The sequence below is a fragment of the Strix aluco genome, chromosome 13 (assembly GCF_031877795.1).
Source record: "Strix aluco isolate bStrAlu1 chromosome 13, bStrAlu1.hap1, whole genome shotgun sequence".
NCBI classification, from domain to species: domain Eukaryota; kingdom Metazoa; phylum Chordata; class Aves; order Strigiformes; family Strigidae; genus Strix; species Strix aluco.
In genome coordinates, this window is record NC_133943.1 from 197,689 (window position 1) to 336,779 (window position 139,091).

General features: G+C 45.0%; 3 protein-coding genes and 1 long non-coding RNA gene across 13 annotated transcripts; 3 read left to right on the forward strand and 1 right to left on the reverse strand.

The window, feature by feature from the left end:
• Positions 1-6,534: 6,534 nt before the first annotated feature.
• On the forward strand, positions 6,535-18,322 carry LOC141929256 (GDNF family receptor alpha-4-like). 2 transcript variants are annotated; one of them, XM_074838454.1, is made up of 8 exons: positions 6,535-6,638; positions 10,000-10,275; positions 10,998-11,090; positions 11,514-11,859; positions 11,938-12,047; positions 13,128-13,262; positions 14,251-14,381; positions 14,681-18,322. In XM_074838454.1, exons 1-8 carry the CDS (start codon positions 6,596-6,598, stop codon positions 14,813-14,815), a joined length of 1,269 nt encoding a protein of 422 aa, XP_074694555.1. In that variant the 5' UTR covers positions 6,535-6,595; the 3' UTR covers positions 14,816-18,322. The 2 variants fall into 2 exon arrangements, with proteins under 2 accessions (XP_074694555.1, XP_074694554.1); XM_074838453.1 differs by lacking the exon at positions 6,535-6,638 and having other exon boundaries at positions 9,397-10,275.
• A 23,684-nt stretch (positions 18,323-42,006) lies between these two features.
• On the reverse strand, positions 42,007-44,356 carry LOC141929257 (uncharacterized). 3 transcript variants are annotated; one of them, XR_012624984.1, is made up of 3 exons: positions 44,057-44,356; positions 43,732-43,838; positions 42,007-43,205 (listed from the first exon to the last, which is right to left on the reverse strand). It is a non-coding gene; the product is annotated as an uncharacterized LOC141929257 (long non-coding RNA). The 3 variants fall into 3 exon arrangements; XR_012624986.1 differs by having other exon boundaries at positions 44,015-44,356; XR_012624985.1 differs by lacking the exon at positions 44,057-44,356 and having other exon boundaries at positions 43,732-44,049.
• A 258-nt stretch (positions 44,357-44,614) lies between these two features.
• Positions 44,615-56,419, forward strand: CDC23 (cell division cycle 23). 3 transcript variants are annotated; one of them, XR_012624967.1, is made up of 18 exons: positions 44,615-44,770; positions 44,840-44,912; positions 45,821-45,958; positions 46,237-46,279; positions 46,636-46,741; positions 46,842-46,974; positions 48,173-48,350; positions 48,444-48,541; positions 48,773-48,854; positions 49,440-49,593; positions 49,743-49,862; positions 50,183-50,258; positions 50,577-50,638; positions 51,507-51,585; positions 51,683-51,802; positions 52,626-53,376; positions 55,386-55,525; positions 55,841-56,419. XR_012624967.1 is itself a non-coding variant. In XM_074838269.1 (16 exons), the coding sequence occupies exons 1-16, from the start codon at positions 44,643-44,645 to the stop codon at positions 52,794-52,796; spliced, it is 1,761 nt and encodes a 586-aa protein (XP_074694370.1). In that variant the 5' UTR covers positions 44,615-44,642; the 3' UTR covers positions 52,797-53,424. The 3 variants fall into 3 exon arrangements, 2 of the variants coding, with proteins under 2 accessions (XP_074694370.1, XP_074694371.1); XM_074838269.1 differs by lacking the exons at positions 55,386-55,525; positions 55,841-56,419 and having other exon boundaries at positions 52,626-53,424; XM_074838270.1 differs by lacking the exons at positions 44,840-44,912; positions 55,386-55,525; positions 55,841-56,419 and having other exon boundaries at positions 44,699-44,770; positions 52,626-53,424.
• A 4,699-nt stretch (positions 56,420-61,118) lies between these two features.
• JAKMIP2 (janus kinase and microtubule interacting protein 2) lies at positions 61,119-118,747 on the forward strand. Of its 5 annotated transcripts, none has more exons than XM_074838341.1 (23): positions 66,784-66,938; positions 70,697-70,800; positions 82,102-82,371; positions 85,610-86,107; positions 88,080-88,289; positions 89,163-89,261; positions 91,167-91,313; positions 92,935-93,075; positions 93,974-94,030; positions 95,863-95,982; positions 96,440-96,568; positions 97,543-97,626; positions 97,929-97,991; positions 99,531-99,629; positions 100,582-100,680; positions 101,017-101,070; positions 101,929-101,994; positions 102,818-102,886; positions 103,929-104,006; positions 104,875-105,078; positions 106,641-106,706; positions 108,260-108,332; positions 114,557-118,747. In XM_074838341.1, exons 3-22 carry the CDS (start codon positions 82,243-82,245, stop codon positions 108,308-108,310), a joined length of 2,463 nt encoding a protein of 820 aa, XP_074694442.1. In that variant the 5' UTR covers positions 66,784-66,938; positions 70,697-70,800; positions 82,102-82,242; the 3' UTR covers positions 108,311-108,332; positions 114,557-118,747. The 5 variants fall into 5 exon arrangements, with proteins under 5 accessions (XP_074694443.1, XP_074694442.1, XP_074694445.1 ...); XM_074838344.1 differs by having other exon boundaries at positions 115,160-118,747; XM_074838345.1 differs by having other exon boundaries at positions 116,736-118,747.
• The last annotated feature ends 20,344 nt before the right edge of the window (positions 118,748-139,091 follow it).

The following is a 139,091-nucleotide window of genomic DNA, read 5'->3' on the forward strand; positions in this document are numbered from 1 at the left end:
TGTCACCTTTGCAACTCACCTTCGAGTAGCTGTAGGCTGAGAACAGGTCACCTCTGAAACTCCTCTTTGCCAAGCAAGGAAGCCCAGCTCTGTCAACCTCTTTGTGGGTCACGTGCTACCATCTTGGTAGCCCTCCACTGGCCCCTCTCTAGTTCCTCCACATCCCTCCTGAACCGCAGGGGCAGGGAGCTGTGCACAGCAGTCCAGGTGTGGCCACACCACTGCTAAGTAGACAGGAATAACTTCTGTCAGTCCCTGGCCATGTTCTGTTCTGACACAGGGTGCTGTGTGGGTTGTCTTGTTCAGGATCAGAGCTTACTGGTATCCATGGCAACTTCCAGGTCCGTTCAGTGGACTGCTCCTCAGCCAGTCAGTCCCCAGCCCGAACAGATGCGCGGGGTCACCCTGCCCTGCTACACAACGCCACTTCCCTTCCTCAACTTCACAAGGTGCCTGTTGACCCAGTCCCCTCATTTCTCAAAGCTCCTCTGGATTGAAGCTCTGTTGTTCAGCATGTCAATCACTCACCCTAAATTATTATCATCATAAATGTACTAGTTCCTTTTTCCTGTAGGATGACTTACAGAGTTATTCTCACCAAAGATATCATCTATCCATTAAGCTTTATGACTTTGTACCTATCCAGACACCTAAATGTCTCTGATCTTCCTGCTGTGAACTGCACTGGGGCTAAAGTACAAGAGCAGCTTTGAATGCTTTATTCATAGGAGCAAAAGAAGAAAACTATATATCTGAGCCAGAAGTGGCCAAATATCACAGATACTGGAGCAGAAGCCTATGGGTAGCTGCTATGGGTGTCAAACCCCTGATCCTTCTTTGGCAATGAGCAGCCAGAGCTGTTTAGGGCACTAGCACTCATGCTAGGAAATGAAAGAGGTTTTTATTTGGTTTTCTATGAATATAGACATTAACTTCTGCTGGACTGTTTGCATTAGGTTAATATTTCTGTAGTGTACAGGTGTTAATATGAGCTGAGTGTCTGCTGTCTGTCTCTAGCCCTGTAAAGAGCAGAGTATGGCACTGTAAATATTAGCCCGGGCAGAGGAGTGTTTGCACAGCCCTCCTCTGTGCTGCCTCCTGCAGTAGTACTCTGATAGTACTCCTTAAAAATGACCAAGGCTCAGCCCTCAGAGCCGCAGCATCTTCTGCACTGCGGGGTAACATGCTCCGGTTTTGACTCAAGAAGGGTTGTAGTGATCAAATCCTGAAAAAAGCAGCAGAAGCACCAGTGTGGTACTGTCTTCGTTAGATTAGTACTACAAAAAAATAAGGTAAAACTAAGTAATTTGGCACATACTGCAAACAAAACACTTGCTTGGTCAAACCCACTCTTCACTTGCTGTGGCAGTCACAGGCGTAGAGCAGAATTGCCTAGAACATCACTGGAATTGCTGCTTTAACACAGCAATATTCAGTCATTTCAGAAGGAAACTATCGATTTGTGCTCTTGGTTTGTTCAAAAGGGATCCCCAGTAACGGAAAGGACTGTCCATTGCTGTTGATTTGAAGAGAAGAGGAAACTGAAACTCCTCCTGCAGATACTGTAGGGACCTTCCTGCCACCAGAGAGGAGCAACTAATGAGGAAACAGCACCAGCACGGTGAGCGGATTTCTGGTTCCACAGCCTATGGTAAGATGTGACACAGATGTGGCCTGACATGTGTCCAAACCTGCTGAATGAGTTTTGAATGTGTTAGAGGAAAAACTCTCATGCACCGTATCAAGTCCTTCATAGCCTGAAAGCAATGTGAAGAAGGTAAACTGTGATGGCTCCAATGAATTTCAAGAACCTGAGGTTTGGTGCTAGTATTTTCCATGAGAGGCACTGTGACTGTAATCTGCACTGCAAGGACCAGAGGATCCAGGCTCATGAATGATAAAATAGAAATGAAAAGCAAAGTAAGGCAGTATTCTGGGGGGGCAGGTGGGGCGGTGAGGGGAGGAACTGTACCAAGCTATCCTGGTCATGCTGGGAGGGAGCGCGAGCTCCTGCCACTGCTGTAAAAGCAGCTGCTCTCTTGGGCAGATGATTCTCAGTGTAACAGTCAAAACCACACAGCCTCCATGAGAATGAAATAACGATGAAACAGGCAGCGCAAACCTGATGCCCGATCACCTTGCATACTGCTGTCCTCTTTGATCTAAAAGCACGTCAGGCAGAGCAGCATTTACCTCTGAGAATAAACGCAGAGAACGATGGTTCACCCCGGGGTCAGAGCACCGGTTCTGTCTTCATGGGATTCAGTAGAAAGGAATCACAGCTCTGTAATAACCTGGTTCTGTACGGTAACTGATTGCCTGCTTGACCATGGCAGAATACTTTACTGAAGGTTTCCCTCAGCCCTGCTGAAGTGACGGCCCATCGCTCATACATGTGCAGGGGTAACACCCTCCAACCAGTTGCTGAGGAGCAAACTCTCTTCAGAGCTAGGAAAACAGCTCTATGAAACACACATGAACGTGACTGCATCACTCTGGATTCAAAGAATTTACATGCAGATTGACTTCCTTGATGAGTTTGGGCAACTCTGTGCCTCAAGGTCCCATGTGTAAATGGTGACAGTTCTCACAGCTTGTGTTTAAGTGAGTGTGTTTATTTAAATGATGACATACTGCTCAGGTACTGCTTACAAACAGAATGATGCTTACTGCAGTAGGTGTGGACAAGGTGCTATGAACACACCTGCCAGGATGGGAAGGAAAGGAACAAGCTGTCCAATTTTTGCATGTGTTTAATCCCCATGCAACCTTGATGCATAAAGTTAACACTTTAATTTTGGGTAAAAGAAAATACTAGCAAAGATCTGACAAGAATTTACTTACTATGAGCCTTAGTCACGTATCTGTTTCATAGAATCACAGAATCATAGAATCATTTAAGTTGGAAAAGACCTTTAAGCTTATCAAGTCCAACCATTAACGCAACACTGCCAAGGCCACCACTAACCCACATCCCTAAGCACCACACCCACACGGCTTTTGAATCCCCACAGGGATGGTGACTCCACCATGACCCTGGACAGCCTGTTCCAGGGCTTGACAACCCTTCCGGGGAAGAAACTTTTCCTAATATCCAACCTAAACCTCCCCTGGCACAACGTGAGGCTGTTTCCTCTTGTCATATCACTTGTTACTTGGGAGAAGAGACCAACCCCCCCCTCTCTGCACCCTCCTTCCAGGTAGCTATAGAGGGTGATGAGGTCTCCCCTCAGCCTCCTCTTCTCCAGACTAAACCCTCCCAGTTCCCTCAGCCGCTCCCCATCAGACCTGTGCTCCAGACCCTGCACCAGCTCCGTTGCCCTTCTCTGGACACACTCCAGCTCCTCAGTGTCTTTCCTGTGGTGAGGGGCCAAAGCTGAACCCAGTATTTGAGTGTGGCCTCACCAGTGCCAAGTACAGGGGGATGATCCCGTCCCTGCTGGCCACACTACTCCTGACACAAGCCAGGATGCCGTTGGCCTTGGCCACCTGGGCACACTGCAGCTCACATCCAGCCGCTGTTGGCCACCCCCCCAGGTCCTTTTCCTCCGGGCAGTTTTCCAGCCGCTCTGCCCAAGCCTGTGGCGCTGTGTGGGGTTGTTGTGACCCAAGAGCAGGACCTGGCACTGAGCCTTGTTGAACCTCATGTGATTGGCCTGGGCCTATCGACCCGGCCTGGCCAGACCCTCTGCAGAGCCTTCCTGCCCTCCAGCAGATCAACACTCCTGCCCAACTGGGTGTCATCTGTCATCACAGGACCCGCTGACATCACTAACCCCAAATCAGCCAGGACCTGTATGAACCTGCGAAGACCAACACAGGCAACATAAATCATGGAACTGGTGCTAAAAGCGGAGGAAATCTGATCAGATTTGATCACCATTTCTGCCACTGTTTGAGGAGGTCAAAGGCCTGGACCTTGCACAGAATTAGAGAAACTGATTCCTGAGATACTCTACATCACTCTGGTAGATGACCCCCACAGGTCAGAGCTGGCCTATACAATTTCAAATGGAAGGAGTGATGAAAGCTCTGGTCGTGAGAGACTGCTAATTACCCAACTCTCTGAGACTGTAACGAGGTTACAGTGCTGCTTGGCATGTGTGTGGGGAGAAAGGAATAACCAGATAACCTGGTCTGTCATGGGTCCCAAGCAAAGATACATACAGCTATGCAAACACTGAGAAGGGGACCGTGGCGCTGCAGTCATGGGCTGTGCGGACTAGTGAGGTGTAGGGAACTGGCCAGCCCATTGCCAGACACTATGTTTGGGTTCCTCTACTTGGCCACTTGCCAAAGCAACCTGAAAACACTGCCAAAGCATCCAGCTTTAATGTGAAAGGAAGAATTTTAACTTTCCTTTTTTATCTGCTTCAGGGCTGAGTTAAAGAATCATTTCAGTGGGCTTTGGGTGAAGATTTATAATCACAGAATCAGAAGAAGAGTCTGGAAGGAACTTGAGAGATCCTCTAAACTATTCCCTCGTACCAAACTGGACTGACCCGTCTAGAGCTGTTCTTAAAGATCCCCAGTACATATGATCTCTTCTTTTTCTTCCCTCCCCACAGAAGTTGTTGTTATGCTGTTGTAGAAGAAATTGTATTGGTCCTTGACAAATCCATATGGGAGACAAATAGCAGCCTGTTATTTTCCAAACGCTAACAGATCGTTTATGCATTCCAGAATCTTACTAGAGCTTGAAGTTAAGATTGTTTATATTCCTTCCTTTCTCAAGGCACACACACTGTTTTCTCTTCTCCAGGCTTTTCTCCTGTGAGATGTTGGCTATCAATTCACTGAGTTTACCGAAATCTGTCTTTGCTTAAGGGAAGTGTAAAAACAGCAAAAGAGAAACAACAAACTAAGGGTCACAGACAGACCACCACTACCACCCAAATTGCCCTTTACATTAATATTCTCAAAAAGCTATACCTGTCAGCTACAGTCGGGGCTCGCAGAGCTTCCCCTCCTGTGGTTGTCACCATCTTCTGTACGAAGAACATCAGCAACACGTTCCACAAACTTCCTGTACCACTGTACTCCTGTAACACGGGATACCTGGGCAGGGGTAACCTCCCACTGCCGTGCACTCGGTGGTGCCGCGTGGTCTGACTGCCAGGCAGCCTGCAACAGAAATGGTAGTGCCCAGTTTTCTTCCCTTCTAACAATCATGCAAATTGCCTAGAAAAGATCCTCCTACAATCTCAAAGCAAGTACACTAATCCATGACAGAAGGCAACATCTCTTCTACTTCTCCTGCCTGTTATTCCTCAGAAGTTGCACACTGCTGTGTTCATATTCCTGTCATAGTGATCGTCCAAACAGGTCTCTACTGTACCACAGTTAAAATGTGGGTCATGATTAAAAACTTTCAGATCCACTTGTTTATTCTTGCCATTTCTCACAAAAACAGAGTAAAGTTCACACGACCAAGCCGCTTCTGTTTTTTTCACATTGTCGTAAGTAAACCTCTTTGCTCCCAGATTTTCTTAAGTCTGCCAGCTTCCTCCTCCTGAATGGTAACTGCAAACGATTCACTACAAAGTTAAAAAGGCTCTGTCCCATCCACCATTTTTCTTAAGCTCCTCCAACTATTCGACTTTGATTAGACTTCAAGCCATGGTGAGAATGATTTTTCTCTCCCCCTTAAGCACGAAGAAGAGCCTCCAGCGTTTGTGGACAGCTCGCTCACATTCAGAAGAATTGTCTCACAGCACTCCCCGCAGCAAGCAGGAGGACTGATTTTTTCAGAGCCCAAGAAGAGGAGGGCACCGCTGAATTGGATTGTGAATACTTCATGTGTTTGCACAATTTTTACCCTTTCTGTTGGGCTTTTCGGGCAGATGGGGTACGTCTCTACTCGTGCAAACAATGGACCTACGAAGGGTTTGCCTCACTTTCACATTCTAACGCTGGCCGTGCCCGTGTCGGACCGTGACTTCCCCCGGGTTCGGCTGACCCCAGGACGCGGACTAAAGCAGGATCTGTTCAAGAACGAGCCCGGCTGCCCACGCGCGGGCAGGCGCTCGGCGCTGCCGACACCCAGGGCTCTGCCCAGGGCCGGGCCCCGCCGCTCCCTCGCCCCCCCGCCGTGTCCCGGCCCCCGGAAACGCTCCCGCCGCTCCAGGCTCCCCCCGAAGGGCGCCCCGGGGTGCTCGGCGCTGCGCAGCCCGGCCCGGCTCCGCGCTCGGTGCGAGGATGAGTCAACAAACGCCCGAACGATCGAAAATCCTCCCCAGCCCCTTTCGAAACGCCTGTGGGACTCTCGCCCGGGACGCGCGTCCTGCCCCGGGGGCCCGGCAGCTCCCCTGGGCGCTCCGGGGACGGACCGCGGGCAGCCCCGCCGCTCCGCCCGCCCGGCCCGGCACCCCCGCCGGGGCCCCGCGGACGGACGGACGGACGGACAGCGCTCGGCGGGCAGTGCCCCCCCCGCCGCAGCCGTGCTCCGGGGCGGGGCGGGCCGGGCCGTGGGGCGGGGCGGGCCGGGCGGACCGGGGCGGGGCGGGGCGGGCCGGGGCCGCTCAGACGCCGCCGGGCTGCGCAGCATGTGAGCTGCGGCCCCGGAGCTCGGAGCCGCCGACCGCCGGGCTCCAGCATGGGGCCCGCCCTACTCCTGGGGCTGCTCCTCTCCCGAGCCGGTAACAGCGCCCGGGCCGCGGGGCGGCGGACAGGGCGGGCTGGGGGTGGCGGGGCAGCGCGGCGCGTCCCCCGTCCCTCTCCCGGCGAGCGGGGTCCGCGCCGCCGCCCCTCGGGGCCACCTGCGTCCCGGCGCCGCTCGCTCGCGTCCCCGCTCCGGGCTCCCGCCCCGTCGGGCCGTTCCGCGGGCAGCAGCTGCCCCGGGCGCAGGCGGCGGGGGGGGGGGAACACACACACACACACACACACACACACACACGTGTGTTTCAAACCGGGAGAGCGGCACCGGCCGAAACGTGAACCGCGAGCGGAGCGGGGGGCGGGCGGCCTCCGGGCACCCGAGGGGACGGGGTCGCTTCGCGACCGCGGGGGGGTGGGGGGAGGAGGCGGCCGGGAGCGGGTCCCTCGCCGCGGCAGGGAAGCACAAAGCCGCCGCTGCAGCCCGACCGGCCTCGCCGCTCCCGCCGTACCCCCTCGCCCCGCCTTCGCCCAGCGGTTGGTTTGATACCTCTCCCCGCGCCCCTCCTCGGAACTGCTCCCGGGCGGTAGTTTGGGGAGAGGCTCAGTTTGCCCGGAGCAATCGGGGGGCTCCCGCAGAGATGCTGCCGCTCGCCCTGCTCTGCCTCCTGCTCCTGCACGTCCCAGGAGCAGAAGAGAGAGATTATTCCTCCTTCCCGTTCGTCTCTTGTGGAGTCTTCAGGGCTGAGGTGAGCAGAAACACTGAAATTACCAAACCGCTCTGAAGCGTTCCTAGCCCCTGGCTGGGGGATGGCCGTGCTTTACACCCAGAACAAGCAGAGCTGCTGAATATCACAGTGATGATGAGGAAAATGGGCTCCTGCACAACACCGCGGTAGCACTTGTGGCGACATGATTACAATAGAATTCCCACAATTTTCTATTCCCCAATACTAATACTTCTTTGATAACTGCTTAATAAAGGAAAGGTTTGCCTTCTGCAATCACCCCCTCTTTCAGTAGCATGGTGCACCGGGGCATCAAAATAACACAAATACGTAGGACAAGATGTGGGGTGAAAAGGCAGAATAAAGGTGTATTATTGTATTACCTACCCCTTTTTTTCTAAGGTGTAAATACAGCTTGTGAATTGATTATTACCTTTTAACTTTCTTTTTTCAAACTACAGAAGGGACTCCCACACACATACATCTTAAACATGTGCTGCAACCTAGACCATGGGTCTAGGAAAGAATTAGCTTTCTCATTCTTTCCAGTTATTTTCTGGAATACTAAGACAAGGTTTTAAAAAAAATGAAACAATATGTCAAATATTAGGGCTTAAGACAATGCATGTATCTATGAAACAATGTCTGTAGAGGAGGACTGTTTTAAATTTGAGGTTTACAGCAGCTTCAGCTGAAGCATATGGTACAGGCCTGTGGTAGAAACACAGTCCATCCACTTAGACCCAGCTCTGCTCTACCCTGGCAATTACCATATCACTTTTTCAAGTTTTAAAAAAGGCACTTCAAGCTCAGGTGCTTGCTGAGCAGAATTCTTAAGGCTAGGAAAGTGCAGCCTGTCCTTTTATGAACTTCCTACAACAGCTGCTGCAAGCCAGTGTTGGAGATGGGATCCTGGGGGAGATGGTACTTGGGTCTGGGCTGGTGGGGTAGATCAGTGAGCTCAAGTTTAGGGCTCCAAAGGCCACTGGAGAGAAGGGACGGATTTGCTATTGAGAATTTGCACTGACTGCAACCTTACAGGATGTAATCACACTCAGAACGTTCGTTAAGGTTGTGCCGAGGTATAATGCCAAAGCAAATCCCCCTGTGCTGGTACAAAGCATTCTGATGAGCCGTTTGTTCAGGAAGCTTACAGAGTCATACAGTCTCTGGGTAACAGCTTCGGGAACAACAAAGCACAGTAACTTGCTAGAAAAGCCAAGAGATGTGTACAAGTGAGACAAAGACACCTAGATAGCACTAGTGGGCTGTAGGAAAAGTAGAAAGTTTGAGAAGCAGATTAGCACAGAATTATGCACCCTACTGCTTACAGCAAATAAACTGATGGAGCCAGCAAAAGAGAAGGAGGTGAGAGAACAGATGGTGAAGACAGTATACTGGGTAAGATGAGCTCTACCAAGATCATCCTCTGATCTGTAGTGAAGGCAGACTGGAATAGTGCTACTGCACCTGCTGAACAGGAGAATGATTGGTAAAATCATGTACCCAAAGGACCTTAAAAGTAGATGTAAGGCTCAGCACAGTCATTTCCTAAAACCAGCCAAGCGAAACTAACCTGAAGGGAAGAAACATACTTGGCTGTATGTAAATGTTATTAGCAAACAGTCTTGCTCCAGATCCTCCTTGTACTTGTATGGTAAACACAGATTCCCCTACTACAGAAGTGAAGAAAGATTGTGGACTGAATTCACCTACCTGTAACAACATAATGCTAGGTATCACCCCAGTATTACCTTATGAGACAACAGTCCATATGCAAAATTGAAAATGATGAAAGCAAAGTCTAGTTTTAAAGATTATATTGTTAAATTGAGATTATTTAATACTTCCACATAAGGTGGTGCGTGTGTGCATATACATATATATAATCAGTGCATGTATTATGCAAATACACACACACACACACCCCCCCCAAGGTGTCCTCAGAGTTCACACTCAACCAAAAGAGGAAAGCTGGCAGGTGCAGCCTGCATCCCAGCATTTTTGGCAGGGGTTTCAGGGACTGGATTCTATGTACTTAAATTCAGTTCATATCAGCACTTCTATATGAAGCTACTTGCATCTTATGTTAAGGATTTATTCTATTATGCAAAAAATGCTCATTCTTATTCTTAAGTTCCGAAGCTCAGTAAAGTAGTTGTTTTTACACCCTACAAATGGCTTTCTTGGTACATCTCTTAATGACCAGTATATCCACTTTAGCAAGGGCAGCAGCACTGACTCACAGCAGACAGTGTGGTGTTACTACGGGCTTATTGCGCTGCGGTTTTCATTACCCAGATAGAAGAGCTGCTTCAAAGCAGGCCTCTGCAACCCCAAGGTTTCCACAGGGATTTACTATTCCATAAAATATAAAGCCATCCCTGATCCTGGCCAAGTTGAAAGAGTTAAGGGTGATAAAAAAAAGGGTTTATTAAGATTATTGTTGAGACTTTTCTTTAACCTTCTGTTCCCTCTTTCATACATGAATGCTCATCCTTCGGCTTCTAAATGGAGACAGCTATCGTTCCTTACTTCTCCGTATGAGAGCCCCCAACCAGTTTTGCCTCTTGAGAGGAGTCCTTACTGAACACAGATGCCTACAGAGCAATGACAAGGTGCTCGTGTGGCATCCGTCATGATCGTGATCCTAACAGTCTTTTCCCTGCCTGCCCAGGAGACCTCCTGGCTCTGCCAAGGAGCGACTGCATCACAGCAGAACAGCTGTGCCTCTCGGACCCTGCCTGCAATGTCACCTACAGGACCCTGGAAGACTGTGCCCTGGCCAAGACTCGCGTCCTTCCGCTGGATCACGACAGCAGGGTCAGATGTCTGAATGCAGAGCTCACCCTGGGAAACAGCTCTTTGCTGCACTGCAAGTGTCACCGGCGCATGAAGAGACAGGAGCACTGCTTGCGCGTCTTCTGGACTGTTCATTCCAGCATGACAGATGGTGAGATGAAATAACATGAGTTTACAAGGTACTACTGAGACTCACCCTGCCCCCCCCATCTGAAAACAACTGTGAAAGGCCACTTCCCAATACTGCAGGTATCACTTTGGAACCACATCTCCTAGTGAAGAGAATTCATTCCTGCTCTGTTTGATAAGCAGAGGAAGCTGGTCTGGTCTGAGACCAGCCCTTCCAACACACCAGGGACCCTAAGAGACAAAGGCAGCTACTCTGAGGCAGTTAGATTTAATGCTCTGAGGGGAGGCTGCTGTGAAAAATAACCTCAAAATCGTCGTCTCTACCCATCACTGAAAATGACGTGTGATTATGACACGCACTGTAGTGGCACCCTTAACCTTGCTGCTTCTTTCCAGCTTTAGTGGGATGCTTCTTCTTGGCCTCCCACCAAAGGCTGCCTGTGCTGCACATCTCCTCACTGGTACTGAAGCTGAAAAAAGCCAAATGACAACATAGACCAAATTCCATCTAGAGAAAATCTGATGACAAAATGTAAGGCTGTTTTTACATGGTAATACCTTTACATCTCTAGCAGAACCAATCTTGGCATTTGGCTTTGGGCAAGACAGAGCATCTCTGAACTCCAGCCTGAGGGAACAGCCAGGCACAAATAAGAGAAAAAATAAATGAAAAAAAAACCCACCAAAAAACACTGATCACAAAGCATTTCTCCCACTGCATAAAGTATCTTGTATCTTGCCTAGGTTACTTCAATTTGGAGACCTCTCCCTATGAGAATCCAGCAAACGAAGAACATTGGAAGACAGATTATAATAAACTGGCAGCTCTGTTATCAGGTAAGGATTGTAATGGTTATAGGATACAGTGCTGCCCTTTCTTACCTTTTCAGGGCTGAAAATTGTCAAGAAGAACAGTTTGGGGTAATGGCCCCTTTAATCAGAGGAAACCTGTTCTGGATCCTGCTTAAATTTGTACCCCCACCAAGTGTAAATATAGCCACAGATCCGGGCCCATGAAACAGGGAATAACCCACAGCGATGCTTTCTCTGAAACAAACACCCCGGCACGAGCCAATAAAAAATACAGTTTTGTAACTAACGTAACTGCAGCGTCATACTACAGGCACACAGCAGGACTAACTTGCTTTGTTCTTTCTGATGTTCCCAATCTGACCACCAAGTAAGGGCTACTCCTATTTCCACACAGAATCTCTTCTGGAGACTTGCCTCACTGTCTCTGGGTTTCTTTTGGCTTTATAGGCTCACAGTTAGCAGGAGATGCAACAAATCCATGCCTGAAAGCAACTCATGTCTGTAATCTGAGCAAGAAGTGCGTTCGTCTGCGCACAGAATATGCCTCTATCTGCACCAAGGGAGCAGGAAGCGAGGACACATGCGACCGTCGCAAATGCCACAGAGGGCTAAGGAATTTCTTTGAGAAAGTGTCTGAGGATTTCACCAGAAGGATCCTATTCTGTCCATGTCAGGATGAACTTTGTGGAGAACGACGCCGGAAAACTATTGTTCCTGACTGTTCCTTCCACTCTAACACCAAACCCAATTGCCTCTGGCTTCTGGACTCCTGCTTAGAAGACCATATCTGCAAGTAGGTCTGGCAGCAGCGGACACTAGCCAAGAGAAGAGAACAGCATAGACACTGATAGTCTCATTTTCCTTCCTACAGATCCCGACTGGCTGACTTCCAACAAAACTGTCAACCTGCAGACATGTCTCCAGATGGTTGCTCTCAGCACAACCATGCTGCATGCCTGCAGGCTTACATGGGGATGATTGGTAAGTGATACCCACAGCAACACGCAGGGCAGATGCTTTCAGGCCACAGACTTGCAGGCACACCCCGATGCTGTGAAGGACCATCTTGCTCTCCTGCAGGAGATAGTGCTCGGTATACCAATGAATATCCTTAGCCTAATTGATGCTATTGCTCCCTCTTGCTTCTGAGGTAAATGCAGCCCAAAGAGAGCCCTTCCGTGGCATTTATCCTTCCGTGGCATTTATCCCTCTACTGTCGACTCAGCAGCGCTTGCCTGAGATTTCTGAACACCTGTTTGCACCATCAGCTGGTGCAAGGTGCTCTAAACGCCTGACTAACAGGGCACTCTGGGCCTGTATGAACTGCCATTCCTGCTGCAGGAGTGACATCTCATCACAGCAGTGATTAAACATGACATTCCCTCACTGCCATCCCGATGGTTTGTTAGTGTTGTACACACTGTTTCCTCAGGGCCAGCCAGAACACGGCACTACCAGCTGTTAGAGGAAGGTCATCTTTGGGTTTGGGCATTCACTGCCAACCTGCTAATACTTTTTCAGAGCAGCTCAAAAGAGGAGCTGTAAAGAGCAGCAATATCTCTGAAGCTGTAAATCTAGTCTATACCTTCCGGTTTTCCAGATGTCTTTGTTGGTTTTGTGCTAAGTGACCTCTGGCTGAATGGCAGTTACAGGTGTGCAGCATTTGTTTGGCAAAAGGCCTTTGGCCACACAGTGTTGCCAGCTCCAGCGGGAGCCCGCGCGCCTTGCGCTGCCGTACACCAGTACAGCAGTGGAGTCCCTGCAGATGCTTCACACCCCTTGATCTAATGCTTGCACCAGCTACGGGTACCCATGTGCCTCGCCAGCAGACTGCCCGAGGCAGGGGTGGGCACCTCCAGACCTCCTCCCAGCTCAGCAGACGTTGCGTAGATTGACCAGGCCTGGGTGGTCTCGTAGGGGCTCCCGGCCTCTCTGGGGTAACGTGCATATCGCGGTGGAAGGCTTCTGCCTCCAGCATTCCCTGTAGCGTGACAGCACTAGTGAGGCTTCTTTCGTGTGGTGAAGTAAATCCTGATTCCAGTTTCCGTGGGTTTGGGACAGGCACACCCATGACACCCAACTACGTCAGTAACTCCAGTGTGGAGGTCTCCCTGTGGTGCACATGTGAGAGCAGCGGCAACCAGAAGGAGAAGTGTGACCAGATACTCGGCATGTTTGAGAACAACAGATGCCTCGGTAAGCATCAGTCATTTTGCAGAATCAGAGAAACTGCTCAGCACAGGGAAATTCCCATCCTGTTGATTTCAAGATCCTACAGTGCACTGCTCTTGCGTATAGTTCTGTCATCTCCTGCAGTGTCTCCATGATCTCCTGTCCAACCTATGGGACCAGCCTGGCTCTGCTTTCAGAAGTGTTTCTGTATCTTTTGGTGACACTTCTGTTATCTCAAACACCACGAAGCTATTTCCAAACAGCATTCAAATGAAGGGGTTGCAAAAAAAAAAAAAAAAAAAATCACAAGGGGAGGTCAGACATGCTGTATCCATAGGTTGCTGAGTAACTACATCAGTGCACCAGGATTATAGGGTTTGGGTTCCCCTCCTCCCCCTCCTTTCCTGGCCTGAGGGCCTTTTGCCCTCACTCACTTGGTCGAGATAACTAGCTCCTGACACAGACCCCGTTACTGGATTCAGCAGCACAGCAGTTACAAAAATCCCGTTACGTGCAACTACGTAATCCTGAGTCTGTATTTATCTCCCTAGCATTTTAGCAACAGACCTTAATAAGATTTAAATATTTTATGTTTGTAAAAGCTTCCAAAGGATAGCAAAGAAACCAGCATCATTAGATGATTAATATTTAAACCTACCTCCTGCTGTATAGAAAAGCCTTACACCCAGTACTAGAGATACACCTACAACCTCAACTCCATCTGAGATGCTACATACCTGCCCCTTACAAAATCGACAGCTGGGAAAAGTCCCAAAGGGACCCAAAGGTCCCCAAGTACAGTGCAAATTGGCTTTGCAGTCTGCTCAACCTCACAAGTAAACCCACAAACTAACAGGCCATTCACTGAACAGAGAATATGTATTTTCTAAACGAAACCCACACAACCTGTGAGTGCATTTCCTAAAACAGCTCCCCTGGACTTCTGCTCACTAGACTCCAAGGTGTGCACAAGAAAAGCACAGTAATACTCTTGCTTTACTTCTGTTTGCAGAAAATACCATTTGGTCTCAAATGCACCTGAAGCAGACAGCTGTAGAAAGGCAGGAAGACTTATTTTATTCATCTTCCCTAAGCTTCCAAGGAGACAGTGCCAGCACATCCCTTGCTTCGGAAATGTCCCAGGTATGAATCGCTTTGTTGCCTTCACAAAGCAGCGAGTCCAGTGGCCTAGAGACAGTAGCTGAAAAACCCTGGATCTGGAAATGCGTGACTTTGGACATCAAAGTGAGGGATGCCACATGCATGCAGAACCCTGGACCGCTTCACCTTGAGCTATTCCTTCCACAGACAGGCAGAAACAGGCTGTGCTGCCTGGCTGCAGGAGTTCCCCTACAGCCTTGCAATGCTCAGAACTGGATGCTCTGCAGCCAGATGTTTGAGCGTGTATCTAACTGGGATTCATTCCTCCTTTCATTTCCTAGGTGGCTGAAAGGAAGACACAGCGAGACATCTCCGAGCACAGCAGTATGCCCATGGCCTCCTCTGTATACTCTGGAGCTCCTATTTCTTGGCCGTCTCTGGCTCTGTTCCTGCCCCTGTTGCTGAGCCCACATTAACTTGGCATAAATGGCATCATCTTTCCTTCCCATATATTAATATTATTCCATATCCAGGCACCTCCCACTACTGCTTTACCTTTGGGAAGCAGAAGGCTTCCAGAAAAAGGAATGGAACGGCTTTAACCCAGAACAGCAGTCACTGAAAACCTCCCGCTAACTTGTGCCCCATGGTCACCCCATCAGTTTGCACTAAGCTCTGCAGATACGGTGCCCACCATTGCTTCTGCCATGTTAGCATTCTGAGTAACAGTCAAGCTAATATTCCAGCACAGTATTTTAAAACAAAGGTCTGAGTTCTGTCAGAACTTGTGCAGGTTTGATTTCTGACTGCAGGGAGGGACCTGACACAGTGTGTCCTACCACCCCACCTTCTGGAGCTCTTCCTCAGGCATACAATCATTGAATGGTTTGGTTTGAAAGGGACCTTAAAGCCCATCTAGTGCCACCCCCCTGCCCCAGGCAGGGACACCTTCCACTAGCCCAGGTTGCCCAAAGCCCCGTCCAACCTGGCCTTGAACCCTTCGAGGGAGAGGGCAGCCACAGCTTCTCTGGGCAACCTGTGCCAGGGCCTCACCGCTTCCATCATAGAAAATTTCTTCCTTATGTCCAGCCTAAACTACCCTCTTGCAGTTCAAACCCACTGCCCCTTGTCCTGTCACTACAGGCCCTGGTAAAAAGCCTCTCTCTGTTTCATGATCCCCCTTTATATATTGAAAGGCCACAATAAGGTCTCCGCAGCCTTCTCTCCTCCAGGCTGAGCCACGCCAACTGTCTCAGTCTCTCTTCACAGGAGGGGTGTGCCAGCCCTCTCATGGTTTTCGTGGCCTCCTCTGGACCCGCTCAAACGGGTCCGTGTCTGTTTTGTTCTGGGCACCCCAGAGCTGGACGCAGGACTCCAGGTGGGGTAGAGTAGAGGGGGAGAATCCCCTCCCTCGACCTTCTGGCCACTCTTCTTTTTGTGCAGCCCAGGATAGGATACGGCTTTCTGGGCTGCAAGCGCACGTTCCCGGCTCATGTCCAATTTTTCATCCGCCAGCATCCCCAAGTCCTTTTCTGCAGGGCTGCTCTCAGTCCATTCATCCCCCAGTCTGTATTGGTACTGGGGATTGTCCCAACCCAGGTGTGGGACCTTGCACTTGGCCTTGTTGAACTTCAGGAGGTCAGGTGGGTCTGCTCCTCAAGGTAGAGCACAGCTTATCACCCTAAAGACTACAAGTCTGTGCTCCAGGGTGGGTTACAAGTAAAGCTCAATAAACATACCCATAATGTCCCTGGTAAACACCAGTTCTGGATTAGTTTCTGTTCCCTTTTCAAATCTATTCTTCTAAGTATATGAAAAATACCATCCCAGATCAAGGACACTATACTACTGTTTATATTCTTGCTTCTGTTTTGCCCCTTGCAACATACACATATCATCCACTATCATGGTTAGCAACAGATTTGGGTTTTGTGGGTTAAGATGAATTTCTGTGCTCAGCCCCAGTAAATTTAGTCTTATCTTGCCTGGCCTCAGGACCAACCTTCTTTGTAACACTTAGAGAATGCATACAGCTCTTTGAAGCTGTATTGACCACAAAACCCCTGGGACATTCAGTTGCAAAAATCTCTGGGAGCTGCAACTGCCTTCTACCTTCCCACATACTCAAGTTGTCATTGTCCCCTTCTGTGCTGCCTGCCCAATCTCCTCCTCTGCCAAGATATTTCATGACCTGTTTATTCTGAGTGTAAATGTGTGCACTGTGTAACTGCTGTTTTGTACTGCATTTGCCTGTTAAAATGTGGTGTTAAGTGAATATTGATTTCTGAGCATAGGTTAATAGTCCACAATCAATTGTGTGCAAGAGTTGCCTCATCAGCCAGCCTATGCTTTCAGGATAGCTAGAAACTCAGCTCAGAGCAGCTCCTCTGTGGGCACACACACTGCCCCTTGCACATCCTATGAGATACAACAGATCTGAATGTGATTATACACAGCCAGACAAGACTACAGTCCTGATGCAGAACAGGTGGGTATTTCTTTTTACCCTATGCTTTTATCAGTTGCCAGGGAAGCACCAGTTAGGTAATACGCTGGTTCCCAGTCACTGCCAGACACCTTCTTATTACAGAATCTTACGCTGTCACGTGTATCAGAGTAATTGTCCTTCCGCAGTGGCAATACTTCCATTTCAAATGCCGGCCTTCTCTTTACTTCCTGGGTGGGTAGGGCAAGGACAGCACTGCATCGAGCAGAACCATCTGCTCTGTCGCACAGAGAAGCAACATTTTATTTCCATGCAGTAGGAACAAATATCATGTTGCCTTAATAAAGAGGCGTACAAATGCTGGTATTCCTGATTACCTACTGAAATGTGGCTATTTGGATCAAAAGCCAGCACTGTTTCCACATGTTTGCTACCATTATGAAAACAGAGTCCATGTTACCATACTCCAATATCTACATTAGTCCATCATCCATATGGTGGGACTAGAAACATGTCAAGAGCCTTGGCTGTAGTGTAATAACGTCTGTCATCTCCAGAATTTAGGGGAGAGTGACAGGGAAGAAGAAAATAATGTTCCTTCCAATATTCCACAAATCAGTGAGGATACCTGTGAGAATATGGAGTAGATTTTCCTGAGCCATCTGTACCACACAGTGTACTGCATTCATCTTCCACTCATCTGCACTCTGATCTTTCCTCCTTCCCCACTTCAGTGCTCTAAGGCAGGCTGATATGGAAAAAGGTATCAGCATTCTGCTGTTCGTATTCGGGGCACTTTGGCCCCTTACCCCTACTAAGAAGGTTATTAATTGCAACTACAGCCTCCTCTCATGTCCTGGATTACATCAGAAAATGGTTGACACTCAGACAAAACCTGCTCTAGACTGAAATCAAAGCAAAACTTGCCAGTTTGGGTTTTTCTCCAAGTGTCCTATGTCCCTTTCACATGTAGCTATGCACCCTTATGTACATGGGTGCTCCTTAGGCTTGTCCATCAATAACTGCAAACACAATTCACCTCTAAATACACCTGCATTCACAGGTACTCACACTGCTATGAGTACAAACCCATTTTCACTTAGACTTTTGTAACACCTGATCTCCAAATCTCAGTTATTCAACTACACAGCAGACATGTATGCACAAGTGCAACTACTACTACCACTGTCATGCCAATATCAGTATCAGTTCAGTTCTGTTAGCACCACCAACGTTCAAAGACTGGCACAGATACCTAAACCCATTCAGAACAGTTCTTACTAACCATACTAGAGGGCAATTTACGAAAAAACCCATCTTCTATTCACCAGAAACTGGAATATAACATCCCATGAGTACCTTTAGTCTAAATACAAAAATAATCTAATAAAAATTCACTGTTCCGATAGTCTTAACATTGAGCTCTCAGCAAGCATAGACAAGGAGGGAACCTTCTAATTGTTGTAATGTAGATTATTTTTAAAAGTGTAAAATAATGCCGAATCTCTCTAATAAAATTTATCTTGCAACTCTAGAAGTCTCCTGCCTTTCTTTGCATTTAATAGAAACCGCACTCTTTGTCTCCTACTGCTGGAGGCATTATGGGAAAGAAATTTAAAGAACAGAATTAGACAGAATCTCTTACAAAGCAATCTTAACCACTTTTACAGACATCACGTGCTGTCAGGTCCTTCAGACATGCCTTCTAGAACTCCAACATAGCTTTAGATCCCTTAACATGGTCTAATGTAGCATTTACAAAGGGCATTCAAAGTCCTTCTCCAGCAGTGAGCTCAGTCACTGTTAGACAAGTTGTTTCTTGTGTGACAGGTGGGAGAAGCAATACACACCTCTTGCCCAAGATCATAAGCAAGGTGATACCAGAGATAAGCCTTGAATATGGCAGTCCAAAATTATTGTGTTCTTGCCTCATTAAAATAATTCCCACTGCCTCCAACAAATGCACATGTTGCAGTAAGAATCAAGGGACTGCAGTTTTCCTTTTAAAAGGGGGGCACAATATGTATCCTAGATGAGGAAAGCTAAGCTTTACTTCAAACAGTAATTCCTGGTCACAGATCCCCAGCACGCCTCTTAAAATCTGCTGACAATAAAAGGTAACTTCGAGTTGAGAAGACACTGTAGGTTCAGCACCTAGAAAGAATGAAAGTATCTTCTTCAATACATCCTAAAAATCACAAGTCACTCTTGTTTGCTAAAAGGATAGGCAACTTTTCCCAAGAACAAGAGGGAAAACTTTCAAAGTAATTTTTGAGGTGTCCACGAACCAGACAAAGCTTTTGGGGACAACAGTGGAGAATCAGGAAGCCAATCAGCACTGCTGAGCTCAGCGGGATCCTTCAGCACTGCTGCGGAATCAAAACCAGCTGCTGTCCTACAGTTGCTTCCCCCATCCAAACAGATACTGGTAAATACAATCAGAGGCTAATCACTTCTACCTCAGGGATTTTGTGGCTGAACCTTTCTTCAGATGAGGGAGGGCGGGTTGAGGCTGAGCTTGGTTTAGTCTCTAATGGAAGCTCTTCTCATAGGTGATTAGCTCTCCTCCAGGAAGTGACTTGGTGTTTGGGTTTCTTGCAAACCCCAGGGTTAGCAGAGGTCAGGGGATGCAGCACTTTCTCCAAGTGCCTTCATGAAAATAGCCCCACATACCTTCCATTTACAGCTGATCACCTCCATTATCCACAGGCTAGGAGGAGATGATCAGCAATTGTTAAGTGCTTGAATCAGACTAATAGCTCACTGCTAATTCCCCCAGTAATGTGAATCTAAATTCCTGGTAAACAAACTGACTGCTTTTCACACACAGGGATGAATGCCAAAAGCCTAATATTAGAGCTCTGGAGCTAAAGCTTTTAGAGCAATCCTGTCCACTCAAAGATGTTTAATGACATTATATTATGTACTAAATAATTAGAAAATGAAGGCCCGCTTGGAATCAATGGGTTACTGTCTAATTAAGATGAAAAAGGGTCTCTACCCTGTTTTAAACAAGTTTATACTAAAATGGTGTACCTGATAAATGGCACTGATAACTATGTCTTTACCTTTGGGCAGAACAAGGCAGCCATTAAGCTAGCACAAAATAATTGTGTGATTTTTGGCTCATCTTATTGGTCCCACCTGTTTTCCTGTAAGGCATGAGATTGAGCTGTTCTTCCCCTCCCACCATCAGATAACAAAATTTATTAAGCAACATTCAAATAGCTTATCCTGATGGTGAGAAAAATCATAGAATCATATAGAATCACGGACTGGTTTGGGTTGAGAGGGACCTTAAAGCCCATCCAGTCCCACCCCCTGCCCCAGGCAGGGACACCTTCCGCTAGCCCAGGTTGCCCAAAGCCCCGTCCAACCTGGCCTTGAACCCTTCCAGGGAGGGGGCAGCCACAGCTTCTCTGGGCAATTTGTGCCAGGGCCTCTCCACCCTCACAGGGAAGAATTGCTTCCTTCTATTGTAATCTCAATCTGCCCTCTTTCAGTTTAAACCCGTTCCCCCTCGTCCTATCCCTCCCCCCTTTCCTGTAGCCCCTTTCAGTCCTGGGAGGCCGCTCTAAGGTCTCCCCGGAGCCTTCTCTTCTCCAGCTGAACCCCCCCAACTCTCTCAGCCTGTCCTCACAGGGGGGTGCTCCAGCCCCCCAAGCATCTTCGTGGCCTCCTCTGGCCCCGCTCGAGCAGGTCCGTGTCCTTCTGATGTTGGTGCCCTCAGAGCTGGACCCAGCACTGCAGGAGGGGTTCATCTTTGCCTTTGTTTCATTGCGTGGCTAGAATCACAGAATTCATACCACTAGATACTTGGAAGAGCTCAGAGATTTAGACTGGAGTCTCTAGAGGCACTTTGCAAGAAGAATTACTAGTGAGCTTGAGAACATGGGAGATCACGGTTATCTTGGTGTGCAGATAAAAAGACTGAGGAATGTTCTACTGATTATCTGACTGAATTAATTGGTAAATTAATTCAACTGAATTGTATCTCAGCAATCTCTCATCAAAATGAAGAGCAAAATTATAGAAAAGCACTAGAGTAACTGAAACTATGTATCTAACAATTTGTATTCCACTTCCATTGCACAACACACACACATACTCTGTACATGTACCATCCCCTTGAAAATAGTGCAAGAACAAAACAGTTGCATGAGACTTCAGTTTTCCTTCTCCTGCCACAACCATCTACGATTCCATATCCAAAACTAAATTAAAGATTTTGATCTTTATACTCCTATCTTCCTCCTTCCAGTATACTGCTCAGGTAAGGAAAACAGAAATGTTTTCCCATAATGACGCTTCTTGTTCTAAACTGTGTCCATTCCTACTCCCAACTTTTTGGCATTTGGTCAGGGAGGAACATTAAATGGGAACACCTGCATTGCAACACATACAGAAAGCCAAAATTAAAATTTTGGTTTACAGTGACATATTCAGCAAGAAAAATCTTCAAGCTGTTTTATATGCTGGAATTGTTGCAGATAAATTCCCCTGGCATCCACAAGTGCCTAATTTAAACTCCACTGAAACAAAAACATTTATTCCATTATTGTGAGACATAAATCATAACACATTTGCTTTCAGAAAAAACAAGTTTTATGTGACAGATTATATGTATTAACTTGTGACTGTGATAACAGGAGACTGGACCTGATGACACAGGAGGTTCCTTGCACTCTTAAGTCCCTAAACAAAGCAAATGGAAACTTTCTTCCACAATGTTTGTCCTATTTTACTTATTCTGGTTTTATTCTTAAAATACTGGGCATTCCAATGGGCTACAGAAAGGGAGATTTCCCCCCCCAGATTTCTTCTAACACATCTAGCACTCAGCAGTTATAAGCAGAACATAATAAAATGTGTTTTCTCCTAAGAAAAGGACACTTAAATCCAAGCTGACTTCAAAACTACATGCCAGTTTAGAATCCTGCATCAGATTTCACCATGGGCTCTCCAAAAAAACAAATGCCAGGGACTTTCAAGAACTGTGGGGTATCAGTTATAATTTAGTTACAATTCCTTTTACCTAGGACTACAGGAAAACGGCACATGAGTCGGAATAATGGCAAATGTTTCTTCATAATGGGACATGTTAATATTCCAGATCACACATGCCAGACAATTACGTTCTCTAGGCACCTATTATTGCTGTAGTCTCTTACGTGCTCACAGATTCATACACAACTCAGAAAATGTTTTAATAAAGGGTGAGCAAGTACCACTGCACCACTGTACTCTCCTCCCTTTCACCTTTTTCCCCAGTCTAGCACTTAAATTACTTTTCCTTCTATCTGAGTTTGCTCATTAGATACTGTCATTGTAGGTCACTGAGCCCCACTACAAGGAACTGAAATTTCTTTAACCATCTACACACTGTTACTTGTTCTGCAGCTTTCCAAACCAGCAGCTTTTTTTTTCCGCCTAAAGAATCTTTTGATTAACTGAAGTCAATTTTGCTAAGTGCTAGTGGCTCTCAGAAGCTTGTTGTGTCAGTGATCCCCCGGGCTCCATTCTGTTTTCAAGGCTATAAAACAGGAATCACTCAGTCTTTTCGTAGAAATGGGAGATTAGCCTCAAGCTCTTTGGATTTCATTCCCATCGTTCCAAATCAGAGCATGTGTGTCTTTTATGTCACTTTAGCAGAAATTAGTGAAGAGGTTTCCCCATCTTCTGAATTTCAGTCTAGCCTTGTGCAAAATTTTTAATGCCCAAGGACTCCAGGTCCTCAAATACACTACACAACTGATGGCTATTCTACATCCAGCTTGGAGCTGCAGTGGTACCACATCAGAAGCACATTTTTAGTGCACTGAACACTTCATTCTTAATATGCAAATACAAATCACAGTGCAAATGGAACTAATACAGAACTGCAAGTCACAGTGCAAATGCAAGTTTTATATATATTTTTAACCCAGAAAGGCCCTCAAGCAGAGAGAGATTGTGACTCCTCATGAAGGAATTTACTAACAAGTTGGGAGCAAAATCTCAGCTGTTTTATTCATAGTACACAGGACATACATTCCCTCCACAGGGCTAACACCAGGCCTGCTCAAGGTCGGCCTCTATTCTCAAGCATCACCAAGTTACATCTACCATCTGGTAAATCAGGCACAATAAAATGTTAAGGAAAGGAAAAAGATGATGAGTTGATCAGTTTACTAGACTATTATTAATTTCTTTTTGATTGATCTCAGCTTAGCAGATCTCACCACAAGTCCTACTATTACTCATGATATCATAGTATTACTCAGGTGGATACCTGTATTTTAATTCAGATTTTCAAGCATGAACTTTTCAGTTCAGAATCCAGTTGCCTAAGTTAGGGCATAACAGTTCCAGAACTTAGTCTAACACCCTGTTTTAAGACCCAAGTAATTCTTCTTCTTCTTCAGATGTCTTTTATGTTTTAGTTCTGATTACCTCCTCAATCAGCAATGCCACAGACACAAGTAAAAATGGTCTGCACGCTTGCTAATCTAATAATTCACTTCTGTGTTTGAGATAAAGTTAATATAATCTGATATGTTGTAAAAAAATGCAAACATGACTTTTCAAACTGCACTCAATCACATCACATCCTGCTATCACAGAACTCAGCTAAGGAACATGTTCTGTCCAAGGTTACGCACCCTTCTGCCACAGAGCCCGGCTGTCTTCAGTATTGCCCACGTACAAACTCCACTTCAGTAGACGCAGCATCAACTGAAGTGCCTTTAATGTGTCAGGGTTCTCTTGCATGTCAGGCCACTTCCACAGCAGAAGCAGCAAAGCCTCCTCAAGGAAGAGATCAAAACCCCCTTCCAATAAAACATGTTGCTTGCTTTCTTCTGTTCCCCGCTCTTGAATAAAGCCAGATGCTTGAGGGAGGAGAGGGGAATGAGAAGACCCCTTCCTTTACATGTGAATTAGAGAGCAATGATTTTTGGAGAAAAGGTGAACTGTAGATTTGCATCGGTTACACTGTGATTACTCCCTTCAGGCTGTCAGTGCCATCTCTACCCAACTCTCCTCATCCGAGCAGAGCCTGGGCTTTCTAACAGGAGACTGCATGAATCCTCCACCAGACTGCCTTTTCCTCTCTCCTGCTCAGTGCCAACTACTGCAAGTTGGCTTCAGGATTCAGTACACTGGTCTGCCCAGTATCAGCCAGGCACACAAAGATGGAAACTCCAACTCAGACGCTCCCCCTGGCCTGTTCCATTTGCTATTTAATACTTATGTCTGATTTGTTTTTTCTCTTCATCCCTGAGTAGGACAGTTAATAAGGGAAAGGCAAAGCAGACTTACTAAGGCCTAGCTGTTCAGAGGTCCCAGAACTGGGACCACCAGAATCATGTTTTAACCCAAAAATCTTGAGATTCCTCTTCTAACCACTGCTACTGCTCACTGAGCAGAAGTCTTTATTGTCTTGGCCATAGCGATACCCAGACCTTTTAAAGAGGTTGTAAGTGATTTAAAGCCCCATAAGCATGAGTATTCCAATCATTCCTTCTTGTATGTATTCTCTAACATCTGTCAACACCCATTTTCATCTGTAATTGTGTTGCCTCCTCCTTCAGCTTCATTAGATCCCTTTGATGAGCATGGATCTCAAGCACCCTATCTAAATTTGGGTACTGCTCATGTCCTTGACAGTTAACTTTCTTTTAAAATTGCTGATAAACCTGTTGAAAGTTAAACTTTAAAACAATGTAGCAATATTATGCATAGGTCAAGAAAGATGTTCTTTGCCTATGTTAAAGCCAAAGGCATCCCTCATCAGAAGAACAAGGAGATCCCCTTCTTCGAGCACAGACTTCCCAGAGCCGTTAGACCTTGAAGAGGATACATTGCCAGCTTGACAAGCAAACTCAAGGTCCTATCTCCAGCTGAACTACCCTCATTGTAATACTAGAAATCACATCGAGAGGTCAAGAAGACCCTTGCCCAGGTGAAGGCCCTTCTCCTGAGCATGCTCAATAGTAGAAGTATTGTTACAGCAGTATTATATGTAAATTACTAACCAATCATCATAGAGAGGATGAACTTGGAAAATTACTAACTCTGCAAGTTTTGAGTATAAATATAATGCAAAAAGTCCCGTTGGTGTGCTTGATCTGTGGGAGACCACCAAGCACCTAAGCTTGTGCAACCCTAAAATAAATAAGCAACGTCTCTCCTGAGCGTGTGATTGTTAACCTACTGCACAGCAGGCAACGAATCTGCTTTTCGGACAACACATCCACCTTTTGGGACTCACTCACATTAACCTTTTGCCACACTGAAAAATTGTTTACTATTCCTCTATTTTCTAGACTATACTATTTCTTCAGTCCTCTGTTTGCTGCTCACAGCTACTGGCTGGAAAGAAACCAGATTATGCAAAAGCAATGCCATGACCTAGCAGAATATATCATCACTGCTACTACGACTTGTGCAGACTTCCTATTAACAGAAGGTGACAGCACTAATTACACATGAAAGTCTGCAGCAAATCAGAAGTGTTGGATCAAGAAATAAATCAGGACTGGTTGCATTGCTTCAAGTTAAATTAATTACTCAATATATGCCTAAGAGCATAACTAGGAATCAATAGGACTTAACAATAAAAAGATGTGTAGGCCAGGTGTTAAGCAGTTTCCTGAGCTCTACTTGCCAGTGAAACAGAACCATCAGTCTAGGAAATTCACTTCTGCCCTCTCACCAATACTTAGGCACATATTTTGTTATTAGTATAATTTAAAAGCTGCTCTAGTTGACCCCTCCACACTGATTAACAACCAGAAATTTCATTGTGTATTTTTTTGTCAGCACTGAAGCACTGTTCCATCAATGGCCCAAGGGGGGGAAAAAAAAAAGTCACCTCTTGGAAAGGAAAATGCCCGCTTTCTAATCAAAGAATCCTAGTTCTCAGACAAGATGGTGACCTTCAGATCCTCAGATACTCATGAAGTACAAGCCACTCAACTTCTGTTGAGATTTCTCTGGAAGACAAAAAAACTTCCAGCACTGAAACTGGAATGCAGCGTGTTACATCCAGTAATTCTCAGTACGCGTAAAGTGAAAATACAATAGCAAGACTGACGCATTACATCCTACTTCACCTGAATTTTCTAGTTTTTATGTTACCAGTATACTGAACTTCAGGTACTGACTGTATTTTTGCTCTAATAACTTTTGTGAAAGGCTATGCACGCTGTGCAGTAAGGTAGTTAATTAGTAAAGAGGAAGTAAAAAGAAAGGAGGGGAAAGGCTTGGAATCTGTAGAGTACTGAGGGAGAGAAAAATTATTATTACTTTCATCATCTAGTTACCTCTCTAAGTATACTCTAAGTATGCTGAGATACATACTAGGAAAATAATATAAAAAATATTTTTAGTTCTTATCAAATATGGTACAATAAGGAAAAAATAAATTCTATTGTTGTGAATAAATACTTAAATTACTGAAAGCTGTACATTTTCTTAGCAGAAACTGCAGTGAGAACATCATTTTACTAAACCAGAACTAGAATTACTTTGTTACACACAGATTGGAGTACAAAATGTTTTTTTATTGTTGTATGACTAGATTAACATGGGAAACAATTTACTCCCTAAGCAAAGGAACTAGTGAAACCTGCTACTCTGTAGGTGCTGACCATTAGGCGACACAAGCACATGCTGACTGAAGAAGCTGGTAGCTGCTGGCCGAGTTCTGGAAATGCCATCATACATACATCTGTTTCTTAGGAGATGGTCTAACCCCACAAACAACATAGAAAAACAAGTGGCTCAAATAGTATTCACAGAAAAAAAACAACACTTTATACACTGAGCAAGAGAAACCAGCTTCCTGCAGCACCTGTCACTGAGCATGAAGCTTCTACAGAAGTGAAAATGTAACAGAATCCTAATTTCACATCATTTTTACTAATGAAACTCACAACATTCTCCCAAAGCAAACGTGTAAACACACAGATGGCAACAGCACACATCGGAACACAAAATAGCCGCTTGCAATGACCTTAGGCAAACTAGTGGCTTTAACTTATTAAGTGCTGTAAAAACAATTTTGCACTGAAAACATGCATTTTGTTTTTCAGATGCTGAAATCAAAAGTTCCCAATCTGAGAACTGACAGTTTGTAGATATGGCAACATGGTTTCATAAGCAGATTACCCCTTCCAATCTAGCAATGTTTTTAGCCTGAGTTAGTCATTTACATCTGATAGTTGCCTCATGACCTAAGCCATACAAAATGACCCATTTATCCTCAGGTCTTCATAGCGCATCTTTATCTAAATTTACACCTTTCTCGACAGCCTCAAATCAGTCAAAGGAGCAAATAATCCGTTGAGAAGAATTAGAAAAGCATCCAGTCAGCAAGCCAGCTCTGGCCAGGCTCACCAACAACATAAACCCTGGACATGTAGGCAGGAACGTAGACAGCACAAAGACAAACTTGCTTTACCAGATATTTAAAAGAAAAGTCAATCCTTTAGATGATCTATTTTGCACAAACTAAACTAATCTGGACAAAATCTAACACAAAAGAAGGACACATTTCATAACACAAACAAGTGGACAGCTTCAAGCAGGGGCTCTTGTTCAGCCTAATGCAGATGTCAGTTAATTAGAGTAGAAGATTATATCATTGGCAGCCAAATCGATATAAAAGTAATTAAGAGCTCGGACAGCAAGCTCCCCTGCTTTCCAGCACAGCACCCGGGGCTGTATTTAGCTAAAATTCAATACACATTAGTGGACAATCAATGTAGTCTTGTATGGGGATGTCTTCTTGAAACACTTTAATTGGGCTCTCTAGTGTTATCAGTGCTAAACAAGATGTCAGATTAACATAGAAGCCTTCCCAAATGGGACTGGCAGCCCACAGTCTGGAGAAGCCACATTTACTTCTATTAAAAACTCACTGGCTTTCCAACATGTATTAATAGTACTATTTTCACAGTTATCTTAAGAAAGAGTGACTGAAAAGCATCTTTACGTACAGATGTACAACTCCGCCATCTCCATACTGGCAACAGTAGATCCATCCCTTTTTGCAATTTCAGTCCTAGGCTTCATTAACTAAGAACCTGTCAGTCACACCAGACTGACAGTTTTTACCCTGAATTTACAACCTCTGCAGAGAATACAAATCGATATTGAAATCAGCAAGTGTAAAATACTCAACTGACAACTCTGGTAACTGGTATGAAATTTGGCACAGCAGTATTGTATGTAACAGCATACACTTTTAATGACAAATTTAACAGACATTCCATTCTGTATATTCCCTCAGTAAAACTGCAATACCATCTTATCACCTAACCAGGAAATTATTCTTACTGTACTGAATTTTGCCTTTGTTTTACAGGTACCACACAGCAACTACATGACAAATTTCCTGCTCAACAGAGTGGATGCTACAAAACAAAGCCAAATCTTTCCTCAGAAATGTTTTATCTAACAAGATAAGAAACAAGCAGATCCGTAAGAGGACAGTACTAAAAGAAACAAGGATCATGTTCACATTACACAGATGTGTAATGGGGCTTTCAAATAGAACAGAAGCAAACATTAACTATACCTAAAATGCCAAGAATATTTAAATATTTTCTGACAGAGATTTCAATTCCATAACTGACTAGGAACAGGCAGTACTGCAGCTCGTACTGGCTGGCACTGTCATCTGACAAGAGTGGTTACAACATCCACAAAGTGCTAAGGAAGACTAGTATCATGGGTAAGCATGACAGCATGGAACATTATAGCAGACTGAGAAACACATCATCAGAGATACTACAGAACACAAAAACCAGAAATAAAAGTGAACTCAGGAATTTTAACTACACATGAGAAATAGTGTATTCAAAGCAGAAGTGCCCGAAGTCCTGCTCAGCTTCTGATCATCTCAGAAGCAGAGATTCCTTCAGAAAAAAGGAGTCCTGATAGGTGCCCCTTTCACTATAGAGGGTAAAAGTTTTGACAGCATGGCTCTACAACCCAGTTCTAAAAATTCTGGGGGAGACAAAGACATGGACACAGTTCTGGTGTCCTGTCTACCTTCTGTCCACGACAAGGACAGCTCAGAGTACAGAGTTTTGTCTCAGTGATTTGGATGCTGCAGGTCTGATTATAAGAGATTCCACTGGGGCAGCCCACCTACACACTACCATTTTGTCAAAAGAAATGATCAAAAACTTTCCGATGCTCTAGAACTAAGTAATAATCTGTTCCCAACTGAAATTTTCCTTCCATACAGATCAAGGTTTCTTTGCTCCATTTTGTGTACCTTGAGAAGCTCAAGCGTCACAAAGGAAATGGATTCTTGACAGCAGACAGTCCTGAAAAGCACTTAAGAATAAACGTAAGTGAACATGACAAATGATTTTAACATGATGTCTTTTCTACAAATATTGCATGTCACAGTATTTAAAGAAAAACAACAAATGACAGCCTGAATTAATGAAAAGTCTTCATATCCTCTCCTTCAAAACACCCTCCCCCTGAGAACTCTCTAAACCTTAATGCTTTGGTTAACTTTTTATTGTTTAAAGGTTGTTTCAAGACCTATATTCTTAAAATACATGGCTCTTCACTTATCCTATAACCTCCCCCATTCCCATGAGTTTATTGTAGGACCTTATTATATAGTTTATTTTCTCACATTTCACTTAAGCATAAAAAGGAGGATAATGACCAACATCAATGGATGCATGTGCAAGAAGTTCAACTCTTCCCTCCCCTTTCCTCATACACAGTCTCCATTCTTTCATGCTCAAAACAGGACACAAAGTTTCCCTCTATTTTTCAGTGTCTTCAACCAAAAGCCTTCTTGAAACGGTTAACTGCTTATGCACAAGTATTCATGCTACAGCACGGGTAAGTATCTGCACGTGGTAAAAGTTCTAACTTTGGATTATAGCTACTACTACACACTTTCAGTTGATTTAATATACTGCACTCAAAATTTCTGGATACTGCAGTCTATCCAAACTTTGCCAAATCTGTCCTATTGCCCCACCCCTATAAAATTCCTAATAACTTTATTTCTAAAAGACTGTCATCTCAAAATACACACTCTTGCACAAAGCATCATCTGTCACCAGCCTTCATTTTATGTGTGGCGTTAACATAGTAAATGTAAAGAGTGACTTCATGGTCAAAAAAACAGCAGAAAGGTTCCACGAGGAAAGCCCACATACTGGAAAAGGGTCATTCAAGGTCTGGAGAGAATATATACTATGTAATGTAAAATAGAAAGAGCTGTTTTCTATTGGACTTTCTGAAGTCAGTGTACAGAACAGCATCTCTTTAAATAAGCAAAATGTTCCTAAAGGATCAGCAGTGCACATTGCACAGCATGACTGTCAGGAGATTCCAACTGGAAAAAAGTTACAGCCTACTCTAGGAAGAAGACTGGCACTCACTCACTGCACAGCACCTTACTGCTGCGTAAACTTGAAGGTATTGCTCAATTAACCCCTAGCTACTCCTGGTTTTGAAAATTATGCCTCTGAAAAATGCACTGCAAAGATCAGCTTCCCCTGGCGCAACTTCTACAGAATACAAAGTGCATAATTACCCAAGAACATAAATATGCATCACTGTAAATCTCCAGCTGACAAGCAGCATATTCACCCAACTTTTCTCCATCGAAAAAACCCAAATCACAAGGGAAGAAAAAAAAATTGGAAAAAAAAGTCTTCCTAGAGAACCATAGATACACTTTAATGGACAACATACTGTGACAACAGAGTATATCAAGGAAGTGTCACGCCTATCAAGAACTGGCTCCAATTCACAAAACACACACTGACACAAGGAATCGGATTATAACCTATGACTCCACTACTGACTTTTGTAGTATTTGTCAAACATGCTTTTTAAATAACTACCACAAACTCTTCACACAGGCCCACCAGAATTTATTGCTTTTGGATGTACAGTCCAAAACCCAACTCAACATAATAAAAATTCTGAAGGTTCTATCAATGTAATCTGTATAGCTTTCAAATGTTATACAGCACTTTCATACTGTGTCCTGGAAAAACATGAAGTCGTTATTTCTCTCCAGCAATAAATCATCTAAACAATGGAGTATTTTCTATAATGGAAGAGCTACACACTGTATGTTCCATTACCTTCAAGTTTAATTAAATGTTCCTTGAATAAATCTTGTGCTTATACTCTTGTGACACGCTACCAGTGCTGACGTCTCCATTATAAACTGACTGGATTCAGGCCAATCATCCCTGCTTATTGTACCCATCGCTCACAGAAAACTCCAGACTTAGAATCAGTCCTCTTCAGGTCCTTCTTTGCTAGTTACTAATTTGATGCGTCTGGAGAACTGAATTAATTATACAAGCTAGCTACCAACAGACCTCTTTTAGATCGCTTATTTAGAGTGGTCAAGAGGTTGAAGGAGGACAGAACACCAACATTCCTTGAAGTGAAACTACTAGGAAAAAAAATCCACTTACTCAGCAGGAATACATTCACTTGATTTAGTTTCAGTTTTCGATTAGGCAGAAAGCATTGGATCAGGGAGTATGAAAAGCCTCCTCTTTGCATTTGAGTATAGAATCTTCTTACTTATCTACTCTGACAGCGTAATAGCAGTAGGGGAAGATGACTTCAGACAAGTTAGAGCAATTTTAAAACACAAGTATCCTTCAAATGGCTACACATTTCTAGTCCACTGAAGCATCATGGTGATTTAAGCTAACGTGTTTTCATTAGAACAGACTGGAGGAGAATGTATGTTCAACTGTCACCCTTTGGCAGATGGAGGCATATCTTTCAGGGGAGATGCAGTAATAGTTTAAATCACTATTAACTTAATCATTAACAGTCATCTGACCAAATGCCACTATGCACCTGGGAAGAGAAGGCATCAAGTGCCATAAAAGTTATTCCAGATCATGTCAGCACCTAATAAAACAGAATGAGGATAAGCAGTAAGTCACATACCACTGGCAGTAAACCTGTATAAAGTGATATTTTCCTTTCCTGAACCAAGACTGTTACCAGGAATTTTTATAACGTATTTTAATACGCACTCCATGATGATTGTGGAAAAAAGTGGGAGCCACTTTTCATGATGCTAAGAGAAGCAATCTACTTTCATTAAAAATATCCCTACAAATTCCCTTATATTGCATCTCCATTTTGATTAATCTAGTGGGGTTTGTGGGGTTTTTATATTTCTTACTCTTCAGAGAAGAGACATATTCTGTATATATGTTTACAATACTTTAACAACCTGAGCATCTAGACCAAATTCACAAAACTCTCTCAGAAACAGTTTAAAAGCATGCATTACAGAAGTTATTAAATTAAGTATTTCAATTGCACAAGTTAACACTCAACATATTGAGTTAAACCCCTATTTAAACTGAAGATCCTTAATACCCCAATTTCTGTTGATCTGTGGAAAATGAACTGGAAACAAGCTATGTCATAGAAGTCACTATTGGGTTTCTGAGATTTTCTAATCCATCACAATGTGGCTAGCACCAGACAATTTAGATTACTAAATTCTGTTTCAGAACGACATCACTCTCAATTAAAGAAAATAAAGTCAATTATGTGCAGAACATACTTTAGTAATATTTAACTTCATTTTCCTCAGGATGTTTAACATGATACACCGCTACATCAAGGAAATAAATTTTGCATTTGTATCAGATCCAGTGACAGCAGAAACCACTTTCACAGCAATTCATCAACATGATAGAAGTCTACATGTGCATTGCTTTATCTTCCACCCAAATCAGTACAGCTCAGTTAACAAGCTAGGAATTTTAATCTAATTAGCACAGGTAATAAAAGCCCTGTAATCTAGCGTTGCTGTTTACTTGGATATCCACAATGTCCTCAGAAATTCTTCACTTGAACAAGGCTTACAAGTCATGAAGTTCCAAAAGAACTGGTGAAACCCAAGGAGACATCACAACTATACTGAAAAGTTAATTAAAATTCATTTTATTACCACCACAATAGAACCTAACCGGCTAAAAAACATTCTCAATTTCATTCTAACACCAGGCCCATAAAGCAGAAGGAAAATTACTTTCTTACTACATGCACCAACACATGCTGGGGGCCACCCAGCTGGAAAGCTGCTCTGCAGAAAAGAACCTGGGGGTCCTGGTGGACACCAAGCTGAACACAAGCAGGCACGTGTGCCCTGGCCACAGAGAGGGGCAATGGTGTCCTGGGCCGTGTTAGGAAGAGCGTTGTCAGCAGGCGGAGGGATGGGATCCTTCCCCTGGACTCGGCACTGGTGAAGCCACCCCTGGAGTGCCGTGTCCAGTTCTGGGCTCCCCAGCACAGCAGAGACACGGACATACTGGAGAGAGTCCCACAAAGGGCCACGAAGATGATGAGGGCACTAGAGCATCTCTCCCATGAGGAAATGCTGAGAGAGCTGAGACTGTTTAGCCTGGAGAAGAGAAGGCTCAAACAGGGATCTTACCCACGTGTACAAATACCCGAAGGGAAGGTGCCAAGAGGATGGAACCAGGCTCTCCTCTGCAGTGCCCAGCGACAGGATGAGAGGCCACAGGCACAAACTGAAGCACAGGAGGTTCCCTCTGAACACCAGGAACACTTCTTGACTGAGAGGGTGACGGAGTGGTGGCACAGGTTGCCCAGAGAGGTGGTGGAGCCTCCCACCTTGGAGATATTCAAAAGCCATCAGCACACAGTCCTGGGAAACCGGCTCTAGGTGTCCCTGCTCGTGCAGGGAGGCTGGGCCAGACGGCCCCCAGACACCCCTTCCAACCTCAACCATCCCGTGCGACCCGGTGAATGTTGCGCATCTACAACCGCACCATAAATGAAGCAACTTACCCAAATCCAAATGAGACGATGCACAGAATCAGCACCCAGACTCACACCCTGTGCTCCAGTTCAGTGTCTGAGCCACATGAAGGATCACACAGCTTTACTGCTTCCAACTACAAAGACTTGTCTACTCGAAAAAAAGTCACAATTACCAAAATACCACACTGTGACATGTCTTGCACAGCTCCCGCTTTGCTCGTCAAGCCTGTTATTTGACTTTTTCTGAACCAGAAATATTTCTGAAATTGATTTTGATTTCAGAAATCAAAGAGGTTTTCCTAGTAGTCCGAAGAGCCTCCTAACATACTATGGTTTATACAAGTTTCTTCCTATGACATTTTTTTCCCATAAGGGTAAAGGACAACACACAACCCAAAAGTTCCACTTTACAAACTCCTCAGCTATTCTTCACTTTCTCACCTGCTGAACTTTTATTTACTCTGGCTATTAAAAAAAAAAAAATAAAACCAAAACCAAATAAACAACAAAACCCAACCAAACCAAAGAAAGAACTAAAACTAAAACCAAACCCAAAACAAACCTACATCAGTCTTTTCATTCTATCATCTTGCTCACTCACTACAGTCAAGATTTCTGCTCTTGAGGAGTGATGATGCTAATCAACTCTCACAAGCTGTCTGGAACTGCTAAGACAAGCTATTTTTTCAAAGTAAATTCTACAAAGGTATCCAGAGCACTAGCATCTTCTACATCTTAGGAACTATCACACCTTTGTGACAACTATTCACCTCTGTTTTGTTTTTGCTCTCCAGTACATACGGTTCTACTTTGCACTATGCCTTCATTAGCCCCACAGAAACTTATGCAGCAAATAGTCACAACATTCTTTTGCTGGGGAGAAGTTGGCTTTACAGCAGCTATTTAAAGAACTGTTTTTTTCATAATCAAGTATACAAAAAACATCAATCAACACTAAGGTTCAAAAGAGTATTAGAGAAATACTGTGTTTTATTTAAAAATATCAAGCTGATGATGACATCCTTTCTATTAAATATATCCTCTCAGTAATACAGATGCAAAACAGAAATGCTACTAAGCATTCTGATTTTGTGATGTGCTGAGCAACCACATGTCCCTCTTACAACCAGGAGGAGCTTCAGGTACTGGTCATTTATTTTCTAAGGTCAAAATTACTGCTCCAATTTGTATAAAATGCTGCTGCATTAAAACATAGTAATGGATTGCTGATCGCCATAAAACATCCTCCTCTTTTCTCAAGTGGAGAGTAAGTATAGTGAAAAAGGGGAAAAAAAATGCCTGGACAGACCAAACATAAATAAGGATTTGCAGAATGAACTTCTAAGTTTCCCAACATTAGAAATCTGCACTGACCTGCTCAGTAACAGGTCTCTGACGCTTAAGGAAACGACCAGCACCTTTGACCACTATTTTATTTCCATGCTCATTTCCTAGGGGGAGGGGAGAAAAAAAAAAGTCATTGCATGTCAATAGCTGCCACTTCTTTCAGCACAAACTTTCACCAATAACGAAGGGGGCGGTTCTGCCTTCCCAAGTTCACCTCCCTCACTCCTATGTTGACTCCAGTGGCCCCATGAAAAAACAGCACTGGATTTTCAGCCCAATTAGTTCTTTCATTACCATCTAGCTGTACAACCATTAGCATCCAAGCGAGGATGGCAGTACAGGACTGACCTTTCCAGCACAGACGTACGTCAGAGCGCAGTGCCAGTGGAGCCACCGGCTGCAGTCTCTGTGCTGCTGGTTGCTCCCACTCACAGGTTCCTCCTGCTCACCGGCAAGACCAAGACCACCACTCAACACACTGTCTCCAGTCTCTCTGGTCCTCAATGACTTCGAGGATGCGTAGCAGCACACTAAATGCTAATCTAACTAACTGAGTTCTTACAATTCAGCCTAACCATAATTTTTGAAGACTGGTTAAAACAATTGTCCTGGTCTCTTGCAAAAGGAGCAAGTCTGTTCTCCATGACATCGGAACTGCAGTTTAGCGACAATCTGAAGGCTCTTGAGTAACAGAACCCTTAAGAACCTGCACGGCTCTTTGCAGTTTCACTGTGATATCCAGGGGTCTTAGTGGGCAATATGCTAAGCACATGGTGCATGCCGGTCTCCTCAGAGCGCTCGGGCTAGTTATGCATGCAGAGCTGATACTACATTCAAGCTTGTCAGAAGCTGCAATTCAATAAATCTCCTCAGAACAGAAAATATATAGCATGAGTCAATGGATTTCTCAGATATAAAGAAGTGATTCAGGCACAGTAAACACTTTTGCTGCATGACTCCAGGGTCCTCAGAGGCATTTTATGTAACTTCATCTCAATTAACCTCCCAAGAAAGCAAGTCAGATCTGAGCAAGAGAGAGGAAAAGATGACATTACTGACAACACACAAAAGCCTACTCTGATGTCATAATGCTGTATTACTTGAGTCACAGGCAGATTTCCTGGAATTCAGTTTTGAAGCAGGAAAGCAGGCAATAAAGAATATAGAAAGAAAAATAGCTACCTGCTGTGAATCTGAGGAGGAATTATTTCAGATGCTGATGAAGTTATTACTGCTGAAGGTTAAAGCAGCTTTCCAAACTGCACCTTGACACATTATTCAGCTTTGAAATGTTTCCCATCTCAATTTTGCACACACTGCATACGAAGAATACAATAAATAGTTCTAATTCTCTCACAGCGGCTTCTGGGTCACAAGGTGGTTGTCTATCTCTTTACACTCCAAAAAGACAATTCACTGTAAACTCATAGCTGCAACGACCTGTCCTGACATTGTTGTTCCAGCACCAGCCTTCATGTGGCAGCACTGACAGAAATAACCATCAGTACTCTGTTACATTTTTTTAAGACACTTTTTTCATTATGCTACACTGCATTCCACACAAGGAAATTCAGTACCTCCTTTGGAGCAGGAATGCTTTTTGGTTGCATGAAGCTACCAGGCTGTGATAATGGATCAAAAGGACAAATCGCTACACGCAAAGGCCTGTAGGGTTCTAGTAACAATGAGAAATTCTTATTAGTAAAGAAACTACCTTTAACATAAAATATATTAATCATAAAATGAGTAACCTTAACAAAAGCAGGCCCTAATGCTGTTTGGACACGATGCTCAAAATGTCTATAGCAACCCAGCATTATAGCACCCTGATGTGATCAGGATACAAGAGCACACACATTTCTGCAGTTCTTTTCTTATACAGATCTTTACAAATAATAATCATAGGAGGAAAAATACAGTTTTTCATATCAAACCACTGGGTCAACTCCAGCAGGCAGCTGCTGCAGCCTGACTGCCATCTGGCACCTCTTTTAGTCCACAAGCCCCCAACACAGAGATGTCCACACTACAAAACTCCTCACAGCTCACACCACCTTCTGACTAGCAGATGGAACCCATGGATTCCAAACTGCCTGAATGCAAACAAAGCCCAAACTGCTGCTGCAAACGACAGTCCCATCCTTCCTGTATACTCTTGTAGCCCTTTTGCTACCCAAGTGAGCAGTCCTGGGGTCTCTTCACAAGCTGGACAAAGCAATTCAGCTGAAAGCTGAAGGACTCTTTCATCCAAAATTTGTCTAAAGCCCAATCAGTTTCCCAGTCCAGTGGATTCTGTGACTGCATAACTGCTACCACTGTCACAACAGAGGCATTAGGATAAAGCAGCCTGGGGTGGGCAAAGCAGGATCAGGAAACTGCAGTCTGAGCAACGTTACAAAGGAAGTAAAGCTGCTCAGACATTTTTAAGATTTCATTTCAAGACTTTTGCCCAATGACAGTTTAAGAAAGTACTGCCCCTCAACTATTCAGTTTGCCCATGCAGAACAGACGAGCAGGAGAGAACATGCACCCACAACTCATCTTCTGCCATGTGAAATCTAGCTACTTCGTCTAGCACCAACGGAAGCGTCTCAAGGGGACAGAGCACATTCTACCACAGCCACGTTAAACCTGTTGGCTACCACAGCCCCGGGTTCTTCTCTTGGACACAAAGGTAATCCCTGTAACACAGAACACAGATGTACCAGTCAGGTATGAAAGCCTGCTGCCTTGCAGCGCATCCTATAATCTTGTGGACAAGGACTGCATGCTTTCCAGGACTATCTGCACTGTGCCTGTCATTTAAATTCTGATGAAAAAGCGTAAACAACTTTTGCAGCGGATGACATTATTCTATCACGTCTGTAACGAAGATGTGTCTGTTTTCAATCAGGGCAGTTATAAACCTCCCCTGCAGTGTGTGCTACCACCGTTCGTCGCCTAAGGGCACAGGGTAGCTAACACTGCATCCAACAGCCAGGAAACAAGATCATGTTCTGCGCTCCATTACTCATGTTAACACGCTCTCTGGACAACACACATTCCGGACTGCACTGGTTCGTGCTGTGACTGTGGACTCTAACACTACCTTGGCGCATGAGATACCCTGCAGTCAAGTCCCCGTAATAAATGGCTCCCTAGTTTTGTTATACAGCATGTATGATTTACAAGCTTAGCAATTGGTATATACATGAAAAAGTAATGAGGGAAAAAATTATCGCAAACAGAAGATGGAAAAATCATATTAAAAACCACCCCTTCCTTCTGATTACCCTGTCCTCAGTACTTACAGGTTAGCAAATCATTGGCTTATCTTAGACTGTCACTAAAAATGAACTGCATTAGGCTGCTAAACCTGGTAAACCATCCTCTTGAGTAACCAGTGCCCTTCAACAACTATGAAACGGGCCTGAACATGGGGGTTTTCATTAACCACAGAAGACGGCTAAAAAGGTGGTTAAATTTCATGTTGTTTAATGTGTACAAATCCTGAATTAACACACCTTGCAGAATTCTAAGCATATTACTTCTCTAAAGGTGATTTTATTGACTAAATCTGTAATCTCAAAGAATGCAACAGTTTGATAACAACTGTCTCCAAAAAAAAAAAAATCATTAAAGCACTGAATTATAATGCAGGGATCCTACAATGGATTTTCTTTACACTACCTGGAAACTATTGCAAGCCTAAGACACCTGTCAGCTAAGGAAGTTCTCCTGTTTGCCCTTCTTAAAAATTAGCACAGCACTAGATTTTATATATTTTTTAATATTTCAACATCTACTTTAAAAAATCTAATATATTTGGGACTAAAATATCTTCAATGAATTACTTCACAATTCTTGGATGTATGTTCTCTCTTCCTCCTTGCTTACAAATATTTATCCCCCAGTTTGGCAACATCCTTTACTATTTAAGAGCCTCTCGTTCTCTTTATGATATGTACTCTTTTCCAAATATTTGCCATTTTGTTCTAGGATTCCTGTTTACTAAATTCTACAATACTAGCAGACTAAGAACAAAACCATGAAGTTAGAACATACTGAAGTTATATCGAAGTCCCTATAAAGACGGACAGACAGTTTAGCACTGATCAGAGAAGCTCACAGAATTAATGCCATTTCTGTTAGCAGAGCTGATGCTGCACCTGTGTGATACCTGACCTCTACAGTGAGAATTTTTTTATACATCCATTTTACACACTTCTACAGAACAAGCAGATTACCTATTTAAACACACATCTACTGCATCTCTGATCTCCTTAAAAACAAGAGCAAGCAAGAGGGCTTGTTATTGATTGTTATCAGCTGTGCAATTACATGACCATTTTGGAACTGAACTACACTTTTATTTGGTAATGGCTTTGACTTTGATACACAGAAGTTAAAACACTTCTGCTTCTCAAGCTGTACTACGTGCCCAATAAGGCTGTGTCTTTAAAAAAACCAAACCAAAACACCACAAAAAAGGGGACAAGCTTTACTCCCAGTGAACTTACTTTGGTCTTAGACATTGTCATCTTACTCTTTCTTTGTTTGGGGGGAAAAAACCCAACACTATAAAGGAATAAATGTTTGGCTGCCTACCTGTGGACTTCAGTCTTGCAATTTAGAAAAAACACAAAGGAAAGACCAAATACAGTTTTGGGACAAGTACTTGGTAGTTTTGTAACTGATAATCTGGCTACAGTTAAATCACAATAAAAGGCCTCCCACTAACACCAAAGGTTATGTACATCTGCTCTACAGGCCAGGAGTCCATCTGCAATTAAGAACCTTCTACAAATGCGAAGAGTGAAAGCCAGAATATAAATAGGCATTTTGGTCACTCTGAGGAAGCTACATACACACATCAATTTACTGCTCTGACTAGCCAATTCTTGCAAGAATCTATGTATTAATACTGTACTTATAGGATCTCCAGATTGTACCTATTTGTGCCATCCCACAGGAGGATGATGCAGCTTAAACAGTTTATTGAAGATGCCGTTTAGAACACAGCTGAGAAGGTCAGATCAAACTCTTCCTGAACTCTTCTCCAAACAGTTACAAAAGTATGGCAAGTACCTACCAAGTTCTTGTTTTCTAGCAGAGAAAGAATTTTCTTTAAAAAAATGCCATTGTCACACTGAGGTATAATTTTTCAGGAGACAGAAATTGTTCCAAGATCTTCCATCAGTGTTAGTGGCAGCCTCAGATTACCTGGTAATCTATGTCCTGGTCTTGAAGAATGAGAAACATCTTGACTTCTACACAGGCAGAATATTTATATACATATATACATATGCATATACACCAAAGCTTGTAGTTCTAAAGAAGTTACCTTCAAATTGCACTTGAAATAGTACAAGTCAAGTACCCAAAAATCAATTATAGGGTAGCCAGTTTAAGAAGATTCATGCTACTTTTTTTTTTTTTTTTAAACCGAAGGTCACTTAAATAGGCCTAACATAGCATACACATGCAGTCCAGACAGAAATATAACTCTCATTTCTGGAAGGAAGAACAGTATTAGAAAGAAGAAATATAAAGGATATTGGAGAGAAAAGCTTGTCTCCATGGGATTAGAAGTTTGACAAAAGTCCCCTCAAACAAAGATAATTCCACGCTCAGGGACTCAATAATTGTGTCAGAGAGCTGATACAATTTTCTGGGTAACCTTTTTCACTTCTGACAGGCAACCTCCTGCCTTTTGAAACTATCCACAGTTTGTGAGAATTTATTCTTCAGTCTCGATGTATAGTGTATAAATGGTTTCCCTCACATCTTAGGGTCACATGGTTTCCAAGCTCTAACCTTAATGATGTCCCGGCAGACTCTACAAGCAAAAGTAGGAGTTGCATTAACTGTGCTAAATATAGAATACAACCAATAGTAGAAAAGGAGTTCTTATTGCATCAAATTTCTCAGTGTAAGGTTATAAAAGAACCTGTAATCACAGCTGATTTTTAAACAAGTTAAAAAGCAGTTTGATAGCATCGTAATAAAGAAGATGAATTCAGATAATGCAGAAGTCTGGATTTTCTCTAACTCTGTCAAGAGATGAAGTTCCCTGTATTGGCAAGACACTTGACCTGGTAAAGGTCACTTACTTTGGATTTCATTGAGCATCAGCTGCACATTTGAAGACTTTAATTTTGGAAAAAAAAAAGTCATTTTAAAGTAACTATCTACACAACCCATTTGTATGATGAAGATAATTCCCCTCCACTCACTGACCTTCATTGTTTTTGTCACGGTGTTTCTGTGAGGGACTAGAAAGAGTCTCATCCAGGGAGCTGTGCAGTGACATGGTGAACAAACTCCTGCTCTTCCACCAGCACCTGGTCAATGCAGCCAAGTTAAGCTGCATCTCCCTAAGATACTATCAGTTTTCATGCAGAGAGGATTTAATTAGTCCCCGGCTCTAAAAACCAGCCCTGGGTGTCACTTAAAAGACGCATCTATTACCCGATGGAATGACAGGAAGAATTACGAGTTCTCCTTATGAAGCGCGTCTGGAGCAATTGAATTACTGACCCCTCCGCCGTCACCAAGCGCCCTTTCACCCTCCCCTTGCTGCCTCCAGAAAAGCCCTAAGCGCCACCTTCTGCTGCGCAGTTGGAACCACAAGGACCAACTTCAGCAGCCGGTGAACTACTGCAGTGAGTTCACCGTTCACACACTCAACTCCATCTGGTTCGGACGCAAACACACACATGTTTTCTCACTAAACAGCTCAGTATGTCCTAGCTGTCAGAACTGCTGCTCTTCTACAGGAGCAGCGAACAGCTGGAGCACAGCTGCCCAAGTGGCACCCATCAGGAACCTGACACAAATGACATTTCAGCTAGATTTCAGCAAGCATCCAAACAAGCAGCACTTTGTGCATTTTTGCAGAAGGTTCCGTATTTCTTATCGAAACCTCGTAGAGCACCTCAAGCATAGTGTCACAGCTTCCAGCCAGGAAAACAGGGTGCAATACCCGGTGGGCCCAAAACTGAAGATAAACAGACTTTGATAAAATTACTTCACATACCTCACACACACAACAAAAACCCCAAAGAAAAAACAAACCACTCTGGATTCTTGTAAAACTGAACATCCTAAATTAAAACAGTGTAATTATAAAACAAATATCAAAATACAAATACAAAACTTAGGAGTACAGAAAAACCTCCTCTAACAGCTGATCCCTAGATACTGAGAACATGAAAGAGACTGTAAGGACAACAAAAATTTATCTCAGAAAAAAATAATTCTAGGGTTTTTTTTTTTCCCATCTGTGCTTTGGGGCAGGGCAAGGAGAGGGAATGAGAAATGAGTCAGGCATTTTGTGTGTTGACTAGACCCATCTTTGTAATAACAAGGGTAACAAAGAACTTTATATTTACACCTTGGATATATGGGCTGACAGAATAATAGAAGTATTTTCTGTCCAAGCTACAACCGAATTTGCAACATATTTGTCTAAAATTGAGAAGAAAAAACATATAATACTAAAATCAGACTTCAAACAATGGACTAATTGGCTTTGTCTATTTGAAAGACCAAGAAAGACTATAAATAATCCATCATTTCCCACTTAAATGAACTGGGCTGTTCCTATTTCTGTCAACCTTTGTAGAACAACCTTGATTTCAGCAGGCTGCTCCGGATTAAATGGTTCCAGATCAACACAGTCACAACCTAGAAATTGTCATAGTAATCATCAAACTGAAAGCCAGTGGTAGACTTAGAATCTAAACTGGATTCAGTGTAAGAAGAAACAGTGACATTCAGTGGCTCACCAATAAAGTATTTCCTTATGATAATAATGAATCAAGTATGGTAACACCATGCTAACCAACTACACTCCGGTCATTACCAGTGAACCTGCAGCCAGTTCAAACACTGGGTCCTCTGACTCAAGTCACTTCTGTAATAAAAGAAGGGATTACAAGGGACACTTCCATGACAGAGTATATATTGCCCTTACCATCAGAAAAAAAAGTGTAACCTGCAAATGACATACAAAATTAATTTTCACAGTATTCTTTCTTAATTTCTCTTTTTAAAAAGAGAGTTAAAGCTGACATTCTGACACTGGAATGAGCAAAAAGTGTATTATTACCTTCCTGGAAAAGCTTAAAAAGTCGTAGAGTGCAGTGATCCCAAAACAAGTGCTTAAATGTCTGTACTGTCCAAACCACAAAAAAGATACAGGGTTAAATTACATTCTTGTGTAATTCCAGTGAAGTTCCCAGATCATCTCAGGAAACAGGCAACAGGAAAATAAACAGAGGCTGAAATGAAGAAGAAAATACAGGGTTAAAAGTACAGGCTTGAGACCATTATTAGGACTGATTCTACTTGATGTTTTTACATTACGATTTTTAGTGCAGGAAGTAGCAGCATGTGAGTGAAAATTTTCGCATGATACTAAGCTAGGAGGTGTTCCCAACACAACGGCAAACTGAAATACCCCGTTGAGAAACAATCAGATGACCATGAAGACTAGAGCCTGCCGGCAAGGCAGCACTAGACACTACGTGAGGAGCGTGTCTGCTGTCCGTGAGGAAGTAACCCCCCAGGAACAGGACAGGCTGGTGCTTCCTGAGCTCAGACTGATCATGATGCTTCAGTGCTACTGGGCTCACATCCCCAGCGTCCATCCCACAGCAAGCACTGCCACTGAGACTCAAACCACATACATTCTCGTTGGAGAGGGAAAGTTCAAAACAAATTAAACACTAAGTCAGCACGGAATGAGATTTTCAGTTGCTGCTAACTGGGGGAAGGCCCTCCAAAAAATCTCCTTACGGTACTAACCCTTTCTCAGACTTCTCTGAAAGGTCTTTCTTCTAGATTTCTCTAGTCCTTGCTTCTCCTCACTCCAACTTCAAAAAACATTAGCTTCTGCACCTCAGAGTGGACATCTGTTACAGAGGAGTAATTATCAACCCTAGTGGAAAGGCACAAAGCCCGAACAGTTCATAAAGCCGAGCTGGCACGCAAAAAGCAGATGCAAACTACTTAATAATAAAAAACCGCAAAGCTCAGATAAAGGGCAGGGCGGCACCGAGACGAACGGTCCCGCAGCCCCAGGAAGTACCGGAGCACTTGGAGCCCTGAGGCTGAGTCTCCCCCGCAGTACCTTGTGTAGCCGCAATTCCCCTCCCCGCTCCCCGAGAACTGCCCGCACGGCTCCGCGAAGCCAGCGGAGGGCGGGGGACGAAGAGGCCCGTGAGGGGCCGCTCCTTGGGCCGGACCACGGGGCAGGACCCCGGGGCTCGCTCCCCCTCCCCCGGGCCGTAACCCCGCTCAGGCGGCAGCGCCGGGAGCCGCAGCTCGGGCCGCGAGTGCAACCCAGAGCCGCCGGGCCGGGCCGGGCCTCAGCCCCCACAGGCCGAACCCAGCCGCTCCCCGGGACCCGCTCCCGCTGCAGCGGCCGAGGCGGCGCGCGGCAGGATGAGAGCCCGCCTCCGCCGCAGCTGGCCAATCAGACGTCAAGGCTCCCGCGCGCCTCCTTTGATTGGGAGAGGCACTTCTCAGGATCGCCCAATGAGAGGGCCGCGTCTACAGGGCGGAAGGGCGCGCAGTGTTCGGGGCGGCGATTGGCTGGGAGGCGCGCAGTGTGCGGGGCGGCGATTGGCTGGGAGGCGCGCAGTGTGCGGAGCGGCGATTGGCTGGGAGGCGCGCAGTGTGCGGGGCGGCGATTGGCTGGGAGGCGCGGCGGCGGGATGGCGGCCGCGGGGGTGGCGGCGGGGCTGGGCAGTGGCGACTTCTCGGACCTGCGGGAGATCAAGAAGCAGCTGCTGAGCGTGGCGGAGCGGAGCCGCGAGCGCGGGCTGCAGCACAGCGGGAAATGGTGAGCGCGGCGGGCGGGCGGGCGCGCGCAGCCCGGCGGGCCGGGGCTGACGGGTCTCTCTCCCCACAGGGCCTCCGAGCTGGCCTTTGCCTTGGAGCCGCTGCCGCTGAGTGAGCTGCCGCCGCCCCCCGCGCTCACGGAGGTACGGGCCGGGCGGGGGGCGCGGGCCGGGGGGTCCGGGCCCGCGGGGCGGCCGCGGGGGTGGAGGCGGCTGTGAGAGGAGGCGCCGCGGGGCAGCGGCTCGGTCCCGCCGCGGCTGCGGAGGGAGAAAAGCGGGAGCGATCCGCTGGGAAACGCGCGGGGGCGGCTCTGGGGCTGGTCGCTTTGTAACGGCCTGACCCGCCCTGCCTTGTGCGGGTAACGCCGCGGACAGCGCCGAGGGTGCTTCCCTAGGTGGAAGCATTCCATTCCACGTGTTGCTGTGCCCTGACTGAGATACTCTGCAAGCAAAATTTGAAATCACGCTACTTAATTTTCGGTTTTGTTCATATTTACTAATGCCAAAATTTATTGTAAAACAAATTATGTTGCGCTATTGAACTTGTGCTCCTTAGGACACTGGAGAAGCAAGTTGTATCTCCACCCTCGCCCCTGCAGGTGTGTGGAAGGGCTTTTAGGTCTGTTTTGTTCAATTACACCAGTGTAACATAAGTGCATTTCAAGGCAAAGTTACCAGGGAAATGTTCACATTTAAGTTAATGCGTTAATATTGTTTGATATGGAATTCCTGAGTAGGTTTCTTATTTAAGGTCGTTTATACCCATTGAACAGCTAATTTGTGCCTTCTGGCATCTTGCCACAATTTGTTTTCTGGAATCACACTGTTTATTTTAAATGTTTCTAACTAGTTTGTACTCATTATTTGAGTTAGGAATCTGATCATGTGAGGGAATGGAGAGACTTTTCTGATTGTACTCAAACCCTCTTTGGGGATGAATAAACTACGTTTCTATCTTTCAGAGCAATTTCATTGATATGTTTGTAACTAGGTGATTTTCCTAAAGCATGTCAGAGCTTCTGAGGTCTTAAAACTCTTCTGTGTCCCCACAGGAGGATGCTCGTGATCTGGATGCCTATACATTAGCCAAGTCTTACTTTGACCTAAAGGAATATGACAGGGCTGCCTATTTTCTACGGGGCTGCAAGAGTCAGAAAGCTTACTTCTTGTATATGTACTCTAGATACCTGGTAAGATAGAAGGAAAAGTTGCCTGTTAGCACGGAACCCCTCTGCCTCCCACCCCTCCCTGACATACCTTATTTTTTGTCTATTCTGTTCCAAATGACCACCTAGAAGTCCAAATTACATGTTTGGGGGTGGGGGAGGGAGATAAAAAAGGGAGAAAAAGAGTTCCTTTTAGAACTGTGATGTTTGTGAAAATCGTTTACCTGCTGCTGCGAGCATTGCAGCAAACATAAAGACTATGCTATTGTCATGTAATCTTGGTTTTCCTCTCCTTTCCACAGTCAGGGGAAAAGAAGAAGGATGATGAGACAGTGGATAGTTTGGGTAAGTGTCTGGCATCAAGAAACAAAAGACAGTGTAATGAAGCTGCCAGTAATGCCTCTTCATGTAAATCATCTTGGTTTTATGGTTTTCCTCTCAATTTTTGGATAATAGTGTGATGTAACATGATTTCTTTCTCAATTTATTGGGTTAACACAGATTACAGATTTTCATCTATTAGTTCTTCTGTTAAAGCAGGTGACCAGACCAAGTGATTTTTCTTTTAAAAAGAGGACAATAACTCCAGGCTGGGAAGCCTTCAGGTCATGTCAGCGATGATTCTGAATATACCTTAGACTTTGTAATTGCTGTGGTAGGACTCTTGATTGAAAGCCAGCTGTCTGACTTTCTTCGTGCAGGACCTCTGGAAAAAGGACAGGTGAAAAATGAAGCTCTACGAGAACTGAGAGTTGAGCTCAGCAAGAAACACAAGGCACGGGAACTGGATGGATTTGGCCTTTATCTGTAAGTGTCTGCATGTGTTTCTGATGTATTCATGTGGATTTCATGTATTTGTGTGGATATGCAGAGTTTTATGGTTCTGATGACCCCGATAACGTTACAGGTATGGTGTCGTGCTGCGGAAGCTGGACCTGGTGAAAGAAGCAATAGATGTGTTCGTAGAAGCTGCCCATGTCTTACCTTTGCACTGGGGAGCCTGGCTGGAACTTTGCAACTTGATTACAGACAAAGAGATGGTAAAACTTGGGAGATATCAACATGTGGTAGCAAATTCCAGACTTTAACCTGATTCAGTAACCAGTGATTCAATTGCCACAGGACTGATGTCACCCACTGCTTTATTCTGTGAGACTATCAGGCAAGGCAAGGCAATCCAACATTGTAAACTGTGTTGTAAAAGCCTCTTTTCCTTCAATTGCTTGCCATGCTGTAATTGAGAATCTTTGTACAAGCAGGGCTAATTTCTTATTCACCCAGAAAGTGGTTTAAGAAATGGCTAATCCACATCTTCTGAAGTAGCTGTCAGCAGGCTTATTGCCTTGTCACATGAAGGAGATCCTCCAAAGATTCTTTTTTTTTTTTTTTTTTCTTAATCTGGTTCTAGTTACACAGTTACTGAGCGCTTTTGGTGGCCTGAAAGGATATAGAGAATCACTGCTTTTAAAGCTAAACCAATAATGTAGGTGTTCCCTTTGCCAAATATGAAGCCACACATAGCAGATGAACTGAATTTAGATACAGAACCAAAATACTTTATTTTTCTTTATGCATGGGATTTTATGAGACCACTTCTGAAATTCTTAAGTCAATTTTGGCTGGTGAAATACTTAAAAAAGTAGAAGTGGCACAGAAGAGAGCCTTACTGAATTGTGGAAGAAAGGAAATGCATTTTTTGTGAGATTATTTGGAGTCTGTTCACTTAGCTCATCAGAAATAGTGATATGATATTGATGTTCAAACATAGGAAGAAAGTACAGTCTTTCAAAGGGCTTCTGAATGTAATGGAGAAATAAGGCTGAAGCAGAAGCCAGGTGCTGTCAGATTTGAAGACAGTTTCTTCTCTGATTGACCAAATGATTTTTCTGCAATGTCAGCAGTCGTGGGAATAGATTGGGAGTCACTAAATAGAATTTTGCGGTCCGTATTGTATTACTTCTTAGACGGGATGTCTTAATGCTCCTTTCCTGTTTCAGTATTCTCAATTTGTAGGCATTATTTAGTCTCTCCTGTGGAGGAACTTGATATTAATTCTTGGTCCTAATACTGCTCTTTTGTAGCTGGTGTTATGGTTTAAGAAAGCGATTGCAGGAAAGCCTCCTACCTCGAGACCATCTGCTAAGTCATGGGAGGGAAGATAATGGATTCTTTGCCACAGGTGGCTCTTAGAATGCTACTGACTGTCATCTCTTCCTCCTCTTCTTTGGTTCTTGCTAGTTGAAGTTCCTGTCCTTGCCAGATACATGGATGAAAGAGTTCTTTCTTGCACACATTTATACAGAGCTGCAGCTGATAGAGGAGGCTCTGCAGAAGTATCAGAGCCTCATTGATGCAGGATTTTCCAAAAGCACTTACATCATCTCTCAGATTGCAGTTGCCTACCACAATATCCGAGGTCAGTGATACTTACTACCTAGTAGGAACGAGCCTCTTACTGCAGACTTGGCATTTATAGTTCTTGTTCTCCCATCTGCTGTTCTTTCTTCAGATATTGACAAAGCTTTATCCATCTTTAACGAGCTGAGGAAACAAGATCCTTACAGGATAGAAAACATGGACACTTTCTCCAACTTGCTGTACGTGAGGGTAAGCCCTCGTTCTGTTGCCTGTCCCTGGTGATGGTGTTTCCCGGAGGTGTGTTGAACACCAGCGAAGCAGCTGGTGCTGCCCAGCCTCTCAGTAGGGGCTCTCAGCTTCTGCTGTCTGCTCCGCAGCTCCGTGAAATAGATCCAGTGTATGCAGCGCTAACTGCCTGGGTTTTCTTTGAAGCTGCAGCGTGCTCCTTTTCTCATCACTTTCATTTCTTTGTTTGACTAGAGCATGAAGCCTGAGTTGAGCTACCTGGCTCACAATCTCTGTGAGATAGACAAGTACCGTGTGGAGACCTGCTGTGTGATTGGTGAGAGCCAGCTCTTCTACGTTTTCTCGTTATGCCGTCTGCAGGCTGTGCGAGGAAATCCTCGAAACCCTTGTGAAAACGGTCAGCCAGCAAGGCGATCAAAGCCACTGGGTGAATGTGCATTCAGGCAGCCTGAAAAGCAGACCAAATGAGAGAGTACCCTTTTCCCTCATTTCCCTCTGAAAGAGCTGCTGTGATGCTATCGGTGCAGAAAGGAGTTGAAGAAATCATTACGAGGACTGGTAGTGTAGCCGATAATCCCTTTATAGTCTTGGAAATAATTACCAATGGAAATAATTGCTTGTCAGGACCGGGAAATTAATTTGTTAGATCATAAGTTTTAAGGCCAAGGGGATGGGATCTTAACTGATTGGTACCACTGGAAAAGGGCTGACCAGGACACTGGAGAGCAGATGCTGTTAGCGCTCTTGGGGTCTGAATCAGATCTGCCTTTAATAGCACTCTTTATAATTTAAGTTAGCAGGTAGTAGATAATATGTCTTCCGTCTTTTTTCTACTTCTCTGCTGGGTTTTTTGAAGGTGGGTTTTTTTGAACTTACTTAAATATTGTGACTTTTGCTTTAGGGAATTATTATAGCTTGCGTTCCCAGCATGAAAAAGCAGCACTCTATTTCCAGAGGGCCTTGAAACTGAATCCTCGTTATCTGGGAGCCTGGACACTTATGGGACATGAGTATATGGAAATGAAGAACACGTCTGCAGCTATCCAGGCTTACAGGTATCACTCATGCACTGCACAAAATGGTGTTGGAGTCTGCATGCACAAGGATTGAAGTAGTACCTTTCATTTTTTGTTAGTCTTTTGCTGAACTCTGTCTTGGTTTTGATCCTGACTCCTTTCTGACAAGTTCATCTTTTCTTCGACAGGCATGCAATAGAGGTGAACAAAAGGGACTACAGAGCATGGTATGGCTTGGGGCAAACCTATGAAATCCTCAAAATGCCATTTTACTGTCTCTATTACTACCGACGGGCCCACCAGCTCAGGTAGAGTTGAGAACGGAGCCATATTTCTTGGAGTTCATTCTGACGTGGTTGCTACTAGTGAAGGAATTTACACACAGGAGCTAAGTTGCGGGAGGAAGAAGAACATCAGTGCTGTGTGATTTGTGCAGTTTCCCTGTTCCAAATCCTTTTAGTTGTGTTGGTTAACAAAGGCTTTGTCGAGGAACACTGGTCGGGAGTATAAATGATGTTTTATGCAGGAGAGGATGACAGATGCTGCCAGGTGTAGATTTTTTCCCCCACCCCACCCTGAGATCAGCTGGGTGTCCATTAAGCTACATTTAGGAATTGCTCTTTTACAGACCCAATGACTCTCGTATGCTGGTTGCTCTTGGGGAATGCTATGAGAAACTCAATCAGTTGGTGGAAGCTAAAAAGGTAAGTGAGAGCTGATGCGTGGAGTAAGTCATCAGGATGTCTGCTGGGTCACTGGGGGGAGTCACAGCAGAGTTGTGCAGCTAGCACTGCTGGAAATGCACCCAGCGTGTTGTTAGGAGTTCCTGGAGCCGTTTCCATGGCGGTTACCGTTGGGGCAGTCCTGCCACAGTGTAACCAGAGCGGCTGGTACATGGTCACCTGCGGGTGATGCCGGCCCCTTCGCTGGAAAGCCATGCGGTTTGGTTCTGGCTCGCCTGTGTGAGTCGTGAGCTGGAGGCGTTTTTGTGGTGTGCTTGACTGACTTTCCTTCCTTGACAGTGCTATTGGAGAGCTTATGCTGTGGGAGATGTGGAGAAAATGGCACTGGTGAAACTAGCAAAGTGAGTATGAGTTCTCACTGAACTGTCAGTACTCTGCTAAATGCCACTGGACCTCCCCCGAATGGTAAAATACTCAATGTGCAGCAGGTGGAGTTGCTGTTAGGTAGTATTTCTTTGGGAGCTATGTAACGACTGGTATCTTTAGGTCTGTAGTGACAGAATATTCTGGTGTCCAGCTTTAGCTTTAAGGTTCCACCAGGATAACTAGAGGGAATCATAGCGTAACGTGGGTCACGAGGGACCTCTGAATCCTGAGGGGATTTGAGCAGGCAGCGCTAGCGATCCTGTTTGTTGTGTTGAAACTTAAAGCAATCCATGATGATAGATGATGTACAAAACTGTACACTGATTTGATCTCAATTACTGTTATTTTTTAATTTTCCCAGTATAGGATTGTAACATTGGAAAAGGGTGTAATATGAAATAAATATGAACACTCTGACATCACTAATTTTTGGTAGGGATAAAGTAATATAAAGTGGAAAAAGTGAAGGGGAAGGAAAAAGGCAAGTGAAAAGTGAGGCTACTGTACAAAGACTTTTGGGAAGAAGGAGCACTGGAGGAAATAGGTAAAACAGGATGGCAAAGGTCTGTTAAAAGCTTTAAAATGCAGCAGAATAAGCAAAGGTCGCTGGTGTGGTTGTCACTGCTAGCAGTTCGTATCGGACTGGCTCCCTTCCTGGAAATGTAAATGTTCTCAGGCTGGATCATCTCTTTCCATGAAGGGCAGTACACGGTGCATGTCTTGCAAATTCTGACGGAAAAGACCTGGCTTTAGTCCAGGTCAGGTTGGGTGGGTGCTTTCTCTAGACCAAGAAGGTCTTTGACTGCAGTCTTGTTCCAGTCGCCTGTTTTTCTCTTTTTCTAGGTTGCACGAACAGCTGAATGAGTCTGAACAGGCAGCTCAGTGCTACATCAAATACATCCAGGATATCTATTCCTGTGGGGTAAGATGATATCTTGGGGGTAAGAGGAGAAGTAGACATGGTGTAGCACTACCTTGGAAGGCCCTCACAGCTGATGGTTTTTACCCCCTGGCTGTAGGAGATAGTGGAGCACCTGGAGGTCAGCACTGCCTTCCGTTACCTGGCCCAGTACTACTTCAAGTGTAAGCTCTGGGACGAAGCCTCGGCGTGTGCTCAGAAGTGCTGCGCGTTCAATGATGTGAGTAGATGCACAGTCTTCACTGCTCCTTAGGGGTCTGTGACCTCCATCTCGCTTCAGCAGGAGTCCTTTATGGAAGGAATGAGGGCTGTCTGCCACGCCGGTCACATTCTGAGTGGTGGCGGTGTGTATGTGATCACTAATGCTGCTTGTGGCTGAGTAAAATCATGGAACATGGTGTAGATAGTAACACTGAACCATTCTCATTGGTGTTCACTAAATACAAGAATTTGAGGCTCCACATGGCAGGTGTTTACACAGTCACAGACTCCCACACACTGTGGAGTGACGGTACTTGCAGAACTTTGTTCCCTCATCTTCTGTGTGTAGGCAGTGCAGAGGATATAATAGTACTTGGGTTTCATGGGTGACTCCATATTCTGAGACATTCTGTATCTGTAAGTGGACAATTTTTGGATTTTTAACTTCAGCCTAACGGTAGACCCTAGCCATGAGTGCAGGGCGTTTGGCTTGTCCTTAACAAAGCTCTCTGGAACTCTGGAGAACCTGAATTCAGCTTGTTTGAAGCTTCTCCAATCTATGTTTTGCTGGAATATTTAGACAGCTTCAGTGGTTGATGGTACAGCTGTCTAAAATACCCAAGTAACGTGTGAATCAGGTGCATAAAAGGAGAAAAGACAAAAAAAAGTGACATACCTTAACTTTTTTAAACAGCAGGAGACAAAAGAAATGAGGATGGTTTTTATAGTTTGAGCCTTACAGAATGACAACTACCACAACCTATACTGCTTACATACCAAATTTGACCCAGAAACCACGCATCCATAGGTGTGTTGTTTTGTTTTTCACAAATTCTTTTCAGACCAGAGAAGAAGGAAAGGCCCTGCTGCGGCAGATCTTACAGCTTCGCAACCAAGGAGAAACATCATCCACAGATATTGCTGCTCCCTTTTTCCTGCCCGCATCATTGTCGGCCAACAACACTCCCACACGTCGAGTCTCCCCACTCAATCTCTCTTCTGTAACACCATGAATGATGCTGATCCTCCTGACCCACGCACTGACTGTGGCGTGGCCGATGGGGCTTGCAAGTGCTTATTTCTTTCCAGCGACGTTTCTACCTTCCCTGTTGCCGTCACCCAAAGGGCAGGAGTTACCGGAGCCCGCGGCTGAAGGCGGGTGTGCCCCGGCAGGCAGAGGTGCAGCCTGTGCTGGGGTGTCAGCACCTGCTGTGCCTCTCCCCGGGCTGTCGCAGGCCGAGGGCAGACGCGTTCTGTGCGTGGGGCTGCTCCCAGCCGAGGGACAGACGGGGAAGGGCTCCTCTGCTGAGCTGAAATGTATTTGAGGTTTGATTCTGCCCCATTACCGCCGGTCTTTACTGAACTTCTTTGGGTGAACTCTTCATGGTATCGTTGCTGCCCCTCAGGAGCTGTTACCTGCCTGGCTACTTAAGGACTTTTGCTCATCCTGACCTGCACAGGAGCTCCACTCAGGCAGTGGATCCAGGCACTCGGCTGTGGGTGCCACGTCTGTGCTGTAGGACTGAGGAGTGCCAGAGGAACCCCAGGTAGCCGCAGGTGGCGGCTGTTTGCCCTTCTGTCTGGCTCTGGCAGGTACTTTGGCAGCCAGTGGGATAGCACAATTAAAAAACTAATGGTTAAGTTACTGTCCTTGGCTTCTTTATGGTGCAGCTTTCGCGTGTAGCAATGACATGGGCTGAGCCATGAACAGACAGGGTAGTGTGGGGGGTTCCTCCCTGCAGGGCTTGTCCCTGCTCACACACCCGGCCAGCGCTGCAGCCCGCTGGAGGTTTTGAAGGGGCACACAGACGTGACCATAAACGAACAGATTAACATCAACCAGAGGACAGTGCCCTTGGACACACTCAAACTAGAAACTGTCGAAGGGGCCCTATCCTGCTCCTGCTTAAAGTTTGTAGTGGAATATGTACATACGCTTCCAGGGACTTCAGTCACGCCCAGGTTCTCTGGTCTCTCCAGTCTCTGCCCATGACTTCAGTTCTCTTGGGTGCCCAGGCCTAGACCTGGGCCATCCTGTCCAGTCTGGGGCCTAGTCCCAGGGTCGCTGCAGATCTGGGGTTTCTCCCTTTAGGGGCCGGTCCCAGTTAGGGTTGCTATTGGAACGTACATGTGTGTACGCAAACAGAGCAAGGAGGACAGTGGTACAGAAAACACGCAGCAGTAGTGTTTAATAAAAGTGTAAAGCATGCTGCGGTGATGAGTCAGCAGTCTCAGCCAGACGGGTCACGGGCAGCTCCTGCATGCCCCCAGCCCTCAGCACCCCCCGTTTCCTCAGGGCTGTCCAGGAGCAGGATCTCCCGCTGAGTTCTGTAATTGTCTGAGGATTTCCTTAGAAGGAAATAGTCCAAGTTTCAGCTGAATGTTTTCTAATGAAGATTGTCCGAACTCTGGTGCTTATAAAGGCCCTGTGTTAAATCCAGTATCCAGATGTCGTTGTGGGGGGCTGTCTAAGGATGAGCTGTGCTCACCAGAGCTAAACCCCAGCAGCGATGACCCTGCCAGCTGGGTTCCAAGAGGCTTTTCCCATCGGGACGATCAGCAAAACGTGCTTTCCCTGGTGTGGAGGGTACGTCGTCCAGATGCACCTACTTTAAACGCTCATCTGTAAAGGGTGCAGCAGGGCTGAGCGACTGTTGGGTGGTGAGCACTGCGGGTTCATCGTTTGGTCTCCCCTAGCTTAGGTCATGGCACTTAAGGCCAAGTTCAGAAATGTCTGATGAGAGCACGGGCTGGCCTGTCTGTGGTGTTCTGCTGGCTCCAAAGTGTGACAGTCACTGTTGGTAATGACATCTGTTGCACAAGGCAGGAGTGATTTGTTAAGAATAAGAAGATGACTACACGTAAGTAAAGATTACCTGCTGTCTTAAAACTGAAGATGTGATGGGACCTCCTCTTTCTTTTTAATAGGGTCTATTACTATATTTAAAATTACAATCTGGCTTTCTAGTATCTTATAATACATAAGTAATATCTTGTTACAAACCAGTGACCTATAAAAATCAGTAGTTAGTAATGACAACTGATGATTGATTCTTTTGCCACATAAACAGCAAGTTCTTACAATGTAAATTAAACAATTTATTAAATCTACTAGTTCTGTCTTTCCCTTTTGGTAAAACAAATGAGCTTTATGTTTAGGATAAATAATCATTAAACCTATAAGAGCATTCTAATACCTGAGGCATTGAAGAAAAACCTTCAAACTCTTCATGTTTTTGGGAACAGTCAGTCTTACAGAGAACTATTAACATTGGCTTCTTAATACTTTGTGAGAGTTTGTATGGGGGAAAAAAAGTCTAAAATGATCGATTTTGTTACTATATTGCCAGATCTCTTTAACGGAGATGCTGGTTTTTTATATCAGAAATGTGCATCATGGGGTTTAATTCTGGAAACAAATGGATTTCTAGACAGATATGTGTCCTCCACTTCTGATTAATTCTTCCTCCTGTCCTGGTTCAGTCTGTTTTTATCCTGGTTTAGTCCTAGTACTCCACTGCTCATTATTCATCTTTCCTAGAATCTTTCTGCACTTAACACCCTTGCTTGACAGGACATTACAACATCACCAATACTATTAGTAGGTCTGGCTCCCTCTCTTCAAGCTGTTGTCCTTTGGAGGATCACCCTGTAAAACAAACCAAGAAGACCCATTCAGTTGTTGGGTTTTTGGAATTCTTCAGAAGCTTTAACTGCTGTTACTGGAACTACTTATTCCAAGGTGGGTTTAGTCTTTCTTTCAGTATTTCTACCTGATACACTGCAGGACTTGCTGTTTCCAGAATTACAGCTGGCCCTTGCCATTTCCTGAACTATCTACAGGGGGTTTCCACTGACAATCCTGATATGTGATTTTCTGTATTCTATTCCTGGCAGTTTAGGAGCTTTCCAAATCTACTGTTTTGGAGCTGTGGCCTAGAGGGATAGCTCTCTCTCTGACATTTATTTTACTAGTGTATGGAGTCAGTGATCAGTTAATATTTTTTGCTACCATGCAGCTGTAGACCACCATGGCTAAAGTGTTCTTGTTTCTCAGCCAGTGATTATCGTCCTCTGAGGAGAAAATTGCAATGAAGGAACAGAACAGAGAATGACCTTGGGCTGCGCAGGAGCTGGGGCAAGATCCTTCAGCTGTCAGAACTTTTGACTGGTTTTTTGACAACTCCCCTATTCTCTTCTGAGGACTGTAGTAACCAAAGCTTGACTGTTACTTAGGTACTTTTTCCTACATTCTTGGTTGTAACGCAGTGCCCATTTTTTGCTCCTTCTGGGTACATACCTGTTCCAGCGATACGAATGTGAATTCGCCCATATTCTGATTTGCCTTTGCTCAATATTTCAGTTTGGAATCTGCCTGTCTGTACCCTCCAGATGTTGCTTCAGTGGTGCTTAGATACCTGCAGCAGAAGTGTGTTGCTGGAATCATCTTTCATGCACATCCAGGCTGCTGCCAAATACAACCATTTGCTGAATCCAGAGCAAAACTATTTTTCTTGAAAAAGTAATCTCTAAAATGACTTTCTCTTGTTCAGAATTCTGTGCTTATTGAACACAGTAACTCTCAGGAGTTACCAATCGCACTGTCTGAATAAAAAACAGTTCTAAAATCCCTGTTTCTTCTTTATGCCAGGTCTATGATACAAGGTGCCTTTACGGGGTGGTCTGGGAGGTCCCCTCCAGGGCTCCTGCAGTGCACTCCTGGAGGATCTTTGTCAAGAACCACTCTGGGTCAGAGTGAATTCCCATTCTACCCAGCTAAAGCTCTAATTGATCACCCCCATAAATCAGAAACCAGCCTAATCGATAGCCCATGCGGGTGCTGGAGCTGGGCACGCTCATGCAGTCAAACTCAGATATCTGTCTGAAACAGCCTCTGCTCCTCTTTCATTTGACGGCTGCTGTTCGGGAGTTGTTCTCAAAGGGCATTAGTGGGTGCTGGATTTCAGGCAGTCATGTTTTATACTCCAGCTCATTTCAAATTAGATTCCAGCTCTTCTGGAATCTAAATAGATCTGCCTGATCTACTGCAATTTTATCCAAGAAACCTCTTGCCTTTTCCTTTATCTTGAGACAGCAGCTTCCCTGTTACCCTATTTACTGCAGGCAGCTGGCCTGTTATAAGCAAATGTGATTGCTTGGACTGGTTCACAGACTTTCCTCTTCCATTCTCTTCACTGTGAGTCTCCCTTTCCATCTGTACTCTGTAAGTCTGTCCTGCTTGAATGATTTTGCTAACTGATTTTTCCATCACAATAATTTACTCAGCTGTGTGAATCAAAAAAAGTCATAATGTAGCTGGAATCTACCTTGTGGCCTGTCTAAACCTTATCTTAAATGTGTATGGCTAGAGTCCAGCAATGCAGTGTGTTAACTGTGACTCCTGTCTTGTTACAGGACTCTCTGTTCATTCAGCTTTGGCATTTCACAGAATCACAGAACTGTCTAGGTTGGAAAAGACCTTGAAGATCATCCAGTCCAACCATCAACCCAACATTAACAGTTCCCAACTACACCATATCCCTCAGCACTAATTTGATGTAATATGGTGTGTGTTACTGTAGCTCCTATGTATTTCCTTTTCCTCTTTAAAAATAATGGAGGGGAAAACCCATATCCACTTGAGGTATTTTTATGATTCTTTGGGTGCTGAGCTTTGTGTGGTAAGTGAACACTGATATTTACATCTTAATAGACATGCTGGATTTTCTTTGAAACTAACCAGAAATAATGCGGGAAAAAAAATTACCTGTGCTGTGGCAAATGCCAGCATAGTGGAAAACAAACTCTTTTGCTACCAGTATAAACCACCAGGGGAGCGTGAAGGAGCATCATAAACATTCCTCCTTTGGAAACACTGTGATATTTCTCTGTGGGGAGGGAAGATCTCTGCTTTCTTCCACCAGGACTCCCGTGCACATCTGCCAACGTGGGTCAGAGGAAGGAGCCCACGGGGCTGTTTGTGCACCTCTCATGACATCACCTGCCTCCTGCCAGCGTTGCTGCTGCTGGGGAGCTCGTAGGCACGTTACTTCTGAGGCTGCTGAATAATGAAAGTTCTCTTACCACAGCGCTGAGCAGAGGACCATGGATTGCGTGAAGGGCGCTGACGAGGCGGCTGAAGGCAGCACGTGCTGAACTCCGTGTGCAGGTGCTGCCCAGCGCGGCTCCTCTGCACCAGCGCTGCCCACCGTGCTCCCGCGCTGCGGGTGGAGGGACCGTGGTGAACCCCGGCTGCAGCGGGAACTGCGCTGCAGCGTGCCCGGCCACGCCACTGGGAGACACTTGCAGCAGCTCCTTAGCTGGGGAGGTAGCTGACTTATTACTGGGATCAGCGTCCCAAATAAAACCACAACAGTAGAGGCATAAAGATCCAGTGACTTTGCTCCCGAGACCCCCCTGCAGTGCTGGGTCCAGCTCTGGGGGCACCAACATCAGAAGGACACGGACCTGCTCGAGCGGGGCCAGAGGAGGCCACGAAGATGCTCGGGGGGCTGGAGCACCCCCCTGTGAGGACAGGCTGAGAGAGTTGGGGGGGTTCAGCTGGAGAAGAGAAGGCTCCGGGGAGACCTTAGAGCGGCCTCCCAGGACTGAAAGGGGCTACAGGAAAGGGGGGAGGGACTCTTGATCGGGGAGTGTAGGGATAGGATGAGGGGGGAATGGGTTTAAACTGAAAGAGGGGAGATTTAGATGAGATCTAAGGAAGAAATTCTTCCCTGTGAGGGTGGAGAGGCCCTGGCACAGGTTGCCCAGAGAAGCTGTGGCTGCCCCCTCCCTGGAAGGGTTCAAGGCCAGGTTGGACGGGGCTTTGAGCAACCTGGGCTAGCGGAAGGTGTCCCTGCCTGGGGCAGGGGGTGGGACTGGATGGGCTTTAAGGTCCCTCCCAACCCAAACCAGTCTGTGGTTCTGTGACACCACAGTCTTGCCCCTATGGAGCCTGCAGACAGAGGAAGGGGCCTACAAGCTACTTTGCTGACTCTTTGCCACGGGATCCCCTAGGACACTGAACTGATGCTGCCAGAACCTGTTAGGCTAATTTCACAGTCTCTTTGTGCCTGCAGTCCCTGAGCAGTCATGCAATGTTATATTCCTTAGTATTCTTCTCAGTTGTTTTTTCCCTTTTCAATATACTTCAGACCTTCCATTTATCTTGTGCAGCCACTGTACTGGTCTTTCAGAAGGCCATTTCCAGAGCTATGCAATCAGTAACAAAGACATGAAAAATAAAACACTTAGGCTAGACATATACAGGCAGCAACTTTTAAAAACCAGAACTTTTCTTTATTTTGGGCATTGAAGCTTTTTCAACCACCAAATGTGTTAACTGCCCATGGGATATTTCTTATGAAAACACTGTAATTCTATAAAGCCCATTTATAGCACCTTCTACTTTAGGCTCTTAAGAGCTTTTCATATAAATGGCAAGTGCTTTTCCTTTTGGGGCAAGTTCAGGTGCATAAGGACAGAGTTCACGGGGGGTTGAACAGAGAAACCTATTGCACTCTTTGGTCTTGGGCTGTACTATATGCATCTAATGTTCAGGTGGATCCCTTGGCATTATGTTACAGATACTGCTGCACAAAATGAAAAAAAATAAAAGATTCACTGAATCTCTTACACCACTGAGCAAAACTAAATGCCTCCACTTTATAGGTGAAGAAGCTGAAGCCAGTACAAAATGGTCAGCCATGAGGCAGGCACATGGTGCCAGACCCTACTCTGAGACCTCTGCTTCTAGTGCTAGTTTCCTTCTCCTTTTCTGAAAGATTTCATGGTAAATGTTTGAAACACTTAAAGTTAGGTCTAACAACTAGATATTAAGGGGGACTCTGATGGAATTTGTTGTTCAGGGTGGAGGACTCAAAATTCAGCCTTTGTCTGAACCACTTTTGTTCTGATTTTGCCACTGACCAGGGAACTGCTTTACAGAATGGAGATAATCTGCAAACCTAGTAGCCAACTAAACTATCTTTTACTTTCTATAAATGTTTTTTCCTGCATGTTGCTGTGGTCAGGAAAAAAACCCCAAACCCAGACTATTTGTTTTCACTTTGTCCACAAAAAGGAGTCTATTTTTGCAGACAAACTAACAACTTATCTGACCAGGTCTAACAGCGATACTTACCTTCTCTGTAAAGTGCCGAAAGGACAACGATGGGAATTCTTGGTGTGTTCACTATGGTCAGCCTACTGACCTCTTGCAGGGATCTTGCTGTCAGACTTCAGGATGGAGATGAGGAAGCGTCTGAAGAACTTGAAGAGCAGGGGCTTCCGTGGTCATTGTTTGCATGACTGCCTCACTGATGTTCGGGCTATGCAGAAGTGTGACTGCTTTGGCCGTTTATTCAGATATATAACCAGTTCCGATTAACTCAGTTTGGGCTGGAGCTTGTTCCCCAGAATGCTATGGGATGCTTTTCCGTGGAGGTTCACAGCCTCGTGGAACACCAGCCTAACACCCATCTGGTTGACAGCTCCTTCCTTTGGGAAGACGTTTTGTTGGCCTGAGGTGTCGGCCTGAGTGATGATTTCAGCCAGAGGGATGATTTCAGCCTGAGGTGTTGACCTGAGGGGTGATTTGGGCCTGAGGGGTGATTTCACCTGAGGGGTGATTTCACCTGGGGGGTGATTTCAGCCTGAGGGGTGATTTGGGCCTGAGGGGTCATTTGCCCCTGAGGGGTGATTTCACCTGAGGGGTGATTTCAGCCTGAGGGGTGATTTCACCTGAGGGGTGATTTGGGCCTGAGGGGTGATTTCACCTGAGGGGTGATTTGCGCCTTAGGGGTGATTTGGGCCTGAGGGGTGATTTCACCTGAGGGGTGATCTGCCCCTGAGGGGTGATTTGCCCCTGAGGGGTGATTTGGGCCTGAGGGGTGATCTGCCCCTGAGGGGCGCCGTCGGCCCAAGGCGTGATTTCGGGTGCGGGCGCCAGGAGCTCTCTCGCCCCCCGCCCACACGTTTTCTGAGGGAGAGCTCCCAACCACCGTGGACCCGTGGGCTGCGGACGCTTCGCGTCGCCCGCGCTCGTCGCAGAGGACCGAGGCCCGTCACCCGCAGCTACCGCCCCGAGCGGGTCCCCCCTCGAGCTCCGCCGGGGCAGGGCGCGCCCGGCGCCCCGGCAGACCCCCGGGGCCCGCTCCCGCCAGGCGCCGCTGTCCCGCGGGCGGCCCCTCCGCGGGCGGCCCCCGCCGCCGTCGCCGCGGTGTTGCCATGGCGGGCGGGCGCGCGGCGCTGCGGCGCGGGGCGGGGCGGGGCCTGCCGCAGACCCCGGCCCGGCAGCGCAGGCCTCAGCCGCGGGGAGGCGGCGGGGTGGGCGCCCGCCCTCAGCGTCGGCGCGCAGGAGGCCGGCGGGGCCGGGGCTGGGCGCTGGGGCCGCCGCGGCGGCGGCGGGAAGATGGATGCGCCGCGCTCGTCCCTCGCCGCTCGGCATCCTCTCCTGGCCGCGGCACGGTGAGCAGCGGCGGCCGGGCGGGCGGGGGTCGTCCGGGCCGGCGCGGCGCAACAATGACTTGGGCCGGGGCGGCGGGAGGGAGCTGGAGCCGCAGCCCGAGGTGAGGGAGCGGCGTGGGGCTGGTGCTGGGGAGCGGGGCGCGGGAGAGGTGTGGCAGCCTGCAGCGCCGTGCCCGAGCCGCCGCAGCCCCCCCCGGGCCCGCACTATTGTGCGCCCAGTCGGTCATTGTCTTGCCCTCCCCGCGCCGGGCGCGGTGCGGCGGGTGTGATGGTGGCTACAAAGGACGGGTGTTTCCAGGGCTGGACGCGGTGTGCGGAGACTGCAGCCGGCAGAGCCTGGGCTGGGCCTCGGTGAGATGGCATCTGGGGGTGGGCAGCAGCGCGGCGAGCCGGCAGCAGCTGTGAAGGCACTCCCCTGGTTTATTTTTACTCGCGGTGCATCTTCCCTCGCTCCGTGGCACGCACAGCATCCACAGGCTTTCTTGCCGAGCACGTCTCCTTAGAAATGCACCTGTGTGTGTCTCGGGGTATCAGGGTTGGCGTGTTCGTGCATGCGTGTGCGAAGATGTTCTCTCTTGCTAACAGACCCCGCAAGATGCATCCCTTTGTACGTGCAACACATGCCTTTTTCTTACAGCCATTAACTGATGAAATGTGCTGCTTGGGCTGATGCGTAATTTATTCCAGCGTTACCGGATTGCCGTCCCTCAGTTTCATTATGGCTACTCAGGACAGATCTGGATCGTGCGTTGGGGCTGTCTTACGGCACTGAATTCTCATTTGTAGCCTGTTTCTATCTTTTGCTGTGAACATATCTAAAAGATGCTGAGTATACCTGTAGGCTGGGAACATAGAGAAGTATACATTTTTCGAGTTCAATTTGAACTCTTGTAAGGAAAAAATGAATGAGATGTATTGTTTAAAACATTGGCATTCTGATACTGTCCTACGCATCACTGTAAGGTGACGTGTTGTGGTCCCATTCGCAATGTCTCTTATTTGCTGGGTCAAATTCTGTGCTGGTGCATATATCACGCCTGGCCTAGCATTCTGGGTGCCCCATCAGGAGAATGTTTTGTCCGTTTTCAGGCAACGGTGGGAGGTTTACTGCTTTCTGCTCTGACTCAGGTTTTGTTTCTATTGATCTGGCCTGCTGCTCTACATACGAATTTCAAATCCAGGCCTGCTGTGCTGTAAGTGCTAGCTTTGCTGGTGCTTGACCAGGTTCAGATTGGTGCTTGAGCAAGGTAATTGTCTGGTGATTCTAAGACGTTCTCCAGGAATGGTTATGATATTGGTGAAGTCTGAGAGTGGTTTGCTGGTAATTGTTGAAGAGGGCCTAAGACACGAGTGCTGTAGAAGTAGTTCTGGAGCAATCAAAAGACACTGTGGGCACCTCAGTATATGAAAGACATCAAACTATTAGAGTGTGTCCAGAGCAGGGCAGCTAAGATGGTGAAAGGTCTCAAGGACATGACTTAGAGGGAATGGCTGAGGTCCCTTGGGTTGTTCAGCCTAGAGAAGAGAAGGCTGAGGGGTGCCCTCATCACAGTCTGCAACTGCGTCAAGGGGGGCAGTGGAGGAGGAGGTGCTGATCTCTGTCTAGTGACAGGACACGAGGAAATGAAATAAAGCTGCACCCGGGAAGGTTCAGATTGGACTTTAGGAAAAGGTTCTTCACTGGGAGGCTGGTCGGTCCCTGGAACAGGCTCCCCGGGGAAGCGGTCATGGCACCAAGCTGTCAGAGCTCAAGGAGCGTCTGGATGATACTCTTAGTCATGTGGCTCACTGTTAGGTAGTGCTGCGAGGAGCAGGGAGTGGGGCTTGATGATCCTGATGGGACCCTTCCAACTTCCAACATATTCTATGATTCTAATCAAGTTAATGGGGTTGCAGCCAGTTCCACCCTTGCTTCCCCAGTGAGCAAAATTCTGAGGAGGAGCCTGAAGGAGGAAAGGCTGGAAGGTTTCCGTTGGGCTTTCCATAGGAGTTGCCTGGTGGAGGTGGCTGCCGTGAGCTGCTGGTGGGATTGACTTCTTGGCCGTGTCCCTTTCCCAGAACGGTGGCAATGTGGTGGGCTGCTGGGATTCTCTGGCTGTCAGCAGAGCTCCTAGCTGAAGAGATCAGGCTGCCAGTGACAGATGCTGCAACCTTTCTTGGCTGCTGATCTTGGACTGACTGTTCTGTTAGTGCCTAAGGTAGAGAAACATGGCCCTCACCTCACAGAATTTGAGCCAGGTATTTCCACAGTGTCTACCCCAAGCCTAACTTCAGACTCTGTGACACTGCAAATGCTGATGTGTTGCCTCCACCTCCCTTCCGATAACTGTGTCCCTGTCACTTTTCAGTGGCTTCTGATAATCCCTCTGCTTCCAGAAGCCGTTCCCAGCTAAATAGTCTTCTGAATAAGAACTTCTGTATCCTACTTATTAGGAATTGAACATAAGGTACAGCTAAAACTTGGTTGTGAGTTAAGGAGGCGATAGGCTATTGTAATTTGTAAATGTATGCTGGGTTCTGGTAGACCTTTTATTATCAAGACCTTAATGTAGCTGGAAAGATGCTGCATGATGTCTTTGGCATTATGAAGGATAAGTGACCTCAGGGTATTCAAGTCAGGAAAATGCTGCGAAACATAACTGGCAAAATGATGCCCAGAATAATTTTAGATTTTGAGTTCTAATCATCTATTTGATAGACAGTTGATGCTGTGGTTTAAAAAGTGTGTAAAAGTAGTCCTCCAACTGTAAAAAAGGTGTGGTGATGGATTCTACTGTCATAAGGCTGGTGTAACTCAGGTGTAACTTGAGCAGTTGAAATCCAAATAGTCTGTTAATTATAACTTCTTTTTTTCCCCTTTTCTACCAAACTATGAGAGACTGAAGATGCTTACAACTTGGCTTTCATTACTGAGTCATGGTCACTTTTCACTGTGGTCAATATTTGTGCTTTCCCTTTGCTTTGTGAAGTTGTGAGGCAGCAAAATAGTCCTTACTAGATATCTGGATTTTGGATCGCTTTCTAGTCAGTCATTCTTTGTATCTTCTGGGTTCCATCAGATTTCTCTTTAATCTTTGAGCATGGCAGTGCAGTATTTGGGATGCAAGACCTCAAAACAGATGTTTTCATTTTAAAACCCAGTTATTTTACTTTAATTTACAATGGCATGTTTGGATTATGTGTTTCTAGATCAATAGCTTGCTCAAATTCCCACCAGCTGACCTCTTCCAAGTTCCTCTATAAATCTGTATCACTTGAAGATCTGGTCTTTACCAGATGATAACAAATTTATCTTCCCATCCTCAGAGATGGATCCTCTGCTGCCTTCTCTTTAAACTACTACTGCTACTTCTGTGTAGTTCCCCGTGTCATCAGCTGTCAATATTCAAAATCCTTGAGGGTAGAAGAATGTAATTTTTGTACTTCTAGTTTCTGTATCTTAAAGGTCTATTTGAATTTCTCCTTTAAAATATGACTAGAAAGCTTTGCTCCAGGAGGTGGGGCTCTAAATAGAAAATTCAACAGCATGTTGGAAGAGTCATGAAAATGCTCTATGGTCTAGCCACACTGAACGCTGTCAAGTTAAATGAGTGTAAATACAGCTTCTTTGTAAATGACAGAAAAACAGTGCAGATCACAGTCTGCAGTTTGGATTCTAAAACAGCCAATGAGCTTTAAAGGAAAAAGAGTGACATGCAAGCACTTTCAGGAATGCAGGTTTTCAGTTCATCTCGCTAAAATTTATGTGCTGTATGATTTGCTTGCCAGGCATTTGGATCACTGGTGGGTAGCTGAGAAGCTGTCACACATCCTGGAAGCTTTAGGACCTGCGTTTTATCTGGAAGATCACATTTGGACATCACAGCCAGTTCCCCATGTTAAATAGTCTGAATCGGCTGTTGTCAGAGGAGGAGCAAAGGGCTGATGGCTGTGACCATCCACACAGCGCAGTCAAACAAGGAGGAGGCAGACGAATGCAGCAAAGGTTTTTAGTACACAGCTGCATAATGAAATCCTCTGACAAACACCAACAAATAAGGAATACAGGCGAAGACTGGATAGACCACAACTGCCTAACTTTGGACGAGATCTAACTCTGTGATGAATAATAAAGCAAACTGATGTACCTGAGAGAATTGTTTAGCTAGAAGAGCTGCTATGGTATGCCAGGTCTTCTTTTATGTTAAAAATGATGATGCAAAGTATAACATTATCTCAGATTATTTTATCAAAAATAAAATTAATTATTTGAATTAATTGACAACAGCTGATGCTAAAATGCACGTTCTCTCCCATTTTCACTTTATGCATTCCTCCCATCTCCACCTGGAAGGTAATATCTCATTTACCCTTTAACACCTGTACTCCATTTGTCAAGCTATTTGTTGAATTTTGTTGAAATTCTTTATTATAGTATTCTTTGAAGTGTTTAGGGGAAAGACCCCTTAAACCTTACATTGCAGGGACTGTAAACAAAAGGTCTAAGTAACATGGAAATTAAAACTGAAAAGAAGAAGAAACAGCTGTTGAAAATTGCATTGAGGTCCCAGGTGATTTAGGGTAATCAATAATGAGTAAGCAAATCAAGTTGGGATAAGTGGTGGAGTCAGGGCTTCTGGATTTTTTTTTTTACTGCATGTGTGCTGGTTTGTTAAATTTCACTAAGTTGATTTTCTTTTAAAATGGATGCAGAAGTATTTTTCATTATTCATATCTATGGTGTATGCAAAATCCTTAGAACTCAATGTTACAGGTGATAGAAATTAATTAGAATCTGCTTGTATTTGGGGTAGGCTTGGTGTACAAATATTTTAGTGATGAATTTTAAAAAGACTTAAAATGGTATTAATACATAATATATGCTTGTATTTTCATGAACATTCATTTACCTTCTTTCTTGAGGTTCTGTTATTTGTAGGTAAGTTATTGGGATTTCTTGTGCTGTATTTATTTGTACTTAATATTTGAGGTTCTGCGAGGTGCTCTATTCTGTCTCTCTGCATTGGTGAGGAGCAAAACGAGATACAGTCATTTTTGGAGAATCTGCTTTAATACAACCCTTAGTAATATTCCCTTCTCATCTCCCTTCCCTGATGGGAAATTATGATCACGTATAATCAGTCTTAGACGAAGAAAGAGTGTAAGAGGACTGTTGAACTTGAAGAACATTGAGTAATTTACAGCTAAAAGAACAATTGTGTTTGGTTACTATTTGGTAGTTAATAACGATGCAAAAGGTTGCATTAAGCAATTTGGAAATGCTTTTGAGAATGAACCTGTAAGTTTAGAGTGTGTCCAGTAAGTCTTTCAGAGGCACGACTGATAGCTAATGAACATCCTTGGGTATCCGGTGGTATTACTGACCTCGTGGTGTTCGGCCCATGTCTGCAAGGTTCTGTGTTAGCAGATCCCTTTTGAATTACATCACATATTTTTGTAGGTCACAGCATGACCTACATGTCGTTTTCTTGGAATATGCAGTTGGTGTCAGTGATCTGTGTGGTAGCCTCTGTTAGGTGAACTCGGTGAAGATGCAAGCATTATGCTTGGGAATTGCTTTGAAATGATATACAATAGTTTAAAGCCTATTTTTAAAATCTCTCTGAAATTACCATAAGAGATTTTTCTGGTTTCAGATGCAGCCTTAATGGAAATCTTTGTGTTCATCACAGTATCCTGAATGTCTTGTAAGTGAAACCTTTTAATTCTCTTGTACTTTGTCACATCTCAGCTGGGTTTAAGGGGTGGTGGTTCATGCTCACACCTCTGCCAGCTGAGGATCCAGTCTGCTTGCATGGGAGGAGAATGCTGTTCCCCTGATCAATACTAGCTGACACTCCCATTTCGAAAGCAGCACAGCTCAGCTAAAAATCATCCTGTAAATTTCAGGAGTAGTTTTTAAATAGTAAGCTGTAAGGATAAATTCTACATTTAACATGAGTTTCACTTTATCCTGGTTGTTTGTCGCGTCCTGTTCTGCCCATTATGAGCAGAGCTACTTCAGTCAGCACGTATGGTGTGAGTGGTATGTTTTCCATTTGATTTGTTTTGTTGAGGGGGCAGGGAATGACAATTACTTGTCCCTCAGCTGATCAATGCCACTGATGGAAAAGGAGATTTCTAATGTTATCTGGTGAAAGTGCTGGTTTGGACCATTGTTAAACATCTCACAGACTCTAGGGGTGTTGAAGGAACCGATCTTTCAGCATCCGATAGAAGGGTAAGAATCACAACAACTCAGAAATGAAGACCACCAACTCTGGTTAGTGTATTCATAAGCGAATAATCTTGAGTGTTTCTAGTGAACGTGGCTTGTAATGTTTTTATTTTTGAAAGTATTTTGACTGTAAAAGATGGATAGAAATGGCTAATGGGTTATTAACATACATATTTACATTTCTGCTGAAAAACTGATGTGAAGAGACAAACTGTAATTCATGTTGGCTTGGTTTTTGCCGAGTTTCCCTGGTAATGGGAACTTTCAGATTCTTCTCCCGTAAAATGGGAAGACAGGACAAGAGGGGTACAGGACATGGGAATGTGTACATAAGGTTCTGCAAGGCATTAATAGTGATATGGTGGGAGAAGAAAATACATGTTTTGAAGTTATATTGAACTGCAGGCTGATAAGAAAAATGCAAGAAGGTGGTAATCTGGCTGGAAGTAAGGTGTCCAGAAAAGAAAATAATTCATCGTAGAGATCTACGTTGTTAAAAGTGAATGTGGGAGCTCAGAACGCAGATTATTCTTATTCATTCTGACATAAAGTTCTACCTTTATTGGCAAGAGCTTTATGTAGCAAGACCTGAGCTAAAAATGGCAAAAACTTTCAGAAGTGAACCCTCTTACTTTAAATAGAAAAATTACTTAAATATCTGACAATCTGTAGTAGTGAATGTAAAATATCGTCCTCTGATATCTGTAAGATAATAGATAATCATGGTTATCTAAATAGAGGAAAGAAAAGGAAGGGTTTAGAGGATAAAGGTATGGAGCACAAACTTTCCCTCACTGTTTGTTGTTTTCTTGTTTATATGCATTTCAATTAAATAAACGATGGTTTTGCTGGCTTGTTAAAACCAAAATCAGAGAAAGGAGAGCCTGATACTATAAACTCTGGGAACTGCAGTGTTTCTCTTTCAGGCTGTATGTGTTGTCTCTGGCAGTGGTTGAGTGTGACCCTACTTGAGTAAAATACATTTACAAAACCATCTTTTTAGTAAACTAAGAATGGGCCTTGAATAATGCTCAAAGTACAAAACCACTGAAATGTTTTCTTAGACCCCCATCTTGCAATATGCTGGACAGGTTGATAAGAGTTCATCCTTTTCCTGACAATCCTGCCATTTTTAAATAGTGTGTCTAATCTGTCTCTGTACATCTCATCCTCAAAAATACTGATTCTGGAAAAATTCAGTTTCCTTTCAGGGTAGGGCATGATTTCGTGTTTTCACTGGTAGTGGTGTTCTCAGTGTGCATCGTGTTATGGCAACTTCTAGGGAAGTAATTGTATGAAAAAGAGACAGATGGTATTTTAGCCACAGAATACTAGAATATTGGTTTAACAAATCTCCTCAGCTTTGCTGCGGATAACAATAATGCTTCTGTCCCCTTTTGACTGTTTCCATGGAGCCGCCAGCAACTTGGATAGAGTTTTTTGGTTCATGTTTTAGAGCAACGGCCAATGGTAATTTTAGCGTGAGTGGTCTAGCAGTGCCAGATTCATCTGGTATTCCTTGTGCAGAGCCCCGAATCTGAGGGGTATTTTAATATTCCTGAAAATTATTTTGGTATTGATTGAAAATCTAACTACAATACAATGATTTTGGTGCAGTCAAAAGCAGGGGGTGGTTGTTCTGAAAACCTGTTTATCACCATTTGGTGGAATAGAACACATGTAAACTACTAGAATGTGAAATTTGCCATGTTCTGACTATAAAAAGAAGTATAGAGCAGAATTGTATAAATGCTGCAAATATCTGCAGCAAGTCTGAGCTGAGTTTTTGGATTGATCTTGGGATGCTGAATTATGATGTCAGACTAAAATAATACTAATCATCCTTTTAATCACAGTTTTCATTAATCGTGTATTCTGTTATGTGACCTAAGACCCACAGCATGGAGTGCAATAAATAGGGCTTGAATTTTATTCTGAAACAATGCAAAGCATAGGTGAAACCTGGTAAATAAAAGCCAAAGCAAAGACTTAGTTTGGGGTTTATTCAAATCCCACTAGCAAAATGAGACAGGCTTTGGAAAGAGAGGGAATTGTGTTCCCCTTGTAGCTAACAGAATTGTTGCAGTGATGGGAGTTGACTTACATGGCAGTGTTATTTCCTTAAAATATTAAGATCAGATCAGTAAGCAAGCATGAATCCAGTAGAGCTACTGGGGTGGAATTTCTAGCAGGTAAGCACTGGAACTGCTCCTCTAGTTCCAAGGGAGTTTCACCATTTTGTGGGAGTAGAAAATGTCTCTCAGAATTGTTGCAGATTGTTGGCAGAGAGGATGAAGTAAACAAAGGCCACAAGGATTTGCTGAGGATGGAGAACCTTCACAGTGGTATTTACATTGGTTTTCTTAATTTGTATTAAGAACCTGCAAACCCAGAGAAGAACTACCAAAGGCCACAGAGTTTTGCTTGCAGAAGTTGTCTTTTTGTCTGATATAGGGGTGGATATCAATTTGTGTCCCTGAACTGCCATCAAACTTCTCTAATTGAAAAGCAGAACAGCTTGATTTAGGGTTTTTACTTGCTGTGTTCTGAAGTTCTGTTTCTAGAGTCAGCATTGGGATCTAGAACAAGGGTTCTTGGATCAACAGTCTTGATTTGGAAAAACCCCCATGTTCAGGTTACCTAGTCTGAATCCCAGAACACTTTTCTGGTTCCAAATGAGCATGTTAATCGTTATTTTGGCAAGAGTTGCAATACTGGCTCTGGGCCTCAAGGAAAACAAATTTAGAGTTTCTGCTTGTTCACATAGCTAAATCCTCTTCAGAGGAACAAATATCACCCTTGAGCAGAGCCAAGTGTCCGATAGTAGGGCTTTGGGAGGAGCACATCTGTGACTGGTGGTCCTGATCTGCTCTTGCCCTCAGAAAGCAGAAGATTAAAGTATAACTGAAATTGAAATACAGCCCTTAGAGCGAGCTCAGGTGGGGTGAGACCTTTTCTATGGGCAAGAAAAATAAAAGCCCCCTTTTTTAATTACCATTTCAGATATAAGCAACTTGTTGAGTGGTGATAAAACAACTTGCCCATGTGCCAAGTTCCTCTTCAGTAGAACACAGATGATTACACAAATGAGACAGTTCAAGAATTCCTGATAGTCCCTCCCTAATATTTTAGGTGCTATGTAATCCCCCAAAATTTCCTCCCAGGACTTTGTGGATTTCAGAGGATTCAGTCAGAGAATGGAACGTAGATTCATCTGCTCTGTTACAGGTGATCAATTGATCCCGTGAAATGGGCAGAAGATGGGAGCTGGTGCTTGGATCAACATCCTTTCTGAAGTATTTTTTTCTTTGTGGTAGAGATTTCTGTGAAAGGTGAGTATCACTCTAATACTGGGAGTAAGCATGGTCAGTGGCATGTGCCCTGTTTCTGGCTGTTGATGGAGCAGTTAACTGTTAATATTAACAGTTCACTGAGATATTAAATACTGTTGAGTAGTGATGGTCAGTTGTGTTGAACTGTGGAGTGGTGCTCATCTTTCTGTTGTCCTCTCATGCACAGAGGAGGTGAAACTAACCCCCCCACCCTGGAAATCCTGAGTCCATTGATACTTTTTCCTTTCTGATAAGCCTCACAGCATCAAGTATACCAGTATGAATAGTGAGCAGATGTGCATTAAGCACCTTACTCTGTTGCCGCAAGGGGAACACCAGCACTTGGGGAAATGCCGATGAGATTCTTGACCATAGCTGAGGTTCAGTGAGGCCACAAAATCCAAACTTGTCAAGGGACTGGCCTGACAGTAGCATGGAGGCAGAGTCCCTTCTGGAGGTGATGTGATGATGAAATATATGCAGTTATGAAATATATGTTTGGTGATACTGCACGTTAGAATCCCACCTGACAAGGGTTTGCAGGTGCTTCAGTCTGCTTTCCTTATCTGTGAAGGAATCAAGTCTTTCTTGCGACTCTGTTGATCAGCTTGAGGATGGAAGTTGGGGAAGAGGGGCTGCTATCTATTACAACTTTTTTCGTTATGCTGTAAAAGCTGTTCTGCCAAACAACTAGTTGATGTCAGATTTGGTAAATAAATCGTCACAAAACTCACAGGTGTTGTGAACTGAGGGGACCCTTTTGCTACAGTTTTCAACAGCATTTAATTAGTGCTTGGTGTGATGGTGTTGCTTGGTTTTGACACAGCTGTTTCATTTTTAAGTGTGACAGTATATAAATCAAAATAGTATTCTCAACAGTGATGCATTGATTTCACAATAGCAGGGCAGTTTAATAAGACAGTTTCAATATTTCCAAAAGATAAATATAAAAGTTTCTATTTCTGTTAGGCAGGGAAATTATTAATTTTCAGAATTTTCCATACTACATAAATTATGAATTTTTTTAAAACCAGCTTTAGATTTTGAGACTGTATTGAAATCTACTTAGATTTGACCCCTTTTCTTCCCTCCCCCCATTCTGCAGGACTTTCTAATTTTTTTAATGCTGAGAAGGGAAGAGATTTAGAAATTACACAGAGCGGATTTGTCTTACAGTATTAATCATGATCTGGTCTAGAATTTTATGCCTTCAGACTCAGTAGGGTCAGTATAATTTTAGGGACAGATGCAGCCCTCTGATTAACGGGGTCACATTGTGAACTTGTGGGCGCTCTGAAGATATGTTGTGCAGATAATTGTATTGTCTTTATTGATGATGCTGGAGTCTTTGGGGGGACAAAGAAGATGATGTTGACCAAGAAAATAAAGCACAGCGCTGTTAGATTTGGAAACAAAAATATAAGTCTAGTGATTCTCATTACTTTTGGCGATATGATAATATACTTTTTCTACTGCATGTCAGTGAATTTTCTTATGACAGTGAACTTTCATGTGGCTTTTCAATGCATAAATACATGCTTGTCTCTTGGTCAACATTTTGTGTTCCTAATTGTAGCCTAATTTATGCTTAGTGTGTGACTTGTCCCTGAGGGCGGGGACATCTTTAACTAGATCAGGTTGCTTAAATCTCCATCCCACCTGACCTTGAACACTTCCAGTGATGGGGCATCCACAACTTCTCTGGGCAGCCTGTTCCAGAGTCCCACCATGCTCATAAAAAAAAAAATTCTTCTTTATGTTCAATCTAAACCAACCTTCTTTCAGTTTAAAACCGTACACCTTTCCCATCTTATTACTGCAGTTGCATCTTAGCATTGTGGGACATGATAACATTACATGGGGCACATCCCTGTGTGGGGCTCAAAGTCCATGGATAACATTTCCTCACAATTATGCGTACGCTTTATCTTATTAGTAACGGGGAGCAAATGATAGTTGGCAATACGGCTAACACTTCACAAAAACCCCCAACACTTTATTAAATGAAGTAGTAAAATAATTGGCATGACTTATCTCCTGCATTGGAAAGGCAGAAAAATGTGTTAAGTATTTGAAATTTCACCATGTGGAATGAGATCATAAAATTATGCCTAAGCAGAATTTATTCTCTTCTGCAATGTTTTGACTTGCTGCTTCTTGATAAAGCAAACAGTGTTGCACATACCATGTTTAACTCCAGAAATTGGTACAATATGCCTAAAGCAGCTTGATGTGCCTCATAAAACAGAAACCTGGGGTGATACAATTATCCAAAATACTTCACTATATATTTTATGTGGAGGTATATGCTTTTATTTAAAACAAATAGTTCTTTTAACCAATCATGATGATAATTTACATTTGTAATTTTTTTCCCCTGATAAACTTATATCACACAAACAGAAATACAGGATTTCTCAAAAGCAAAGTTCAGCCACTGTGTACCAGCTATAGCCTACACGAGTTATTCAGCCAAGGCTGCAGTTAACTTCATAAGGGCAGCATTTGTTTCACTTCTTTTGCTTTGAATCCAAAGATAGTTCATAGATCTCTTAGCTCAGATACCTCTTTCCTATCTGGAAAAAGGAATTTCTATTTTGAGAGGAGACTGCTGAGTCTGTTCTTGATTTCCCAATAACCCAGGGTGTTTTAGGACTCCTGTGGCTGGGTCTGGTAAGTCACTGCTTTGAACTGTGGTACATTTATATTCATCTCCCTTAAAGAATGCAACACCTGTTAGTGAATATTTTCTGTTCTTCTCTCCATCTTGTCCTGCACAGAGTTTTGTCTACTTTGTTCCAAGTTATTTTCATTTGAATCCAATTCTAGTATACCCAACACACCTATGGTTACAGTGTGTCTTCTGGCATTCAAGTCTGTGGCAAAGAAAGTTGGAGTGATACTGAGAAGAGCCCAGGCATCCATTGGAGAGGTTACTCAGCAACGATGAGAGTGGGGTACTTGTGCCCATTTTCAGTACACATGTAGAGCAGACAATACCTATAAGCCAAGGGGGCTGTTCAATTATGTTTTACTTTAAACCTAATTTCATATTAAACTTTAATTGGGCTGAACGGTGCTTCTCTGGATGAGTCTTGGGAGAGGAAATTAAGGTGTGTTATTATGAATAATCTGAATGCTGGTTAACACTGCTGAAGTGTTCTTAGTCAGACCAGAGCTATGAATTCTCAGCCTCTCTCACTACCCACCCATCACTACGGCATTCTCGTATGCGTGTGGCGTTGTTCAAAGAGCAAGAAAAAACATCAGTACATTAATTTATTCATTCGTCAAGATGAAAGGCAGTACGGCCGATTAAGATTCCAAGAGTAAGTAGAACCCTGTTTCGTTATTTTTTTCCTAAGTCCCCAGGCTCAGCTGTAAGTACCTCTTACGAATTCACTTACCCTGGGAGACACACTGGTCGCCTGCTTTCTGCTCCTGTTGCAGTTGGTGGCAAAGTTCCCCTTTAGCACTGCACAGACGTACTGGTAAAGCAGTTTTCAACTGAAGACACCTTTTCTTATTTCAAGTAAGATTTTTTTTTTAACTGCAGTTTGGTAGACATGTGGATAACTGTTCGATTAGAACTTCTTGTTATAGGGAAGGTAAATGGAGAGCTCAGTCCAACAGCTTTTCAATGGTTCTCTGTAAAGTTATTTCATGCAGGTGTTTCTCTGAGTTTTGCTATTTCAGATACCTCTTGTATTTGGCCTTCATGTTAGGCAGCTGTTGCATAATTAGCAGAGTCTTTCTTCTTACTATAAATGTACAGCTATATGCATATTGTTCTGTGATGAGGCCTGCTGGGAGATGCATTAATGACAGCCTAAGTGACTGTGGTGGTGGTTGTAAAGAGGCATGCTGCACAGGCAAAGTGAGTGGGCAGCAGCACCTGGGCTTCGAAAAGGGCTAGTTTTTTCTGTCTTTCGGAAAGTACTTTTCACAGTAACTGCAATAGGATTTCTGAACAAGTTGTAAGATCATCGGGGCAGAGACTACACATTATTTTTTTTGTCTGTCTTATCCCTATGCTATATAATAACTAATTGAGGGGAAGCCTTTATTTTGATGATTGGTTAGCGTGTGAGATTGCTGCTCTGGGTTTGAACTGAAATGTTACTGCTGAAACAGGACCTTTTGTTCTGAAATGCAGGTTAGAATTCTGTAGGTCATATCTGTCTCCATACATTAAAAGGAGACTTGTTACTGTGTTTTTTTGCTTTGTGATATTGATGGTAAATCCCATTTGATTTTTCTGGCTAAATAGGGTCTGTGGTTGCTCTTGGTTATACAAACAGTGCTCCACAGCTGGAGCATGCAGGGAACGGGGTCCACACTCTGCAAGTGACCTTTCTCTGTCAGCCTCGCTATTAAGCTGCTGTCATAATGTCCCGATGCTGTCATTGTAGCATTCTAGAGAAGATCAGGGATGAGTAAAGGGCCACAAGAAATGCTTGTACCTTCAAATGAGTGTTTGGTCAGCTTCACTGGAACAGCCTCAGAATTCCCTCTTGGGTTAAAACACAGGGAAGTGAAGTTCCTTTCTTTCCCTTCCTCCCACTGATGCATGCAATTTTTTGTGGAGTTAAACAGACTTTTACATTTGGAGGTCTCTTTACTTCTGTTTGAGCACAGATTATGATTTGGTTTGTTTTGTACCTGAAGTAAATAGAAAATGAAAATTGATGTGCAGCCTGACAATAATGCAGGAGAGCTTGCCTGGAATCCAGCATCAGAGCACCGATCGTTGTTCCTGCACAGTTTCACCACTGTCGCTGCAGTACGTGCTACCTCCTTCTTTGCAGTCTTCATCTTTCAGCACTTTACCCATCTCCAAACAGATAAACCAGATCTTTCCCAACATTGCAAACCAGATCTCCAAACATTCTCTCTGCTAGCAGCCACAAATGGGAATAGTAATGCTATCGAACGAAAGCGAATACAGGGATGATGATGATGTTTGTCTAATGTCCAGAATTTTATTTTATATGGTTAACAACCAGATGTTAAAACCCAGTGGTGATATTACGGTGTGATATTGCCATTCCTTGCATCATTTGTAAACTAGGATCTTATCCTCCTGAAGGCATAGGCACTCATTTCTCACCCTGTGGCAGACTGTAAGGTACTAGACACTAAAAATAAATCCTTGTGATCAACATCTTGAGTTGCTTGTGCCTTAGATTTAGTGGCCGGTATCTTGCCTTATTCTGTAGCTAGAAAGCACAATTTATTTGGGAGGTTGATAGCCTTAGAAGCATTCTGGAATTATAAATACAATAGAACTATTCAGTCGGAAGGGACTTACAACAATCATCTAGTCCAACTGCCTGACCACTTCAGGGCTGACCAAAAGTTCAAGCACGTTACGAAGGGCACAGCCCAAATGCCTCTTCAACACCAACAGCCTGGGGGCATCGAGCCCCTCTCCAGGGAGCCCGTTCCAGTGTTTGACCACCCTCTCAGTAAAGAAATGCTCCCTGATGTCAAGCCTGAACCTGCTCTGATGCAGCTTTGCTCCCCTGGTGCGAGGACACACAATTCTTCCATTGTTCTGATTTTTGGCTTCTCTGAGATCATGTTCTGCAGATTGTTTCTCTTGTTTTTAAAACAGCTGTATGCAAGAGTAGTGGGAGTGCAACATAATTTTATTTAATGGCTTGTTAGGCTGGTCCAATTCTGAGTCACAAGCTGTCAGTACAACTCTCCTGTGTTGCCCGTGGACGTGGCACGTTAAACCTGAGATCAACAGAGAGGGTAAAGTATGTCTGAGTCCCACAGAGGATAATGTGCCCAGGATTATTTCCCTGGGACTAGGAGGAGCTCAGGAGTACTGTGTTAAAGGCTTTTTTGAGCTGATGTAGGTTTGCGCTGTTGGCAATGTTTTGAAATCCATGGACAAAGAAAAACTACCAAGTAACTAGTATGTGGAAAAGACCTAGTCTGAACTTATGTCTTTAGATGTATGCAGCTGAACGTAGGTCTATGTCTAGCCACACGTAGAAGTTGTATAACATAGCGTGTTTACTGGGGCAGGAGCAAAATTTACATTGTGCATATTATTTTCTAAGTGTGTGACCTTGACCCTCTTTGCACCCACAGCCAAGTTACATTGCCATGTGTAGTATGTTTGCCCCCTAACATGAAGTTCATTTTGCAGGCGCAATTTGGGCATCCCATTTCAAGTGGATCCTGTATGTAATTCACAGAAAAAGCAAACCCATTGTTCAGAAGACAAAAATGGTCTGACTAGATTCCTCCGATGCACTTAGCTTGTTTTACTGTAGTAAAATGGCTAAGATTCTTACTACAAATGGGGAGAGTCGAGCAAGGAACTGTTGCAATGCTGCCAGAGAACGATGGCCTCATCTATTTTCCTGACAAGGCCCCGGGCGATTTCCATAATATAAATACGGGCTTGCCTGTCCATTTGCAAACTGGAGCATGTCTGCCTGTGGCTGTTTGATTGGTATGTGCTCATGCCTCTTCATACATGGCTGAACTTCCCCTGCAAAGAGTGTGTTGTTTCTCTTGTGCTTCTGCTGCTATTCCAGTGAGACTGGGAAGGCATTTTCTGCAACTTGTCTTGTTTATTGCAAACCAGAACAGAGAAGGGAGCCAATTTGGAGCCTTCAAGTGTCATGACAAAGCCTTCCCTAAAGACAGATTGTTTTGATATAGCCTGACCCCAACTTGTCAAATTAACATTCAATATAATAATAGTGATTTTTACATATTTACAGGGGAAGGTGGCAAGAGGGCTTTCTACTGATACTTTTTTAGAAAGCATCTTCCATGTAAGCATAGAAACCACATTACAAACATGGAGCATTTCCCCCAGATTGACCTCTGGACTGTCTTGAATACAAGACTCTTGTTCAGTGCCCCTGTTTGGGGCTGAGCCTGCCTGGTGGTTACACTGAGAAGGGTATCCGGTGAGATGTGCCTCAAGTGCAGTTTGCACAAGCTTCTAGCCTTGAAAAATACAGTGGGAAGGCTTTCGTACAGGCTGCTAAACTCTACCCTGCCCCAAACTTGGAGGTATCTTTAGTGGGATTGATTTGTCCTGGATCCTTTTGGATGAGGGGTATGACTTACCTTATCCTGATGTAAGCAAGCAAGCATGTCTCTGAGCTGGCTGCAAAGGCAGCTTCAGGGGATCAGCCCAGGCAGGAAACCTGCATTAACAGATGAATCCTGCCCCTACTAATCCATCCTGGTTGGCCTCACCACCTCAGAGGCTGAAGACCCTTTCGCCTAAGATCATGCTAGCCTTTCAGTGGAGCTTGGGGGAAGCAGCCTGTGGTGTGTTCAGGTCCTGCTCAGGCCTGCAGTACTAGAGCCAGGCCTGGGGTCTGGCTGTGGCCATGGACACGGCTGCCTGGCTGAGGTGGTTTGGGCTCTCTGGACTGAGCAGAGCTCAGCTCTCAGCAGCCTTTCCAGAGCTATCTCTTCATCTGCCAAGAGTTCTGACTGACAACCCATGTGCTGGCACGGTCTGTGTCTTGTGTTAAGGAATTGCTCACCTGGAGGGCGCTTAACTGGGCTTTCCTGGGGAAGGGATGCCTGGCTTAAAAAGAAATTTGAAATGGAGCAATCATTCCCAAGGCCTCAGTGGCAGGATATACACTGCAAGAGGGAAGAAAAAGCATTCAAAGCTGGCTGCATTCCCCTGCTTTTTTTCACCTTCAGCCTGAACTTAGGTTTTAAGGTGTAATCAATAAGGAAATAAGTGACAGGAGAGGGATTGTACTGTCCTTTATATTCTTTGCTTCTGTGATTCTAGGTGTAACCTGTGGAGGCTTTGTGTCTCTCAACGGAGACCCATATACTTCAAGGTGCTAGACATACTCGGCTCTTTTCCTGCTCTGGACAGTATAATGCACAGGCAATTTAACAGAAAATAAAAGCGTGACAGCTACTGATGAAAATGATAAACTGATCCCGAACATCCCTGAAGCAGAGGCACAGGGCTGTGTAATGCTTTGGTATCTCCACCTACCTGAGGGCCCAGAACACTCTGGTTCGGGGGGAGGGGGCTGTGGTGGTGAGGTACTCATTTCTTCTTTCTGGGGTGTTTCTATCCCAAGGTGTCTCTTGCAAAGGCAGAGGAAGGCATTTCTCCACTTCCATAATTTGAAAAACCTGTTTTTGTAAATAAACTGTTAATTGGCTTGGAGAAAACAAAGCAAGCTGTGTGACTAGAGGAGAAAGGGAGAAAAATGGACTAGCCACAGGTTATCATTGGGAGCAATGTTCAGAGCAGGTTCCTTTGCCACTTCAGATAAAGGATAACAGTGTTATCTGGGAGCATGTGTAGGTGCAGTTTTCTTCTATACTTTTTCTAGCATGTCACTGAACACAGGCATTAACCAGAAGGTAACCTAAAATGCTGGGGAAAAGAAAGAGCTAGAGCAAACACAAATAAAAGAAAAAAAAATTTAAAGGAAAGCATGGATGCCAAAAGAAAAGTAATAGCAATGGGTGAAATTTGTTGGAAGGAAGGAAAACAGAAGATTGAAGAGACTAGGTAGGAAGAAGCTTCTAGTGGGATTGCTCATCCAGTTGTACTTGTCTTTTTACACTCAGTCTTAAAGATTACAGAGTGCTTTCCTTGAGGCATTTATGTTTTTTATGGCTTGTTCTGCCACAGGAAGCAGCACACCGTTATCTGCACACTCGCTGTTTGTCATACTATGAGACTAATACTGCTTCAGACCTCTGGGAGTGTGAATATAAATAAACTTCTACCTGCTTGTATCATGCAGCTAAGCTTGAATTGATCCTAAAAAAACCCCAGACACAAAAACTAAAACCAACCAACCAGCAAACCTTGAGATTCAAATGTGCCTCTTCACATGGTAACAGTTCTAATTAAGCTCAAGTGTAGCCATGATCTCTTGCTGATAAATACTCCACAGCCTGTAGCAATGTGTTACCAGTACTCGTAAAAAGTGTGGCAGATTCTTCAGTGAATTAGTTTAGATTTTCATTCAAGATGCATGTCAAAAGAAATGTGTGCAGCTGTTACTTCAGAATTTACTGGATGGATTTTCTGGGGAGAGGGGCAAAATAGAATCTTTCCCTGTGAGCTCGACACTTAATTTATTATGCTTCAGGAATGGGTTTAAATGTGCTATTTTGGATGGAAATCTGCACATAGGATTTTTAAAATTTTTTTTTTAAGCCCTCTTTTGCTTAACCAGAGGTTTTCATGGTTCCAAGGGCTCCAACAATAATTCCTACATATTATATTGACACGTGCTGGTAGAGGACAAAGCTGATAAGAGACACTCCAGCTGCTATTGTATTTTGCAGTCAGTCATTGTGAATAATACTGCCGGTCTTTTTGCTTACAGGCATCTGACAGATGCTTCTTGCAATCTCTGAATAGTTGCATTGCCAAATAGACTACCAGGTTTTGAAACAGTTATCAGGGTCATGTTATTCTCACAATCTGGGAATGCTGTGGTGTTTTTATTTCCTTGAGTTGATATGTCTAATGGCATGAGCACTGTGCCCAATGTACTTGTCCTGTTTTTGGCTGGGATTGAGCTGATTTTTCTTCTTAGTAGCTAGAGTAGTGCTGTGTTTTGGATCCAGTATGGGATTTTGTAGGAGAAGAACATTGATAATATACTAATTTTTTCAGTCGTTGCTCAGAAATCAAGGACTTCTCAACTCCCCATGCCCTGCCTGTGCACAGGTGCACAAGAAGCTGGGAGGGAGCACAGCCAGAGCAACAGACCCAAATTGGCCAAGGGAATATTCTATATCATACAACGTCAGGCTCAGTGTATAGATGAGGGTTGGCCAGGAAGCTCCCGCTCTCTTCCAGGATAGCGGTTTGGGGATTTTCTCTCGTCCAGGATCACTAGCCAGGAACGGGCTGGGCGTTGGTCGGCAGGTGGTGAGCAATTGCATTGTGCATCACTCGTTTGTATATTTTGTTGTTACTACTATTATAATAACTATTATTTTAATTTTATTTCAATTGTTAAATTGTTTTTATCTCAACCTACAAGTATCCTTACCTTTTACCCCTCCAGTTCTCTCCCTTATCCCCCTGGGCAGGGGAGGGTGAGCGAGTGGCTGCATGGCGTTTGGCTGCCGGCTGGGTTTAAACCTGGGTTTTTTTCAGGGGTATTGTAACTGGGGGCAGCATAGGAAGCCCTGGGTGATACAGGACAGTGTTCTCAGGACAGCAGGATCAGTATGGCAAGAAGTGAGTCTGCTTCCTTCAGTTCACAGTGACTCTTTACTGAGGATTCTGCTGTTGTCTCAAAGGGTGTGTGTCATTCCTGCAGGTTTCGTGGATGTGGTAGGAATGTCAGAGTGACCATGTGAATGTGAACATCTCAATCCCTGCTCGGTGCTGAGACATATGGACACAGAATTTTCTAGGGAGCTTATTAAATCCACATTTATTTTGTGGGTAGACAGAATACCTCTTTATCTGAGGCTGTCAGTCAGTGCCAATAATCAAGACAAATTCTAAAAAAACCGAACAACCTGACAACCCACCCCCAAAAAAACCCCCCAAAAAAACGCTAGGTATGTGGGACAGAGGAACACTTGTGTTCTTAGTGATATGGAAAAACCCCTTGGCTTCCTGATCTGAATACCTTGCTGATGTGCTTGGGTTTAAGCTTACCGTATCACTTTGGCTTAGGACAGAATTTTTCCCAAAAAATTCAGTTGATGGAAATAATTTGTGGAATTGTTTTCTGTTTCCTTGGAAGTGGCAGAGGGGACAGCTTCTAGTCTGATACAGACTTTTGCATGTAATCAGTTCTCTGCTTCTACAGAGACCTGGAATGATGGTGAGGACTTCAGCACTTCCCCTCTCCTCCTGTGGCAGTGTTGTGGAGTCTTTGAGTTTGGCACAGGATCTTGGGTGGGACCAAGGGTTGGGAAGGGTAAGAGGAAGATATTATATGTTTGTAGATCCTTGAGACTAAACCTGCTTTGTGTTTACTTCCATCTGCAAGGCTTGGATTAAATGACCTGTCCCTTCTAGTCCTGTTCTCTCAGTGTCACTAATCCTTACAGTAAACAAACTCCCATTTTCGTTGCGTGGTGCCCCATTCTGAGAGCAGAAGAAGGGGGTATATGGAACCTCCACTAGTACGCCAGACTTGCATACAGAAGCCTGATTGTGCTGGGATCTCCCTTGCAGGTTTTCAGACAAAGATTGCAGTGTTTGGAGAAGTGAGCTATCTCTTGTGTTCTGTAACCATGTGAGCTGTCATGCTGCAGTGTCCACTAACAAATAATAGTATGTCTTATTTCTCACAGGGCTTCCAAAGCAGCTGAGACCAGGACCTTAAGGAATGTCATGCAGTAGGTGCTGAACTAACTGGCACTGAAAGGAACAGAAGAAGATGGCAGTCCGTATTTGAAATATTTAAGCACGTGGACTCTTGCTGATAAGAAACCATGTCAAAAAAAGGACGTAGCAAGGGCGAAAAGCCTGAGGCACTGATTGTTGCCCTACAGGCTGCCAATGAGGAACTCAGGACCAAGCTAACAGACATTCAAATTGAGCTGCATCAGGAGAAATCAAAGGTAAGTGAGGGTTTCGTTTTAAATAAGTGTCTGCGCTGAAGGAGAGAAACACATGCAAAAAATAGTCACAGGAATCAAGAAAGGCAATACAACTCCTTCTTAAAACAGTGGTCTGATTCTTTCCCCGCATACAACATTTTCTTATGTGAATGTCTTGTTGCAACCTTTTAAAATAGACAAGATTTGCAAGCTGCAACAAAGTGGACATCCTCACTCTTTCAAACTCATTCCTCATCCTTTCATTCATAGACATTTGATGACAATCTTGGAAAGCAAAAATGGTTTTCGATTCTTTTGTTTTCCCTGCAAGCTTTGGCATTCATGTATTGCACACGGGCAAGGCTTAGTTATTCTCTTAAGGAGCCCCAGGCTGGTTGCCAGAAAACTGATGGCCCAGGGAGCTTCTGTAATGCTTTCCACTATATTCTGAGTCTTGCTGCTTTTGTCATCTCTGCAGCTATGGAATTCCAATATGGGAGTTGCCAGTGCAGATTTTTATTACTAGACATCACTTCGAGGATGGCCCAAAATAATGAGAGTTACAAGAGTAGGAAAGTCTTGAAAACAAAACCAAAAAAAGCTTATCTGGAATATATTCGAATGCGCTTGAGTAACACTGGAAAGGAGGGGAACAGGACGGGAACAAAATAATGAAATTGCTTGCGTGCTTCAGTACCTCTCGGGATGCCCATCCGTAGGTGCTCTCATCTGTTCCTGTGACTAAATCGGACTGAGTGCTCAGGGTATTAAAGAAATTGTCATCATGGAGTAGTGGGGGCTAAAAATGACAGTCTCAGGAAGTAGATCACACTTCTGAATTGTTCTGCAGTTTGGATTGAGAGGAGCAGACATCACTGCAAATTTTATTTTCATCTGGATTCAGTTTTAGCTCTTTCCTCCTTTTTCCCTAGACATAAGCAGGTTCAGGTTGGACATCTTGGTACAACCTCATTTGTAAAATCAGGGTGGAAGCAGGATGCCAAACTGGGCAGTCACCCACAGTGTCAGAAGGAGCTTTAAGAAAGTGTTCATCCCACAAAGGGGCCAGACAAGTAGGATCTTTGGACTTCTCCGATCTCTGCTAGCAGTAAGTTCACTCTACCAGTGAATCCAAAGAGGGTAGAGAACTCTGGGCCATTGTGGTCTTTTATTGAACATGTCTCTCTTCCATTACTTCAGATGTAATAATCTTTTTCCCTCAAGGCCCTCATTCCCTTTCCCTTTCTTGCCATCAGAATGGTACATCGACAAGTCAGCCTCACATCTGATGGTGTTTCAGTTTAACGAACTAGGCAGCCTGGAAACTAATAGCCCTAAAACCGGGCATCCCCGAGCTCAGCTGGGTGGTACTCAGGCCCTGGCTGGGTCTGCGTTTGCGCCGTTGTGGATACCCACACTCCTTTGTGGACAGTTTAGCTTATCTTTCTATGCCGTGCCAGAATGGATCGCTTAGAATAATCGCGCCTCATTCTGCAGTGCATTCAACTTCCTTTTTAATAAACAGGAAGAGGTGTATTACAAGATAGAAAAAGGGGCATCAGGCTCATTTTTAGTCACGACTATTCACAATCAAGGATGAACCTAGAATGAAAAAGGAGTGAAGGTAAACCAAGAACCTGTCCTAAGGACTTGGGGGTTGAGGGGCTAAGGTTATGTGTGGCTTTCTTCTCAGAAGTGATCTATGCAGTAAAGGCATTTTAACATCTCACGTGAATTGTACAGATGTGATTAAAAGAAACTGCTTTTTAGTCCCCGGCTGCACAATCTTCTTGTTGCATGTGACGTGTTATTCCGCATAGTTACTGCATCGATAGCCTCTGAAGTCCTCAAGAGAAGTCAGTGGCAGTTGCAAGTGCAGACCACCTTTAAGAAGACATATGTATCAAATACTTTGCTTTGAAAAGTTTTGTGCATCCTAGAGCCCTGTGGAGGGAGTTCTAGGAGAATCTTTCAGATTTGTTTTCTACGGAGCCTTCTGAGGAAGATTCCTCTCATTTTTAGAGTCTGTTACTTGTCAGAATGACTTTGGTGGTTGAAACCAAAGTAAAAGTGTGCTTTCAAACTCTTCTGATGGCTTCTTTTGGGAAAGGTATATCTGAAATAAGATGGGGATAGCATGGAAGGAAAAAAAAAGTCAGTGAGCTCTGTATGTAGCCCATGGCACTTCCTACCTTCGCTAAATCCTCTCCAAGTGATCAGTTAGGCCTGCAGGTTAGACCACCGGTGTCTCTTGGAGGGTTTTCAGATGACGTACTACTATGCTTATTCATATTGACTGTTTTTTCCCCTGTTTTTTTTCTTTTGGAAAAGTTTGCTCACTGTTCCTCATTCTTTGTGGCCTTTATTTAAAAAGGAATTAACGAGGAAGTTCTTACAATCTTTGAAACCACATTTTTTTTTTCACTGTCAATAACAAACCTGCTGAATTTGCTTTGAACTGAACAATCCTTATCCGTTGCTTTCCTTTGGTGTAGGTTCACACAGGTCTCTATTGTGGAATTTCTCAGGCGTATGAAGTTGCATCTAGAGATATGTTAGTGTGAGTGTACTGAGGGCTGGTGGGTTGCGCTCTTAACTTTGATTCCAAAGCTATAGACAAAGAGCTTTTAAAAAACTGTTGTTAATGAAGGGTAGCAAAGGACATACTTTAAGTAAAGCTAGCTGTTCCATAAGCATAATAACCAGTGAGGCATGCTTTTCTGTAGAGGTGTCTAAGAAGTGACTACAAATGCCTTTTAAAACTATGTATGGTGAAGAACATCTGTAAAAGATGAAATGTTTCCTGGACTTTCAGACTTGCACCTTATCTCAGATGGTATCGTGTAGAGGCAAGCACTTCTCTCTCACCTGATTGACTGCCCATGGTCATGAAAGTTGTAGGAACCTTGGTATTTCTGAGCCCTCTAATTTTCTGGTGAATTTGACTGATGGGTTAAAGTCATTAGACAAATGCACACATATACACGGAGTCTTATTTCCTAAGGAAATGTTGAAAGTATGTGTAGTGTCACTGGGGCAAGACACCTGGAGAAGACAGGGTTGTTTTGGCTTGAGGAATGACAGTGTAAAATCTGCATGAATGCCCCGGGAGTTGGCCCATATTTTGTTGTAGGAGCATGGAGGATCACCTGGGGTCTGCTGCAGGGTCTTCCTCACTTTGACATGGCTGTGTGTCTGGTGGGCTTGTTTTGATAGCATTGTGTTGGTAGCAGGTGACTCTGATTTTATCTCAATGTAGGTTGCTAAACTTGAAAGAGAGAAGACTCAAGAAACTAAGCGCATCCGTGAGGTGGAGCAGCGCAAGCAGACGGTGCAGATCACAGAGCTGAAAGCCAAACTCCATGAGGAGAAAATGAAGGAGCTGCAGGCCGTGAGGGAGAACCTCATCAAACAGCACGAGCAGGAGATGACGCGGATGGTGAAAGTCCGAGACAGCGAAATCCAGCGCCTCAAGTCAGCGCTGTGTGCGCTGCGGGACGGGAGCAGCGATAAAGTAAGGACAGCGCTGACTATTGAGGCTCGTGAAGAGGCCAGAAAACAGTTCGACTCTGAGCGCCTTAAGCTTCTGCAGGAAATTACTGAACTGAAGTCTGCCAAAAAGCAGGTAGATGAGGCCCTTAACAATATGATCCAAGCCGATAAGATCAAGGCGGGGGATCTTCGGAGTGAGCACCAGTCCCACCAGGAAGCCATTTCCAAGATCAAATGGGAGAGTGAAAGGGATATTCGCCGCCTGGTCAGTAACCAAAACAGTTGATGTGTTCTCTTACGCTGTAGTGAGTTTGCCTCTGTGCTTCTTAGCTTTCTGTGAGTAACAGAACTCTGCAACGCACCTCAGTTTGCAAAAGTATCACAGACTCCTGGCTGTCATTTCTCAGCCGTAAATAGATGGTGGGGGGTTGGCTAGAGCAACCACCGTGATGGCAGCTAACGCCTTCACGTAAGAGTGCGTGGCCGAGTCCGTAAGGGCCCGGCTGGCCGAGTGCTAACACCTGTGCCATGTCAAGTGTTAGAAAAGGGTGTTTGTGTCTGCACTTGCAGTCTGTTAGTTTCTCTATCTCTTGTGATGGCATCCTAAACACATTAAACCATGGCAGGAGGGGAGATGTGTTTAGGTTTATTCTTGGCTTAGCCTTCAGTGATTACTGGGGAAAATGAACAAAATGAGGCCCACGTCAGCAATGGTGCAAGTTGCCATGTTTCCCCATCATCCGGGGAGCTGGACCTGCTTGGGACAGCGAAAGGTGGAATTCAAGATTTCACAGTTAAGTAAAAGAAATGGTAACTTAAATTGTCAAGAATGATTTTTTTTTTTTCTTTTTTTTTTTTTCTTCCCCCCCCCCCCCCCCCAAGTCTGTGTACTGGAGGCATATTCTTGTGTTGCCAAAATGCTCAGTAATATAGTACAGACTAGTAGTAGTGGATTCTTCCCATCTGCCCTCTGAATTTTGACCCTTCTTCCTTTAATCCCCATTTGCAGTTCTGTGTAGCCATGAGAACAAACTACTTTTCTTTTTTTTCTCATCTGAAATTGAGGATCTATTTTCAGGGTTTTAATATAAAAAGGAACTATAGCAAAATTCAGGATATAAACTGAGCCATTTAGTAACATTAAGATCAACTCAGGTTCCACTTACGTATTGTATGATTTTATCTTTAGCAACTGATGAAAGGCTTTTTAAAGGCTACTTACTTGCATAAGAACCTTGAACAAGTCCAGAATTACTTTTATCTGACTTGCAGTGGATTTGGAAACCACTTGTGTATTGTCAGAGTGGGGGAAGTTACATCAGAGTGACATCTAATTAATGGAGATCAGAATCTAGCCCTGCTCATTTGAAAAATACTTCGGGGAGGATTTCAGCAAGCCTAGAAAGCTGCAAGACCAGAAAGCATCTCTGGCAGCTTCAGGCAAAATTCAGCATAGATACAATTTTTGTTTTCAGGGAATGATTCATATCGTTCCCAGATAATAGTACTTCTGTTTTGCCAGAGTGATTTGCAAATTCTGGTTCACCAGATTTTCTTGAGCTCGGTGACGTTAGCAGCTTTGTATCAATTTTTATGGTTGCAAGGCTTGTATGGCCTGATCTGATTCTAAGTTTTAATCTAAAGTTTTCCTCTCAGCCATCATTCTTAAAGTTGCTGTGAGGTGAAATGAGGCCCTTTTTTTTTGGATAGTCCTAGGATATTAGGCAGAAATGAAGTAACAATAAAATGAATATCTTTGACTTTGCACTCAGCAGAAGATTAATAAAGTGACGATGAGCTTATAAGAAATACTGGGTCTGCACAGATCTGTTTGTGAGAATCGGACCATAACCTCGACTGTCTCAGCTAATGTAGCTCCATTTACACGAGCAGGAGCTAGTCTAAACTTTTTTGGGATTAGAATTTATATTTATTTTTTCACGGATATGAATAACTGACCAAAATGCAATGTGAAAGCCTGAACTCTTCATCCCATTATCCATTAACACATCATGCCATGCTCAGTTCCTGGCCTTCATGGTGAATCCGCTGCTGTGCCCCTGTACCGTTATGGCTGAATCTCAAAGTGTATTGTTTTACAAGCCTGGTGCAGTATGATGATGCAGATTTAAGCGGTGAATGCTACTATTAAATAAATCATATACTGCTAGATTGCAGAAGGGAATGCTGTTGCCTTTACGCAGTAATATTGTTGTTCTGGTGCTTCTCTCATTCAGATGGACGAGATCAAGGCTAAAGACAGGATCATATTTTCCTTGGAGAAAGAACTGGAGACACAGACAGGCTATGTGCAGAAGCTGCAGCTGCAGAAGGAAGCTCTGGATGAACAGCTCTTCTTGGTGAAGGAGGCAGAGTGTAACATGAGCAGTCCCAAGAGAGAGATCCCAGGAAGGGCTGGAGATGGTTCGGAGCACTGCAGCAGCCCTGTACGCAGGTTTTACTGGCCCCTGCAAAACAGAAACATGGCTGAGTTTCTCTTAAATATATTCTCAGGCCCTGGGAAAACATTCTCACTTTTATTCACTACAGGGAAGTTACGTCCATAGATTCTTCAGAGAGAATTCTAGTGGGTCAAAGGCTGTTTCCTTAGTTGCTCTATTTACAAATATAAAACATCTTAAATAATCAGTGCCCCTTTGAAAGAATCATTCCATGAACATGAATACGTGGAGAGCATGCATCCTAAGAACAGATGGAACTGGAAAGATGGACAGGGAGAAGGCTGGGGTGGGGAAGGAATCTGGGAGACTCTTAGGAGATCCTTCTCTTTCTCTGTCTTATTCTCCACGTATACAGCCCTTGCTGTCCACAAAGCATACAACTCACTGGTTGTGTGACTAAATATATTATGTTTACACAACAAATGTATAATACACATATTTACACATACACAAATGAGGAATAGGAAAGTAAATGCAATTGATGCTGAAAGGGATGTCCTTTTTCACCTGACATAGTGGCTCAGCAAATAGAAGCAATGTATAGGAAAAGGTAATAAAAATTAGAATCTCTTAACTTTTTGCTTTTTCTTCCCCATTATAAAAAAAATTGACTTCTGATTGGTTATTTTCTCCTTATTTTTTTAAACAGCTGAAAATTTTCAATTAAAGCATCCCCAAAGCAGATACATTCTTCCAAAAATAGATGTTTTTGCCAGCATGTTCAACACTGTAAAAATCATAAATCTATCTTAATGATGACAGCTTGTGTTGATTGATGTGTGGGTTTTGAGAATTCTTTTCCCAGGCATGTATTTTGAAAAGAATCAGTAACTATATTATGTTGTTGCCAATGAACAGGACTTGCGCAGAAACCAGAAGAGGATAGCAGAGCTGAATGCCACAATCCGGAAGCTGGAAGACAGGAACACGTTGCTCGTTGACGAACGAAACGAACTGGTGTGTGAGCTTTGTACTGTCAGAGGAGGGCAGGGAGCCATAGGGGAAGGTGAAGAGAGGAGGGTCCAAGGATGGTAGCCAGTGATGAATATGTCTCCTCCCTCGCTCAGGAAGCTGAGGATGATTTTTTTAATCCTAGAATTAAACAGTAATTTCACTGAAGTTATATGAGTACAAAATCACAAGGACAGTTGAGGCAGAGAGGCTTGTAGGTTTCTGTGTGAGTGCTTGTGTTCCCTCCTTGACTTCTTGAGCATACAGTAGTGTATGGTGAGACATGTAAATGAAATAATGTCTGTAGTCCAGTATTTGACCAGGTTGAGAATAGTTAAGTACTGGAACTAGGGAGAATGGACAACAGTGGATTTATCCCTGTATCTGATTTGCTCCTAGGTGGTGATACCTGTTTGTTGAAGTCAGCACCCTGGCTTTTTAACCTCTCCATATTGCTACTTCTGTGATTAAGGATAAGGGTGGTGAAATTCAATTCTTGGTTATTTTTTTTTATTCCTGAGCTAGGACTCCTAATGCACTCCTTTCATATCAGTTTAGCTGGCTTGGTTGTCCTCAATGTTCTTAGTGTGATACTTGCAAAATAATGTCTTACCAAGATTGCAAATTACAGATATGTTCATGTATGTCTCTTCAGAAATGAGAAGCTCTCAACCCCCAAATTTCTGTGATACTGAGTAGCTTGGAGTCAGCGTGATTAACTGTTGCATGTCGTTAAATATTCAGCCTATTTTTTCACAAGGAAAAAAAAAAATTTTAAAAGGCTTCTAAGCTGTATCTTGCTCAGTGTGAGTACAGTGAACACATTTTGTTAAATGTGACCAGGAGTACTGCTAGAAATACCATACACTTTAAGATGCATTCAGGCTAGCAACAACTAACTTCATTCTTAGGGTAGGACAAGTGGTTGGTTTGCCCACAACTGCTCATCAAAGGTTAACCACTTCTAGCTGCTCCCCCCTTTTCTGTTAGTAGAAGGGATCTTCAGGTGCTTGCTAACCTGCTTCAGACAAAATCACTGGGTTAGTTTAAATAGCCTCGTAAGATGATGTGATGATGTAAGCAAATGTGATTAACTGTCCTGAATAGCTACAGAAAACTCTTGCAGTCCTTCCCTCAGCAGAACTGCAAGGGGCAGGAACCTCCCAGTGACGACCAGTAATACAGAACTGGGACAGTGACTTCGTTAGGTAGATTATCTGGGCATGCAGATGATGTCTTTCCACTGCCACATGCCACCTTCCTTATCCTCCCTTAGAAAAAGAAATTATATGTATAAAACACTCAGTATTACTGGATGGAACTAATTTTTCAGAGGAAGAGATCTTGGTTAAAACTCTAGTTGTACCAATACTGGAACTTCCAAGCATACCCTAAGATATCTTCCTATCTATGGGATTTGTTGTTCAAATCTTATGTGATTTGTTGATTAAAACAAAGTTCATTGTGCATATGCACAACTATTTCACTGTGTGGCATTAAAAAAAAAGACTTGCAACTATGCTGTTATCACTGCAATCCCAACTGAGTAGGTACCTATGCAAATCTGTCTTTCAATGAGAAAATAAATGGGTTTCTTGCAGATAAAGCCCAGATCATTTTGGACTTTGCAGCAGCTTTGCAGTTGCCTGACTGTGTGTTGGGTCGCTTCATCTCTATGCCTGCGTTTTCTCATAGATAAAGCCATCTCTTGGAGACAGATATGCACAATCATGCTTTGAAGTTTATAGATACGGAAGCTGTAAGCATCAGTTCCATTAGATCACTTTGTCTGGCATTTTACTGGGACAGTAGTTCAACAGGGAGATAACAAAAATACTTCTAACAAAGGAGGGAGAAAAAATATCTTTTATTTGGATTATTTACAATTATTAATTGCTATTATCAATCCAGTTGAAGCGTGTCCGAGAAGCTGAGAAACAATGTAAACCTCTTCTGGAAAAGAACAAGTGCCTCACGAAGAGAAATGATGAACTTATGCAGTCCTTGCAGCGCATGGAAGATAAACTCAAAGCAGTCACTAAAGAAAATATAGAAATGGTTGGTACTGAAGAGCAAAATGAGGATCGCTGTATGATCTATGTTACGGTGCCCACATCTGCATAGCGTGTGCATGTCTGTACACAGAGAAGATGTGTTGTATATAGTGTGTGATACTATTGATAATGTACAGCCATGGTTAGGTCTGTAGTAGACTTACGTATATAACATTGTGTATCATGCGTACATGTGCAATATATTTAAGTGAATTCATAATCAATATTTAATACTGTCCCCAAAATTAGAATATTGAGTTTCAGTTGTTTTTTAAAAAAAAAAAAGAAAAAGAAAAAAAATAGTTGTATCATTGAGTCCTATCCCACTGTGCTCTTTTGTGTCTGGAACTCAAAAAGGAAGCTGTATGAGCGATGTTTTCAGCCAGCATGATGTACATGTTCTTGTTAGAGCTGATGATGGCAAAGTTCTGGTCTGCCACTGAGCACATACAGTTTTTCCATGAAACACATGCACGGTAGATGGATGGGGAGAGGGAGAACAGTGGCGTTAGAAATTTGCCTGAGGTTATGAATTTCACATATCGGGGCTGTATGAAGCGGGGTCAAAGCAGTTATGTCTGTATATCCTTCAAATAGAACTGCCCTGAGTATCAGTCAGAATCTGGTCGCTGCACATGCACTGGTGTTGCTTTGGCATTAATGAGGAGGTGGAAGTTCTGGTTGCCTGGGATGACTTCCCCTCCTAGGGGTGTTTGTGTGTCTTGTCTCTGGCTTGCAGGAGCCACTGTCCTGGTCTTGAGCAGGCTGGCTGTTCCGCAGTGGATGCAGCTTTCCTGCTGATTAGATGAGATGATCAGATTCGTTTGCCTGTCTTATACCCTTCCACAGCTGTGGTAGTGCAGGTCACAGCCCCTTGGGCTCGCCCACAGCAAAGAGAGGGGATGGGGGAGCCTGTGTGCATTAGACATCAGTGGGCAGCACCACTGGTACAGACGTGCACACGCAGTGCAGATGATCTGACTCGGCTCCCTGACGTCGGCTCTTCACACTACGGATGCCCAAATTACGGAAGTTAGCAAGCTGTGGGTGGCTAGTGTTGTTCTCACGGGCTGTAGCCATCTCTTCTCCCACATATGCTCAGGAGCAGGCAGGATGTAGACTTCTAGTTAAAATAGATCTAGTACCACATTTTTTGCCTTTCCTCCTCTCCTGGCCGGGTGCATGTCTTTCACGTGACTAGAGCATGTCCATTTCCTCCCGTGTGTGGTCACGTGAGGGGTATCGGTAAGGGCATGGGGTCAGGGGAGTAGGTAGTACTTGCAGGGAGTTCATCTCTGTTTGCCACATGTTGGGGCATCTTGATGCATGGCAGAGGAAGAGCTATGGTATGTGACCAATAAGGGCTGCTGTAGGGGAGATACTGCCCACACGATAAGGAGATATATAAAGCTTTGTTGTTCTGGCTGAAGAACTCAGCCTTGCTGTGCTGCTTTATTGTTAAGAAGTGCTGATGGGTATTAATGAAGTTATAGAAATGGTGTAGCTGAAGCATATTTAAACGGCTGTACAGCTTAAAAGAAAGATAATGTCTACTTTTTAACTGAAAGCTGGTCTCTTTGTCTTTTAATTGCTGGATCTTATTTTATGTGTTTCTTCTTACACAGAGAGAAAAAATGACATCACATCCTCCTTTAAAGAAATTAAGATCTCTCAATGACCTGGATCAGGCTAATGAGGAACAAGAAACTGAATTCTTAAAGCTTCAGGTCATAGAACAACAGAACATAATCGATGAGTTAACAAGGGTATGTCCAGAGCACCAGGGAGTTAGGAATGATTCCTGTGTACAGTTCACCACTGATAGTATTTCTTCTTATAACTAGAGGTCGGAGGGTTAATATCTTACTTTTAACACCTGTAAATGTTTAGATGTACGTGTGCATGGGTACGTTTTAACTGAATTTCTAGGGGGGTACCAGCCCCTACAACTCAAAAGTGTAACTCTTGTGTGATTTGAGCTCTAGAAATGAATGCAGACTAAGAACCGTGGAGCTTGGGAAGATCCCTATGTGTTCACAAGGCAGGGCTGTGCCAAGCTGTTCTACCATTATTTCTAAGCTACCATTAAAAAGTTTCCTTAACGAGAGGCAGGCACACAGTGCGGTATCACGTGCTGGAAAAGCGTGTGCTGCTAGACGGTGGTTCACTAGTTCTTCTGTCATTTAATACCGACAATCCCGTTTTCAGCTGACTTTGCGTTATGATGTTGAGGGGAAGGAGAGAGTCCAAAACAGGCTGTTGCCTCTTCTCAGGCATCATTTCTAGGAGTGGTGAGACGACACTACCATCACGTAATGACTTCGGGACAGAGCAGCGTCTCCTGCAGGAAGGCAGAGAGCCTCTCGTGCAGAGCCCAGCCCAGTCCCCTGCGGCAGGCCTCCCAGTGATTTTAACAGGAAATCCATCAGCGCCTGCCGTTTGACAGCAGCAACTGCACAACAAGGGGTTTTTTCAGATAGCCCATCTTACCTTCTTTAAGTGGTTTTCAGGAGGATATGAATCCTCTCTTCCACCTGGAATCAGGTTTCTGTTTGAACAGAGGAGCAGAGGGTTGGTGGAAGCCCAGTGATTTATTTCCTCTGTAGATTTGGCCTTCTACAGCTGCAAACAAGAGAAGAGTAACTTTTTAATCTTACTTTCCAGGACAGGGAGAAACTCATTCGTCGCAGAAAGCATAAAAGGAGCTCAAAGCCAATTAAGGTAAGCGGAAAAATTGTTTTCAGCTTATAAAAATACTAGTAGACTCTGTAGGAAAACACACTTTAGCAATCTGATTAGAGAGAGCTTTGTGGATTATAACAATCTGCTTTAGTGATCAGGTTTATAAACACCTTAGCTTGGGAGAGCTTTTTAAGTCCACTTTGAAATACAGGGGTTTTTTTCATTTTTTTCAGCAAAATGGGGCTTTTTCCACCCCTCTCTGAAATAGTAATAATCTTCCTTCCATCTGGTTTCTATAAATATTGGTCTCAAGGTCTATTATGCTGAGATGTATTTACATTTCCAGAGACCTTCCCATCTGTCTTCTGCTATCAATTTTTCACAGCACATACGGGCTAAAACAAAATCCTTGTGCAACTTTATTCTTCAAGTGGAAACTTCTGCCTGAGAAATTGAGTGTCATTCTCTCCTGCTCAGTTCCACAGGCCTTTGGCTACCCCTTGTATTACCCTGAACTGGGTCAAGTCCAAAGCTGGTATTACAACAATTTTAGAGCTGAGTAGTCAGTAGTGGTTCAAATAGCTCCTTTATCAGCTAGGTGTGAAGAATGACTTTGCAACAGCCACATCTCACCTCCAGAAAGCAGAAATACTGTGTAGGAAACAGAGCTTGGTTGCTCTTTTTCCTCCAAGCCCATCCCTTAGTACGTCAGCCGTGTTATGTGAAAATAGCCCAACTCTCTCTCCTACACACAGAGAATTTCAGACCAGTAAATCCTAGATGTGTCATCACATTGTTTCTATATGGGTTTTGAAGCAATACACAGCAGACAGGGACTAAAAAGTATTTTCATCAGTCAACTTTATTTCTAAGACAGAGATTATAACATGGGAAAAAATGGCTATTGTCTTCACTTGGAAAAATAATGAACAAAAAAAGATAATATGTGCAAAAGGTTATTGGCATCTTTGGTACGTGTTTCTTTGTGTGATTAAAATTCCAGGTTTAGAAGGTTGTAACCTGTCAGCAAAAGTGAAAAATGTTGCAGAGCAGAAGTGCATCTTAAATACTCGTTGATCAGTTTGTCTGCAGAATTATTCAGAAGCCAAGTATGTAAATGCTCAAATCTATACCCTAAACCCAAGCCTGCAGGGTCAAGCATCTGTACCTTCATAGAACATGACTCACAGTTTTCATTTGATGTAAGTCAGTTACTGAGACTGGAGATAGTGAGGTGTCAGACATACAACCAAACTGTGTAGTGTGAGCAGTCTCTTACAACGTGTGGCCGTTACTCTAGTACTGGAAAGATGCGTAGGATAAAAGTTCCTTCACTCTATATCAGCATAGCTTTCACTCACACCAACAGCAATATCAGGGAGAGAAGCACTGAGATATTAAAAATATCAGCAGTGCCTCAGGCAAGCAGGAGGGTTCCCTCTTCTGCACACGTTTCCAGCTCTTCATGGTGTTATCTCTGCACACCAGTCTCCCTGCGTGTGGACAGATGCCTTCTGAACAGCTTTAGGGTTAACAAACAATTATCCTATCTTCCTGCAAGGGCAGAGATATTTCCTTGGCGTGTTCCTGCTCCCATTATGTTTTTCAAGTTTTAGACTGAGCCAGATCCTCAGCTCAGAAAAATTAATGAGCAAACTCCTCCTCCAGCAGCCCAAGACCTGCTCTTCAATATGGTTCCCTTTGGGTTTGTTTGGAGATGGTAATTGCAGGGGTAGCCCATTGCTCTTTTTTCATGTCTTGCCTTTTTTATGTAACTAACTATCTGATTTTGAACTAACCTCTCCCCCCCATCAGAAACTCATGCTACCTGTTTCCAAGGAGATTCAGAAATCATGTTTTCCCTTCTTTAGAGACATGTAGTGGATACAGTTTTTGGGTACGATGATGATTCCATGGATTCTGAAACATCTTCTGTGGCCTCATATAGAACAGACAGAACACCAGCAACCCCAGATGATGATCTGGATGAGGTGAGGTCTGACTCCTTCCATAGGCAAGGACTGGTTTTCAAGAGACTTTGACTTTCAAAACAGGTGTCCAGGCTCTCAAAAACACTTAAGTTTCTATAGTGCATATTGAGTGGTAAGTCCTTCATTAAGTTTGGCCACAATTTGGATTACTGATACACTGAAGTGCTGAGAGATTCTTTAAAAATCTAGTCCATAGAGTCTACAGCTGTGACTTCACAGATTATTTTTTTCATCTCCCCCTTCAAGAAAATAAATCTATCACTTTTAACTTAAAGACATATAAATGCTGTATAAATTCCACATTCTTATTACTTCATATCACAGCAGGTTCACCAAAAAAGCTATTTGAATAAAGACCTTTGAACCAACTATTGTGTTTAACAAATCACACTTGCATTCTTTGCTTTGGCAGTGCTCTAGTGTCTGGTGCTTAGACATGTCCTTTCTTATCCTTCAGGGTTTAGCAGCGGAAGAATCAGAGCTGCGGTTTCGACAGCTGACAAAGGAGTACCAGGCCCTGCAGAGAGCGTATGCACTACTGCAGGAGCAGACGGGAGGCATCATAGATGCTGAAAGAGAAGCCAAGGTCAGTAGTTGTTTGAGGGTAAAAGCATTTCGTTGTTACCAAGACAAACAAGGGAATGGAGTTACATACAGCATCCATACGGCTGAGAGAGGTCTGCTTCCCTCATTTACTGAGCACATTTAAAGAGAGTGATGATTAAGAATGGACATGATCACTCAGTTTACACGGGGCTGTCCTTCACCTGAACCTGAAAACTGCAGTTAGGCAGACATGCCAAAGCAGGTAATTATTCTGTAATTTGGCACAGAATCACAAGGCGTTTCTCATCTTTTGCCCAAGTGTGAAGGGGTTGGGTTTTAATGGTAATGCCTTTGCGAAAACCCACAGGCACACATTGCACCAACTTTAAGAATATTCACCTGAATGTTTCTAAGAGAGAAATGCAAATTATGTTCAAATTTTAATGTGATGCAGACTACAGCAAACCTTCCAAGGCTAAAAATTTCGACCCTGTAATAAAATTATAGAATCATTCAGGCTAGAAGGGACCCCAGGCGGTCTCCAGCCCAAACTCCTGCTCAAAGCAGTGTCAGCTGTGCGGTCACACCAGGTTGTTTAGTGCTTTGAGTCAGCTCTTGAAAACCCCCCAGGCAGTTACAATTGCTGCTTTCCACTACCTTTTGCCACTCATCTACTAAGCACTTTTCTCCAATTCAGGGACTGCCCCTTACTGGGGTCTTTGGGCAAAGCCTGTCACCCTGAATGCCTGAGCTTGTGTTTCGCTACTCTCATGCAATACCTGGCAGTAGCGGGCTTGGGCGGGGAGGGGGGGCTGTTCTGCCACTGTTCCCCTGTGTCATCCTGTGCCCATCTGAGGGGTGGCACAAAACATCGCTGAGCCAGGATCTTTGTAACGGTTACTCACTCAGTGGAAGCAACAGCATAAACCCAGGCTCTGCTGTGCTTGGTTTCCTTTTAATATCAGTCACGTAGCTGGTTTTGTTACTGTTTAATGCTGTGCCTGACTTCAATAGGCTCATGAGCAGCTCCAAGCTGAAGTCCAGAGGTATAAAGCCAAAATAGAAGATCTGGAGAAAACTTTGGCACAGAAAGGGCAGGTAAGCACTTCTTGTGTATTTTGTTTTCCTATGCTGGATCTTACCTGCTCTGCTTAAAAAATACGTAACACAATTTCAGTATAGACTTCCATGAGATGTCATGTTGCTGTTCAGTAAATAGGCAGGGCTAGCGAGTTCAGGAGCCTTGCTATGGCTTGGTAGATGAATATGTTGTTATTCTGTAAACGACAGTTCATTCCTGTAGGATTTTAAAGCCTGAATGTTGTGGCTCCAATTTTCAATAAATGTGCCCAACTTTGTGGAGTTTGATTAGTCTGTAATAGTGCTGCTTCATCCAACAGGACTCGCACTGGGTAGAAGACAAACAGCTTTTCATTAAGAGGAACCAAGAGCTTTTAGACAAGGTATGTTCCCAAGTTCTGTGTGTTCACTCTGAAGGGTAATCTGGATCCTGCAACACACTTTTTGAACATGCAGTCTGGTGTTTGTAAGTGTAGTATAAGGACAGAAGAGCATAGATAGGATAACATATGGAAAGACAAGCCCATCCCGCTTTGCTCAGGCACTGCTCTTGCTGGCAGTTGCTGATGCACCAGCTCTGCTGGAAGCTCTACTTGCCATTCTGGCTCCAAGGCGCAGACCTTTGTGTTCCAGCAGCATTGCACTGAAGAGTTGGCGGCTGCTGCTGCACTGGCAGGGTGTTTTGAGCTTAGCTTCTGGGTGTGAAGCAGCAGTAGAAATGCCGTCACCCACTACCACCAGGACCCTTTCATACTCCCAGTCCCTGTGTATTCTGTGTATTTTTAAGGACTTAGGTCCAGTGGAACTTGTACTGCGCAGTCCCTTGGTACATTTAGGAATATCACCTGTTTGTGTATATATATTTGTATGTATGTATATATTTTTAATCGTGGAATATAAGGATATGAAGGACCTCAGCATTGCTTGCATATCACCAGCAGTAACAGCAGTGGCCATACATGTGACTGCCGTCAGCAAGAGGCCATAACTCCCAGCACCGCTGTCTTTCACCTCCCCAGATGAGGTTTCTTAGCCTGTGTTTCTTCCCTTCCATAAACACACCTAGTGAGTCTCCAGCCCTGCACCGTCTTTCCCCATCCAGACAAACTGACCTGTGGGGGCTCATTTGTCCTCAGACTTACCATGCGCCCTGGCTGTCCCTGTCAGGGCCCTACTCGGGCAACCTGACCGCAAAAGATATGTCCTGGCACTGGCTGGAGACTTGCAGAAGAGAGCAGGCTGAGGAGCTAGTGGTGGAGTTGTCCCCAACAAGCAGGCTGTAGACAAGTGGCCAGTGGGTGGTATTTAACTGACAGAACTCCTTGTCGAGATGCTTGCTGTGCAGTTCACACCAGCGCTTGTGTGGGGTGGGATGGCTGCTCGGGTAACTGCCTCCTCAAAGACAGCTCTCCCTCCCTGCGTGCTCTCTGTGGTTCTTGCACTACGCTCTGGGAATCTCTGATCTAGCCCAAGCTCCTCTCCAAGGCAGGTGCTGCTGTGTGTGTCATTCCTGGCAGACACTTACCCAGCCTGTTCCCAGAGTCCTCTGACACCGATGTCTTCACATCCCTCCCCGGGCAATCTATTCCAGTGCTTTACCATGAGAGCAGTGTGTTGAATAGCTAATGCAGACTGATCTGATAGCTAACCTGACACCTCTGTAGAGTTAACTTCCCCGCTGATCTCGGTAGGAGTGGGTTCTTTCAGGAAAACTGCTAGCCTAAGCATTTTATGATGTTTAGGAAGTTGATGAGCAGAAGCTCACCTGTAAACTAAAGACTCACTGAGGTAAGACAGCAAGTAGTGATTCATCTCTAGAGTTTGGATTTTGCACTGCCTATGCTACCTCAACTACTACTCACCAAATATTCAGTGTTTCTTGTAACAGTCACACAGATCCTGATGTTATGTATTTCTATTAGATAGAGAAACTGGAAACAGAAAACAACCGTCTGCAACAGGAGCTGCAGGATGCCCGAGACCAGAATGAGCTGCTGGAGTTCCGCAACCTTGAGCTGGAGGTGATGGATGAGCTCGTTACAGTAGAGCTGGTAGCAAATTAAACTAGTGCACTTGCACTGGACGTCAACTTTAATCAAGTGTTTACGCAAGCATTCTAGTGATTTAACAGAGTCACAAATCAGGCCCAGCATTTTCATTTGTGAGCTGAAGTATGTCAGCTCTAATATCCTGGAAATAATAAGCTCCACGCTTGACTGGTTCACCTCTCTGAGCTAGGTGCCCAGTACGCATAGAGAAGCTTAGCTGATCAATGTCAGCGTGGCTCTTAGTTACCACACCTGCAGATATGTTTTTTTTTCCAAGTACTTTGGAGCAGTCTGTTGTGAACATGTTTTTTTTTTTGTCGCTGGCTTGGAATCTACTAAAATCAACAGAAATTAATTACGTTTAAATTTACTGAATAAGTAAGGCTTAAACCCCATTGTCTTGTACTTTTCTCAGTGCTGCATCCTGGTTCACAGCTAAGATCTCTCCTGAGAGGAGGCATCCAGGGTTCTTTTTGTTGGTTTTTTATTTTCATGAACCTGAGCAGGTCTTGAAGGAGAAAGAAATGTTGAGTGTACTTTTATCTCTAATAGCTGAAGAGCAGAGTGTTCCTCTAAGAAGTCAGAGGCGCAGGTACAGTTCCCTCTTCAGGGTCTTCAAAGTCCTATTTCCCCCTATTAATATGCTGATCTATAAATTATACTGGCTTTGTTCTTTTCCCCTTTTTCAGCAAGGGTGATGAGATAAGAGTTCAAGTTTCAGAGTGTGCTGCTGTGAGAAGTGCACCTCTCTAGCCCTGTGCTTGAAGGACTGGAACTGTTTGAAGTTCAGTTCAGCAATGATCGATGACATTGCATAAGCAGTTGTAAGAGGAAGTATCAGCCCCGGGGCTGCTGTCCTGCAGCACCATACCTGCATCTTCTTTGTTCTAATATGCTCTCTGGTGCCTTTTCAATTTATTTTCAGGAAAGAGAGAGACGGTCCCCGCCATTTAATCTCCAGATTCACCCATTCTCAGATGGTGTCAGTGCTCTACAGATCTACTGCATGAAGGAAGGGGTTAAGGTAGGTCAGTTTTATAAGGCAGCACTTCTAACTGCAGGAGTGGTGGATGCTGCCCATATAACCCATTACATTAATCTCTGCTAATAACTCCACTAAACTTTAAGCATTTAAACTCAGTCTAATGTAGGAGTCTGTGATAACTGACACAATTGAATTGGACTCATAATTTTCACCAGAATGATAAAACCTGGCTTAAAGGCAACTGAAATCAGTGTGTGATGCATTTCCATGGGATAAAACAAAATGGTCGATTTCAACATGGTTCATAGGAGGGACAAATATTGCAGCTGTGATAAAATGTGCATGCCATGCCTTTACCTTATTCTCTCTTTGCAGGATGTCAGCATCCCAGACCTCATAAAGCAGTTAGACATCCTAGGTGACAATGGGGTGAGTTGAAGTGGGAAATACCTTCCCTTTACAAGCTGCATTTTGTACAGTAGAGCAAGTGAAATCTATAATTATCCTATTTTCAAGATACTTGTTAAATTACATAATATCAGAACAATACATTTAGGGAGTGTTTATTTCCATAAGTTTAGGATTTGTGAGATTTCAATAGTCAGAGAACTAGTAATGAAGTAGCAGCTTTAACATCTGGTTTAGCAGACTGGGAAGAGTGTCCAAAGGCCACTGATATTTGGAACTGAGCCTGACTGCACTCCAGTCGTTCAGGAAAGCACGTGAATTAGTTCAGCAGCCTGAGCCAACCACACCTTCATCAGAACTAGGATGCCTCTGCAAACAGTTTCATAAATACACAAGAATTACCAAATCCCTTGAGGTTTTCTAAGTGGGCATTGCTGCCCACTTTAGTCATCCATGTAGAAGAGGTCATCCTCTCTCTGGCCAGCATTCGATACGTTTTAGTAAAGTGCGTAAGAAATAAAAACGAAGGATCGTGATTCTCTGTTCATGTGGTGGTGTAAATCAGCATTATTTTTACAAAAGCTTTAATGGAGATTCAGCTTTGTAAAACTAGCATGAAGATAGACAAATGGGTCTAATTTTAGTTTATGTTTCTCATAAGATGCAATGGAATGAAAACATATAATTAGTCCATATCATGCAGAAAGGCACAAGCAGTGCTCTCTTTAATATGTGAACAGACTCTGAATGTTTCAATGGGAATAGGATACCCAGTACTACAGGGATCCCCTGAAAACTGTAGACTAGTCTGTAGGCTGGATTATCTTTATTCATGCAGGAAACTGCTGCCAATTTTCTTCTTCCCTCTCCCCTTCACAGAATTTAAGAAATGAAGAACAAGTGGCCATAATTCAGGCTTCCACTGTATTGTCCTTGGCAGAAAAGGTAAATTGTGTGCTTGTTTTTCTCATGTGTTATCTAAGGCCTCATCTAACACTGGAAATTTTCTGCTCTGTTGTTGTCAATATTGTCAAACTTTCTAGTGTAGGAAGTGATTCCCCAGATAAACTGCCAGCACAGTCCCAAACACCTTACTAAAGCAGCAAAAATAACAAACTCAGCTGGCCCAGGCTGTGAAGTCTAAACAACCACAAATATAAAAAGAATGTCAAATGAAGCTTGCAGTTGTAAACTGAATGAGAAACCATCAGACATTTAAGCTGTAATTAGTTACAGTGTGGGATTTCTAGTCCTGAGATTTCCAAAGCTTCTGAAGGGATCTGTATGCAAAATTTCCCCTGAAAGTATGTGTCTAAGTTCCTTGTTTTGGAAATTAAAAAGAAAGTGAGGGTTGGTTAAAATTGCTTTCTGCAGCTCAAATGCAGCACACAGTTTTGTCAACATGACAGCTTCCGAGGATTCTATTCAACAATTCCTCCTCTGCAAAGAGAATTGCCATCTACCCTGCTAAGTTGCTTTTGAGATGCTAGAGCCCCTTATCCACGGGGGGCAGTGGGTTCCCTGCCCACCTGAGGAAGTGCTTTTCCATCTTCGGTGACCCGGTAACAGTGATCTTGCCACTTCTCTGTCGAGTGCGACCTGCAGACACTGCGGCTGCCCCTGTCATGGGAGAGCAGCTCAAGATGGGCCCAGAACTAGCAGTAGGTTACTAAAAATAGACTAACAAGCTGCTGTAGATGTCCCGGTTGCCACTGCCCACGTGCCTAGAAAACACAGCAGGTTACAGCTCTCGTTGTCTTCCCTCCAGTGGATCCAGCAGATTGAGGGAGCTGAAGCTGCTCTGCATCAAAAGATGATGGAACTGGAAAGTGATATGGTAAGCAAACACTCCTGAATATGCATTGTAGGGGCCAGACACTGAGAGTGTCACACTTACTTGGTGTGTCAAAAGGTAACTAAAGTGTGCAGGCTTTCTCTGACTATTGGTGAATCCATAAAATTGTTACTAGTCTGGTTCACGTGCAACAGCAGAATCACATAGAAACAGAAATAGTGCAGGTTTGAAAACCCTCTCTTTTGATGAGGAATGACTGTTTCTTAATGAGTACAGAGGGCTCAAAGGTTGCTCAGTAATTTTCAGAGATGTGAGTGACCACACTCTTTGTCTTGTAAGATTCACAGTCTAAACATCAGCTGTTGTATCACATTTTATTCAATAGCAGTATGTGGGAAACTAACGAATTATCACAGTTTTCTTTCATTACATTTTAAGCCCATAACCATCCTAAAGGCAAAACATTCGCAGCTGAACTGTGCTATAGCACCAGTAAAGTTAGTGCCTTACCCTATTCTTATTCTAGTTAAGTAACCTACAAGATGAACAGGCATAACTACAGGATTTGGGTAACTGTAGTGGTTTACACTCTGTTCCCATGCTGTGTCTGTACTGTCTGTTCTGCTTCAGGTAGGCCGAGAAGTTAAAGCACAGCAGCTTCCCCTGTATAATGTGAACGTGAACATGCCTGTTTGGTGCCTGTTTATTGCACTTTCACTCTTCTTCCAACATAAGAAAGCACAAAAGGAGTCATCCGTGATGCCAGAGGGGGCATCTTTCGAAAAATCACACAGAAACCTCTAAATTACACTACTGAAATGCCAAGCGATACCCCTGAAGTAAAAAAAGAGATGATGTATTTAGCTCCATGTAGAGCAGATGTATTGTCATACAAAAGCCATGCACAGCTATCTTCCCTTCCTTCTTTTCTAGCTGAGTCAGATGTTAAGAATTCTGCAGTGTCAGTTGAAGACCAGTCTCCTAATCCCCCCGAGTCAGATATCTGTAGTTGATTTAATAAAACTTCCCAAAGTATTTTTGAGTAACTAATTAATTTTTCTGTCCAAATGATCCTTCATTGTAGGAGCAATTTTGCAAAATAAAAGGTTATTTGGAGGAAGAATTAGACTACAGGAAGCAAGCTCTTGACCAAGCATACATGGTATGTACGAAGGAAATTCTGCAGCACATATTGGCCAGCACTGTGACAGGACACAGACTCCTGTTGGATCAGGAAGAGAGGTTTTTGCTTTTTTCTTAGTATGTTGTTTTATTTGGGTTTTTTTTGTATTCTTCTAATGCACTACCATGCAATCTGCACAGCTTCAATGCGACAGCTAGCTTTGTCATGTCACAAAAGGCAGATCTCCTGAAGTCTGAAACTCTTTTGTCAGTTTAAGGCAGATATTGCTCGTTAATGTCGGCTTGTCCAACTGGAGCCAGTGCAACCAACTGGAACTCAGATCTGGAATCTTGGCTGTTTTGCACATGTCGTGGCAAGAAGAAAATATGCCACAAAAAGCAAGAGTTCCTGCTCTAAACCCTGCTGTATCAAGTTCTGATACATAGGTCTGATAACTGGCTGTGCAAGTTCATCATGTTTGGTTTGTCAATTTAATGAGAATGCTCATTAATTAGCAGGATTAAGAGCATAGTAGTCTGACAGTGACCTTCAATCTTTCCTCTTTTGTTTTTTAGCACAATGGGTCAAAATTTTAGAATTGGTTAAGTATTCATCTTTACACTTATAGGTATGAAAATTCTATCCAACTCCTAATCATGTCTGTAACTGCTTAAAAAAAAAGGGATGTCAGTGAAAATTAATATTAAATGGTTTTAAAAATAAAAGTTTGTATCTTGTTGTCAAAACACTGATCCATTTTATGAGTTCTGTTTTTCACACTTTTGCACACTTAAGCACAGGGACCACCTCTCATGCAGGCGCCTGAATCTGCCACCAACCCCCCAGTTCCCACTGTGTTTTAAACAATGTTTCATCTCTAATTGGCTTTTGGTATTGCATCAACCAGAGGATCCAGGAGCTTGAAGCCACCTTGTACAATGCTTTGCAGCAAGAAACGGTGATAAAGTTTGGGGAACTACTCACTGAAAAACAGCAGGAAGAGCTGAGGACAGCAGTAGAAAAGCTAAGACGTCAGATGCTGAGGAAAAGCAGAGAATATGATTGCCAGATTCTTCAGGAGAGGATGGAACTGCTCCAGCAGGCTCATCAGGTAAGAAAGAGGAACCATCACAGCTTTGCTGGATAAGAACAAGCTGAGGTAAAATTTAGGCAAGCTCCAGGTCATAAGGGAGCCTGGCATCTAGTTTTTTGAGTTGTTTCATACTTTGTGTCTTTACCGTGTACACAAACCCATGTAACATTAGCTTGCGGGGGATTGTTTTGGTGTATTTTGAGTCTTAAAATTCCAAACCAAAGTGTTGATCCAGAATTCTGTCCCCATGAATCTAGCTTTGTAATAAAAATGGTCATCCCTGGTTACTGGGCTGGGCGCAAGAGGAACTGCATGAATGTTTCTGGCTTGTGTTACACAGGAGAACTATCTGTTTTTCCAGACACTTCTGCTCTGCCCCCCCAAAGTGGGCACTTGTTACATTTCGCTGCTGAGATACAGCACTACATTTTACATTCAAAGACCAGTGTTTGCTGCTCTGCAAGCTGTGGGGTCGCAGAGCAGAACGGCAGGGTCACAGCGTGCTGACTAACGTGACAGCTGTCTAGTGCAACAAAACTTACTTGAGTGTTTATGGGAATAAGAGAGAGAGCACGTGTCCAGTGGTTCGGGTTTCTGGTTCACAGGAAGACTTAGTTTTCACAGTCCTGCCTGATCCTGAGTCGGAGACTTGAGGCTGGTCCTTACGTTGTCTTACCAGGCCTTTGCAACGTGAGGAGCTTCTCAATTTCAGCCCTGACTGCCGCCCTGATGAACGCTGCCCCGGCAGTTCTGGCTGCTTTGAACAACTCTTAGTCAGCCTGGGTTGCAGATGGGGCTGGCAAAGGCTGAGAGGCAGAGAAAGGCAGAGGTGGTGTTTGAAAGCTGCCGTAAGTGGGTCGTCTTGTCTCAGACAATTAGGAAGATGGTCACCAGGGTGCCGTCTGCTCTCCAGGTGCCTCCTGGTTTGCCCTCTGGATCTCTGCTGTTCGCTGGCCGGCCGTCTGATGCCCTGACTACGTAGAGTAAACAGACCGAGATTCAAGGCCTCATTTTTCATACTCAGCAGTTCTGTTACCTATTCTGTGGGATCTCTCTTCCCAAGGGGCTGAAAGTTTAACTCACATTACATAATGTTTCTAGAAGTACCTAGCTCTGCTAAAAAACAAACACCTTGTTGATAGGTTATGTGTATCCTGCTCACTACAGAATCAGTGTTTTCGTAGTATTGTATACATTTATCATTTCAGATCTAATAATAACACCTTAGTCCTCTTTTAACACATCAAACTGTGAGAAATCTTAATGAATCATGATAAAATTCTAAAGAGTATAACCATGATCTTACACTTGCCATCTATTTAACAGGATTAATATGAAATAGATAATATGAAACATCCACTATTGATAAACAGTAGCGTATTTTGAGCAGTTGTACACATGGTAGAGTTGTGGTTAGGCAGGGTTGGTGGATGGAGTCATGGTACTACACAAGATTATCCCCGCCAAAGAAATGGATTTGTTAGTTTCTAGGCTTTTTGCACTTGGAACATTAAGTTACTTGTTCAGCGGAGCAGATTTACTGCGAATTTAGTCTAGATGCTTTCTTTTCTGATTTCCAGAGGATCCGAGATTTAGAAGATAAAACTGACATCCAAAAGAGACAGATTAAGGATCTGGAGGAAAAGGTTGGTTCTCTTACGCTTCTGAAGCATGTTGATCAACTTTTTTGAAAGTAATGACCTAGTTCTCTTGAACTACATGACCTTTTTGTTTAGCTGAACCAGCTGGACCTGGTGGTGGTGTTCTTTTCAATTTGTGTTTCAGTATATACAGATTTTAGTCTTAGAGTCTCCTCCGCAACACTTCATTTTAGGAAATACATGCCAAACACTTTTAATTATGGGGAATGATACTGTACCAAGTGCTGAAGCATTTACTTGACTGTTGTGTGCTGGTAGATGGACAATACTTCATTAAAGGCCCTTAAGGTGAGGCTAGTGAGCAGGAAAGACTGAACGAAACTGAGTGAAGACTTGAAGTTTATCCTTATCAGGTGGGGTTAGGGACCTCTGGTTCTGATGCTGTCCTCTTTATTGAAGCTTCTAATTGACTATGCCATGTGAATACAGTACCAGAATCTTGCCCTGAAACTGAACTGTCAAAGAACCATATATGCACATTCTTTATATATACTATATATTTACATACATACATTCTCTCTCTCTGTAAAAATATGCACTGCATTTTTTTGGCAAATAAGGCCAGCTGTGTCACACTGAGTTTTGCTACTTGTAAGTAAGTTAGATAGGATTGTTGGAAAAAGATCATACATGGGCACAGCGTACTGCTACCAATAATGTCTTTTCTAGAAATGCCAGAGTGGTGTAAGATGTATCTCCAGTGGTAGCCTGGGCAGTGTACTTACAGTAGTAACTAGCAATGTCAGTGTGCAGACTATAATATTAAATAATGGCTATATTAACACAGTGACAGCAGTGCCCTTTCTGTTTATGTTCCTGAACTGAAACAAGTGGGCATAATGCAAAACTTGATGCACGTAATTCTTTCCACTTTTTTGCCAATGTTTTTGTGATATAAGGACTCAGCATCTATCTTTCCGAATATATAACTTGGAAAAATAACAGATGATAGTCCTTGCTGAAAATTAAAAAAGCAAAACTTACGCCATGGTCAAATAGAGACCTTGGATAGGAGACTTTTTAGTGTCAATTTTCAAAAGAGCTTTCAACTCACAAAAAGTCACATCTTGGAATATAATGCATTCATGATTAAAATGAGACATCCAAAAATTGATTACTGAACACTTAATGGTTAGGTTTTGATATGGTGTGTGTGTGTGTATATATACATACATATATATATGTATTTCCAGGCTATTTCCAGCATGGATTGCAGGCACTGTTTTTTAACACACTTAAAAATATTACCATGCTATTTTTGATACCCAGCTTTGTGCCTTCAATCAACCCATGGCGGTTCATAGTGACGGTTATATCTCAGGCTTTCAATATGGTGCCAACTGTAATTCATCACCAAAATTAATGGGATCTGTTTTCCAAGCCTGGGAGGTGGTATGGTACTTAGAGAAGTAGCTAGGGAAATACAGTGGTTTCTGAATGCATAGTTATTCTAACTGTCCTACAGAGTGCAAAAATAATCCTGATGCTTACAACGGCATGACCTTTAGTTTTTACACAATCTTCTTTTTCTTCTGCAGTTTCTATTTCTATTCTTGTTCTTCTCTCTTGCCTTTATTCTTTGGCCTTGATGTCAATGTGCCTCTTGGAAAGGTAAGACTTTTATTTATTTCCTCAAAGCTAGCCCTTCTAGCACAGAGCTGAGGGTGACATCCTTGTGTGTTGCTGGGTATGTCTGGAGTCAGAGGATTCGGCAGGTCATTGTCAGTTTGTAGTTGCTCGCAGCGGAGGGTCATCACCTTACTGAGTTGCCACAGGGAGTTGCAGTCAGACAACGCCAACAGACTTGTAAGTGAATTGCCAAAGCTCAACTGGTGGTACTGGCTATGCAGAGTTGTAAAAATAAAAACTAACAAGAATTTCACAGTATCAAACAGGCAAGAGAATTGCAGGTGAAATTAAATGTTGATGTTTGCAAAGTGGTGCAGAGGGAAAACAGTTACAAATCTCAACCATATACCCACTGTGGTGGGCTCTGAACTGACAGGAAATAGATGAGGAGGTTGTAACGGGTGGAGCTCAGTGCCCACGAGGAGAGATGCAGGAAGAACAATCAGCTGCTGAGAGATGGAAGGGTTTCTTCTGGCTCAGAAAAGGAGACACTGTTAAAAGGAGGTATGGGAGAGGTCTATAAGATGTCATGGAAAGGATGGATGGACAGATTGCTGTCATTCACTGTCTCTTCCAGTACAAGCAATTGTCATGTAATAAGTTCAAAGTAAGCAAAAATGGATAGTTAATATGTGGGATGCAAAGAAGTCTTTGCCACAGCATGCTTAGCAGCTGAAAGTTCAGAGTTCAGAAAGCAACGTGAAGATGGGGAGATAAATTGGGGAACTGTAAAGTGCATGGCCTTCACATTTTTCCTTCTGTGCCTAGCCACTTTTAGAACGAGGATGCTGGGCTGGGAGGATCTTCCTTCTGATCCGGGATAACAGAAATAGAACATAGCCTAGATAATGTTATGTTAAAGACTCAGGATGATGTGAGGACTGTTCAAAATTTTCTGATTTGGGGCCAGACCCATACCATTGCATTTCTTGCTGTATCTCTTCGTTCTGGCTTGAGCTGTGTCAATGAATAAATTCTTCTGCCCTGCATGTGAGGCAAGCCGAGAACACAGTTGTGTGTGTACGGAAGATGTTGTGCCGTGCCCTTCCACCATTTGTACTGGCTCAGCCTTTGATTCCAGGTGCAATTCCAGGTATTGGTTATAACTAAGTGCCGTGGGTCCAGTCTGGTGGGTTTTCCTTTCCCTGTGTAAGGAAAAGCCCCCTGCTTTGTGCATCATTTCAGGTAGATCAAGGATTTTTTGCAGTTTTGTGCTGATGCAGAGACAACTCTCAGAATTAGCCACACCACCTGGAATCCACTGCCTCCTTGGCTGGCCAGAGCTCCAAATGGATGTTTCATGGTCTGAGGCAGCAGCATACATGGGGGCTGGGCTGAACAGGGGATGAACCACAGGAGAGAACCAGAGGAATGTGGACAGATCAGGGATCACAGCTCTTGTAAACAATGGCCAATATCATTATAGAGTTGCTGCTATTTAAAACATACTGCCTTGATCCAGTCAACATTAAACAGATTAAGTTATGACTGCATACTTACTAATGCTCCTGCTGCAGGATTGCTGGGAACCGTGACACAGCACAGCAGTTGTGATGTTTTGAGTGGCCATGACTGGTGAAAATCTGATTTTACAGTTTCTTGCTTATTCATAGTGGGGAAAAAAATCAGAAAGTCTTCTGAAACAGCCTGGAAGTCTCTCTGAATCAGCCAAATTAATGTATAGACTAATTTTAAGAAGCTAATTTTAATTTCACAGTACACAGTAATATCAGATAACTTTATATGATGGTGTCTTTTGCTGTACCACAGAATCATGAGTCCAGAACATGCAGCCAACCTAGAGGGAGAGTTAAAAAAAAAAAAAAAAAAAAATTCCTGGGTTTAAGGTGCCCCATGAAAGCTCCCAGGAACTGATAGTGACATTTGCAAGAAGCTGTCTGCATGAGTTTTTCCCATTTGCTGACACTGTTGTACTGTTGTCCTGCTTTCAGTCTCTATCACAGCTACGATAAAGTCCTTGTGAAGCATGTGAGAAAAACTGGGGCAATGAGAGGTTCCGAATCATCTGTATATACAGTTTGCACCTATATTTTCCACCTGTATGGGTTTGGAATTGGTTTTCTGTTGAGTATTTGCCTCTTCTGGTACAGCTACAGAATTAGTAAGAAGCTTATACATTCTAGTTTTACCAATGCTGGTATCAGCTAGGGTGGAAGAAAAATGAGAAACTGGGGGATTGTTATTTCTTTTAAAATGTGCCTCAAAAGATATCCCTTGCTCAGTTTAGGTCACCTTGATTAAAAATGCATTTGTGACATTAAGCTACTGAACAATTTGCCCTAATCCTGTCTCTCTTAAGATGGAGCACCCAGTAAAGTCTTCACAGCAGAGCATGAATTCTGAGAAATACAAATTAAAATTTTCATTATTATTAGAATTCATCAGGAAATGTCTTCCTGAGTTTTTAAAATTGTTTTTAGTCTTGAAAATTATTTTTTTCAGAAGTTTAAACAAAACCTCAGTGGTAGATGCAAATGCCAGAAAGATCTAGAAAAGCGCATAAAATTTTTGTTTATAGATATGACATTTTTTATTAGAAAAGAAAAAGATGATTCACATGGAAAAACTTAATCCACCTGTAATTGAACTTAGAACAGGAAATCCCTAGTCCCAGAACAAAAATGTCAGTGCGTGCTTCCTGAGGCGGTGTGCATGGTTTTGGTATGCCAGCACAGAAGTGAAAGGAAGATGAACTGAGAATTACAGACATAACCTGGATGAGTCACTTGTCTTTGCAGGAATTGCAGGTATATACCAGTATCTTTTGAAATAAGCATTTCCCAAAATACACGAAAACCCCACACTATTATTCTGACGTTGGAATTCCAGCGGTGCTGATGAACTCTTTGTCTTGGTGTAAGCCAAAATGTCTTGCTAACATCATCTTTTTCATCTTGTTTTTTCGTCTTGCTAAACACTTCTTCCTGAGAAAAAATTAGGTCAGTGTCAATGTAGCTTCTGGTATGTGCAGACGCAGCTGAAGGCTGGTGCTGCAATAATGCCTGCTTTCTAAAACTCCAAAACGAGTCTTAGAGAGTTCCTCTGCCGGCTTTTACGGTAACATTGGAGGCTGTGAAAATCTCTCTAGTGCCCTTTAACATTTCAGTGTCTTCATGCTAAGAAAAAACGTGTTTTAGCAGCCTGACAATTAGCTCTGCAGTGTATTCAAAGGCAGACTGAGTAGTTCGTTGCAGAGGAGCCATTCCTTCCCTCTCCTCACAGCAGGAAGGGGAGAACTGCACATATAAAAGGGGAAGAATCAGGACCAGCAAAAAAAATACACCACCCCCTCCATATTTGCTGGTAACTTATGCCCTTTTGGTCTAACTTGAGGGCAGATACTGGCCGGTTAGAAAAGCTAATGAGGTGCTAAAAGGTCAGAATTTTACATTCCTTCAAAAATTCTAGCAGACTTGTTGTTATTCACCTGCAGTCATTCTTCTACCTGCAAGTGGCTGCTGGGTCCCATCCAGCACAAGCTCTCCGCACTCCTGGCGCGTTCACTGAGTAGCACCAACACTCAAAAGAAACGTAAGTGCTTTTCTGAGGCCTTGAGGACTGGCAGGGCTGTCGCAGCTGCAATGGAACCAAGGCAGCATTGAGGCCGATCTCATTGCCGGGGTTTTACATAGATCCTGTAGGGGCTCTGTCAAGACTTCACCTCCCCCTCCCTGCCCCTCTGGCCCAATCTCCTTTAATAGGTTTTCTGCTCGTTTTAAACAGCATCAAAGGTTTAGCAGGTGTAAATCTCTTCGGTGTAACTTCACTGAGCCTAGGAAGTGCCAGCATGACCAGAGTTTTGCTCGCTGGTGTTGCTGCTGCCCCGGGAGTCTCTGGTTTGAATGACTTGTGTCTCTGCTGCCCTGGAGAGGACAAGAAGCGTCAGAGCGTGCTGAAATGTGGTTCACAGCCCCGGAGCGCCTACTGGTGTGTTGTGCCACCCCTAGAACCGCACAGGAGATGAATGATTCTTTTGCCTTTCCCATCCCGTTTTTGCATGTTTGGCTCTGAATGTCAGGTAGGGAACAAGAAGGTGGATTACTGTGAGTGGGCAGCAGAGGGAAGTAGCCATGACAGTGGTGGAGATACTGTGATGTAGAGAATGGGACGTTGACTATGAAAATGGAAAAATGTTATGGGCGAGGTGTGGGGGGGATATATAAACTCGATGCTGACGTGTGGAGTCATGATTTTACAATTAGTAAGGTTATAAAGAAGGTATGTTTATTCAGCGTTGGGTGTACGGGGGATCGCTCCTCCACAAACGTGCACATTTTGGAGCGAAAAGCAGCTCCTTTCTATAGTGTAAGTGTTTATATATTCATGATAATCCCGAGAATAGGGAGAGATATTATAATTAGTTTTGAGAAATCATTATCATAAATCCCGCCCCAAGTCCCTCCCCATTGCGCCTGCGCAATGTCTCCTGATGGTCTTGGGCAGGGGTCTTCAGGATGAAGATTGAAGATTCCTCCTCTTCCTCTTATGACTTTTCACCCAATTAGGTCTCTTCAGCATGTCAATTTAGCATTCTTTGAATTCCCCTTCCTTATCTTGGGACTCAGTAGTTGCAGCTCCTCCCTTATTTCAAGAGCCCATCCTGCTGAGAGTCCACCCTGCTGAGAGGCCTGCATCTATTTTGTTAAGGTTTCTCACTTCAATGCTTTTCCAGAGGATCTGTGTTGCTGTGAACTCCCTTGAACTGTAAAGACAGCCGCAGCAGGCCCAGCATCATAGCAAGCATGGTATCTGTAGTGTTTTACCAAGGCAAGTCACTCTACAAGTGCAAAGCATCAAGTCTTGTAGCAATTCCTCACAAACAAGGTAATGGTAAGCAGCTGTTAGCTCCTTGTCCCCTGCCTGACCCCAGTCTTCACCCCCTCCACTTCCCTCCACGGGATCCTCACCCCTCAGTGCCTGAGGAGAAATCTCAAGACAAGGAATTTGGGGATGGTGTTGGCGAGACTGAGAGGGATTTTGGCAAGGTTGTGTTTTCTGAGGCTGGAATACATGGAGCCAGAGAGAGTAACTAACATTGATTTGTGTCTCCCATTCACTTTAAAAACCACCTGCCTACCCAGGGGACTTTGATGTGTGAAGTAACTCAGCAAGGGTGAGCATGGCACGGGGAGTGTGCCGTCAGCACTTCTGGTCCTTAGAACCAGCGATACAGATCATCAGGGGGATCTTTGCAAAATTGCTTTATTTCCACTGGATGCAAGTTAGTTAACTTTGTTAACCTTATCATAAGAGACTTCAAACAGATCCTTGATAAAACAACAAAAAAAGCACAACGCATCCTTGAAATGTACCTGGAGAGTCATTTGATGATGAAAGGCCTTTGGTTTTGTTCATGCCTTGCTGCAGTTTATCCTTTACTGACCTTTTTAACTAGCTGGGAGCAAACCACAGTGCAGTTGCAGATTATAGTTTCTGGTTACTTTCAGAGTGAGCACAGCACCCACTGCTGTACTTCTCAGATGAGGAAGGACAGGCATGAATGAAACCATCTGGAGCAATATAGAAGGCCCAGTCCAGAAGCTCTCTACTTCCTGTTCATGTGTGATTTTCCTACCCACATTATTTCTGTTTGTTGAATATACACATTCACTTATTTGTGATCACATAAGGAAGTCTGGTCTGCATGGATTTTGCACTCAGGGAATTTTACCATGTAGGCTTGAGTGCTGAGAGAACAAAGACACAATATGCCCTTTTTTCCCTGGTTTCAAACCTGAGAACTGCAGTTCTTTGCCTAGGCAGGGAAGGCTTCCTTGGAACAGGAGCAGTCTGTGTTGGGCTCATTGCTGCAGTAGCCAGAGATCTGGAGCTGCCCTGACTCCACAAGCGTATTACCTGCTGTCATGTCTCCCACCCCTGGTGAATTTTAGGCAGTTCAAGAGTTATTGAAACTGGTGCATAACTATTCATCTGAAGATGCCCATGAGGACTTTTATGGGCCAGAGGGGCTGTACTTTGTAGGGTTAAATGGACAGGCTTGGCAAAATACCCAGAATTTTCACAAATACCTTTCATACGGATGAACAGAAACAGTTTAACAACGGTAACTGTAAGAACAGACTTTTTCAACTTTCTGATTGATAGACTGCATCTTAGCTGGGATAGGTAGGTAGAGGAGCTTACCACTTACCTGATACAGATGTTCTTTTTTTTTTTATTTTTAGAGTGCCCGACCACACAGATAAGTCCTTATAAAGGCAAATGCTTCCATCCCCTGATGAAGAGAACATTGTTTACACCTATTTTAAAAAGTATAAAAAGGAATGACCTGTAGCCAAGACTGTAACCACCTTGTATTTTAAAGCCATCACTCAAGATTTGTTACTTGACAGTTCCTGTCTAAAGCTATGATATATGCTGCATCTAATGAAATTCTATATGTTGAAATTACAAAAGGGGAAGAACAATAAACTGTGAACCTACATCACTTAGGAAGAACTTAAAGGGAAGGAACCACTTTCAGCTGATCAAGTCAGTGTGTCTTGGGCATGGAACCAAAGTTACAACAGAAAAAAAATCTATCCCTGCTGTGCAGGGCAGTCGTTTAAATATGACACTGTCATCCCACGAATGGATCAAAAGTGAACAGGACAGAGCAGGAGAGACACTTATGAGCGGTGGAGAGATGCTGACAACAAAGTATTTGGTTTGAACTGTCTGGCTTTCTCACTGCAGGGACTCCTCTCCCTCTTTGGTTTTAACCTCAGGAACAAATGACAGCTGCAATGTGGGGGAAGAAAGGAAAAACACTTTCTGGTTTATTGCAGGATGGGCAGGACAGGGCACCACATTTTGTGCTTGGGATCATAACAAAGCACCACCCTACTCAGCAAAGGAGGGGAAGAGGCGGGTGTCTGGCGTAAGGAGGATTTCTGACACTTGTAGCCTTATCTCTCTTCACCCTCCTTCCATGAAGAACAGCCTGTCTGTTGTCAGATACTTTTCTTACTCTTTAAAGACTGCCATTGAGATAATAATGACTATACTTGGGTTTACTGTTTGAATAATACACTGAGGATCACTGGATTGGACCCACAGAGTAGCTTCTGAGAAAGACAAGAAATATGTTGGAGGACAGAGCGGGGAAAAAGCCAACCCCCTTGTCCATGTGGCACGATCCACAAAGCATCAGCTTCCACCTGTTTTGTCCCAGCTTGGAACAAATGTTTTGGTTTGGCTCGTCAAACTGACTTTGTTAGCTGGCTTCCTGATCAATGACATATAAACCAAAAATGGGGAGAAGCTGTGTGAACACATCCTTATTATAAGTAAGAAGAAGTATCACTAGTCTGTTTAGATTTTTCCACAGTTAAGAATAACTAGAAGTAGTTTGCATTTCAGGCATTACTCACCTCTGCCCACAAAGCCTGGAACCCAGTCCTGGTGTCTCCCAGAGGCAGCGCAGGTCCGTGCCCCTGTAGTCAGTGGGAAACAAACCCTGAGGAGTCTCCACCTGCAGCAAAGTGGTGAAGGTCCAGTGCTGGCTGGGAGCAGAGCATCCAGCGGCCACCTGCTTCCCCTTCCTCGCTGCTGTGCTGCAGGAGCTGGGCACGACGAGGCGCTTCTCTGTGCCCCTGTTTGCCTTCCCCTAGAAAGGGAGTTGTGCCTGTTTAGACATCAGGTTCCTGTGGCAAGGCTCCTTCTTTGAGCTGTGCCTTTCACGGTGGAGCCTTCACTTCAACTGGGAGAAATGGATGTCTCAGTTACCAAATAGAAAACTAAGGGCCAGAATACAGCCTGTGCATTCCTTAAACCTTCAACACTGGGCTCACATGTACCAATATACGCACACAGACTCTGCCTATCAGAAGCTTTAAAAGTGCTTTACAAAGAGTCTCTCCTCTGTTTGCTTGTTTATTTTTACGGATGAAAGAACTGAGGCACAAAGCAGTGAAGTAACTTGCCACAGCAACCCCGCAGGTTTCAAAAGCAGTTCCTTGGCCCCGGTGGGGATGGAGCTCCTCAGTACTGACGATGCCTGCCCCTCAGATAGCTTTTGTCCAGAATGGCTTTCAAGCATTAATGTCCTTTCACCCAACTGGATTGCAGTGCTGGGCTCCATTTCTCCACAAAGACTCCTAACACCCTCATTTCTTGCATGCCCTGAGATTGTGTTAAGCCTTCCATCAAAGACTAAAAGCTATTAGCAGGTGATTATTTTTTTTTTCCCCTGCTCCTTAGAATTAACATCTTGAAGCAGTTTGTTTCAGTCAAGGGGTTTACTGAATTCTACACCAACTATCTTTGTTGGTTCATTTTTTTAAAAACAGGCTTGTGGGCAGGTATGTTAAATGAATACAGGTATGTTGCATGCTCTTTGTTTAAATTCTTTTCCCCTCGCAGCAGAATCTGTGGATGGGGTTGGCCCAAACCTACAGGTGCTTTCCAAGAGCGCTGGTAGCAGTTCAGTCCTGCCCTCTGCAGCCCGGCCCTTTGAGAGTCTCGCCCCACACCTGTGACTCCTTCAGGTCTCTCAGCGATGTTACAGCATCTTGTCAGCTACAAAAAGGGGTTTTTCCTCTCTGGTTATTCCCTCTTCCCCCTCTCGCTCTTTTTTCTCATTGCAGCACCCGTTCATGTCGTGCCACTTGGCTGCAGTGTCCTGCAAGGAAATAGAGGCTGGGAACTTTTCCCCAGGATTTGGGCCTGCAAATAAAACATTGAACTCTTGCAGAAGAATGAGCAGCACTTGTGTGCCATGATGGTGCAGTAACTTCCACCCCTGCTTTGATATAAGAAAAAGGAGGACTAGAAACAGTTGTTTCAGGCAATCATAGGGGAAGGTTCACGGCACAGATAGAAATATCTCGTTTCAGATCATACCTGACTGATCTGTGGCAGGCTTCATCATTTAGGCCCTCTGAGGCGCCTTGTGCACATCCTACTTCATTCCTCTTTTTTTGCCTAATTTCCCCTCCCTTGCTCTCATGTGTACATATGCACGCAGGTGCTCCATTTCCAAGGGCTTAGGGTGGGGTGGGGGTTGGGAGACAGTCCACAGCTTATCTTGGTCTGCAAACTTGTAAGAGATTGGTGAACTCCCGAGCTGAACGGCAGCTGCTTCGCTCCCCTCGCAGCACAACACAAGCCACACCTGAAACACGCTTGTGAGGAGAGTAGTACAAACGTTCTGCCGTCAGCTAGATCGTGTTTGATGTTTGTGTATATATATATACATGTATCTATATAAAGTATATATGTATATGTACATATATATGCATATATCTATTCCATATTGTATATAGTGTATCGTTGCTAGAGCTTATGAAAGTGTACTTCCAGTCGAGGTATGGGGAACTGAATCTAGACTTGTTTAGCTGCCACAACCGCTACACTCCTTGTGGTTTAGTTTTACATCTCATGGGCAACTAGTTTTTGGGTCTGTTTTTCTGGGGTCTCCCCCCCTTCTCTGTCCTGAAGTTGTTTATCCAGGGCTTTCTGCTGTTTCTGACATTCACTGAGGCAAAGTCTTGAGACCCCTCCCTCAAATTAGTCACTGCAGCCAACCTCCCCTCCCCTAAACCTACCAGCAAAATAAAAATCCATGTATTGCAGCCTTTCAGGACAGCAGATAAAGCCCTGGATTCCTCCCGCCCATCCGCCCGGGGCTGCAGTGGGAGCACCAGCGCTCCAGGCTCTCCACCCCACCCCAGCAGGAGATGAGCCGTGTGCCTCGTGCTGCGGCTTCTCCCTGATCAGGGCCGGAGGGTGCGAAGACAATTCTGTCAGTTCAGGGACTGCAGGTGGGGGCCGAGAGAGGTGAGATGAATTGGGGCCGTTGGGGTGCAGAAGGAAATTGGGCTGCTTGCAGTATTACCAGCCTGGCTCACCGCTCCACCCTCCGCTGAGGTGCCTGGAGGGGCACAGAGGCTTTTTTGTAGCTGTGCTTCATTTCCAGACTCCCTGCCGTCATCCCAGCGGAAGTGTCCTCTGACCCCCCCCCCCCCCAGCTTTGGTCCCGCGGCACCCACGGGACGGACCAGGCCAGGGCAGGTTCAATGAACAGCCACAGCTGCTGGTGAGTCGAAGGGATTTTCCTTCTCCCCCGCCCTCCCGCACAGCAGCACCTGCGTGTTTTTATAGAAACTTTTTGTTCCCAATTTTTTTGGTGTCTGTTCCAGAACAGAATTGTAAATGATTTGGCAGAACGACCCTTTGGTAAACACTGGACATGGATCTGTACGATATGTATTAACGTGTAGAAGAGAATCCTTATTGTATGTAAAGTTTTATGAATGGTTATTTTTTAATTTATGTATTTAATATAGGATTCAATGACCTCTGGTGTTTTAGTTTGTATAAAAAAATAAAACAGCAGCATTTTTAAAAAAAAAATCTCACTTTACATTCACGGAGATTTGCAGGGTCTGTCTGGAATCTGTTCGGGGAATCGTCGGCAGGAGACGGCGGGGGCGGGGCCAGGGCGGACGTAACGTCGGGGGCGGGGCCAAGGCGGGCGTAACGCAGGGGGCGGGGCTTGACGCACGCAACGTCGGGGGTGGGGCCAGGGCGGACGTAACGTCGGGGGCGGGGCCGGGGGGACGTGACGTCGGGGGCGTGGCCTGGACGGATGTAAACGTCGGGGGCGGGGCCGGGGGGACGTGACGTCGGGGGCGGGGAGAGGGCGGACGTAACGTCGGGGGCGGGGCCAAGGCGGGCGTAACGCAGGGGGCGGGGCTTGATGCACGCAACGTCGGGGGCGGAGCCAGGGCGGACGTAACGTCGGGGGCGGGGCCTGACGCACGCAACGTCGTGGGCGGGGCCTGGGCGGACGTAACGTCGGGGGCGGGGAGAGGGCAGACGTAACGTCGGGGGCGGGGCTTGCACGCAACGTCAGGGGCGGGGCCAGGTCGGACGTAACGTCGGGGGCGAGGCTTGACGCACGCAACGTCGGGGGCGGGGCCAGGGCGGACGTAACGTCGGGGGCGGGGCGAGGGTGGACGTAACGTCGGGGGCGGGGCTTGACGCGCGTAACGTCGGGGGCGGGAACAGGGCGGACGTAACGTCGGGGGCGGGGCCGGGGGACGTGACGTCGGGGGCGTGGCCTGGACGGACGTAAACGTCGGGGGCGGGGCCAGGGCGGACGTAAGCGTCGGGGGCGGGGCTTGATGCACGCAACGTCGGGGGCGGAGCCAGGGCGGACGTAACGTCGGGGGCGGGGCCTGACGCACGCAACGTCGTGGGCGGGGCCTGGGCGGACGTAACGTCGGGGGCGGGGCCAGGTCGGACGTAACGTCGGGGGCGGGGAGAGGGCAGACGTAACGTCGGGGGCGGGGCCAGGTCGGACGTAACGTCGGGGGCGAGGCTTGACGCACGCAACGTCGGGGGCGGGGCCAGGTCGGACGTAACGTCGGGGGCGGGGCCAGGGCGGACGTAAACGTCGGGGGCGGGGCGAGGGTGGACGTAACGTCGGGGGCGGGGCTTGACGCGCGTAACGTCGGGGGCGGGAACAGGGCGGACGTAACGTCGGGGGCGGGGCCGGGGGGGACGTGACGTCGGGGGCGGGGCCGGGGGGGGGACGTGACGTCGGGGGCGGGGCCAGGGCGGACGTAAACGTCGGGGGCGGGGCCTGGGGACGTAACGTCGGGGGCGGGGCTTGACGCACGCAACGTGGGGGGCGGGGCCAGGGCGGACGTAAACGTCGGGGGCGGGGCGAGGGTGGACGTAACGTCGGGGGCGGGGCTTGACGCGCGTAACGTCGGGGGCGGGAACAGGGCGGACGTAACGTCGGGGGCGGGGCCGGGGGGGACGTGACGTCGGGGGCGGGGCCGGGGGACGTAACGTCGGGGGCGGGGCTTGACGCACGCAACTTGGGGGGCGGGGCCAGGGCGGACGTAAACGTCGGGGGCGGGGCGAGGGTGGACGTAACGTCAGGGGCGGGGCTTGACGCGCGTAACGTCGGGGGCGGGGCCGGGGGGACGTGACGTCGGGGGCGGGGCCGGGGGACGTAACGTCGGGGGCGGGGCTTGACGCACGCAACGTGGGGGGCGGGGCCAGGGCGGACGTAAACGTCGGGGGCGGGGCGAGGGTGGACGTAACGTCGGGGGCGGGGCTTGACGCGCGTAACGTCGGGGGCGGGAACAGGGCGGACGTAACGTCGGGGGCGGGGCCGGGGGGGACGTGACGTCGGGGGCGGGGCCGGGGGGGACGTGACGTCGGGGGCGGGGCCGGGGGACGTAACGTCGGGGGCGGGGCTTGACGCACGCAACTTGGGGGCGGGGCCAGGGCGGACGTAAACGTCGGGGGCGGGGCGAGGGTGGACGTAACGTCAGGGGCGGGGCTTGACGCGCGTAACGTCGGGGGCGGGGCCGGGGGGGACGTGACGTCGGGGGCGGGGCCGGGGGAATGTAACGTCGGGGGCGGGGCTTGAGGCACGCAACGTCGGGGGCGTGGCCAGGTCGGACATAACGTCGGGGGGGGGCCAGGGCGGTCGTAAACGTCGGGGGCGGGGCTTCACGCACGCAACGTCGGGGGCGGGGCCACGGTGGACGTAACGTCGAGGGCGCGGCCTGGGCGGACGTAACGTCGGGGGCGGGGCCAGGTCGGACGTAACGTCGGGGGCAGGGCCATGGGGGACGTGAAGTCGGGGGCGGGGCTTGACGCACGCAATGTCTGGGGCGTGGCCACGGCGGGCGCAACGTCGGGGGGGCGGGGCTTGACGCACGTAACGTCGGGGGCGGGGCCATGGCGGACGTAACGTCGGGGGCGGGGCCATGACGCACATCACGCCGGGCGGGGCCCTGGGCGGGTCTGTCCCACTCCCGCCGCGGGTTTCCCTCCCCTGGTCACTGCGGTGCCGTCCCAGCACCCACCAGGAATCCACGGGCCGAAGTCCCAGGATCACCCTCGTGGGGTTTCACAGCTTCTCTTCTTCAGGAGAACAAATGGGACTTGTCCCAACTCTGCTGAGGTTTTCATTTTGAAGAAGCTCCATAATCAGCGCTGGGGCCGCAGTGAGCAGCGGAGCTTTTATTGCATTTGTTGTCAGAGAGACAAAATATTTTTCCGCCCTGCTGGGGCAGCCCGTGATCCCAGAGGTGAAGGCAGCTCTTGGCAGCCGCGTGTATTACAAAAAAGGCCTTTGGAAGGAAACTGGCCAGGAAAGTCTTAGAGGGGAAATGGAACGCACATGGTGAAAGTGCAAAGTCCTAGCCAGGTATTTACACCTATCCCCTCTTTTTACCCTCAAATCCCTGACAATTCTAAGCTAAAGAATATTAGATTGCCAGAGGATAACCCAGTCTGTGAATGTATTCTTTATTTAAAAAAAAAAAATCTTTCCCAAGAGCCACTGCAGCTTGTATCTTTAAAGTGTTCTTAGAAGACTGAAACATGTTAAATGGGTCCAGGACACAGAAATTCAGATCTAGATTTAGATCTCTACTATTGCAATAGAGTTTGAAAGTTCATCTCCAACACCCTTGCACAATAAGCTTCAAATAACGAACGAAGAAAAGAACTTGAGCCAAGCAGTCTCATTTCCTTTGGCTAGCAAAAACTGAAAGGGCATTTAATATTAAAATACACTCATTCAGAATTAAATCAAAGGGAATAAATATGCATATAAAGTAGATGTGCACTACAGGACCTGTGGAATAAGCTTGGCTTGTTTTGCCTGGTGAAACAAACATGGTGAGGGCAGGGGCTGCACTGTAAATACCTCAGGGTAGACAAAACACTGCCAGTGAGAGGGACTTCTGAGCCGAAGGACAAAGCTGAGAGATGAAAGAATGCATACAAACTAGCTGTGGCTTGTTAGACAGTAGAAAAAGTTTCCTAGCTGTGCTGTTCTACTGCACACTACTACTCCAGCCAGTGAAGATCGATCCTGGGGAGTGCTTGAGGGGGGACCACGAGTCATAGAACTGAAAGTCAGAGCAAGGGTACCTGTCTGTGGTGGAAGTGTTGCTCTAGCAGTCGCTTCTCTGGAGACTTTCCCAGGCCCAGAATGTCAGTACTGGAATGAACCACGATGTGTCTGGGAAGGAATGGGCCGTGTTCGATGTCCTACCGCGCAGGCACAAGGGGACACCGTTTCACCCACTGGAAGGCAGTCAGTCCATGTCGTCAAGAGTAGGTGGGTCCCACTGGTTACCTGGATACCGTCTGCTCAGTCTTTGCTGCTCCTAATGCGTACGACAGGGATCCTCATCACTACCACTATCTACAGCTCTGACAACTGTGCATAGGTTAATGACTGAAACTATATAGAAAATGAATCCACTTGTAAGCCTTTCAGTTGGCCCCTTGAGCTCACAGTTGAAACTCATTTGTGGAACAAGTGTGGTGTCGGAGGGCTAGAAAAGTCGCTCTGTACCCCAGAATTTCCACAGATTCAACATGAGTGTCACGCCCCACCTGCTGAGAAGGGCTCTTTGCTTTACTGGACTTTTTCATTTAAAATACCATCAGTGTGCTAGCTGGCCATCGATGCTGCAGAAATTCTGCAGACTGTAAAACTGTACTTGCCCCTAGATGTCTGTCAGCAGCTCCTGCTGTGATGGGAGAGCAGCAGTGTGGCCGGCTCAGGAAGGCTCTGCAGATCCTTCCCAGGTAAGGCAGTGGAGTGCAGCTCCTGTGCCAGTACAAAATATCCCCCCTGTCCAGTGAAGCGCAATAAGGCTATTGCTATGCAGCTACTCAGCTATCAGACTAGGAGATTCATTATAGTCTTCTAAAAATCTGTAATAAAATTAGCAATCTATTTCAGGCAGGATGCTGCTTACTGGACCAGGATCAGTAGGGGTATAGGAAAGCTGCCGTGTAGGCTCCAAGCCTGAACTTGTGTTGATGTACCCAGGAGTGCTTTGCTGGGGGGATGAAGATTCGGTGCAGTGAGACCAGCATCCAGAGCTGATACAAGTCGGAGGGGTAAGCCTAGGTGACAGCATCTGTTATGTCTGGTTTTGCCATCTCCTGTGCATGCATGGAAGCATGGCCATCCAAGAGATCATTTTTATGACAATAACAAGAACTCTGACACCAGATTTTGAGCCCAGAACTCTCCGGGTGTTTCTCTGGGATAGCTGCAAGGCGTGTTCAGCTGCAAGACAATAGAAAGGATGGGGCAATGCACGGGAGTCCCAGACTATCCGTACGACGGTCAAGAGAGGGCAAGCCTTGTCTGGGTCTGTCCCCGGTACATGACAGCACTCCAGCCCACTCTCAGGTAGAAATTACCCCAGTATGCTGGTGGCCAGAATCAGGCTGCAGCTGTTTTGGCTACTCTTGAGGCACACCCATTTTGTCCAGTCTTTTAACCATTAAAGAGGGCTTTGGAGAGTAAAGAACTGGGCTGTGTTACAGACTGTGCATCTCTCAGGGGCAGGCATGGCCAGTACTCATGGCTTGTGTGAAAGGAGCTATGACCACACGTTAGAAGGTTTCTGTGTTGTCTCCGCAGCCCATTTGGATGCCAATAGTTTTCCATTGTTTGGGAGATATTGTCTGAACATAGTCAAAGCCCCGATAACTGGCCATGTGCCATCTGCTCATGTTGAGGGGGGCTGAGTCTCTGAACACGGCAGAAAAATACATTCCAAAGCCCCGTTCCTGCTTGGACAGAGGAGCATCCCACAGCTTGTGCCACACTGACAAGAGGCCATTGTGCAGTGTCTGCTCAAGTGCCTGGCCACCAAGTGACAGCCATCAACAAGCTGCTTTGCACAACAAAGAAAATCCTTTGAAAACCACTCACAGAAGCCTGGAGCAGGACTGAGACTAGAGATATAATGATTTCAGTGTGTACAACAGATGGAGACTTTAGAGCAGGGAGCCACTAATCTATGGATTACAGACTTCCTAATTATAGCCTGACACTTACCATTTCTGAGAGGCACTGCCAGCCAAGGGAGGCATCTTGCAGATCAGTGCTCAACAACCAAACGCCATGTTAGGGGTAACTAGGGAAGGAACAGAGATTGGAAAATGGAACTGTACCAACCTCTCGCTCATCTGGGTCTCAGAAGGCTGCACAGAGTTCTGGTCTGCTGCAGGTCTTGAAGAGAGGCTGGCAGTACTGGGAAAGGTCTGGCAGGTGTGTGCCGAGGCATGGCCCACAGCTGCACCCAGCGGGCTCCTCAGCGACAGGCGCTGCCTCGGGGATGAGCCATCAGTCAGTCAGTCACACACTTCTCAACATAAACTGTGGAGCCTGTAAAGTCAGATCTTCAGCACCTCCAAACGCAAACCTCGACATTAACCATAATACTAATCCCGGTATGGTCCTATCTCACTGAATCCTGGCCTTGGAGCAGGTGAAAACTCATTATTCCTGCTACTTTGTGCCTAATTCTGTCCCAGACAATTGTACAACAAATCATACACCGAGATCTACAGATCCCACAAAAATGGACCCTGATATTACTCTAGCACTGCACTTAACTGGTACCTTTGAACCCTGGGACACAAGAACTAAAGCAATTGGCAACCAAGCAGGTGACCCCATTGGCATGGACTAAACAAGAGTCATCTGTAAACTGAAGTCATCAACTCTTTTATTCCAGATCCCTAACCCTAAAAACAATCCTAATCTAAGCTGTCGGCCTGTGCCTGTGACATTTGTTATTTCCAGATTTAGCCACACGACAATGGCTAGGAGAGAAAACATCTTCAGCACAGATGAAGCTGGAGGCCCCACCTAGAACCAGCAGTACTTTAGTGGAAGGTCCTGAGATGCAGTCACCCACCCTGCTTCCCATCATACCCAAATTAACGAAAACTCATTTGTTTACTTCTGGCCTTATCCTACACCAGTCTATCCAGTAAAATGCAGAAATTACCTGATCTCCACAGACATCACTAAACTGAACACCAGTGGTAGCCTGGACCCTAATGCTGGACATTGCCTGAATTCCTCAACTGCCTCAGACGCAGGAAAAACACCCATATTTGAGCTATGAGTGCCTGGCAGGAGCAGGAAATTCAAGCTCTTCAACTTTATACTCTGGTGCCCTGTCTGTACTCATGCCTTGGGGACATCCCTTACCCACAGCAGTAAATGTAAGGCCTTGCAGAGATGAATAACAAAACCCTGGGATCTGGCAAGACAGTCACCAAATAGGTTTTCAGTGCCTCCAGTCAAAAATGCTGACTTTAACACTAAGCCTGACTTAATTGCCCATATGAGCTCTAGACTGCTGGGAATCTCGTGCCCCCACACCAGCAATCGCCTGTAGCAAACCCGCGTTGAGTCCCGCGGAGCCGAACTCCGTCCACAGGCACTGAGGTGGCTCCGTCCCAGCTCGCAAGCGCCGGCTGCCCCGTGGGACCCGGCCGGCACCTTTGGGGGCTCTGCCTGTGGCTGCGGGTGCCTCTGGCACGGCGCTGTGCCGTGCCAACGCGACTCATCGCTGCCATCGCAGCCCCGCGCTGGAACCGCCGGGCATGACCCGTGTGCGACAGCACGCGCAGAGCACATCTCCTCCCCAAACACCACAGGGGTGCGGGAGGAGAAGGGTCGTTCTCTCTCTGGACCCAAACCAGGTTTGGTGTCAGAAGGGCTCTAAGCTCTGCCCTGGCAGCATTTGGTTTAGATTTAAAACATTCTCTCATCTGGAGGAATCACAAAATTGTGATCTGACTGCTTACACTAATGCAGATCCCCTCCTCACTGATGATACACGGAGTCACCATCTGGCCTTCGGAAGGACGTACCATATTCTCCCCTCATACAGGTGACAGAATGATTCGTAAATACCAGCTCAACTGACAAATGCCACCACGTTTCCTACGGGTGGGCTTTCCACAGGCGGCTGTCTGTCTTTGTTATCCAATAGCTCCCTGAGCGTCTTCACCAAATAATCCTGACTTGGAGCTTACCCATGAAATATTTATGGAAAAATGAAATTGGACCTGCACAGAATTATGAATTCTATTACATAGATCATATGTATGTTTTATCTAGATGGGAACATGTACAGCAAACCAAAAGAAAGCTACAATTTCAAACTGTGTATATGACTTATGTTATACTTTACAGTTCACAGATTAAAATTCACATAGGTATCAACTCCAAAAATGCTTTAGGTGAAAGCCTTAGGCCATTCAGGCTTATAATTCACTATATATTAATACACATTCTCCTTGATATTTGAGAAAAGCAAACAAAAAAGAACATGGTATATTAAAAGAAAGTCATCATGAACTAGGATAAGTATTTAAATATTAAAATAAATACATTACAGCATTTGCCTGGCTGTATGAAATGGATTTTCAAGGTCCAGTAACTAATCTGTTGAAGGGAAAGCCAAAAATCATGAGATCAGGATCTCTAAGATTACAGTATTTGAGGTGGTGCCACTGAATAAATGGGTGAAGATTATTGCATGCTGTAGCTACCAGGAGGAATTTTGGCAAGCTAGGTTAAAAGCTGAGACTTAATAAGTGAATCTTACTTAGCTCACAAGACAGAGTTTGTTCTGCGAATAAAGTGTCCAAAGCTCTCATGCTAAGCCTGAACCAAAAATCACGCAAATATGTACATTTATTGGATTCTGACCCTCAGAGGACTCGGGGAGAATGAATACTTATAAAACAAGGTGACTTGCAGAAAGAATCTGGATAGTGTAAAAAATTGCATAGCTTCATCTGGTTTCCTTTAGACTCCTAAGGCAGAGTTGCTGAGTTATTACATTCTTGTTTGATGTCCTACATGAAATGGTGTTATTGAGCCCAGAGGCACAGCTGACCACTCCCCCTGGCCCTTCATCACTGCTGCAGCAACAGCCACAAACAGCCTCGCAGCCCCCGAGAACGGGCTTGTTCCTACTGGGCACTCCTCCCTCCCCGGGGTTCCCCAAAGCACTGGGGATCCTTCCAGTTGTGGCTGGGACAGTTGAAGCCACCCTCGGGCACTGACTCCTCAGGTGCCAGAAAATGTGAGACTGAGGAGGGGAAGAGAAGACAGGAACAGTGAGCAAAGGAAAACCTTCAGCATAAACTCAAGCAGGGCATAACTGGGCTGGCACAAACCCTTACCAACAGCCTGTGCTGGAATGTTTCCCAGAACAAGAACCTGGTGATTAACCTCTCCCTGGGGCTGAACATCCAGTGCCAGCTGAGTCCTTCGCCGCTGTCGGGTTTCGGCAAGCGGGCAGAGCAAGGCACCAGCAAGACTGTGCTTAAACCAGCAGCAACAGTTTAGATGAGTGGTGTTGTTCCTGATTTACAGAGGTGGCACAGAGATAACAGCCCAGCCTAAGAGTCCAGAGAAGGTGGGTAGAAAACTGGCAGGGAAGTAATTCCTGCTTGAACCTTGTGGTGCTGTGCTGCAGGGCCCTGAGGCCGGGAGGTGAAGGCCTGGATGGGAAGTGTCTGTGTCTACCATTTTAGTATTTGGGTGCGAAGAATGTGGCAGGAAAGCTGTGATTTTACAAATGTAGACCAATAATGGGACAGGAAAAATACACTCACCTTCTATACTCATTTTAAGATATGACCACTGACCTAAAGAAATCTTGAGCTACTCTCATAAAAATCAGACCAAAAATGTTTTGATGAAAATTATAGCAGAAATACAAAGATTGACTGCCAGAACTGTGAAAGGCAAAACTTGCCCATGCTTGGCTTTAGCAATTGTAAAAATGACTGAAATGCTGGAAATCTGACATTAGTTTGGGAACTGGAGTAAAGTCACTAAAAATTGTTCTGGAATTGGGTTCTTAACAACTGTCTAAATATATAGGTCAATTCACATCATAAAGAAATGTGACATGGTGAGCAGTAAGAGCAGTTAAGAAAAGCCTTCTGCATTCAGAAGAAACAAACTCACCAGTTCAAGTCAGGAGTCTCCCCACCGAGCGGGACAGAGCGTGTCTTACGGCAGCGGTTCGTGGAGCTCCGCCTGCTCCTGGCGCTGTCAGTGCGTTAGCTCTGCTCGGTGCTCGGGTGGGCCAGCAGCGGCGGGAGGGAGTTCATCACCACCGTAGACACCCGCTTCCTTCCTGCAGTCAGCCACACTGGGATGATCTAACGGCTCCAGAATGCCTTTAGGCTGCGAACGGGGCCTGGTACCCACCCACAGAAGCCATCTGCTGCAGGGAGAGCTGCCTTGCGCAGAGGACGTGCAATCCTTTGCATGAACTGTTGTTCTGAAATGCTTTGACTCGGTATCCAGCAACTACACCCAAAACTGGCCGGGGACGCCTATCAGTACTTCTAGGAGGGATGATGCTTCTCTCCATTGTTAAAGACGCAGCAGAAACTCTTGGCATGCTTTCCTGCTGTGCTCTTGGTTCAGGCTCTACTCACAGGTCAGCATCTCCTTGGCTGAGCTACACATCTGCTCGTTGGTGGCTGCTGACTCCCAGATGCTTTAAAGGCTGAGGTCTTGAGCAGACTGTTTTCTTGATGAACAAACTGCGATATAAATGCAGTAAGGCTCATATAATAGTGGCTCATTAATTTTTATTTCTTTGTAATAGACCTAATTAAGTTATGTGCAGTCAGAGACTTGAATGGAAAAGCTTCTGGAACTGGAAGTCTTTTGTTTGTACATCGTTTGTATGTTTTCAGCCATCCCAGTAGTACAGCAACATTAACCTGACAGAAAACAATCTTTGCAAAACAAGATTATTACTCTGCTTTGCATGATCCAGGGAAACATAATGAGCTTTGCTTCCTGGAGACAGATAAAGGAGGTCTGAAAGCACTGCCTTTCCCCCTCAGTGGGGAATTCACTGCCCTTCCAGAAACTTCGCTGGCAAAAGACAACATTTTTCAACAGCAGTTTCCAAGTTAGGGATCTGAACTCCTGTCCAAGCATGAAGAGAATACAACGAATGGTTTTTAGAATTAATGGAGAGAGTACACTGAAAAAGGAGGAGGGCAAATGGCAGATCTGGAAGTGCGCAGCACACAGGAAGATCAATCCGTCTTCTTTAGGTACCTAAAAAAGATTTTTGTGAATGAAACCCAAGAAAATTCTACATGATCATTCTGACAAGTAGCACTGACTGCGATTACCTCTTAGGTCCCGAGTTTGCAAGCTCTGATATTACCTTTAACTTAAAAACGTGGAAACACTCTAAACTATGTAAATAGCATTAAACATCGATGTAGGATGTGTGAAACTTTTTCAGGATGAGAACCACAGTATCTTGTAATTCTATCAGTCAGCATATTTTAGGGCTTTCCGTGCCACGCTCCCAGCAGCAGGTTTCCTCAGTTGCAGTATACCTTGCTGACACCTACTCTGTCCCCAGCGCTCCACTTCTCCTGGTTCTGCTGTAGCTGCCCTTGTTGTTAAAGCTCTGCAGAGAAAAATTCCTTTCCTCACTGTTGTGGAAAGTGCTTTGCAATACTCAAAGGAAAACCACTAATGAGTTAGAAACTATTACTGTGCAAGTCTAAGTAAATAAATTGCAGCTTCAAACAAAAGAAAGTACAGAAAAAGTACAAGCTCCTTAACAGGGGAAAGGCACACATATTACATGTTTATAAGACAAGCCAGAGAAAAGCAGTGGGCAGCTATGTGAGCTGGAGTTCAAGTACCCCATAGCTATTACAGGTTCCAGAAGGGATGCTCAGGAAGCACACTGTAAATCTCTTCATCCAGAACCACCACACACTCTCAAACAAGACTGTTGGTTTTAGACAGAGCTAGAAAGCATTGGTGTTATGCTTCCCCTTTAACTTCAGAGAACGAAGAGAATGAAGGAGATGAGGATGGCAATATCCACCAAGTATTGTAATAAAAAGACAACAACCTACAGCAGTTTAGATTCCTTTGTATATGAAACAGGGAACTCTTAAAGTGTCCAGCTCCCCAAAGAGCCTTCTTTAAGCCCCAGGTGAACCAGCCAGTACAGTTGCAGTTGCTTAACTGATAGGGGCTGTGAAAAGAATTCAAGCATTCCAGCTTGGCAGGAAAGACAAGGCTCTGTTTTTACATTCTTAGCACAGGAACTTCCAGAGGTCACTCTGGTATCCGTTACTTGGATTTTTATCAGCTAGCCTAGGCACTGAATGAAGGATTTGTATACTCTAATGATGGATGGTCACTTAGTCTAAACCTGTAAGAACATACCTTGGATATTGTACATAAAACCGTGTGACCACCTGCAGATATTTGTGTGTGACACACGCAGGTCCTCACTGCCGTATCACAGTTACACATCAGAAATAGTGGGGAGGTAAAAGGCAAACACAGTGAAGCAGAAGGGCCACATTGCGAAAGCAACCTGCCGTGCTCTTATCCACTTTTACCAAGAGAAATATGTAGTAATGGGGCAAATATAGGGAAACGGGAAAGGATTTTAGCTTCACAGACTGAGCGGTTCATTTGGCAGTTACAGGTCTGAAATTCTTAAAATACTGTCTGTATGTTTTATGGGATGTGTGAAAGCTGTGTTGCAGTTAAGGCATTAGCACATCTGGGGTGCAGATTTATTTCATGAGTTTATCATGAACAGATACAACATTCATATGCTTTGCTAAGGAAATTACTAATATGCTGCCTTTTACAATTTTCTAGTCCAAAACACCTCAGTGGTTTGAAAGTTCACAGCCACTGACATTCATAACTCTCCCATGCTCTATAAAGGTCCCTCATCAAAATGCTGCAGTTTGGACCCTAGGTTACAGCCTCTCCAGCAAGAAAGCATCTGGCTCTTTATCCGTTCATTGGTGTGTCTCTCTTTGGTCTTTATTTTTTCATACTTAGTATAATTCACAGAGTGGTGACACTCAGCCCAATGGTATTTTGTGGCGCACAAGTCCCCAGTGAACAGGAACAAGCCTGCGGTGCGATGAGTCAGTTCAGCTCATTCCGCTGCAGCCTGCCCGGGGTATGGCACTCAAAGCCATCGCTTGAGAAGTAAAAGCAGCCGGGATGAAAGAATCAAGCCAGAAGTTAGGAAAAGCCCCTCCAGCCTGAGCAAATGTGGGTATGACCATGTATTATAAAGACAAAACATTGATGTTAATTTGGTGTCTGTGCAACATGGTAATCCCATAAAGCCAGATAATCCTTACCCCCTCTAAACTAGTCTTCCAAAATTGTTAGAGATTAGGTAGCGAGATTTTTATTGTCTCACCCTTTCAGCTGGCACTGATGCATGGGCTGAGGGTGGAAAGGAGCGTCCTCCTCCTCCTCCTCAACACTTTGCACTCTCTTCTGCAGAGGAAAACGCAGACCCAGGCCCAGAGACGTAACAGCATCCTGAAGTGAGCAGGACATACCTGTGGCTTCCACTTCCAGCCTCCGACATGGGGTCACAAATTTCACCTTGGATGTGCAGCCACTCAGGGCAGTTTGATACCGAAGTGCCTGTTGCCATCACAGAGAAAGAAAAGAACAACACATCAAGCAGAAAAAAGCAAAAATTAAAGCATTTGGGGGAATAATATATTGTCTCCTTTTTTGGTCCACTGAAGCAAAAGTTACTAAGAACTTTAACCTCTGCTGCTAGGAGCATAACCCTGCCTGCACACCCACCTTGTCTGGAGGTTCCCTTCACTCCCAGCCCCGTGGCCTGGACCCTCAGCCGCTGTGCACGTCGGCACGGTCCGGCCGGGAAGTTTCCCTGTCCGGTCAGAGGACGATTTCCCTGGGAAACAGGGATCCACCAGGTGGTCTGGAACTGGCACAATCTGCTCTTCTCCCCCAGCCTCTGGGTACATCATGGGCCTGACACTGACCTTGCTGTGGCAGGACTTACTCCGGACTAAGTGCCCCTTTTTCAGGTGACCTCCAGGTGCATTCGATGCAGCTGAGCTTGCGTTCGGCCTTCTGACAGAGTCTTGGGTTTCACATCAGTGGCTGAAAATGAGTTTAGGGAACACCCATTCCAAGACCGCTTGCAAAGGAGTGAAGGGCAGGATGTGTTTGAGTGATGCATTTTGGTGATACAGAGCCTTTTTCTACTATTCCCTGAAAAGGGGAGCCCACAAGCTGTGCATGTTTTTCCCTAGGACATAGTTAGCAAGCAAACATAGACAGACATTATCTATTTTTATCTATTTTAACACCTGTGTTGAAGGGGTAGACCTTAATGGTGGGATAATTTGGCAGGGGTTTCAAAGGGAAGTTTGGTGGGACAGCGAATACAGACTGAACACAATTATTAATATAATTAGATAAGCTGGAGGTGTGGCTTGCTGGCACTGGATCTGCTGAAAAACTCTTGTCTTTACTGCCCTGCTTTCTCTGCTCTTTATACCCAGGGAAACTTGCCCATTTTTTTTTCCCGGCAATGCATGGTATAAACATCAAGGTGTTCCCTGAAGTGCCTTGAGCTCATTCATTTCTCTCCTGTCTGTTCCCACTGTGTCTCAGAGCCTTAGCTGCTACGCTGTGCTTGGCTGATGGAGTCACAGAATCATAGAACAAATCACAGAACCACAGACTGGTTTGGGTTGGGAGGGACCTTAAAGCCCATCCTGTCCCAGCCCCCTGCCCTGGGCAGGGACACCTTCCACTAGCCCAGGTTTCCCAAAGCCCCGTCCAACCTGGCCTTGAACCCTTCCAGGGAGGGGGCAGCCACAGCTTCTCTGGGCAACCAGGTGAGGTCTCACAGGAGCAGAGCAGAGGGGGAGAATCACCTCCCTGCTACAGAACACAGCTAATGATGACTAATGATGGCTAATGATGGCTGACCCGAGGATTGAGTACAGCACTGGCGGTTCACCAACTCCACCGCAGCGTCCTTGGGAGCCCTGTGCCGAGGCTGGGGAGCAGCAGGAGAGCGGGAGCTGTGCACACAGGGGAAGGCCACGCCGGAAAGGTTTTCATGCATTGCTGTCGCTGACTCCAGTCTGTACTGGTGGCACTTACTGGTCTCCTGAAACTTTGCAGCTGTCAGATGACCTATGCTAATTAAATGAATACAAATTATTTTCATAATGTGTTTTGGCCATTACTGACTTGGTTAGAATTACATAAGTATATTAAAGCTGAAAGCAAATGTAGCTTCTTTTCAATTCTCAGAACTGTCTGCTTACCTGAAAAAACACACTTCAGCAAAACTCTAAAGGACCTCAGCTGATCAGAAGGTGACATGTCTGATGTTTGAGGAGCTAACAAGGATCTTCGCATTTGGGCCTTTTTTCTGTTCTCTTTGATGCCTAAAACATCAACAGTTATAGTTTAAATAAAATCTACAAAACTTATCTTTCCATTGAGATACCTCTCTCCTGCCGTGTCTTCCTCCAACACATAGAGACTGTAGCCAGGATTTAGGTTCATCCTCTGGCCAACAAGGATAAATCTCTCTCTCGTGATTCCTTCCCCCGCCCCTGCTTTCAAGCAGATGGAGGACAGAACTGTAGCAGTTAGCACATGGCTCCCTGGCCCAGCCTGGAAAGAAACAGAAATAGTGGGAGTGTCTCTCCCCACTCTGCTGCCCGGGGCACCCCCCGCGCACGGCCACACTGCCTGCGATCCCGTCCTTGCAGTTACCGGCACTTCCCCGGTGACATGAGCTCCTTCTGCAGCATGGGAGGGAGAAGTCGTGGCAGCGTCCAGGAGCCCGTCACTCGGCTCGTTGGTGGCCGGTGCTCACCCGCTGATCACACCGCAGTGAGCTGCCTCCTGCACATCGCTGGCCAGTCACTGATCTCTCCAATACAGTTTATCCTGGTAAATTCATGACTCCCCAGGGAAAAGCTGAGTCCTAAAGCAGTGCTAGAGCCAACTCTTCCTTCTCCTAGGTAGTAAGGCTTTGCTCGGCTCTTGCTAGTGCCTTGCCTGTGGCTGACGCTGAGCCAGGACTGCTGCTAGACAGCAAGCAGTGGACTCGACTCTCTCGGCACAATAAGGACCGTCTTACCGAGTTAGCACAGTCTAGCTTTACACATCATTAGATGACAACTGTTTCTCAGTTACTTTTCATCTGAATAAGCAAAAATTGAGAAGTAGTCCTGGCCACGGCGAGCACAGTTCTAGTGGCTGCCAGACATTAGTCACTCCAGTTTAGAGAACAGCGTTTTCCTCCAAAGTGATAGCAAATGGATGACAGGCAAGCAGACTGCAATCTTTCAGTCACAGCCCGGTTCCTGCGGTATTTACATAGCAAAGATGCTTATGTCATGGGTTAGACCAGAGGTGAGAGGGCCATGACAAAACGTGCACACATGGCAGCCCTGCCTGCTTCACTAGCCTGTCCATTCACTGCTGGCTTCCTCACAGTCACAAGAAACCATACAAACAAACAAACAAGTAATCAAAAACATAGTACCTTTAAATCCACTATAATTCTACTCTGTTGACATCTAATTACTGATTAGAGGCATGTAATCACTGACATGTAATCACTAATTACCTCTAGATACACCACCTGGGTCTGCTATAGAGCTTCAGTGTACTCTCCTGAAGCTGAGGGCAGGGAGGTTGAAAGCAATACCGCTTCAGGTCTGCAGTGGTTGATTAGGTCAAGTGCAACACCATGGAAACAAGGAAATCTCAGCTTAGTCCTCAAAGTCCTGTCCGGGAATAAAAGCAGGCACAGAGAGGAGTAGCTGGTGATCCCTGGCACAGGCTGGAATGGGAGGGAATCACAACAATACAATCATCATGTCAAAGAGAAAGGTAAGCAGAACCTGATCACAGTCCGTAAGTGCCAATATGGGGGTGCAGATACTTGATGCAGGAGGCCCCTGAAGCTCACGGATGGATGTGTATGAGGGGTCTATTGCTGGAACCTGAAGTAGAGGAGACATGGGTTGCCCATTTTTAATGGCAAGGGTAGGACTCTGATTTAGGCCCTTACTGTTCCTGTCACATACTCCCAGCACTAAAAGTGTAGATCAGATGGTTTTCTGAAAGATATACAGAGGTGAGATGGAGAAGCCCTTGACGTGCAGAGCAGCCTGGAGGATCACAGAGGTCTGTTCTGACCTTCTAACCCACTACGCGCAACAGTTCAGAAACTGGAGCATGGTGATGGAAGTACCAGCCACTGGCCTTCCCTGGTTGATGGAGACAGCAGTCACAGAATCATCTTGGTTGGAAAAGACCTTGAAGATCACCTAGTCCAACTATTAACCTCACACTGACCATCCGTCTCTGACCTCTGCCTCTAAAGGCAAGTATGACAAGCAGGTTTGCTTGTCAAGTTTGGCTCTTTCACTCTTTCTTCTGTGTTTGTCCTTAGCCTGACTTTCCCTGAGGCACATGAAATGCAGTGCTGGAGGCTGTCCTGACATTGCTGCAAGAATGAATCAGCAAAACAATCCTGTTTATCTGGCAGTCTCCTAACACAGGACACCCTAGTAAATCAGGACTGCAGACTAGGAGAAGGTAGCTCTAACTTTGCATGAAACAAGATATTTCTGACTAATTTAATCATTGCTACTTATCATGCATGTAATAAAGGGATGCAGTTTTATCAAACCCTATAGGAAGCAGATGGGATGAAGTCACTATTGTATTGTAAGCAGAGGGGGGTGCTTCCTTCTGGCAGTTTACTAGCTCATGCTTTGAAACGCAGTATTTATTTCTGTTTACTGATAGATGCCCATGAAGATCACCTGACTAAAGAACTCCAGATATTTACCACTGATCCTGAAATTATCCACTGCTTGATAAAATCCAGCTGTAGTATTTAGCACTGTGATTCTGCTTCACTAACAGGCTAAAACAAAAGTGAGGGCCAGTGGATTTCACCTTATTAGTGAGACAAGGGAAACACAACAAGATCTTAACCTCCTGGTGTAATGAACAACCTCCAGTGGCACAGGCAACATTATGTGAACAGGAAGCCACAATTTGGGACATGCTTCGCGCTTTTTTAATCCTTTTCTATTTTTATCATAGACAGAATGATGTTGCACAAAGCATCTGTGCCGGGACCCAGCCCAGAAGTTTGCCAATGGAGGTTTTCCAATTAAAAAACTGCCTGCCAGCCTGACAAATGGAAAATAAATTAGCAAAATCATCAGAAAATACCTGGCAAAGAACAACGGTGCCTTGGCAGTGGCAGGCAAGATGACCTAATACGACTTCTCTGGCAATACCTTTGCTGTTTGAATGATTCAGTTGGCAATTTCAATTCCCCTTCAAACATTTAGAAGATAACACTTAGTAAGCGGGCAGCCTCACGGAGAAAATGCTTCTGAAAATTATACTGCACGTTGTGCCTATCACTGGTTACTCAGCGGATTGGGCAGTCATGGCTTGTAGCCCACGATTCCCCGGGAAACCCAGCTGATGCTCTGGCAGCAGATGATGAGAACAACAGAGGAAACCAACACAGGGGCTGAGTGTGCGCAGTAAGAAAACGCCCATCCCAGACGGGGTGATTATGTCCCATCTTATTAACTAATCCTTTTGCAGAAAGGGATTTGCCTAAAGACCGTTTCCAAGAAGGCTTCCCCAGTGCCCCCATTCATAACTAGTGCAGTGCACCCTGTAACGTGACCAATTTCCATTTCTGAGTGCTGCTTAATAACAGCAGTTCTTACTCAACTAGAATGACACAGTCAAGCCAGACGTAAATTAGAAGCTTGCCACTACAAAATGTAATTTCCCATAAAATAAATGCTGCTCCCTAAATCAGAATACTAGCCTGTTTCTTTCTTCTTCTGGCAGGCTGGGCTCAGGCTCCTGACCCACAAGGGACAGGCGCTCTCGTTCTGGGGTCAGGATGCAAATGCAGTCCTCGAGCCAAGGAAACGCGCCGCAGGGCTGACGCCTTGGTTCTGGCGGGTCCTGCGGCAGCACCCACGTACACGAGTTCAGACGCCCGCCAGCTCTACCTCCTCGGGCACAGCCGTTCTGTGGGATCCCCTCCCTGATTCATCTCTCTCATCTACTTTGCACAGGCAAGCGAGAGGAGATCTGGTTTACCAGCAGGGTTTGAAGATGCACCACTCATGACTGTTTGCCTCAAAAGCATTTTTGTCAACTAGCATATAAGCATGTGATTCAAAGAAAATGTGCTTAATTACAGGGGACAGACATTTTGTCATTGTATAATTAAAAGCTTCAAATCTGATCTGAGACATACGTATACAGAAATATAAATAATGCATTTTGCTGGGCTCAAAAGCAAGGCTATTGCAGTGAACACACAATGAACCCAAACGACAGTCTTCATGGTATTCTTGAACTAGAGGCCTTACAACACCCAGCAAAAAGAATCTTAAAACTAAACAGCAACTTGAGAAATAAAATAAAGAATTACCTTTTGTACAGTGAATAATTTCCATTAAAGGCCAGATTTTAAAGCCTTCACTGCTTAGAAGAGCCCCCGTACTCCTTTACTGTTGCAGATAACTTCAGTGCAACCATTTATGCAGCAAGGCACTAGGAAAGATAAACATCAGAATCAGGATTTGAATAAATATTGCTATTAAAGTACAATGCTGAAACTTTTGCACATTTGCAGAACCAGACAAAGGCCAGGCCTCGTTCCAAGGAATTTTAATTCCCCATAAAGCTACACAACCATATGGAGAGGTCCCAACCAAAACAAGGGGTCGCTCGAACGTCACCATGGTCAGTGCACAAAGCCACGGGGCAGTCTGTGGCCCAGGAGCAAGCTTTTTGGCCCGGGAAAGGCTCACTTCCTCACGTGCTATTACTTGGCAACTAGAAGGCAGGGGCTCTGCTCGCTGTCTGAACTATTCTGGCTACCAGTTCTGAGATCAGCAGATGTGTAAATTTTCCCCCTTGCTAGGGGCAGAGGCTGGCTGAGATGGTTTTCAGCTTCTGCTCAGTGGATCCAGCTTGCAGCAGAGGAGGATAAATTCATTCAGGCTCAGGCAGCTCCTCAGGAAGGGGAAGACCTGGTGGGCTGCCACTCTGTGTGCATCCGTCTGGACTGCGCCGGTGGTCTCGCTGCTAAGCACCCGGTTATCGAGGGAGAGCGTTTGCCAGGGGAGCAGTAGTAGAAGAAAACTACAAAACAAACTCATTCTGGCTATTTGAAGGGACACTTCCTTCCTTAGCTGCCAGGCACTGCTGCTGCCCCTGCACCTGAAACACGGCAGCGAAGGCAGCAGTGCAGGGCTCTGCCCCCGGCGCCGCCCCGGTCGGGCGAGCAGCGGGGCTCTGGCGCAGGCACGAAGCCCGTGGTGGTAAATGCTGTGAAGCCACAAAGCCAGGGCAGCTGCTTATTAAAGTTATGCAAGATTGCGAGAATAACCAAATGTAACCCTCTCTGGTGTTGCCTTTGAGAAAGTAAGGGTAGACACCGACTGGTGTTTTACTCTGCTGTGTAACACGGTGTGGTTCAGGTAACTCACCCAAGTTTGCTGACACCCGGTGTTCATATTTAGTGGATCCTTTCTTCTCCTAACCCTTCAGACCTGAATAATTAGTCAAAAATTCAAGGTTCTGTAGATGGTTCCACTTAGGTAGAGAAAAAAGGAACAGAGTTAATGACACTGGTACAAGCCCAGCCACAAAAGCAGACTGTTTCGCAGAGTGCAAAAGGAAGGAAACAATCCCAAACCGTTTCCTCCCTCATAACTTCAGCCCTCTGTCAGCCGGTGGCCACAGACTCCCTCTCCGGGCACAATCACAGGGTCATTGTTCTCCGCGATGGGTCAGGCTCCATGTGAATTTTTCCTGAAGTGAGAACCACTAGTCCTTGGAGGACTGGCAGAGACAATGGCACCGCTTTGTTTTCACAAAAAAGGTCGAAAAAAGCGTAACTGGCAACATCTCGTAACATGAATACACGGTGTGAGAAATTACTTGACAGGATGTTGAGCCCAGGTCCTACGTACACTTGATCTATATAAAGAAATGAGCAC

Coding starts and splice junctions, on each gene's coding strand:
- LOC141929256 (XM_074838453.1), top strand. CDS start 9,933: ATGACAAGGTGCTCGTGTGGCATCCGTCATGATCGTGATCCTAACAGT. Junction 10,276..10,997: donor TCATTCCAGCATGACAGATG/GTGAGATGAAAT, acceptor TATCTTGCCTAG/GTTACTTCAATTTGGAGACC. Junction 12,048..13,127: donor GGCTTACATGGGGATGATTG/GTAAGTGATACC, acceptor GGTTTGGGACAG/GCACACCCATGACACCCAAC.
- CDC23 (XM_074838269.1), top strand. CDS start 44,643: ATGGCGGCCGCGGGGGTGGCGGCGGGGCTGGGCAGTGGCGACTTCTCG. Junction 48,542..48,772: donor CCAACTTGCTGTACGTGAGG/GTAAGCCCTCGT, acceptor TTGTTTGACTAG/AGCATGAAGCCTGAGTTGAG. Junction 49,863..50,182: donor CGACGGGCCCACCAGCTCAG/GTAGAGTTGAGA, acceptor GCTCTTTTACAG/ACCCAATGACTCTCGTATGC.
- JAKMIP2 (XM_074838342.1), top strand. CDS start 82,243: ATGTCAAAAAAAGGACGTAGCAAGGGCGAAAAGCCTGAGGCACTGATT. Junction 82,372..85,609: donor TGCATCAGGAGAAATCAAAG/GTAAGTGAGGGT, acceptor ATCTCAATGTAG/GTTGCTAAACTTGAAAGAGA. Junction 97,992..99,530: donor ACCAAGAGCTTTTAGACAAG/GTATGTTCCCAA, acceptor TATTTCTATTAG/ATAGAGAAACTGGAAACAGA.